Consider the following 138,317-nt stretch of genomic DNA (forward strand, 5'->3'; position numbering starts at 1 on the left):
TTGAGTTGAGCCCAAGTGCACATATCAGAGCACATAACAGGGCTGCCAATATGATCACCATGTTGGTGTCAAAGTTGGCCTCGCTAATGTATGAATTTGCTGTCCTGTTCGCAAAGGACGGCGCCGTATTTGGCTCCGTGCCGAATAGATGTCGATGCATATTTCTGGTGGATTTTTAGCAGCTTGCTTGATGAGATGGAAGTTAAAGAAAATGAATGGAAAAAAACAGAGAAAGCGAAGGGCTCTTTGGTTGCAGAGTCGTTCTTTTCTGGTGTGAAGAACAGAAAGGTGGTACTTGTAGGTCGTTTAGGTTACAGAATTGTTGTGAAGATTCCAGCTAGAAAGGGACACAGAAAGAGCATATCTTTATTTGTATATGAGAGTGGCTGTTATCCGAATCAGAGACCCTTTTTTGGCTGCTCAACGATTCTCAGCTTCTTAATCAGAAATGGTCCTCTTTAGCAGGATAGAAATTTCCCTCCTTTGGACCTTTGGAACCAAAACCAAGCAGAAAAGAACCTATCTTGACTGAAATCTGGAGCTAAGAGTAACTTTGCATAGTCATCATCTTTGTCAAGAACCCAGAAGAGCCAAAAGGACCAGAAATTTTCTTCCAATTATGTGCATAAGAAAAGGTGACATGCCCAGCTCTGTATTTTTGAGAGAGAGAGAGAGAGAGAGAGAGAGAAGGGCTATTGCCTAAGCAGCAGTTGTAGTGTTTGAAGGGGTCAAGTTGGTCTAAAGGAGATGTGCATTTATGCAGCAGAGAGATATAAAGTTGGGGAAAAAGTGAGAGAAAATGGTGTCAGCTTAGTCTACCCAATAATGATTAAGAGTTTTAATAATCCTTGACACTGGCTCTAAGATCTGATCTTATTAATCCCCTGTTGTGCATCTGTAAATAGAGCCAAATAAATCCTATGTGGTTTCTACCAATCACAGACTGTTTGGCGTATGATCTGTGCTTGGATGCAGATTCAGGCATAGTGGAAATTTTTGTTGCCAATATCCAATTCGGTTGTATGTTGCTTTTGACATCATAGGGTACAGATGGATAAGTATGATATCTGTTTAAAGGAAAAGAGAAAAAGAGAGAAAAAAAAACCCAGAAAATATCTATGTAGCTTTTCCCCCTTTACTGCCTGCAAAAGATACTCATGGTCACGCATTTGAACTGATGTTGTTATCCTTTGGATTGGTTATATATGGAAGGAAGGTTCGTTTCTTCCGATTTTTAAATGCTACTTTAACCTAAAAGATGGGTGACTTTACTAGCATCTCCCTTCTCCCCAAGCCTCCCCTTTCTGTAGTGTTGATAAATATGCACTTAAAATGTTCCCATAATTCCTTATGAACACAGTCATATCCTCCTAGGTCCATGTTAATATGTTATCATATTCTCTGCTTCAAATGATCTTACTTTTCAAATCAATAGAATTGAACATAAGAAAAAGTTAAATGCCATTGTGAAACTAGTAAATTTATTGAAAATAGAGCATCCACAAACAACTAATACTTCTTTAGACTTGTCATGTTCGTATCAGATACGTGTCGAAGTCTTACACTCACTTAGCATTTGAAACTCCATGAAGTGTGCTAACATTTTCTCTCTACTTTTGATTTCACCAACATTCTAAGGGTTTTCTTATCTTCGAGAAAGACAAAAAAAAAAAAAAAGGTTCTAAGGGATTTAATACATGACAAAAAAAGAGTCTAAAGCACTCAAAATTCAAAGCCTTAGGTTTTCCTCCTTGTGCCCAAGCCACCCCGTTGCTCTAATGTTAATATATATGTAGTTAAAAAGTTCTCAAAATTCCTTATAAACACAAGCATATCATCCTAGATTCTCCCTATTTTTCTTGATCTTACTGGTCACGAAAATTAAAAGAATTAAGCATTAAAAAAAAGCTAAACACTACTATGAAAATCACTAAAATCCATCAAAAATAGATTATTCGATTTCTTTTTAATTATCCCAACCTTTTATTTGACCAACATTAAGGAGTCTTAACCACAAGATTAACATCTACTACTGATATCGTGTGTCGGTGGCTATGCTTTGTTTGTTGTATAACATAAATAATTTTTCTTTTAATTTTTTTTCCTTGTTGTAAATAGAAGAAGAGAATAGACTTAGAGACCCCACCATTGATATCAAATCAGAACATGTAGGTTAGGGAAGAAAACACCGGGACAAACGCTGATGAAGGGGCCAAGGTGGGGTTGGGGTGGCCTGGCCCGTGATGAGCGGGGACACATCCTGATGGGGCCTGTTATGTCAGGCATAGCTTCTGTCGCTCGTGGTGGGGCGCACTTTGGGGAAATTTGTGTCTTGTTTCTTCAATATTTTGATGTAAGATTTTGAACCAGAACATTAATATAATGAGATTTGAAAGGACATTTGGTGAGTAATGTCTAATAATAATATAATGAGATTTGAACTACTTCACTACGCTATCCATATCCTTCCCCCTCATAAATCCTTCTAGTTAGGTTTAGGTGGGAAAACGAATGAGAGACGGTTGGCAGTTGAAACAACTAAAGCAGCACCACTCAAGCTCAAGTTGGGCCCACCCCTCTAGGGATTGGGCTTGGGTCTTGCTACTTGGGCTGGAATCTTTTTATGATATTCCAAACATGTAATGTTACACACTCTTTCATCGAGTTCGTTTGAATAATCACACTCATTTATGATTCTCATTCAAATATTTGGATATGGTCAAAATAGATGCCTCTGAATTGTTCGATTCCTTTTTCTTTTTTATTTATTTGGGCATGCGTGCCCTCGTAGTTTCCAATTGTAGTTATTTTTCTTTTTCTATATAAAAAATTAAAAGAAAACTTAGTCGCGAAGTTTGGGACGATATGAGTGCAATTTACTTTATTACATAGGAGTTAATAAGAAATCACCCCAACATTATGTTTGTAATGGGTCCTATGTATATTTGTCTAGAGAATTAGAAGTGGGGATATGGAGGCAGAGAATGGTAAGCAACTTCCATTCCCAATCATTAATGTGAGTCGCTCTTGTTCACAATTGACCAGGGAATAAATTTGACCAATTGTTACTGTAGCTCACTATTTTTGGGTGATGAGGGTTCCAGTTATGCATGTTGTCAAGTAATTTCATTGGGGAAATGTCTCAATCTGGTAGGTTCATTTACTACTTTTTACTTTAAGGTGCCATAATTAACGTCATTCAATTGCTTGTTACATATTCTTTCTCCTTCTTATAACAGTGGACCAGACACATAAACAATAAAAGAAAGAACCTGAACTTTTGTTCTAGGCGTCGAGAAAGAAAACCCATGTTTTAGTTTGATTAACTGCAAACCCCACACTGATCCAATGCTAATTACTTTGGTTAAATACTCAAGCTGCATAGATGTTAAGAGAAAAGATATATAATTACTAATTAAACAGTAGATAGTCACAACAAGGAAGCTGATTTAAACACAGGGGAAATCAAATCAGCCACTGTCAAACTAGAAACCTAAACACCAAGTAGATGACATAACAACTAGAGCAACACCCACTGAAACCAACAGCAGACAAACTCCCAAAAGGCGTGCACGAGCCAGCCAAACCAAAGCACCAATTTATTCTTATGCTACTAGTTCAAGCTGCTGGCTTCCACAGAAACCTCTCACTTGATGCTGCAACACACAGAACTTGGTTAAGAACGTAATAATGTACCTAATCATAATGAAAATATAATCTAATATCATGAAAATGATTGGATTTTTTTCATACCTTTTGCAGTCAGTAGAAGGAGAGATCTTGTAAGGAATATTAACCCCACACTTGCCAGGAAGGCCAGCGGCAAGGCCAGCATTTGCATTGGTGTAAGGGATGCCATTGACGGCTTGCTTCAAGCAGTTGCAGATGCTCTGGCGGTCAGCTGTGGTCTGAGCCAAGCTGTAGAGAGACCTGACCCCAGTGCAGCAACTAGGGTTCAAAGCCCCACCGTTTGCCACGTAGTTTATGCATGGGGTCAGATTGTTCACCACCTGGCCGCATGACACAACTGCCATGGCCTTGGGAGCACCAACCACCATGCAGCACATCACCGCCACAAGGCAAACGAGCTTGAGGAGCTGTCCAGAGCTAGCCATAACGACGTCGTAAGTAAAGCTGATATATTATCTCTTTTGAAACTAACTATTTGCTTGGAGACAGATACTGGTGGCTATGAGAGGGCTGAAGGTATGCTGTTTATATAGACAATGGAAGAGCTAGCATGGGAGCCTGTGATCTTGGGGCTTTGTTTGTGCCACTTGGTAGTTGGGAGGAATTGAAAACTTCAGCGGAGTTTTGTTGAGGATGTTAAATGCTAGCACTTGGATCGAGAAACCAAATATTCATGTCTTGAAATTAAATTTGCTGCTCTGGTTTTTGTTTGCGAGTAATGCTAGGCTTACCACATTTTTCATACCACATTCATATCATCTCTCTAATAGAGGTGGGCCCCATTGTATTGGTGGGCTCCATCTCAATTAGAGATGTGATATAAATGTGGTATGAAAAATGTGGTAAGCCTAGCATTTTCCTTTTATCTGCTTTGTACGAGCTATGTAATAATTCAATTCATTCACACACCATATTTTAGTTTGGGAATGCGTGTGAGATTTTTCTCTTGGCCAAATGCAAGCAAGCCCTCATCAAAGGTCGGCCGGATCATAAATGTCTAAACTACATGAGGACTCCTTTTGATTTTTTACTTTCTCATAGTTATTACTTGAATAAAGAATTTAATATTTTTCTATTTAATACTTGTATTATACACTTATATATGTATTTTTTTTTAATAATACTTTTGTTTTCCATACATATATGTTAAGCAAACGTACAATGTGTACATATTTTTCATGTTCATTTGTTTTTTACAAAATTTTCAATAATACAAGCAAAATTCACGTATTATACACATAATTTTCATATATTATCGAATAAAAATAATATATATTTTTAAAAATTATATTAAATATTAAAATTTAAACATAATCATTTCCCTTAGTATACGAACTGGCGTTGTTTCTTGCATTGCACATACCAAATTCCAGCAAATAAATAATGAATCCTGGTGGCTCAAGAAGTAAACATAAAACATCCAAATATCACATTGCTAGTAGTAATAGGAAGATGTTTGATTGGAATTACGGAATGCATACGTATACAAAGTCCTCCAAATGTCCACTGTACATGATCACGCAGTACAAATACAACAGGGTAAGGATTTAGTTAGCAAGTTTTACATTCCTTTATAGGCATATATATATAAAAGAAAAAAAAATTGAGTTTACAACCCAATTGTGTACCCTGGGAAATGGCTCTATCATGCCGGATATTAGTACATATTTTGAGCTTTTTAGGCTTTTCAGGAATCTAAGGGTTTCTAGATCTTCATCAATTACTTTCCAATTAGTTTCCATGATATCTATTGTCAAAGTGTTGCTGCCTGTCCCAAATGCTTCATATCATAGGTGCATTCTAGCATTCAAAACCAAGTAGAAGATATAGGTTCACTGATACTTACATTTTGAGTTAAAAAGAGTACAACAAATAGCGCAACGATGAAACAGCCAGCAGCTATTTGTGTAGCAACATGTTTTGTGGATGCATGCTGAAAAACACTTCCAAAGAACTCTATGAGAAAACTTATAAAATCCCCATAAACAAAATTCATTGGCATAACTAAGATATCTGAGATCCACCGCGTCGGAAAGAATGAATCTACACAAGTTATAGCATGATGGAGGGAAAGTGATTGAGCTAATAGGCAATGAGAATGACAGAAATATGACCATTTTAGTAACTACAAAGTAATTCATTTAAGCTTTAGTGGAAGCAAAGCATATACCTCAAGACAAAATCACAAGACCAAGGTACATGGCTCCGCAGAGAAACAAGAAATAAACCCCCTACAATTAAGTAAAGCTCTTCAGAGTCAGAAAAAACCACACAAGTACGGCATAAGAGCATCCCTTGTAGTTTGTCCAGCAAAAGAAATAGAAATGCATAAAAAAGACCGGAAGGAAAGCTCACAGGCAAAAATCTTATTAACAATATAATTAAGAAGCTCACCAAATGACACCCCATCCACAACCAGTACAGCAAGGACACTCTTCTGCAAATTTCTCATGTTAAACTGTTGCATGTACCCACTTGAATGCTTATAGGTGCATTTTAGCATATAGAAAGCTAGGTAACAGGCAAAATCAAGTAAATGATATGTGAATTAGTACTTACATTTTTAGCTATAAACAGTACAACCAGTAAAGCAACAATAAAACACCCAGCAGCTATTCGTGCAGTAAGAAGATTTGTACATGCAAGAATCAATAGCATCCCCCAAAAGGATGAACCAAATTTGGAGTGAAACGTAAATGGAAACAATTACATCAGAACTTATTTGGACACAGCTCTCAATGGAGAAGAGCTAAAGATTCAACTAACTGAAACATAAAATAGGTCAAAGATACAGTATAATACACCACCACGGGTTTGTGTGGTTCCACCCTCATCTGCATGAACTTGAATCCCTTCCACCTGCAAACTAATCTGTATCATTAGCTGCCGCAAATAAGTGAAAGACTTTCTAAACTTAGCCAATTACGAAGCTACCTAGGTCAGAATTTGACCTCACCAAGATAACGAGTCAGAGAGAGGGAGAGAGTAGATACTCATGAAATTATGAGTTTTCATTAGGATATCGTAGCAAGGCATTCCGCTGCAATATATCAATTTGAGCAATGCAAACTTAACAATGTCCTTCCATTTGTTAACAGAATACAATAAAGTGCATACAGAAGTAGCGAAAAAGCACCATTGCCGTGTACAGCTTATAACTATACTATTGAAGAAAATATATGAAAGGGCATTAGTGCCGGAAGAAATTTGCTTTTTTTCCTCACTTGAGTTATCAGTCACAAAAATTATACTAAATAAAATTCATTAATTCAACAACCCAAGAGCAAGGCGACGCAGGCATTCTGTTGCAATTTATCAACTTGAGCATTATGAAAAGTTTATATGAAAATATGAAAGAACAGAGCTTCTTACATGACCACGTGTAAGTTTACAAGCAATAGCATGGTTCGCCTCTTGAAGAAACACAGTGACAAGCTTAAATGGTCTCAGCAGTATTGTCCTCCACAACTACAAGTATTGAAGAATGATTTACCCTACATGACAATAGAAAGGAGTATTAACACCAACGAATTTCATAATTTGATAGAAAATATCCATGAAAACATCTTGCTTTCAAAATGATTGTAGGGAAAAGAGAAGCTTCGAGCTCCAACTATCACTTTGGCCTACTTGGAAATCGCCTAATCGCTAGGTCGGTCCTTTTATTTTCATTTAAAAATAAATAAAACGTATAGCCGCGCGGCTATATTCCCTAAATTTATATAATATTTACAGCGTATAGCCGGACGGCTATACTTCTTAAATTTATATAATATTTACAGCGTATAGCCGAACGGCTATACTTCTTAAATTTATATAATATTTACAGCATATCGGCCGTGCGGCTATACTCCTTAAATATATTATAATATTTAAATAGTATAGCCGCACGGCTATACGGTTTAAATATATTATTATATTTACAAAGTGTAGCTGCACTGCTATACGTTTTAAATTTATATAATATTTACCGACTATAACCGTGCGGCTATACGCCTTAAATATATTATTATATTTAACTAGTATAGCCGCTCGGCTATACGGTTTAAATATATTATTATATTTACATAGTAAAGCCGCCGCGCGGCTATATATCTTAAATATATCCACGCGGCTAGGGCCCTCACCATATATTAAGTTCATCATATAATCAAAGCTCATGGAGTCGTGGTCATAGTAGGCTCACCATATATTTGTTATATATTATTCTATAAATTTCTCGGTTACAAGGAGACACAAAAAATTAAAGAACTAATAAGGAACAAATTGTATTGTACAATTCGATCTTTTCAGAAAAGCTCTCTCTCTCTCTCTCTCTCTCTCTCAAAATTTGTCTCTTTTATGCTTTAGTATTACAAGATTTGGTTAGACTTTGTTTGTTTCAACCAAACAATTTCATGGAGAAACAAGTTTCTTTTTGCCAAAGGCCGATATAACAGACTTGGAAGCCCAACACATACAAAGGCCAATTAAGAGGGCTAAAATCACTTCTACGGAGAATCTAATTACTTTATGTGGTTTTAAGTAATTTTTAGGGAAATACTTCTCTCTGTAAGTGATTCTGGCCCTCTCAAAATCACTCACAAATAAGTCTTGATTGGAATATATTTTCATGGAGGACAGATTTTCCAGAACGTGCCTAATTTTTGTCAGAATGTTTTGCCACAATTTTTTCCTTCTGGTCAAGACAAAAGAAACTTAAATGAATTTCGTCCAAAATGAAATTAATGGTCGGTGTCACGCACCCATCCATAAATGTGAATCTCGCATGAATGTGACGATTGCGTAATTATATATAGGACTTTAAAAGAAATGGTCGGTACAACTAATGCCCCTTTTTAATTTATTTATTTTGTTAATTTTTCTAATTAATCATAATCATATATAATAATAAGTTTATATATTTTTTCCAAAAATTATAATTTAAGGAGATTTTAATTAAAAAAAACATGGAAAAGTCATCACTCGTTTTATTCATAAAAGAGAAGGTAGTACAGATGTTGTGGAGAGAATTTTACAAACAAGGATCATGTACTTTATGGAGCTGATGATAGAGGGTTCTTCAGCACCCACTTTATTTTAGCACCTACTAGATTTTATCTCGCGGCCAAAAACTGCCTCCCCATCTCAACTTCAGTGGATCCTGCATCGCACAATAAAATATAATTAAGGTTATTTTAATCCATCTTTTTAATGTGAAAATTGAGGTAATATATAACATGAATTTTACCGGTTGCAGTCAACGTTGGGTCCAATGGGGTAAGGAAGCCTCACTTTACAAGCCCCAGGGAGTCCACTAACAAGGTCACCCTTGATCCCGGTGACTGATTTAGCAGTCGCGACCAAGCACCTACACACGGCCTGGCGGTCAGGTGTGGTCCCAGCCAAGCCGATCAGGGACCTAATCCCATTGCAGCATGGTACAGGCACGGCTCCACCCTTCTTCAAGTAACTTATGCAGGGTCCCACATATTGTGACACCCTGCTGCATGGTATGACAGCTTCGGCTAAGGGTGCACCAACCACCATACACCCGAGGACCACCAGAACAAGCTTGAAGGCCACGGAGCTTGCCATAACTTCAGAAGAACAATTGAGACTTTGGAGGAAGCTTTGTGAAAATGTATACTTGTAGCTGGAGGTTTGTGAGTTTGAATGTGTGGTAGGGACGAGTGGTCTGGAGGGGTTTATATATGAAAAAGTGGGAGAGTAAGAACAAAGGCCACGTACATGTACCTCCGAAATCTGGATACTAGTTGGCAGCTAAATTCAATGCCACGTACAAAGGCTACGTACGTCATATATATATGTTCTTGATCGGTACAATACATGCTACATATATTTTCATGAAAAATAACGTATATATATTATGTTTTTCAAGTATAAACGATAGTCTAAATTATAAAGAAATGAATTTCTAACACACAAAACACACAACGTGGCCTAACGTTTCAATCCATGATTGTAAGTGATCTCGAATTTTCTTGAAGGGCCGAGGCTTAGCCGAACCGTTATTGAAATAGCCCAATATGGCAAGGCATTGGTTCGGCTTGGGCTATCATCAACAGTGTGAGTTGGTCCAATTGTTCTGTGTCATGAAAGAAAATGAGATAAAAGGAGTTTAATCTATCTTCACCAATTGACAAATTATTTTTTCGTTTTGACTGAATGTCGCCTGAACGCTTAATTATAATTATCGATAGAAAGAACTTTCCTATTGAGATAGGCGATAGCAATCCACCATTAACTATTGAATTCAATTTAATATTTGTTGCTCAGATGAGCTACTGTTGCTATTTTTTGTTTCGTATTTTATTTAACTCTTACAAAAGGAAGAGAAAGTTAAGTAAAAAAGAAAAGAGAAGAACATTTCTTTTATTATAAATTCCATATAAGTATTACAATATTCATCACCATGTACTGGGGATGAAAATCGAAGTACTAGGGACGATGAGGAATCACACTTTGTTTTCACTCTCGTATTATTTGGGGCCGAAAAATTAATCTCCCATCAAGCCGATCACTGCACACTGCAACACAACAACAAAACAAAGCAAAATCAATAAAATACTTTCTGTTTTTTTTCTTCATGAGAAACCTGTATTAGTTAAAAATCAAGTTAATTTGGAGTTTCGATGACATGAAGCCGTTACATCAAAATGCAATGGTTGGCATTCAAATTAGATTAAATTTTGATGCAACCCTAGTTGAGCACTGTGGGGTTTTTTATACGTACTTAGTGCAGTTGGGGTTGGGGCTAATCTTGTAAGGAACATTGACTCCACACTTGGCGGGAAGCTCTTCTGCCAAGGTTGGATTAACTCCGGTGAAGCTAGGAGCATTCTGTTTCAGACAATTGCAAATGGTCCGGCGCTCAGCGGTGGTTCTTCCCAAGTCATTGAGGTTGCTAATTCCTCTGCAACAAGGTTCAGGGACAGCTCCGCAATTCCTCAAGTAGTCTAGGCATGGAACGAGGTTGCGGGACACTTGGTCACATGTTATGGCACAGGCTATGGGTACACTCACCACCATACACAAGGCCACAAACACAGCAAGCTTAATCAATGCATAGCTAGCCATAAATAATGACTTTGATGCTCAGAGAAAAATAAAATGTGTATGAAATGGATCAGTAATATCACTTGATTAGTTTGGGGAATTGGGTGAGTAGTAAGGCAACAGAGTCTGGTGATTTATACACAGAGGAAATTGGGTGAATGGAAGGTCGAGTGACAAGACTTATCATAAGATCATTGAATAGCTAGTATGTGGATTAATGTATACTTATATTACATTAATTATTAATATTATGGTGAGTATAATTATCTTGGTAACATGGTAAAAGAAAATGTAACCATCTCACACGGCCTACCATCTCACATGACCAACACACGGCCTACCATCTAGCTTCATTGGTCCGGTTGGTCTATAAGATTGAGATATTTACCATCATAAAAGCCATTTTTTAAAAACACAATATACATGCAAAAGACTCACCAGTGGTTTAGAATATTTATTCCTTTAGATAAGGTTTTGAGTTCGAGCATCCATATTGTATTTATAAGTTTAATATACTATCGTCCCTCTCAATAGAGGAAAAAAAAAAATAACAATATACCAATAATTCACTTTTTGGATTTGGTCAGTAAAAAATCTTTGCCAAAAACCATAACAGAGAATTGAATTATAATTCAATGAGCACCAATCCGTGTGGGTCCAAACCCACGTGGGCGTTTCTAGCCTATGGCAGGCTGGGTTCATGTTCGGCCCAAATTTTTATTAAAAAATTCTTACCTACACTGCATATGTACCCCACTTAAATTAAGCATATACAAACCTTTTTTCTTTCTTTTCCTGTCCTCTTCTCTCTCTCTCTTTTCCCTTTTTTTTCCTTCTCTCTTCTCTCCCTCTTTTTTCTCTTCCTTATTTTCCTTCTCTCATCTCTCCTCTCTCTTTTTTTGTTGTTGTTCTTTTCCTTCTATCTTCTCTCCTCTCTCTCTCTTTCTTTTTTCTTCCTTTTCCTTCCCTCTTTTTGTTAAAAAAAATTGCCTACACTACTTACAGTTATTAATTTTTTTGTTCTCACACAAACCCCAAGCCTACCTATAATTTTTTTTGTCCCGCACAAAGACAGTTGTTTCATAAATTTGTTTTTGTATTTGTAGATATAGATGCATTTCAGAGTAAGGCTCATTACGCCCCCCTCATTATGCGTATCTCTTTATGTTTATTAGTGAAATTCACTCATTTTGTCGAGTTTAGTATATAAGTTTTGTTCGGTCGGCTTTCGAATCCTAGATCTGCCATTGATGTGAGGCAGGCATTCTTGTATTGAACCCTTATAAATATACACGTCTTAATTTGTATCTCAATGGACTTAACCAAGCTAGCTTTGTTTTTGTTTTTATAAATATTTTCTTTGATTATTAGGATTGAGGAAGAGGGATTTGAATAATTTTAGGAAAAAAGAAGAGCAAAAACAAAACAAAAAACAACATTACTTAAAACATAAATATTATTAGTTATACAAAGAAAAAGATTACATAGAATAACTGAACGATTCCCTCATGAGGAATCCCTTGTGGATCACATAGCCACATTTTTATTCTCTCTCTAATATTATCTGCGGCCGAAAATACATCTCCCATATCAAGCTCACTTCACGCTGCAACACCACAACAAAACACACCCAAAAATCAGTCAATTATATAATGTTCCTCATTTAATTGTCAACAAGCTAGACCAAAATTTCAACGATCCACATTTAAAAAGTTAGGTTTTGAGATAATAATGTGAACCGTTGAATTTTGATCAAACCTACAAAAATTAAAACTTGGAGTTTTTATTTATTTTTAATACGTACGTGGCGCAGTTGGTGGAGGGGCTGATCTTGTAAGGAACATTAACTCCACACTTGCCGGGAAGCGCTGCGGCATTGTTAGCATTGACTCCGGGGACGCTGGCGGAAAGCTGTTTCAGGCAGTTGCAAGCGGTCTGGCGGTCAGCGGTGGTCTTTGCCAAGTTGTTGATGTTCCTAATGCCGTTGCAGCAAGCTGGAGGCACAGCTCCACCGCCTCTCACGTAGGGTATGCATGGTGCAAGGTTGCTGGACACTTGGCCACATGTTAGGGCTTGAGCAATGGGCACGCTCACAACCATGCACAAGGCCACCACCAAAGCAAGCTTAGTCATTGCAGAGCAAGCCATGTCTCTCGACTATGATGATGATCGAAGAAAAAAGGTGTTTGAAATGGATTTGTAAGAACTTGATTTGAGGAACTTGAGAGTAGTGAGAAGTATGGCACCATGGTCTCGTGTTTATATAGAGAGGAAATGGAAGGTAGAGTGACCACTTTTGAGAGGAAATTGATGCCTATGTAATTATTATTTGTTGTTAGATTAAAAATAATAGTATTTTATAAATAGATTCATTCTAACATAATAATAGTTTATAAAACCTCTAAAAATAATGCTAATACAATGAAAGTACAATATTTTTGTTTCATATTATGAAATTGAGTTATTCATCTTTTCTTTAAATTCACAATCGTGCAACATAAATTAGATAAGGTAAAAATAAATTTCCCCACAGTTGTTAACCTTTTTACAACAAACGTGCGGTTGTGAACAAAAATAATTACACATGACCCCAAAAATATGTGTGGGGTTGGGAAGGAGTCAGTTGGTAGTTGAGGTGGATTTAATGGTTCAAGATTTAAGATTGCAGTTGGATCCCTTAAATGCTCTTAAGCACAAACTCAGCCTAATGACATAAATGATTCCCCCACTTACCACCTACATGAAAGAGAAGGCCAAAACATGACTATCCCAAAAGGGTAAAACCAGGATAATATCATATTAACCTTGGATAATGTCTTCCCCCAGTTTGGCTGGAAAAAAAATAAAAAAATACTTGGCACCTCAAACTTGTCTATGTTCAAAATAGAGCTTGCGGGCAACTTAGAACATCTATAATGGGCTCCCTAAATCACATCCTTAGATAAATTTTAGGGAGGCATTGTAAAAATGCAACTCCAACCATGCTCCCTATCCACCTCCTAAAATAGGGAGTCCTCTAGGAGCTCCTAAATCTGATGAGAGAGAAAGGACTCCTAATGGCTCCCTTTAATTTAATGCTGCCTTATTTAATGAGTAATTCAAAATTTTATTTAATGTTAACTATTTTTTATTTTATTTTTTAATAGAGATGGACCAATCAAAAAAGAGTTATAGCATCTATGACTCTCCAAATTAGGGAGTATAGTTGGAGTTGAAATTTTGTAGAGAGCTCCTAAAATAGTTTTCTTATATTTTTAGCTAAATTTTAGCTAATAAATAAAGAACATCATTGCGGATGCTCTTAGTTAGGTGCACAATCAAGGTTGGGGTCCCATGATATTAATGAGGAATAATGCATACTCCATAATTGATTTGCTTCACTTAAATGTTTCTTGTTGACATTCGAGTACACCAGACCCGTGTCTCCCTGCCATGCGTGTTTCCTCCAAAACCAGGTAAGAAAAAACTTGTGCTCATCAAAATCTATTGTTTTTATGTTTGTAAATCCGACCGAATTCTCAGCTTTCCTCCAGCTATTTGTTCATACACCCACTCTCTTGAACAAAAAGCTTTATCCAAATACTGCAATTTGTAATTTGTTTGAATATATTCTTTGAAAACCTCAACTTTTAAAACAAAAAATTTATTTTTGATTTGATTTAAGTTTCTTGACCGTTGGATAGGATCCACCTCATTCCACTGATAATTTTTGGGCTTCTTAGATATAGGTCCATTTTCATCAAGATGTAATGAATGCAGTCCACATGCTTTTTCTTTTCAATTGCAGTCCATTTTTACCAAGTAATCAATTAGTATGTCTATAATTTTAAAAAAAATTTACAGTATATGCCATTATCATAAAAAGGAATTATATGAAAACACTTTTCCTAAATTTTGATGTTTCTATGTATGTGTGTGTGTGTGTTTCCCTTATATATGACGTTTCCTCTTATATATATATATATATATATATATATATATATACAGAAATTCTCTTATGCGGACATCCGGACGTTATTATCGTGCGGACGCAGTGTATTTTGTACTACCCCTGTTTGTTTTCTTGCCTGTTTACAATAGGATCCGCACGATAATAACGTGCGGACATCCGGATAAGAGAATAACTGATATATATATATATATATATATATATATATATATATATATATATATATGTACCTACCTTATAGGTAAAAAAAAAAATTCTTGAGTTTTCTTAAGTAATTTTTTCTAGAGTTTCATATATATACATACATACCTGCCTTCTAGGTAATAGGTTTTTTTTTTTTTTTTTGTGGTTTTCCAAAGCAATTTTGTATGGAGTTTTATCTCAATATGAGTTTAAAGATCCATAACCAAGGTACTATATGAGTTCAATTACCTGGGCTAGGGGGTATAACTACCTATACTAGAGGTAACTTATGGATTTAATTACCTTGACTAGAGTTAATTTATGGGTTTAATTACATGCATAAGAGGTGTATGCATAGGTACCTTACCTATTGTTAATGTATGAAGTTTCCATGAACTCTTATTACAAATTTTAAGGTAGGTATACCTTGGAAAATTTTCAAAATTCAATTAAATCAAATCAAATATGATAATTAATATCCTACAAATAAATAACTTACCGGTTTTACAAATCCATAATTTAACTTATTTATGTTTTAGGGGCATAATTGGAACAAACAAATAAATAAATAATTAATTAATTAAATAAAAGTAAACATCAATAAATTGAAAAAGGCATGTAATCTTAGGTGGTGCAAAAGTCAAAGGACTTGGATCAATAACAACTTCTATGTGGATCACATCCAAAATCTCTCATCATAATTGGACTTATTCCAAATTTTCTAATAATTTTTTTACTTTGTCGATAAAATTTCGCATGAATGAATATGGTCCGTCTCTATGAAATTTAACAAAATATCAAATAAGTGTGACTTTGGGATATTATGGTATATGGCTATCCCTTCGAGGATACTGAGCCTTCAAACAAATGAGGAAAAAAAAATTATATATTTAAACAAACGAACGAGATTAATTAAGATTGTTCTAGAAAATGAAAAAGAAACGAACGAGATTAAAGATTGTTCTAGCATATGGAAAATAAACGAACGATATAGATTGCCTGAGGAAGATGGCAAGAGCCATCATCACGTACAAGTACAACCAAAACCGACCGATATCGGTGACATGCATGAAAATAAATAGAGATTAAAACGACACAGCACTCATTCTTTATTCTTAACGTAGCCTAGCTACTTCTACTATATTATCATCTCATATCATCCTTCAACATGCTTCTCCGCATCATCACTTCACGCTGCAACACATATAAAACCCAAAATAAATAACTCGTATAGTGTGTTTAAATTTTAAAACATAATATAAAAAACTGTCACATTATTTGATGAACAAAATTTACCTATTGCAGTTAGTGGAGGCGCTGATCTTGTAGGGAATTTTGACGCCGCACATGGAAGGGAGGGCAGCAGCGTAGCCTGGGTTGATGCCTTTGACTGCGCCAGCAACTGTTTTCAAGCACTTGCAAGCATTTTGGCGATCAGCTGTGGTCGTGGCTGAGCCGACCAGCCTTTTGATCCCGGGGCAGCAGCCCCCAGCGGGGACACCGCCCCGCTGGAGGTATCCCAGGCATGGGGCAAGCCCGGCCTGAATCTGAGGACACGTAAGGGCTGCCTCGGTTATCAAGGGTGCGGCCACCATCATGCACATGAAGAGACCACAAACCACCTTAAGGCTAGCCATGGCAATTGTTGTAGTGTTTCTTTCGCTTGGGGTCCTTTGATCAATTGAATTAATGTTGGTGTGTGATGTATGGAGGTGTAGAGTGTGGTGTTTATGTAGGGAAAAATAGTAGTGGGAGGTTGTGCTTTTCTGTGTCCAGAAGTAATGGCACTGACTGTAAACGTCTGGTTTGAATGCCCTCCATAACGCATGCAGAAGATGATCGAGACTCGATGTGCATGCATTGCTATAAACGACAATCTCAGCTCATAGAAAGATGTGTTGGGTTATCAAAAAACCCCATTCTTCATTTCATATATTGGCAAAAAAGGAGAAAAAATTGCAAGGTGAACAAAGTTTATCCACACAATTATTTCAAGTACCATATATATTTTCTTCTTATTTGATTCGATCCCTCGTTTTGATCAAATTTCTACGAGTTATTTCAGCATTTAACTTGGAATAATCTAACAATTATCTTTTGATGAAGTTTCTGGCGCTTTAACAAGAGAATGAGAGATTGCAGGAATGTTAGAAAGATGTAACACATGCATGCATGTATTCTGGAATTTGTAATAAAATACTCATATGAAAAATGAATTCAACACAAGTAGATCTAGAGGTTACGTTTATGTGTGGTTCATCAATTACAGGCGCCCGAATTCAATTAAAATGCAAGGACGGCCGCCTGTAATTCGGGTAAGAGTCACACTCATAGCCTCACAGGCAAGGTTGGTCACCAGTTTAGGATCGTGGTCAAGCTCATAGAACATGGGCTATATGAATTGGGAAAGGTTGGTCACCGTTTTTTATTTTTTTCTTCTTTGTGTCCTTTTGTTGGTAAAGTTACTGGTTTTCTAGGGTGTAATTGGTATTGAGTAATGTAAAATGTAACTCCTTCTTTATCGTTTAGACTATCGCTTGTATAAAAAAAAAATTGTATAATGTAACCTGACTGACTGCTTGTTGGTAGTTGAACTTGAATGCATTACTCCATTAATTGGCAAAATTTGACATTTGCTGAGGAAGGGGTTCGTCATCCCATGCTGCGTTGTTCAATTTCAATGTAAATATTTTGCAGATTATCTGAATTTGTATATATACGTTTTTATTCTTGATAATTGCTATGAGCCCCAAATATAATTATGTGAAATTGATAGAACTGAGTCTCACATTTCTTATAGCATTTGCAAAAGAAAGCAAGCATTCTAAAGGGACCATTGCCCGATCTCGTAGAGAATGCAAAATTAGGAAAAACAGTAGCTGTACCTTGTAGACTATTGTCCTTGGGTTTTGCAACAACAAGAGCAAGTTTGAATAGTCATCGAGATTTGATCTCTCTGACTGACCATTACCAATAATATTTGCTATTATGGGTTAGTGTGCCACACCCACTCCCACACCCATTGATGTGTAAGTGAGCCGACCACATTGACATTGTGCCATACCTTTTCTTTCCCACCGAAAGACAACAAGCAACAATGGGCTAGCTGTGGTCCAGCCTCCTTCCGTAGCTGCCCTCCCCTGCATTATTCATTCATATTTGCAGCAAACTATCTAACTAGGGTTCTACCTACGTTCACATAGGCCTTGAAGACTGATAGCTAGAAACCCTAATTTCACTTTTTTAATCAAGTGTTGTTTTTAACGCAGTTAATATTGTGCATTCCTTGTGGAAAAAGTAGGCAAAAATATATTAATATGTATATGTTGTTGCAGCATTGAAATAATTGTGATAAGTTTGTAGTTATTGCTTGCCTCCATGTTTGTTGCATCACTATAAAACTGGTTACATTTTACTGTTTTGGCACAAGTGAGACTCCAAACACTGGTTAAAGGAGCCGCTTTGAGTTTCAAGGAGAAATGTAAGATTTGATCATACTTTGAGGCGACACTGGAGTAATTAAGCCAAATAAATACTACTAAATGAATAAGTATTTCAAATAAAAACATGAAATATTTCCTTTAAAACATTACTCCAAATAAATATAAAACAATAGAACCTTTGGCACTAGTCATATTTCATTTTGCGGACAAGAAACACGTTTACCTAGAGAGAAGGATGGGGCTGAGCTGAGCCTCGTTGGAGTGTCGGCATCATCAGTAATGAAAGAAAGACAGAGACGCGTCCACATATCCTGCATTTCCGACACGTCGTACGTCTCTGTCTTTCGTTCTTTTTCTGTTGATGATTGATTCGGACGACGGAACGGAAGGGGCAGATGGGATAGGAGACTGACGAATACACGGACCCTCTTGTGAGGCCTCTATTATTTCTCAGAATGGTTGTGGGCCCACCTCTCGTCTGTGGCCAATTCAAATTCGACAAGGTTACCTTACCTACCAATTTGCCACCGTCGATTTTGTTGCATCTTTTTCACATTCTTCAAGTTTTTTGTTTTTGTTTTTTTGATTTGTACATATTCAAGGCCAGGGGAGCCCAATCAAACTTTTGGATTTGTGCATTAAGTTTGCCAGTTATAGCTGCCCAGTTGAAGGGCCGACTTGATTTCATCGAAGTTCAGGTTGAACCAACAAAATCTTGCAGAGTTGGCTCGCTCACATGCAAACTTCTTACTATGAAGGGCCCAATGCTGCATGGGGATCAATAAGGCCCTTTGTAAGATGAATGAGAGGCAAGATTGACAAAAAGTCAACACAAAAACAAAACGGAGGTTGACGAATGACATTCCTCTTAATCTGATGACGGTAAGCCATTGATGCGTTGTAGGACACACACACACTATTCTCAATCATTTTACTTCCAATTTTTTTAATATAAGCGATAATCTAAATTATATGAGAGAAAAAAGTTTTTCGCACACACTACTGTAATATCTAGTATGCCAATCAAGATCATTTTTCATTTGCTAGACCCCGTTAGCATTCGCAACCATGTTCTTTGTTTTTATTTGTCCATTTAGCCCAAGCTCTATACCAAAATCACAAAGACACTATATATTGGTGTAGTTTGAAAACATCTTGGGCCATGTCTTTAATAATCGAATTCATATTGAAGGCCCATATATTTTAATTTTGCATCTGCAAGGCAATAAAAGTCTATGCAAGTTGCAACCATTAATTGGGGATTGGACATGGCAACCATCTACTCACTCATTCTCCACCATATCTTTTCCCGTGGCCCCACAATCACCATTCATTCATTATCGATTAATTCAGGCGATTGTTGCAATATTATTCTTCAATATTATATTCTTGGCAATGCATATTTGGGGACGTGGCAAATGCTAGCTCCAGCAAATACATGCAAAAAGGCCCTTGTTATATTGTTAGATTATCACCGTCTAAAGTTTAAGTTATCAGAAAATAAACCAACGATGTATATCAAACGAACAGAGATAAAGTCGTTTGAACATCGCGCCCCACTAAATTAATGAATGAAATACGCATCTTCCCCCCCCCCCCCTAGACACACACACATGGAATCCAGCCACTTTCTTCGTTTAAGAGTTTTAGCTTGGAAATGAATGCTCATGAAGTCGAAGAAGCTAGAAACTCATTATTCATTTTAAACTATAACTATATATACAAGTGTACACGAACATCTTCTCATTAACAGTTGAGTCAAAAAGCAGTTGCTAGTTGAGACAAAAGTACTTGCTAAAGAAGCGAACTAAGAGTCCAGAGTCTTTGTGGCAAATATGCCAGCTTGGGTGGTGAAGTCGAGGGTTGAATTTTTGGGGAGGGAATGGAACTTTGTGGATATAGGCACAATCGTTTTCCTTTCCACTTTGCATGTCCTTGTTCTGTTGGCGCCATTTCATTTCAACTGGAGAGCATTTTGGTTGGCCGTGGCACTCTATTATCTCACAGGCCTAGGTGTCACTCTATCTTACCACAGGCAACTTTCTCACCGGAGTTTTAAGCTTCCCAAATGGCTTGAATATTTCTTTGCCTATTGCGGTGTATTGTCAGTTCAAGTCTGTGAATCAAATTCATCATTAATTATGTGACAAGTTTTCATTGTAACACTTTATATTTTATAAATTTTTATATAAGGTTCTGGTTTGCAGGGAAGTCCAATTGAATGGGCTAGCACACACAGGAACCACCACCAGTTTACTGACACGTGGGACGACCCTCATAGCCCCATCAAAGGATTGTGGTTTAGTCACATTGGTTGGCTCTTCGATTATCATTCTCGATTTGGAAGTGTATAGAACACAACACATTCTTTCTCTATCTCTCTCAAACATGCACTATGTAACCTTTTTTCTTTAACGTAAATTGATTTTTGCAGTATGAAGGACGGCTAAAGAATGTTAATGATTTAAAAAGGCAGAAGTTCTATAGGTTTCTTCATGTCACGTACCCGCTTCACTCAATAGCTTTTGGAGTTTTACTATATGCCCTAGGAGGAATGCCCTTTTTAGCTTGGGGATTGGTAAGATTGCTCCTAATGTTGTTTTTCTTTGTTCGTGAGAAGTGCTATAGCTTTGTTGAGCAAAAGAATAAAATTCAAGCTTTAGCCTTGAACCGACGTTTAGTTTTCTTTGTTTGCAGGGTGTGAGGGCGGCATTATTTGCCCATGCTACTTTTGCACTAAATTCAATTTGCCATAGATGGGGCAAGAAAGTCTGGGATACTGGTGATATGTCTAGAAACAACTGGTAATATTGTAGTTTTTATGCACTCAAATATTGTAGATATGTGTGTATTTATGTGTATATATATATATTATTTGTGTATTCAAATAATATTTTGTAATTGCATGTTTAGGGTATTTGGATTGCTCACACATGGAGAAGGTTGGCACAATAACCACCATGCTTTTCAATACTCAGCTCGGCATGGCTTCGAATGGTGGGAAGTTGATGTTACTTGGTATGTAATAAGATTTCTTGAAATTGTTGGTTTGGCAACAGATGTGAAAATCCCAAGTGAGACTCAGAAGAAACGAAAAGCTTTATCCAACAAACTCAACGAGGAAAAGCTTGAAACACAAGTGAACAACACAAAGCTTGAAGCCCAAGCCAAAAATGAATGACGGAAGCTCAAACTTCTGCTCCAAACATTTTACTATTCTTTTTAAGAAAGCTTCAATTCCTATGTGCTTTCATCTAATCATAAATAACAAATATTATACGTATACGATTCTATGGCCCATCGTATGTCAGGCTATAATAAATTGTAAAGGCAATGTGTGAAATGTAATAATGTATATAATTCAATATATGATCTCATTGTGTGACTAAAAATAAGGGAAATTTGCATAAATGACACCTGAACTTTTAGTCATGTGTGCGATTACCTCCTGAATTTTGCAAAGTATGAAGACCTTCTATTGTAATTTTGTTAAAATTTACGTTAAATAAAGTCACATGTTGAACGTGTGATATTTTTAAAGGACATTTTCATCAATTTATTAGAATTAAAAACTTACATTTTTAAGACTAACATAACTAGAAAGAAAAAAGAAAAAAACAGAATTCAACCTAATTAATTATCCCCCCTCCTCCCCCACCCTAAAACTCCTCTCTCTCTCAACTGCACAAACAAGAGGCCAAACTCTGCAAATCAATAACAATTCAGCAATATTTAATTGATTTCTTTATGAACGTTAATTGCCAAGTTGGATTTTACCAGCATAAAGAAAAGAGGAAAACGACTTGAATTGCAAATTGGTAGTGAAGGAGAAAGATGTAGGGGGAGGCGAGAGATACTATGCTTGATTTTTGTCATTTTTTTAAATTAGTTTCAAATTTGTTAAATTTTTTAATTATAGTAAGTTGACTTAATGGAAATTTTGACGGAGTTATACGTTGGTAGTAAATTGCAACACTTTATAAAGTTTAGGTGGTTAATTATGAAAATTAAAAGTTCAGGTGATAATCTCGCACATAACTAAAAGTTCAGATGGTATTTATGCAAATTTCCCCAAAAATAAGGTAATTAAATTCCTTTGAACATTACGTAAAAATGAAGAGAGTTTCAATGGGATCAACTATACCATACAAGTTATAGACGTATTAAAATAGTTACACCGATAAATAAATTTTTTTTAAAAAAACTGACAATTTTAGGAAAATTACGACTCTCTCAATTCCATTTCTACAATGTACATGTCAACCCGGACACATCATCAACTTCCTAACAAGACCCCTTAGTTGGACGGCCAGTAGGTCAACCAATCAATCTATATTATCTATCCTTCATATCCATATTCATGTGACCTCAACCCTCCAACAATCACTACATACGTCAGTTTATTGTTTCTTACTCTCGTGATTCTTCTTACTTTTCTCAAACACCCCCACCCCACCCTAAACAAAACATGATTAAACTATATTATCATCTAAACTTTGTGTTTTTGGGTTGACATTTGCCATTAATAGTTATGAGCTTGTCGGTTTAGAGGAAAGGAAAATTTAAGTTTAAATCCCAAGTCAAAAGTCAAAGCAATTATGCAAAAAGAGATAAGAGCACGAGTGAGTTGGTCAAGGAAGGAGGGCCCAACATATAACATTTTGCATGTGTTTATGATAATAGTTTGAGTCAGATTGTGATTGGTCACCGAGTTTGAATCAAAACCATTTAGTTTGGTTGTTACAATTGCAGGTCGGCTCAACGTGACAACAGCACCCAACCAAACTATTCATTTCAATGCTCGACTTATATTTCTCACTCTTTTTTCCTTTACTATATATGTAGCCTCCCTTTCACTCTCTCTCTCTCTCACAGACACACACAAATTGAATAAGAAAAATAAAACAATGGCTATGAAAGCAATGAACATCCTGCAATTTCTCTTGCTTATACTCCAACTAAGTCTTCAAGCCACACATGGCATTGGCAGCTATGGTGGTGAATGGCAAACTGCCCATGCAACATTTTATGGTGGCAGTGATGCTTCTGGCACAATGGGTAAGCTAGAAATTAAAATTATTGATACTGGTTTAATTAGTTTCACGATTTGAAATGAGCACTACTACACTTACTAACTTTGTTCGTGATATGATCGTGACAGTTTTTTATTTATTCAAATTTCGAATTATTATGATTTATAAATTGGTGAGTGTAATATTTTGTAGGAGGGGCATGTGGTTATGGAAACTTGTACAGCCAAGGGTACGGAACTAGCACAGCTGCTCTAAGCACTGCTCTGTTCAACAATGGTTTGAGCTGCGGGGCATGTTATCAATTAAGATGCAACCATGAGAGTGACCCCAAATGGTGCCTCCCTGGTGGCATCACCATCACAGCCACCAACTTCTGTCCTCCTAATAACGCTTTGTCCAATGACAATGGTGGGTGGTGCAATCCTCCTCTTCAACACTTCGATTTGGCTGAGCCTGCTTTCTTGCACATTGCAGCCTATCGTGCTGGAATTGTCCCCGTACTCTTCAAAAGGTAACATATCTTAGTTCCAAAAATTATGGATGGCACACATATTATGTTGTTAAGTTGTGAATCTTGAGATACAACCATACTAAATTTTGTCTCATCAGATTAACGATTAGATTGACAGTCTGACAACATAACATACTAGATTGTCTGAGAAATGAAAATCCGCGACTTAATTAGATGTAATTGGTTAGGGAGATATTTGTGTTGCTTACCTAGTTGTAATTTTCTTGTTTTAGGGTTCCATGTGTGAAGAAAGGAGGCATAAGGTTCACCATGAATGGTCACTCATACTTCAACTTGGTGTTGATAACAAACGTTGGGAGTGCAGGGGATGTGAGAGCAGTATCAATCAAGGGGTCTAAAACAGGGTGGCTGCCAATGTCAAGAAACTGGGGCCAAAATTGGCAGAGCAACTCCTACCTCAATGGCCAGAGCCTCTCCTTTAAAGTCACCGCTAGCGATGGACTCACACTCACCAGCTACAATGTCGTGCCTGCTGGTTGGAAATTTGGACAGACCTTTCAAGGTGGTCAATTTTAGATAATCTGTGGACAAGAATGACTTATACATAGACTTGTGTCATAAATTATGCATAAAACTGCTTTGCAGTTTGCGTCTTTGATTTGGTAAAATAAAATTATAATGTAAGTAAAATCGATTATGCAAAACGCTATTTTTGTACATGAACAGGCATTTTCTCTCGTTACTTGTTCTCTCCTTTTTCCTTTTTAGACCAAATTCAAAACCACAATGGCTTTAGCTGGTCTATCTTTAATCCTCTATTTGAAAGATTTTTAAGGGAATAATAATTCAACCTCAATTTGAAAGATCTTTGCTCGTTTATGCGGAAGAGGGCAACTTTCCTCGAGAAAGAACAATTCAATTAAGTTAATTATGATCCCTGGAAATGAAGGAAACAAGTGCTCTACAGCATGGTTTCTTTCATCAAATTAACTCGAACATATCAAACTTTACTTACAAACATATTTCAAGAGGCAGTATCTACTCACACTCTAAAACAACCCAAAGACACATCCTCTTTCGGTCCATCACACAGCCAAAGGTTACATTGCAGGATGAACATCAAAAGACACTGCCTCTTCCCTAACAAAAACCACCACTGCACATCAATCATGCAAATGTATAGACTCAATAATTTAGCAACGAGTATTTCACTCTCAAAACAATTTTTCCTTTCTCCACGCCAAGCTTTCCACCCGTAACCAACCAATGACCTGGATGATCTTGCGGCCCCTTGCACATCTCGGACATGTCCAGAAACTTCATCAGCTTGTTTCCCGCAACATTTTCTCTTGAACCTGAACTTGAGTCACTGGTGGACGTCGGTTTCTTTGACTTTTCTTTTGGGGTATGATCCCACAAGGATCTTCGTATAGTGCAGCCTGGTAGCCTAGAATATAAAAGCTTCATGTACAAGACATTTCTTGATCCAAAATCCCACACTCCAAGCTGTGCTCCAGTGACTATGTAGACACCAGAGAGGTCACCTATGAAGGTCTCGGGGTTCTCAATAGGAGCAGTGCTCACATGAGAGAAGTTTTTCCATTTCACTGGCTCGAACCATCGGCTATCTTGCTCCTCAGGTCCTTGCCACTTGGGAGCACCAATTGCGACATGGGTGTCCCAATATGGTAGAAGGATCTTTGGAAGAGATGCTAAGTGTTGAAGATGGATACAAAGTCGATTCTGCTTGCTTCCTTCTAGACATAACTGTACGCCTGTCACTGGCTTCCGTCCAACGGTTACCTGCGTGTCGCAAAATTTTGTTGAAAAGGATTAGATGAAATAACTTATGACAGTATGTAATTTGGACAGACTATCACTATGTCGTTAAAACACGAATCAAACTCAGAATGAGAGATCACGAAATTAACAAATGGGTCATCTAGTGAGGTATCATTCATCAGTTTCTTAAGGGCTATTTAGACATATCAAGGACATGACTATTGTGTTTTACATTTGAGGAATTAAATTATAATCACTTATGTTTTTATCATGTCAATTAAGTTGCTAAAAAAGGTCCTTGCCTGTTCTTAGTGAAGAGAGATTGATTACTAGAAAAAGTCCTTACCTGTTCTTGGCTGACATAAAGTTTTTGCCCCATTATGCTGAATTGCAAGGATGGACAAACAGGTTCTTTTCTTTGGGGGCCCAGATTCCTGTCATATACAGGAGCCCATATTCGAGAAATTTGAAACTCTAGGAAATATCTCAGCTCTTCTATTGGAGGCTTATCTGCAAGAAGAATTTCAAAACAGTTAGCAGAATTACCTTATGGCTAAAAATAGAGTACATTACAGGGAAAAAAAACTATAATCCATCTATGAGGATTCGGTTGTCTTACATTCAAGATAAAGACCAATTGCTCGAGTAAGGTGTTCCTTTCCAGTTACCCCTTCTAGGAGAGCTGTTATCGGGAAAAATGTCATCTCGATTACATCTGGAGAGGACCGGACAGTTCTTGCCCATCGGGTGTGGTTTTGCTCCAGATCGTCCCCTCCCCTTCTTCTGAAAATGACTGTGACATCCTGATCCAAGGTAATGAGAAATCACACATAGTAAGTATCACAACTTGGGAAAATGATATTAAACGTTCAAAGAAGAAAAAATAAATGAATAAACAAAAATCATTAAGTGCAATACGTATACAAATGATAAATACTTGTAACATACTTCTTTCCCAGCAAGATATGGTGCAGTAGTGGGCTGAGGGTATATCCCTTGACTGCTATATAAACCAGGATCAACACCCTGAAACATATATATAAAAAATGATAATTAGAAATTAGATTTCAAGTTTTAAAAAAAAGGAAGCTATATTAAATAATGACAAGGAAAAGAAACAAAGCAGAACTAGCCTTATCATTGAATTTCATTTGACCTGAACTTCTATTGCTTTCTGTGTCTGAGAACCTCTGAGTTCCAATATCCTGGACATAGTTTTTGATCTCCATTGTTGACAAAGGAGATGACTGGTGTTGTTTGACATAAATTACATCTTTTCCACCAATTGTTACAGATATGATGACATGGGTCCCAAAATTTTCAATAAAGCTGTCAAGAAAGAGTAGCCAACAATTAGGGAGCATTTAAAAGTATTTTATCACTATTTTATAACTAAAGATCTACCTATTCATACCTTGCCAAAGATGTTGGATCCCAATTAGTCGGGACAGCCTGTTTCACATTTTCTTGCAACACTAGTGGGGTTTTGAAAAGCTGGACCTTAGCAAGTGGAATATAAAATCCATCCACAGAAAGGGTCTTCGTGGCTGCAGCATCAACGTGCCTTGAACCAGTGAAGCTAAATGCAAAGTTGAAATTCCCAAGAGGAAAGCCTCCAGATGCATTAGACTTTTGATTAAAATACTCAACCATCTGCAATCATTCGCCATGGGGAATATGTTAAATAACTTCATGCATTGAAAGTATTATGCTGTTCGTTCTGTACATTATGCTTTAAGCTAACCAATTCTTTTAAGAGGGGTTCTCCCTCTCTCTTTATACACACACAGATTTATAGGCACTCACAGCCTCTTAAAAAATGCAATGGACCACAAATGTTCTTGATCATAATCACGAATGCCTCAATACCACTTAAACAATCAAAGATGCTACTCTTGTGCAAGCTTTATCTTCCTAATTAAACTTAGAATTTGATCCTGAGTTTGGCTGGTAAACTAGCTCAAACAAATACCTAACAAGCGGTGCTTGAACATTTTCTAGTTCAATACATTTTCAAAAGGAAGTAAACAATGTTTTATCTATTATGGACGCAAGGTTAAAAAAACATGTCCATCGCATATGAAACAAGGAAGAACACAAAATACAGAGGCGGAGGCATTTGGAGCTGAATAATTTCCACTCCTTCAAATTAAATGGGTCCGAGAATTTAAAAAAAAAACATACCTATGAATGAAGTTTCAATAAGTTTGCTGCAACTCTTCATTGCTGATTATTCAATTTCATGACATATTTCTCAATGAACATCAATCTCATTAGTTCAACAGTTATCCACTTTCACCACAATCTCAGCATAGTAAGCTGTTTGCAATCTAAACTCAATTCCCAAACTCCTAACCCCAAACCTTAATGCACCTACAACATGCAGACATCCACTAAACCCTCAAAGAAAATACAATAACAAAAGTATACAACTGAACAACCATTAAACATAAGGCTAACATAAGCTAATAAGCATACCTCATGGAAGCTGCAGACTCCAGAACTCTGACGCCCCATGGATTCCTGAGAGTGCTTGATGTCCCTAGAAACATTTGGCACAATTATATCATCATAAAGGCAGAGATCCTTGGTGTACTCCTCATCAAGCTCTAGTATCCTAGACCCTGCCACTCCCTTACAGTAGAGCAACCTTGTATCGAAGTTCACATCGAAGCCTCTTCCTAATGCCTGTACGGAGTTCACAGCTGTATGCAAAGCTGCTGCATTTTCTCCCATTTCTCATCAGAATACTGTGGAACACCTCACTTTTTCTCTGATCAGAAGCAGAGACAACTAGGAAAACTGACCCAAATCCAAAACCCAGTTCCCTATTCGGGTTGTTGAGCTCAATTAGAAGAACCAAGCTGGAAACTTTCCCGGAAACCCACAAGCAATTGGATAATCATAACGTTTTGAGTATTGGGTTTTTGAAGATTTCTCTGTTCAACCATTTTCTCAAGGAAGCTCAAGACTGGTTCTTCAGCAGACTCTTCTCTCTCTCTCTCTCTCTCTCTCTCTCTCTCTCTCTCTCTATTCTTCTAAGTTGACTACGAAAAATCTTTAAATTGATATATTCACGAAGCTGAAGCTCAATTTCCTCCTCTAGATCTCAAATCCACGGAAAAATTATCCAATTTTTCATTCTCTTTCTGTGTGTTTCTCTCCACAATTCTCTCTGTAAATTTCGCTCTCTACCATGTACTTTCTACCAGCTTGCGAGTTAACAACAAGAGATCATTGACTTCAAGTATTTGTTTTCTCACATAAATGTATGAGTGCATTTTCCTCGACCTTAACGTTTGCTTTGACACGTGCATCTCTGATTTGATCGGACGGTTCTGAGAAAGTCGGCAAAACAGTCGTGTTAGACTTTGATTTGGTCAGGTGGGACAGAGACCTATGGGATTGGAGCTCAACTATTGGTTTCAACTGTTTTTTTTTCCTTTCCTCGGCGTCCTCCTCACGAAATTCTCTCCACGACTAAAAAATTTCGGATACAATTCAAACTAAAAAGTTGCCGTTGCCAACTAAACTGATACTCAGAATCTGGGTTATCTGAATTAGGCCAAAAACTAGTAATTTTAGGTAAATAAAAACAAAATATTATGGCTTTGCAATGTGTGCACATCTATAAAAGGCTGAGCTATTTGACACTTGCAAGCCTTCCCCTAACCCAAAAAGAGAAAGGTCTACTTTGGGTCCTAGTATTTTCCTTGGAAAAAGCTGCATTTGTTTCTTCCATATAAAGGAAATGCTTTCAATCAAATAGATAATTTCAGCTAAGTTCAAGACCTATCCAAATAGCTGACTTTACTGCCTACCTCAAGTGGTATGCATGTACAGAATTTAGAGATCTGGGATTTGAGATGACTCTTTGTATTCAACAAATCTTACCCATTAAAAGCAAACAAAAGAGCCATGCACTGTGCAATGGGGAAACCTCAAATTACCCTTTTACAAGGGGAACCTTTGTCTATGGCCAGAAAAGTAAATTAGATAGTGACATCTATGACACCCTTCAGACCAGAGTAAGAGTTGATATTTTTTTTTTTATGAAAGAGTAAGAGTTGATATTGATCAAGCATCATTATTCTCATCAGTCTTTTCAAGACCCCAAGGTCACACGCCAACACGCACACACAGACAAAGTGCAGGCAGAGCACCATTGCCTGCTAGGGCACGCACATGAAGACATGAAGGCCTGACACTTGCTATGACAAGGTCAACTTTTAATCAGGTGGTCCAAGGAAAACTAAAGTTCCAGCCCCAATATGCATTCATCAATGAGGATGATAGTTGAGTAGTATATTACTAACGGCATTTTTTTATTGGTAAAATTACAACATCTGTTACAATTTTGTTTTGTTTTGCTGACAAATTATCCATAAATGACATACATACCAAGTCAATGGCTTCCATTATTTCATCTCAACATGGCTGAAGCCGAGCGTTTTTGGGACTCCCTTACAAATCATCTCATTCCTCAATCGCTCAACATCATCCCATCTCTCTGCTTCAGCATAGATGTTTGACAACAAAACATAATATGCATCCCTTAGAGGCTCCAATTTGGCAAGCTGCTGGAAGCTTTGCTCTGCCAATTCTACGTTTCCATGTACCCTACAAGCACCCAACAAGGTTTTCCACAACAAAGAGCTTGGCCCGGAGGGCACAGCTTTGATCATCTCGAACGCTTCTTCTAACAATCCCCATCTGCTGAGAAGATCAACCATGCAACCATAATGCTTCTCATCAGGCACAATCTTGTATTCTTGAACCATCTGATTGAAATAGCGGCGTCCTTCTTCCACCAAACCCTTACGGCTACAAGCAATTAAAACACCAATAAACGTTATCCGGTTTGGTGTAACTTCACCAAGCTGCCTTTCCATAGCTGCAAACAATTCCAAAGCCTCATTGCAGTAACCATGGACGCCCAAACCCACAATCATGGCATTCCAGCAGCCAACAGGTTTCATTTTCAGCTCACCAAACACTTCCCAAGCTGAACTCAATTTCCCACATTTAGAATACATATCTACAAGGGCAACACCCAAATACCCTCCAATCTTATGGTGCTGTAGGTTCAAGGACTCGTGAATCTTCCTCCCAATCTCCAATGCACCAGTTTCAGCACAAGCACCCAAGATAGATATAAGCGTAACTTCAGTAGCTTCCACCTCAGCAATTTGCATTTCACGGAAGAGCTTCAATGCTCCATCATAATCTCTAACCTGAACATAGCCAGCAATCATCGAATTCCAAGAAACCGAATTCCTCACAGGCATCTCTCGGAAGACTATTTTTGCAGCCTCAATGTTGCTCAACCTAACATGCCTTGCTAATAAAGTATTCCAGGAAACTACATTCTTCTCAGGCATTGACTGAAACAGATAATCCGCGGATTCGAAATCGACAACCTGATCATAAGCTGATAACATGATGTTCCAAGAAGAAGCACTTCTGTCAGTCATTTCGTCGAAAACACAGCGGGCAAGTTCCACAGACCCACACTGAGAATACACAAAAATCAACGAATTCTGAACATACAAATCACGATCAAAGCCCAATTTCAAAACCCGGCAATGAATTTCACTTCCCTTACGATCAATAACAAAGCCACAAGCTTTCACCTCATCTTCTTCCATACGTTTCATCACTCTAGCACAAGCCTTGAGAGCAAAATTGTATGTGAAATGATCAGACCTAACATTCGTTTCCTGCATATAGTTGTAAATATGTATAGCTTTGATGGGGAAGACGCTGTTGGTGTAAGCCCTGATCATGGTGTTGCAGATGAGAGGGTCGTCCATGGTGGTCTCTTCGAACAGGGCTTGAGCGTGCACGAGGCAGCCTAGCGGTGACAGTGATGCGAAAGCAACGAGCTTTGCGACGATGGATGTGTGAGTAAAGAAGAGACCTGTTTTCGTGAGGAAACCTTGGGCTGCTTCGACTTGTTTCATGGAAGAGAGTTGCTGAAGCTGAAGAAGCTTGGAAAGTATGTGGGAAACGGCGAGAGTCGCACTCAACATCTTCCATTCCGAAAGTTCTGAACTTGATGGCTCATTTGGATCATCAATATATATTGGATTGAAATTAGGTACTCAAAACGACGACGTATGGTTTTAAGTTCTGTTATGACCATTTTACCCATTGCTGAAAATCTTGATCAGAATTCAGATGCAAAAGCAAAGACAAAATACTTTTGCTAGATTCAGATACTTCATCACCTAGAAATCCAAATACTGAAAATGATTTTGCTAAAAAAGGGAAGGTTCCATTGATAAGAACAGAAAATTGTCCAAAACCATGTATCTCTCCTTTACAATAGGTCACCTACACAATGAGAACCATCCTCAATTTATCTATTTATTTTCCTGATGAGTTACCCCATCAGCACCATTTTTTTTTCCAGCATTTTCTCATCCTTTGCATTCACCATCATCTTTTAAGGTAATCATAAATTCGCTAAAAATTGTATCTACTATCGCAAGACTGTTCTGCCAGTTGGAACAAATTGATGGTTTCGAAAAAAAAATTGACTGCTCATTGTGAGTTCTTGGTCCTCTTAGCATTGAACAGTTGCCTAAGGAAAGCAAACTTCCCTCTTGTCCGAACAGATAATTCACTCATGGTACCATTACTTGCTGCTGCTTCGTTGGAGTCGGTATCTGGTATAGGCGGTGAGGGTGGTGACAGTTTGAAGAGGAATGAGTTGAGCATGCGGATGATCTGGCTGAAGGTAGGCCTTAAATTAGGGTCTTCAACCCAACATGACTGGATGATAAAGGCAAGATCAGGGGATATATCCTCCGGAAGTCGAGGCCTCTCTTGCTGCATTTTCGGATAAGAATATAAGAGTAAGCAACATAAATAGAGGTATTTTTTCTTATATCAGACTGCACATAAGAGCCAAATGTATTAACAGCAATAACAGATTTAATTGTTGCACCTTGAAAGCAGCAGCATAAGCAGCCTGCAAATTGGACATGCCTTCAAAGGGCATGCGGTTGGTCAATAATTCCCATAAGACAATCCCAAAGCTATATACATCAACCTTGTTATTGTAATGCTTCTTCTCTCCCTGACGTAAGGTCACAGTGCTATACAGCTGCAAATGCTAATAGTTGGTCAAAGGGAACTAACAATTGTGCAGGAATAGTAGAATACGTTAGAAGCAAATCAAATAAACTTTCAAGCACATTCAGAAACAAAAACCAACCAAAGTAACCCAAATTAGTGCATAAGGCTTCAAGATTGGCACCCAATTAATGTTTTAACATTACTTAGGGTTTATAGTAACCAGTTCAACCCCCTCGTACATCATCTCCAATTCTATCTATCATAGATAAAGAATTCATTCAAAAGCCAGAAAGAGAGTAATAGCTTGTCGTTCTGCAGTTAACTCAAATAACCATGAAACTTTTCCAAAATAAAAAGATGTACTACTTCCAATTTCAAGAACATCAAAAGACCCCAGATACCTGAAAGACTGAAAATAATTAAACATGTTGACAAACCTCTGGAGCCATCCAACGGTAAGTCCCAGTTTCTGCTGTCATCATCTCTGTCACGCTTTCTTCTCTTGCAAGACCAAAATCCGCAAGCTTTACATGTTTCTGATTTTCCGTAAGCAATAAATTGTCTGCAATAGACATCAAATGTATTGTTAAAGAGCGAAACCTAATAATTTTCAGAGTAAAGATTAAATGAAAAAAACACCACCACAGGCCCCAACTGAAAAATAAATGAACAAACACCTAAGACAAAAAGTACAGCCTTGTTTTGCAAGTGAAGCTGCCTTCTTTTACCATTTTTTATTTCAAAATGTTGGTCCTAGGATGGTATAAACTGATCACATGAAAGCAATCTTGTGAACTAAGTGCAGAGTCCAACAGAAAGAATAATTCCACTTGGAGAGAACTTAAAGCCATGTCTGCAGCCTACTGGATAAGCACAGCTTAGCAAGAGCAGAATACAACATACAAATAACAGCGAACAAAGGAAACTTCTGGCTCAAGCACTGCTGCAATTTCCACTAATTATTTAACAGAACTTTGAACAGAGATACACAATTAGAGCACATTATTTCCTTTTTAAGTATTGGAGTTTTCATCAAATGTTAATTTTGAAAAAAATGTCAATAAATTCATTAAGCATTAACAAGCCCTCTTCTATTGTCATTATCCAGCAGTAACAAATACAGTAGTTAAGTACAGCTCAAAATGTTACCAGGTTTCAGATCTCTATGGATAATCCCATTGGCATGTAAACATTCCATCGCATGAGCGATATCAAGAGCAAATTTAATTGCCACATGGAGTTCTAATGGATTTGGACGAATACTCATCAGGTACTTCCGGAGTGACATCCCGGGTAATAGCTCAGTAACTATCACCATTAGAGGATCCTTGCAAGCTCCAATAAACTGCAGAGACAAAAAAAATTTACAGAATCCAGTAAAATTATTAATTTGAAAGCCAAAGGCCTGCAACAGTTCAAGCAGAGCAGGCATGAATACATTTATAAAATTTCCATTTCAAATGTCTTAAATAAAAAGAACTAGAGAGTACATCTTTAATCACAGCACTTACCTTGACAAGATTTTCATGTTTTACCCTAGACATCATATTAACTTCACGAGCAAAACGACTCTCAAGTGCAGCTCTTTCTTCAGAAGTACTCCCACGATGGAGGACTTTGATAGCAACAATTCGATCACGGTACCTGGAAAATCATTAGACTAGACGTACATAACTAGTACACAGTACACTAGACAACAGACAAACTACTCATAAACACTCCGTGCAATAACAAAATGGCACAGTTCATGTAATGGCAACCAACTAGTAACTCCCTCTATTTTACAAACTAAAATAACTTATCAGCTAATAATAAAGATTCCTCCTCCTATTCATCCAAGTACAGAGTTGAAATGTGTTCCTCCAGAACCGTACAAGCATATCCTTACCAGAACAAATGTTACATGAAAATAATCCATACAGTATACAACGAATTAAAAATACATTCTTTACTTAATCACACCAAGCAAGCAAAGAGCAACTAAGTTGAGCATAAATAGTTGGCTGACAAGGAATTGAGACTGACCTTCCTTCATAAACTTTCCCATGTGCTCCTTCGCCGATTTTCGACCCGATAAACAACAACTTCGGGTCAACCAACAAGTTCTCATCGATCGTCAGCTGCTGCGGGACCAATATCGGTTCAACCTCCACCGACCTTCGCAAAACCGTTTGCTCATGCTCCCTCTCTCCTCTTCCTCCGTTGTTCACGCTGCAATTCATGCTGCAACTCTCAAATGATACCCGAATTCCTCATTTCAACCCCTTCCTTTCCACGATGCTTAATCACACAATTGACATTATCCCAATCCGATACTCCGGCTCTTCATCAAGGTTCAGTGAACATTTGCTTCAATTTCCATAGCATCCCTCAAACCACCATCACAGAAAAACCCAATTCCTATAAAGACTGAAGCTTTCTTATCCAGACTAAACATTCAGAGAAGATTCTTCTACTTCCACCAGCACTACTTCACGAATTTATATTATAAAAGGAAAGAAAAAAGTAAAATTGTTTGGAAAGAAAAGGAGTCAATTTTCTGACCGATGGCAAGGCTTTTCTTTTTGTTTCCGAATATAAATTGCGAAAACGAACTCTCTTGTCAAACTTGTATGAACAACTTTGCTTGAGCTGGAAGCCTCGTCGGCTTATAAAAGGAATTTACAGCCAAGGAAACCAGATAAACACAACACAAAAGCAACTTACAGTCGACGCTAAATTTTCCCAAGAAAATTCATCCAAGAAAAGAAATTTAATAATAATGAATAACAATAAAGCTAGAATCGCTGCCTTTAACGTCTAATTAAGCTCGGAGCTTCTTTTTCTTTTTCTTTTTAAACTTCTACATAGAAAAGGAACCTAACCCTAGAAAGCACGAGCCTCTCTCTCTGTGCCTCTGAGCTCGCTTTCTTTCTCTCTCTAGAAATCGCGCTTTTTTCTCTCTCTACCCACTGAAGAGAAAACAGAGGCGCTCCGATGAAAGATAAAATTCCGAGAGTCCGTTCCGACGGAGGGTTTAAAGTTTTAAAAGTTGAGAGCAAATTTTTCTTTTAAAAAAAAAAATTCTAAAAGCAGAAAATGAAATGGCCAACGGAGAAGCGCCACGTGGAGAGCACATAAACAAAGGTTTGCTCTTTGCGGTCGTGGCATGAGCCGATTTGGACGTTCTTGGTCAAGAAATCGTATAACGACAAAACGTATTCGGCTCGGCTCGGCTCGATTTTGGCTTTGGGTTGAAAGCCGGTCAGCTTTTTCTGCCTCGTGCTCATTGCTTGAGAGTTAGGAAGGAAGTTAGGAGTTAGGACAATCCTTTTTTATCCATTGAATTTTTTAATTTCGTTATAATTATTAAATTAATGAAGGAGGGAGACAATTTTTTATTTATTTTATTTTATTATAAAGTCAGTTGGAGTATTTGTGCATCTGATGTGGATGTTGATATTTCTCCAAATTTGCATGAACTCAAAAAGTTGCCATTTTCGTTTTTAATGCCAATCTTTTCAGATTGATAAGGAGGGGCGGGCACTATGAATTGTGATGTTTTTCTTTGACACTCGACTCTTTTTTTTTTCATATTTGTTAGGTAGAATTTACTTGTGCTTAGATGGGTTCATTAGTTTACTTTTATTTATTTATTTATCAACGTTCATTAGTTTAATTATGTATTAGAATATTACATGGTGTAGGTTGACTCTACATTATGGTCTGCTAATGAAAAACTAGGACCCGTTCTCATTCCTCCCACTTACATTGATGTGTAAGTTCATATATTTTTCAGCTATTTGCCTTTGATATATAAAGTCTAACTCCGCAATTAATGTAGTTTGAAATTGAAATTAATGATAGTCAATATGAGGGGTCTGTATATAAGCGGATATGTAAGTATCCTTGTCACAACCCGCAATTCAACTCCACCGACTTACCTCCTTGAACATGTTGGTTCTCTAAATTTGGTTTAAAATTGTTAGTTTTCTAGTAGACTTATGAGTAAATGTTAATTTATGTTTATTGGTGGTAAGGATTTTGAATAAATAAATAAAGAAAGAAAGAAAAATCTTTGTCGCCACACTATAGCATGATGGGCATGGAACAACTTTGTACCACATCACCGTGATGGGTGCACAACTTTTGTACCGGAGGACTTTTTCCGTGTGTTGTGACTAGAAGGGTTGAATTTCGAGCACGGAAAATATGCATATGCCAAAATTCCGGTGGCCTGTGTTGTATGTTGGATATGCATTAAATAAAAAATATTAAAAAAAATAAAGAAAAAGAAAAATGGCCTTTTCAACTAATTAATGACACGTGTGAGATAGACGTGGGTTTTGTGTGGCATGGCATGGTTTGGGTTGGGTTGGGGCAATGACTTGACTTGTTTGAGGATTGAGGTTGAGGGTGTGGAGAGTTTGGGGCCTTGGGTTGGGACTAAGATGGGACTTGGGGGACCGTTGATTCTGATTTCAAATCTCTGCCCCCTCCCTTTGATTTTTTTTACTTTGACGTGTCAGTCAGATGAGTAGATATGTGGTCCCCACAGGTCCCATCGCCATCTGATTGGAACAAGTGTGTGGACATTCTGACATTCAGATTATTCGTGTGTGTAGAGTTAGGTTCATAATGCAGCCTCCTCGGCTTCCCTTCTTCTTTCACTATTTCATTTCACCTCCTTCATGTTCAAATTATCAAATCAATGATGCATGTTATAAGGATCATGTACATGGATACAAACTTCAGTCTCTTTCGGGGACTGACTCAGGATTTCAAAATGGAATAAGTTAAATTTACTTTGCGTAAAGGGTCTACGGGTAAAACAATGTTATAAACAAACTCGAATGGGTTGTATTAAAGATTTTGATTTTGATTTTATTAAAAAAAACAAAAAAAACTCCATGGAGATTTTGGGCTTCAAATTGAGACTCCACAAGATAGATAATGTTAATCATAATGAGGGGCCGTACAGGTATATCAATTTATAGAATTTTTTTTTTAGTGTGACCATTAAGTCATTACGTGATATTTTTAATCCAATTATTGTACTATGTGTATACCTACGTTTATTTATTTATTTATTTATTTTAGGACCTTTTCTATTGAGAGGGGCGATAGCATATTAAACTCACACACAATACACAAATGCTAGGACTCGAACCCAGGACCTTGCCTGAGGGAGTAAATACTCCAAACCACTACACTAGTGGGTCCTTTGCACCTACGTTTATTAAATATCAACATTTTCATCCACTCAAGAATTAGTAACACCAAATAACAATATGATTTTTAGGGCACTTCCAGCGGAAGGCCTTTTGCCCAAGTAGGACAAGGCCTAGCCCACAAGATGGCTCCACCGCGCAAAGGTAAGCCTGGGTAAGATGTGGGGCCCACCAACCTGGGCAAGCCCTTAGGCAAAATTAGCCCATGTTGTTGCTTGGGCTGCTGATGTCATAATGACATCAGCAGTCAATTTAAATAACAAAAAAATTTAAAACAAAAAACCAAAAAAATTATTATTATTTATTTATAAATACCTAGCGATATTCTTTACTTTTCACACAAAACCTCTATACAAATTTATCTCCTCATATCTCATGTGAATAGTAGTTGCCTTTGGGTTGCCATGGCAATGGGTGGAAACACAACAAGTATTTTGCAAGAGCTGCCACTATTCACGTGAATAGCAACAACCCTTGCCTCCCCACCAACCGATAAAGCATGAACATTCAAATTATCCAATGTGAATATTGAGAAATACCACGTGTAGAGCAAATAATGTTTAATAATATGGACGTGTGGCTCTTCCTGGGAATTTCTTTCCTTTTTTGTGTTGTGTCTGTGTATATATTTTGTGGACGACATGTCGGCAACATCCAACTTTTTGATATCAAGAGATAAAACCGTGACCGTTGTTTATTATGAACTAGTCAACATAATTATCAAACATATTGGCCCCACTTTCTTTTATCTTCTTGAAAATAAAAAAAATAATATATCCTTTTACAAATGAGTAGTTGCCATATGTACAGGCGGGGGGGATAGCCATCCTACGTGCACAATCAATCATATTTTTGGACCCACCCGTCCGTGATCCACAAGGTATGTACACATCCTCAGATGCTTGATTTACAAGTTATAAGGTACTTACTTTGTTGTATTTTTGTCAGGTACTATAATTAATAAAAATCTCATTTTTACTGAATTATCAATGCAATTCTATAATTTTTCAATAAAAAAAAATATACGCTAATTATATGAACACATAAAGAAGTTATTTATTAATTTGAGCAACATAAACATAATAATTCGGCTTATACATAAACCTAAGCCAATCGCATGGCCATTATTATATTATAGTCATAAATTAGAGAAGGGAAGAACAATAAGCAATAAGTTAACTAATTATTTGTCCGATGATTGAGCTTTGCATTGCGTAACCTTAAAACTTTCGGCAGATTTCCCGTTGTTCAGAGGGACCTTCAAAGAGCATGCTATATGGGGTTGCTTAATTTTAACCTTCGATGCAAGAAACTTGACCCAGTACTTAACATCCAGGTTCAACAGGATATCAAAATCCCCAGCATTCTTAAACCTGGAGACCTCATCAGCCCCGAGAGCCACTGGCCGCTGCCCCTTGAACAATGCCGGTAATACGACCGTCTTCTTGTGCCCTAGGTAGGAGGAGGAGCTCAAGGTAACATTATTTAGGGTTTGCTTCATGAAACTGGCACCGGCTTCGATTCGGTCAAAGTGGAGACCAATCTTGTCGTTAGGGTTTTGAAAGGTTATGTTGAGGGCTAGATTGTATTCAAGGGTGGTGTTATTGTTTGTCAAGTTGAATTGGAGAAGTGAGGCATCGGTCACTTGGTAGTTGATGCGTTTCAAATGAGAAACACGAACAAAGCCAGCTATGATCCAGGACACAAAACCAGTGATGCCTAGGGCAAAAACTAGGGCCACAAGGATGATGGAGCAACAGCAAAAAGTGCACATACCCATGGTTGAGGAAATTAAAGAGAATTTTGAATTGGTATATGATAACGATGTACAATAAGAGGTATTTATAGTAGTAGCACTGAGAAGAGAACGTGTGTGTGTTATTGAATTCTAGATTTCTAAACTGGAAAGTAAATGTAAATGAGCACAGCCGCGTGTTTGGATTGATAGAAAATAATAGATGAAAGCGTATGTTGTGTAAATCTCTAAACTTCAGTTTCAGCCCCAGTCTAGGTATGATTTACAATTTTTTATTATCCAAAACGTAATTAATGTGAAATACCAAAAAATGTATGGACAAAGAAACTGAAACTTTTTAGAACCGTAAAAATGTAGAAATTGATTATCCAAGATCCCATCAAATCAAATTATGCACCGAGGAATCAAAAGATATATATATATAAGATAACGCGTTTATATAATTATAAAGGGTTTCAATCTGTAAAATTTCGGAAGAAAAAAGAAGAAGATCAATCAATCAACTTGCACCAACTCCCAACCGAACACACTACCAGCAAAAAGAAAGAGAGAAGGTATTATGCATAAAACATTCCATATTAAAAAATGATATATTTATATTATTCCTCATGCCCACTTATACGCCAGTTTTTACCTTTTTCGTTAAAAAAAAAAAAAACAGATGGACCACGTATGTAACACGTATTGACACATCGAAAAGTTAAAATATATGATAATGAGTTATTGGCTCGGAATAGCGCTACAGTGGCGGTAAGTTTTTCACCACAAACACAAGTTGAGATGAAAAAAGAAGGTAGATCACATGGTCTTCAAATAGAAAAAAGTGGATTGAAAACAAGGACGAAATTATAATATAAAATCGGTTGGTCTAAATCTCCAAGCTATGTGTCATTTGCCTCAGTGAAAAGAAGTTCACAATTGCTCAATTAATCTTTGGTCTGGCATTCATGTAACCTTACAAGTTTTTCATCTAACAAAAAATGTCCTCGCATAATATCAACTGTGCAAATGATATGGCCTATTTATTTTTATTTTTACATTAATATTTCTTCATACTATATAAAGGATAATCTATGGGAACTGTGAAGGAAAAATGATGTATTAACATTACATTTAATAATTAATGACCAAGTAATTTTGATTTTTTTGTTTCTTTCCAGTGCTGTAAACACCCCCCCAAAAAAAAAAGAGAGAAAAAAAATTGTGATTTCTGACCAAATATGATTAATTTGTACTGAGTTTGTCTATGTAAAATTATCCCTGAAACTTTGATATTTTGTAAACTCAGAGCTCAGTAGGAGGTAGCAGCCCAGTTTCTTCATCCTCTGTTTTCTCCTGATTCAGTTGAGTCTCTTGCACAGCCAGTGTGAGCTGCTCAGCCCTTCTTGTTTGATGCTTCCAATCTGTGTGAATCAATGTGTACACCATCATACACACACAAGAAGCCTGTGCTGAAAGTAGCCCAAACCAAAGGCCAAGAAACCCAATTTTGAATGTAAAAGTTCCAAGAATAGCAACTGGCAATCCAATGAGGTAAAATGCATACAAGTTTATTCTGGCTCCAAGCTTAGGTCTTGCAGTAGCTGATAACACTCCACAGGCAGCTGTTTGAGGAACGTTGCCAAATTCACACAGGCCCAGAATTGGCAGTGCAGTTGAAATCAGATCAAGAATTTGTGGCTCATCTGTGAATATAGTCCCCCACTTGGACCTCACAGCAGTCATGAAGATGAATGCTGAGAGCCCACAAGCAAATGCCACAATAAGCCCAATTATGGCAGCCCACTTGGCCCTGGTCGGTTGCCCGGCTCCTAAAGCATGGCCCACACGTGTCGATATGGAGGCCCTTAAAGAAATTGGAACAATGTACAACATCCCTGTGGTTTGAATTAAAATCCCCATTGCTGCAACACTGGCTTGTGGGTTACTCAACCAGCCACAGAAGAACAACATTATTTCATACCACCACCACTCCAAGCACATTGAAACACAACTTGGCAATGCCAAACTTATCAATGGCTTCCATCCTTGAAAGGCAGAGATCATGGTAAGCCCATGCCAAGGTTTCAAAGCATGGGTTGAGATAGTTAGGTAAATGAGCAAGCCCAAATTAAATAGTAAAGTGTTGCAAGCAAGGCCCAAACAAACACCTCCTACCCCTAAATTCAAGTATGTGACCAAAACATAGTTGATAGGCAAATGCAAGAGGGCTGCAAATGCAGCTGCTAGGGTTAGTGGGGTTGTTAGGCCTTGTGTTCTGAGGAAGGTTCTTAATGGTAGGAGGTGAGCTTGACCTAGCAATTCAGGGATGGAGAAAAGCAGGTAAACTTTGGCAACTCTTGTGATCTGAGGGTCCTGACCCAACAATATAAAGATGGGCTCCATGTTGAGCCACAAAAGTGCAATGGGTATGGAGACAAGGAGGAGGAGGCAAACTGTTTTCTGAAAAGTTTGACTGAGAATTGCCCATCTTTGGGCTCCATAAGCTTGGCAACAAATTGGATCCATTCCCATTGAGAGGCCGCTAAGGATTGAAACGCCTGTAATATTTCCAAACCCTAGAGCCAATGACCCCCCAGCCAACTCTGTTTTCCCAAGACGCCCCAAGAACAGCATTGAAATTACAGACCTTGAATATATGAGCATAGATGTCACCACTATTGGCCCCCCAATCTTTACCAACGATCTTAACTCTTCTCCTATCTACATAAAGATTCACATTATGAGAGAGAGAGAGAGATTAAGTGAGAGAAATAGAGTTTATGGTTCGAACTTCGAATTTCTATGACACATTGATAGTGTGTGTTTGAGAACCCCCTTGTATCTTAAATTTTCGCTTCTATTCAAAAAGGCCAAAAAATGACAGATATACACGTGAAAAAACAGCAATTCTATGTCACTTATGTTCGTCCCAAGGTCCTAGAATACTGAAATGCAGTCTAAAAGTGAGCTTTAGAATTTTTATAGCCATTTGACAATCAATTTGGACCTTTTCATGCATTATAAAAGTTGCAAGTGGGCAAAAGGTGAAGTTGGTGAGGTATATTAGTAAATTTTTTTTAGGGCACTGGCTATTTTACAGATGAAGCTAATTAAAAAAAATTGTCAACGTACGTCAAAAGAATCTAAAGCTGTCATTTAAATGATTCTACTTGGAGCTGAGAGTAATTAAGGTTATCACCTATGATTAGTATTATATAATATGAAAGTAATATTTGATATTATTCTTAATTAATCACAAGCTGGAATCTGTCAGACTTGTGTTCTCAATCAGTTTAGTTGCAAGAGACTAGAAATGCATTGTGGTTTGGTTAATTCATTGCTGCAGAACTATGCCTAGTCTAATTTGTGTTGAGATAATTAAGCATAGCTTAAACTGGGAGGCATTTAGGGAGGACCAATACCTGAACATGCTGTTATGATTAGGAGGTTTGTGGTTGTTAATTATTTCTTAATTGGGCAGCTTACGTGTTCCTACAAAAACATCATGGGACCCATGTTGTAGGTTCCAAATTGGTCCTTTCACTCGTGTGAGTGCGGGCCTGTGGGGCCAGACATGTGTGTGTGTGTGTGTAAGGTATAGCTCCTTCTGAAACATGCTCTCTGGTAGCCTCAGAGGCATGAAAGAAGTTCCTCTCCTAAGCCCTTTAGCTCATACAACGGTTATTCTTTGGGCAATGCAAGCCGATCACATAATTGTGTATTTCCACTTAAAATGGTTAAAAAACATAAATAATTTTACATAACATAACTTCTTTAAAGCTCAAGATGATTCACGTGTGACTGTTGGGCCTGTCACATAGATTGTAAGTTAATACTGAACTCAAAATTAATTGACAATAAATAAACATAAATTCCTAGTACGCTATATGTTAATGTCACATTCCCGAGAGACGGACATAGTAGGATGCATGCCGGAACATTTGAATGAGAGAAAGAGGGAGGGATGAGGGGGTTACAGGGTACATACCTCAGTAAGTGGAAGTCCTTGGAGAAGGCCATTATTGGGAAGCTGGTGGAGGCGTTGAAGGAAGGTCTGAATGAAAGTAGAAGAAGAAGTGGTGGTGGTGGCGCCGCCTTCGCCTCTAGCTCTCATTGTCAAGTCTCCATTATAGTCCTCAACTACATGATGCTTTGGAATCAGAGGGTGATGACCACCATTTATAATTCCTCGAGATTCAGTACCAGGCAAGCACATGTTTATCCGACGACACAAGAAAAACAATTCTATAAAAAGTACGGCCCACGGTCCAGTTTTAGAGACGCCCTGTCCAATGGGGTCTTATGTTCATTTTCTATGTATAAATATAAATACATATATTAAACAAAAACAAAAAAAAATCCTCCTCCACATAATTAACAAACATCAACTAAATAAAACCCAATATGTACGTATCATAATCATAATCATAACCCAAAGTTTTAATTAAAAAAAAAATCATTACAAAAACAGAGCCACAGACCTTTGTATTTAATTTCAAAGCCCCAAATTAAGCTGTCTGTGCTGTCTGTCTGTCACTTTTGGGGTCTTGGGAGTCTGTTTGTCTTCGCAGCTGCTACTTCTCCTCCTCGGCCATGGCAGCGTGTATTTGGCCTTTCACTTGCTATTATTGCAAAGAAAAAAGAGCAACCAAGAAATGCTGCACTGAAACATGGTGAGTGGAAAACAGGGGAAAACGGAGCAAAACAGAGCAGCTTTGATCAACTTGCATATCCCTAGGCCTTGAATTATATACACACATATATATATATATATATATATATTTATTTATTTAGTGTGCAGCTTAGTGAAAATGGCTATGACATATAATAAGCATGCGCATCACTCTGTCTATGTCCACCTAAATTTTGGCTTTATCCAATCAATTCTATTGTCACATTATTGTAATGTCTGTCTGAAAATAAGATGGTTTTTTTTCTTCTAGTGAAATAAAATATACAGGACAATTCTGCACTCGAACAATATATAATTAAGTTGGAACTTGGAACTATATATGTGCTTGCTCTGTTTATACATACGAGTGGGGCTTAATTGGAATGTCATACAGACTAGTAATGAAGCTAAACCCTAAAACCTATAACTTATCAAAATGTTTGATTCAATATTTTATTCAGACTCTTAACTTTACAGGGTTGAAGCTGACGTGTTATGCTCAACTAATTACTGCTAAGTCCGGCCGGACCACCAAACTTGGTTTAATGGCTATTCTAGATTTTTTTGATATAAGCGATAATTTACTTTAAATTAATTTAAATTATGAGGAGAGTGATTCGAACTCAGGTGCAGAGTGAGTAGCATATCCGCTCTAGCCAACTTAGCTAAATCCATGTCAGCACACTTTAGATTATATTAGTGGAAAGGTGATATTTAGTCCATTTAATTGGGGCAATCCATTTCTTCCACGCACACATGAGAATTGGGGCAATCCATTTCTTCCATAACATGCATGCACCTAGTTCTTGTCTTATTTACAAAATCTCACACGAACGCTAGTATGAACTTCATCAAAACATGCCATAATTTTTTTGTTTATTTCGTTATATAATATGGTCCTGTTATCTATTATTAATAGGCAAATGGAATATAATTATATAAGAACCTTGGAAAGCGTTGTTTATTCATCTTGAATGAGAATTATCGACCTGATCTACTACTCTATTAGTATTAGTAGGGTTAAAGAAAGGAAAGGCACCTACGTGGACAATAATTAGGACACCTATACCTCCAAGTAATGGGACATTCCCCCGACCAAGATTGAGGAACTTGGGGAAAAACCAGTTCTACTATCGTATAGTTCCGCGATAAAGTTTACCATATAAGTTGATCTTGTCATTTTAGGTAGTTTGAGAATGATGATTGATTCTTTGATTCTTTCTAGAGCATTGTGAACAAAAACAAGAATGTCATTAAAATAGGGAATCTCCCATTTTTCCCTAAAAACACTAAATCAATGAGCACTTACAAAGATTAAAAATGCTTTTGTGCTAGGAGCTTGTAGCTCAAATGATTAAGAGCATTTATCCATGCACTCGAGGTCCTAGGTTTTGATCCCTTTTTCTGGATATTTCTTGTATCAAAAAACGCTTTTGTTGATCGGTAATACCAAAAGCACTCCCTTTAAGTACTTTATTCCTCAACTTTGTATTGTTCTTTTTTCAAAAGTTAAATCTCATACCTTGCACCTTGGTTTCTTCTTTTGTGTTAAGCCCTGCCCTTTGGGGTCGATCAACTGGTGTGTCTGTGTGCCATCCTTTACAACAAGACATCCGCACAAAGCCATGAGTTTAGAATCCATTTCAGCTGTGCTACGTACGGATCCTTTTTCATTTGGGGGATTCATTTGACTAAGCTGACCACAAATGGAAACGAAGAATATTTCTACTTCCATTGATCTTCTCTTTTCTATTTTTTGACTTCATTTTTGTAAATATTAATTCTTATTTATAGATTCCCTTTGCTTAATGGGCAGCATGGTGATGGTTGCAATGCAACACTTAAAGATAATTGGAAAAAGTTAAAGTTAATCAATCCTTTCAAATTCAGCTTTTTGATGCTTTAAGCCATTTGATTAGTCTCTAATATAAAAAGTTAATTCAGACAGAATCATACAATTTGCTTTTAAAGTATTTATTTGTATCTATTAATAATGTACCAAGACGCTATTGGCTTCTTTCCACTTGGGCATGCATGTCTTTCCCTTTTCTTTAATCTCCTTTTCATGTCTTTTAAGTTGAGTAACCAAAGTTTTGATTTTTAGCTAGAAGCTTAAGCTTTCTTTTTAATAAAAATATATTTTCACTTTTTTTTTTGGACTGTTATATTTTTTTCAATTTATAAAAATGAACGGCTAGTTTTTATTTATTTATTTTAAAAACTATAAATAAATGAAGGGTTTTCCCCATGGTTGAACTTTTTCCCTTGTCATTGGTTCATAACTTCAATTATTTGTGGTTGCTGAACAAAATGATGGATGTCCACCATGGCCATGTCTCCTACTCCCACACACTTACCTGAAATGTTAGGTTCAACAAAGGAGACTTCCAACTTTATTAATTCTTTTCAAGGGAACAGCTTCAACAAGATTTCTGATTGGTATGAGCTCAATCCCCATTATGAGCAACATAGGGTTAAAATTTGTGGCGTCCAATAAGAAACTTAATGGACAAAACATGCCACTGCTTAATTATGGTGTCAACAAGAGGCCCCTTTATAAATATAGATAGATTTGGACCACACGAGAGGCCATTCATTGCTCAGCATAATCTTTATAATCTATGATAAAGTTTGCGATTGAAAAACACAATATGCATTTGTATAAAGCAGGAATGTGCTCATTGTTATCTTGAAATGAGAGGTGACCAAATTAAGGAGAAATTATATAATAGTACGGTAGTATTGTCACGCGATATATATGTGTTATAGTATGCACTACTACAAAACTGGGCAAAAACCACGATCCAAAGGCCACAACAAAGAGGTTCATGTCCTTTTGAATAACATATATGTAGTATTTGTGTCATATGTAGAGAAGACACAATAGTTTTGTGTCCAACTTGAACAAAATAAGGAAATAATTGTGTTGAAGTAATTTTGACACAACTTGTGTGGCCTATAGAGAGCACGAATAGACCCAATAGTATTGTCATGCGGTATACACATGTTATTAGGCCTGGGCGCGGATCGGTTTGGAACGGTAGAGGGCTCTTCCGTTAACCAAACCAAAGACTTCGGTAGACCATTTTCTCTTCCGTTAACCAAACCAAAGACTTCGGTAAACTTCGGATCGGTTAACCTAACATTCGGTTCGGAACGGGTCGGTACGCCGGTAGTACCGTAATAAAAACATACTAATAAAAATACAATTTATAATACTTTCACATAACATAAGTTCTTGAACAAATACACCAAATTATCCTTTTAAAATATAAAAATCTAATAACCTAATTCATCCAAGTATGAAATCAAACAACTTAGTCACTATATCATTCAATATGTCCTCAAGATGAATTGGGAGCCACTTGTGTTTGTTGTTTGAACTTTTGAGTGTTCTTTTTATTGAATTCTCTACATTTATGTAAATGGTTTTGACATTTGTTTTGCGTTGGGTTCTTTATTTTTTTCATGCTGAATCCAACCATATAAAGAACATAAAATTTGGATCAACAGTTAGAAAGTTATAGGTGAAAAACGGGACAAAGGTCGAAACTGGAAAACATAGGAAGTTCATAAATTCCTCTCTGACCAAAAAGTGCTACAGTACTTGGATAAGTGATACAATGGTGATAAAGCAGTGATACAATGGTGATAAAGTAGTGATACAATGATGATAAAGAAGTGATACAGTAGTGATAAAAGAGTGATACAAAATGCTGATTGTATTTACCTTTGGTTTCTTGTTTTGTATTTAAATAATAAAATAAGTATAAATATCGGATCGGTACGGGTTTCCGTCGGGTTAGGAATTTTGTTTCCGTTAACCAAACCAAACATTTCGGTACGGATCGGATCGGAATAATTAAAATTAAAAAATAATTATTTAACCAAACCAAACCAAACCGTCGGTACGGTACGGTCGGTACGCGGATAATTCGGATGAGATGCCCACCCCTACATGTTATTATGTGGGTAGACGACATCGTTTATATTATAACATGTGCACAAATTATTGTGACAATACTACCGTACTACACTAGTACTATAATTACTCCAAATTAAGAGGTTGAAACTTAATTAGGTCACAAGTTGAAGCCAATCAAAGGTGGAGATTAGCTAGCTTTCGGCTGTAAAGTGTGTTTCCATTAATAATAGAGGGACTTAGAGACATAATTAATAATCATAGAGGTGTACTAGATTGAGCCATTTTAACCCAAAAAGTCCTCTTAATTAAACTAAAAAAAACTATGTGCAAATTACAAAAAGGTTGAAGCATATAGGTTAAGAAAGGCAAGCGTGGTGTATGAGAATCACAACCTCACGTTCCCAATCAGTCGGGACCAGCAGCAAAGGAGAACCCTTCACAAGTACGAAGATGCCCAACAGGACCAACCAAAGCTTCAGCATATGGTTTGGGGCAGTTTACCAGAACCAACTTGTCAATCTAGCTTCATAATTTAAGTATATTTGTGTATTTGTATAACCTTTTTGGAGATAAATTAATTGGACTAAGATCTATGCTTTTGGTGGTTTTCCTTTCTTTCTTTTTGTGTGTGTGGGTTTTGGATTGTTGCATATGCGCGTGTACTAAATAATTAGGGTTTAGGGTTTAGGGTTCGTGAAAAAAGAAGAAGTTGTTGTTTGAGCCAATAATTTAGGGGAACCATGAAATATAGTTATATTATCATTGTACTTATAAAGTTAGAGAACACGTTGGAGCAGAGTAATCTCTGTAATAATGCATACCACTATTTGGTCCAACAATTGGTTGCTTGCACTGCTCTTATGAGAGGGTGGTGGAAAATGTATAATATCTACTTTCATTAATTTACATTATCTCAATATATAGATGAGGTAAATTAATGAAGGCCACCAAAGTTCAATCAATGTGAGTGTCGTCACGTATGATTTAGAATTATCTTCGACAACTTAAATTTTTAGGGTATAAAGGTTACCTAACACGATATCAAAACTCTAGTTCCTAGAGGCTATGCATTTGCCATTAGGTCCACTAATTCTCAACTTCCATTAGCATTTTCTACTCACTAATAATTAATTAAGGCATGTTTACTTGTAAGAAATGAGTATTGGAATGATTCCAATTCTTGCTTCTCTTATTTTTACTAACACATGGGTATTGAAATTATTCTAATTTCTGACTTCTCCCTCATTTACAAACACAAAAGAAATAAAGAATTATGTGAACTTCACCGTAAAATTAGTAATCGAATACCCTCAAAATAGGGAATGGGAAATAAACACGCCTAAATGAGAATGACTAGGTAAGCTTTAGTAACCCTAATAATCTGTGTTGCTTACAGACAGAAATGCTCTAACATGTCTAGATCTACCACTCTAGCCACCGGGACATGCACTAATTTCACTGAGCTGGTTGATTTAAAATCTGAGACTAAGACCATATGGGTCTTTGTTGGGGACAAGAAGAAGTCGATGTCACTCAACAAAGAGTAGTGATTTTGTATTCGTCCTGTACCATGAATCTCAGTAGTGGGGACCAACCAATTCTCCAATGACTAGCCACACTTGGTAATTTTTTATAGCTTCCAAATTTCTTTGTTCCCTTGGAAGTCTAGTCACTGTGGGTCCTGATGATGAATATTTGATAAGTGCTGCTTAAGAAAACAAAAATTAAACAAATGAAAGGAAAGCTTCATGGAGTTGATTAAGAATCAATTGAGGCTTCTCTAGACCACCTTTTGTTTAATCTGAGACAAACCCAAGTGCTGCCTTGGAGTCACACGGCAACATCTGTCTATGTCAAAATATGGGGCACGAAAAGTTCCTTGTTCTTTATTTGTTCTTATTTTTGGTCTTGAAAAGTTCCATAAAAAAGCCCAAATACATGGTTTAGAAACAAGACAGCCCGAGGTTGGCATCAAACAGAGTCCAAGGCTCCAAGCCCACAAAACGAAATTCACACAAATTGCCAAAATTATAGGGCTTAAATCAATTAATTTACTCGGCTATAGTAAATACAAGTAATTGATCTGAATGATATTGCCCCGCGTGATACTCTCAAAGAAATGAACTTGCCAAGCAATTACAACCACTAGTTTCCCAAAACTCACACAATCACATGTAAGATGATAATACAAAATCCCAAAATCACAGCCTAATTGGTAATTAATTTTCACGCGGCCATCCCTAACACACTTTGTTTCATTCTAAACCCTATATAAAACCCTCAATGTTTACACCACATTGCATTCTTTCTTGTTGTTCAAGCATTCTATTCATTCACAAATCAATCACTTTCTGCTCTCTCTCTCCCTCTCTCATTCTAATTCTCTAGAATTAGCTCCAGAAATTAGCCATGGCTAAATGCATCGGAATTATTTTAAGCACCATTGGTACACTAGTTGTTCTTGGAGCCATCAGTGGTTTTACATCCTATCTTGTTTTCAATGGTCGTACTAAACACATCAGGTACGAGGTGTTCGAAGCCTCCTTCACCCAGTTTGAGTTGGCCAACAACAACATCACTCTCCAATACAACCTAGCCATCAATGCATCCGCTACAAACCCTAACAAGAAAGGTGCCTACCACTTTGAGCAGGTTATGACCGTTGCATATTTCGGGTTTAAGAATAACATTTTGTCAGCCAGCACTTTTGAGCGGTTCGATCTACCCCACAACAGAGTGGCTTATTTGGCTTCATCGGAGAACCAGGCGTTGCGGGTGGATCTTACGGCCGATGAGGTTTCGAAGCTGAGGAGCGCTACGGTTTTCGATATGATGTGGGTCGCCAGTGGTAGAAGTTCAACCAAGCTTGGTAGAAGGCATACGCATTTTAATTACAACGCCGTCTGCTATTTGAGGGTCCCTTTGATATCCGACGGAAAATTTGCTCAACGTTTTAACGTTACCATGTGCACTGTCCATAAACATTAATAGGGTTTCATGTTTAATTAGTTAATAATAATTTTATGTTTAATTGTTGGCTTTAATTTGGTGTTATTGTTCTTTCGTACGTTGTAATAATGGTCATGCACGGTAATGGCATTGGCTATGTAGACTGGGATTCTGTTTAGAGTTTGCTTATCAAATCAATAAAGAAAGTATTATTTTATTTCTTTCTGTATATTCTTATAATTCTATATTTATCATAAGTATAAGAACGATCTTTTCTTTCTTTTGTTAAAATAATAGGAAATCGATTCCACCAACCAACCCTTGGGTTCATTTCAAGAGCTTATGATTTTTATTTTTATTTTTTAGCAAGTTGCATTAATTTGACAAGTTTTTAATTTTGGTCTCACCCAAGCCATTTAGATTCTTGTACTTTGAATATTTTAGTAAGACGAACTCTCACACCAGACTGTCAAAATTAAGATGAAATAATCCTCTACACAAGGAGAATGATAGTCACCATAACGAGAAAGGAGAATCTTGAGAAATCTATTTTTTTAAAGGATCTTTCTTATTGAGAAGGCGATAATATATTAAACTCACACACACTATACAGATGCTAGAACGATTATTTATTGATATATTAATTGCCAATGTAAGGTTGGCTGATTGAATATAATTGCCACGATTGTAGGGCTTAAATTTTGATACAGTTAATTTACTAGTCTATATAGTAATTAGTAATTGATCTCAAATCTTCAATCACATCCGCTTTGATATTCTTAAAAGAAGGAACTTGCGAAGTAATTAATTCCCAGCACTCAATTTTAATTAACTTTAATAAAACTTATAAGCCAAGCACTAGTTTCCCTACTTTCGACCTAAACTTGTAAGATCACAAAACGAAATCCCGAAATTTCTGCTCCCATTTTCAAACCCTGTATTCATTTTTGAATTGCCATCTCACATCTTTTAAAAACCCTCTGGCTATTCATTTACAAATTACTTTGTCCTCTTTCTTTATATTCTCTTTAGAAATTCACGACCATGGTAAGATGCATCGTCCTAATTTTGATCGTGACTTCTGCTCTACTTGTTGCCGGAGCCGCCCATGGTATGATCATGTATTTCTTACATTTCGATGGCCGGAGTGAACTCCTCAAGTATCAAGCGAAATATGTCTGGTTGGTCACGCACAACCTCACCAGAAACGACACCGTCCTCCAGTACTACATAGCCGTCAACGGAACGGTCGAAAACCCTAACAGAAAATGCGCCTACGTAATTAACCAAGCTGACGGCGTTCTTTATTCCGCGATCAACCAGACTAATAATTTGATGCTCCAAAGAACAAACGAAACTTATTTTAGTAACGATTTCATGGTAGGGCCCAAGAAAGTGAAGCTATTTAATTCATGGTTTTTCAAGGGGGAGACGCAGGTGGCTCTTACGGCAGAAGAGGTTTCCAAGTTTAAGAATAGTACGAGTTTTGACCTCATTTTCAAGTTGTATGTCAACTGTTATACTAGGATTGGTGCAAGGAGGAGGCGTTACATGCACCTTGTTTCATGCTATTTGAAGGTCCCTTTCCTCAGTTCCATTCACTCGGATGCTCAAAATTTTAACGCTACCGGCTGTGATCTAGACCAAATAATTAAGATAAAGTAAAGAGTGCTGCTATTTGTACTACATCGAAGTGGTCATTAGAGCTAGTTTCATTCGTGTTTAGTTTTAGCTCTTCTCTTTTCGTGTTCTTGGGGCTAGAATAATCGTCCTCGGGCAGTAGATTGGAAGTTTTGTGTTTAGGGTTTGGTACTTCCCTAATCAATAAAGAGTTACTTTCTCTATGTCTTCATTTTATTTGATTGTACCATGTATATGATCATTTTCATCTTTTTTGTTTTCTTACTTTACATTTCTATGTGCTTGCTTCCCGAGTGGTTTATTTTTAATGTATCTATAATGTATGGCTGGTTTAATTTACAAGTGTAAATATCTTTAAGTTCTCTTGGTTTCTTTCTTCTTCACGTTTTGCAGCCCTCGCTTATTATAAGAACAAAGGATTTCAATAGTGGTGCTTTAATCTCGTTAAAAGTGGAGAATAAGCAAACGAATGCATTCACCAAAGAGAGAGAGAGAGAGAGAGAGAGAGAGGAGCAGCACTCTCTGGCCTTTTTCTTTGACCATGCCGACCAATCAGCAAAAGAAACATATTGCTCTACGCTACAAATCTGATATTAGCATGGTTTAAATGTTTTTTGAGGTAGATCTGTGAGAGTTTACAGAAACGTTGGGACCGTGCAGATCAATCTTGTACATATGAAAAAACAAAAAATTGTCACTCTAATTAGTTTGAACTCAGTCCAAGCTGTTGGGCTGCGACAGAGAAGGGGGAATTGCCTTTCTTTAGCAAATTAAGGTAACGAAATGCGTTCACAGCATCATATCTTCCCCAACCAATATAATTCTCTTCAGGACTGAGTTGCACATGCAGACAACGTATTGATGCTTTCAAGGTTCTATCATTCAACCTTTGCCACACCTCCAGCGGGCATGCTGCTTTCTGCAACTCTCTCCCTCACAAACCTGGAAAGAATCACATTACCAGAAAAACAGTTAGAGCAAAGCATTAATCACCACACCAACAGTGAATGAAATTTTGGTAGCTTGTCCATAAACTTAGTTTCTAGCCAACAAAATACCCAAATATTTCCAAGAAGTACCTGGCCAATTTGTCTCGCGATGACTGCAAGACGTATATTGAGAGAATAAAAGAAAGCATCAGACCTGTTGAATGCATGAAGAAATTTAGTAGCAATGGTGTCAGAAAGGCTCCACATTTGTAGGCCGCTTCTCATCAAATTTATACATATATCATTAGGTTGTCCATCTTGAGAGCCAAAGAAACTGTATGTTCTCTAAACTGTTTGTTTGAAGGCAAGGCTTGCAGGAAGATAGGGAATGATAAACGAATATATAATTAACATATGTAATTAGATCAAGCAAAGATTTTTACCTGATCCAAACAATACGTAAAATCCGGAAGTCACGTCAATCTCTGATTGCTCCTGCCTGCATGCAGACAACAAAATAATGTCACATTTCACAAAGTGCAAAATTTGGAATCCTAAGATTTATGCAAATCATAACTAAAAGAAAAGTGAAGTGATGCTGACCATGTATATCTGACCAGCACATGCTTTGGCCAGTGCTGAGGATCCCAAAATTGTTTACGTATGTCTGGATGGATTTCTAAATCTGCTCAGGACAAAATGTTATAAAAACTCCTCAAGCAAGAGCGAAAATAACTCTTACAACTATATGTGCTTTTTTCTTTTCCAAAGATCATAGTTAAAACTTATATCTGCACCAATGTAATCGAGGAGTCTTATTCCTCTGTCCATCAAGGACAGACCCAAAGAAATTATAACTGACCAAAAACAAGATAAAGAGCCTAAATTACAACACAAGCCCTTCAAAAGGGCCTGCTGGAATCGCTATGGAAAGCAAACCATTGAACTAGATTAAGAAATGAGCAAAATGGCATTACATACAGTGGTGAGGCATATCCACAACTTTAGCAGTGACACCATGCAAATCACTTCCTGAGTACCTCTGCATTGCAATACAAATTGATCACAATAACAGATTAGCCAATAAAAGATACAGATAATAACTTCTTTCTTTTCCATATAGATTTCTAAATTTACAGAATTAATGTTTGTATCTCAATGAAACCATATTGTCCAGGTAGCCCATATTTTCCATTTTCTTAAAAGATGATGGCATGGTAAATATGTTGAAATGCTCATAAACCATGACTTACCAAATGGACTTCAATCATTGGAACCTCAGAACTCTTACGATTTATCACAAAAAGCCATGGGATTAAAAACTTTTCTCTCCCAACTTGAAACGATCTGCATGAGAATAACTCTTTCTGTAAGCGTGATTTTGAGCAGAGGCAAAAGACGTGTTTGTAACAACAAATTTCCAAAGACCATAAGTTAGAATATCCAACCACTACCCAGATAACCTAACTCAGGAGCAGACAGACAATCTAAGGCTACGGCTCCCGGAAGCATCTCTTGTATCTCAATAAAATACAGAACAAGTATTAATTGATTCTTAAGAGACCCTAAGAGTTGGCATGTAAATTGTCAAGGCTATCTCTGAAAAAACATGTTTGCTATCACATTACTAGCCTGTCAAAGGAAATTTAACGAACAATTGCTATTAATTGTAACATTATGGACTTGAGATTTTTCACATTCAATAAACCAAATACAAAAGCAAGTTCAGCTGCCAACCTCAAAACTTGAAATTCTTAAATTAAATAAACTATCTCAATTGTGAAACACTTGACCTTTACTTATAGATAGCTTAGCTGATTCTCATTATTAGCAATACAATACTGATAATAGAATAAAAGAAAATAAATTTGAAGCATAAGGCCGGTAGTTTCAGCCTTTACTTATACTCACAGTTTGTAGGCATCAGCCCCCGTGTAACCCATCGGCTTCACTATAGGAATCAACACCTACAAATTTATACATCAGAAAAACAAATAAAAACGCTAACCATTGCAAAACAAAAACTGACGAAGAAAACCCTAATTGAGAAATACAAAAAAAGTGAAGGGCAGGCAGGTTGAGGTTACCTCACGATTCACAGCAAAGATTGGGCAATGTCGACCGATCATGTCGTGCCATTCAGTTTTCATCTGAAACCATCAAATTCAACAAAACCCATTAGATTTTGAGCCATAATTGAGTAAAATACTTCACAGGGAGAGACTGGGAGAGTACGGACAGAGTGGTAAAGACCCATCTTGCTCATGGGGACGATGTCACCTGGCCTGTAAGCATCAGATATACAGGGCATGGACAAAGACAACAGAAGCATCAGAAACAGTGAGACAATTGATCTCCCTTCAGTTCCCTCCATCCTGTATTTTCTATCACTCACTCCGAGCTTTCACTCGATCTTCTTAAAGTTTGTCTGAGTTGAAGACTCGAGGTTGCAGGTGAGCAAGTAGTCTCCGCGCAGAAATGTGAACAATATATCATTCGGACTGGACTTTGGAGCATTTGGGTTAAGGGCCAAAACAGAAAGGAAAGTTATATGAAGGCCGGGTTGTATAAAGTAAGCCTGAAATATGTGGGCCGACTTATGGCCCAAACATAAACTATGACCTCATTTGGTGACCCGGTTTGGAGTTGAGTTCAAGTCAGTCCTTATGAGTCTTGTCCACCTGTCTAGGTGGGACTTGTAAGACACAATATGTTGGATTGTTATACAATTTGATAAATTTAATTGTATCATCCCAAACAACAATTAAAACTCTTATTCATTTTAATTAAAATAGTCCAATCTAGTTCTACCTGATATATTCCTTTTTCTTCTTCTTCGTATTTGTCATATTTATGAGCTTTTTATTTTAACAAGTATTCATTGTTAATGCTTTGTTCATTTTGGTCATTTTATGGTGGTGTTGATGGAATATAATCAAATTTTGTTTTATTTATGGCATAGAAGTCGTCAAGTGGGTAGGGGTGGAGCCTTTGAAAGTAACCTCCACACTTGATATTCCCTCAACTTTACTTTGGATAACTTTCCCATTTGGGAATTGGACCAAATGGCTTAAAAGATTAAAACATGCATAGTTGGGATCTCCATTGTATATTCCCTATTCTTCTCGAGAATCCCTCTTCTATCCCTATGTCGACTTCTTTTGTGGGACATTCTACGCTTTAGTTGAGTTGAGCCTCTTGCCTCCTCCTTCAAACCCTACCTCTCATCATGCTTTAGGGTCACTAGCTAGCTAATTAGGAATTTACACTAATCACCTTGGGAAATAAATTAATGACATTCTATCAAGTGGTTTAATTATGGACCTAATAGAGAAAAATATAATGTGAAAATAAAACGATCAATCGAATAACCTTGTTGTATTATTGATAACGATCATGTTGTAATCAATATTTCCGTTTAATGAAATTTCATCTTTTAGATAAATAAAACCATATATAAAATGAGGGTATCTTGTTAGCTTATAATTCGTAATGGTCCATTCACCTAATACAAACAAAAGTAAATTTTCTTTTTGTGTAATTATACATATCCTATTAAGCAAAACTATTTATGTCAATGTACATAAACGTGGGATTTCATATTTGGTATTTAGCATTTCTTATCATTTTATCCCTCTTAACAAAATAATTTAGAAATGTGTGCATAAAGAAACTATAATAAGAAAATAAAATGACCGAGAAAGGCAAGATGATGACATGAAATTGAGTATTCATAGTAATAATATAAAAACCTCTTATTATGCAAAATTGAAAATAAAACTATATCTTAAAAATTGAAAAGGCCGGTTGACCAAGGCAATGTGATTAACCTTCGATCCCGATTCTCATACACTAAACTAGTTTGAAATATGGCTTTGTCAAAAAGAAAAGATAACCATAGCCATCGGAATGTAAAGGGAAGGAGGTGCAGAGTAGGTGGTGCTCAAATACAGCCCTTGTCCATTGTTAAAACTTGGAGGGTAAAACGTTGACGTTTCGCGCCTGAAAATGGTAAAATTGGAAATAGGGAAACACATTGGCACAAGAGAACGGAAAGAGGTGGGAACGGAAAAAAAGAGAGAGACGGACAAAGAAAACAAAACAACGACAGATACGTTTTTATGTTTTATAGTTTTGCCTCCCAGCTCTATCTCTCGAGGATCTCGGTGGTCTCCCCCGACTAGCAATATTTTGAAAGTTAATTTTGACGGTGCCTGGTGCCCTGGTTCCTGTGCTGGTGGTATTGGAGTGGTCATTCGGGATTTAAATGGAGTTTGGTGTGGGGGCCTCTCCTCCCCGGTCATCTGCGATTCAGCCCTTGTTGCAGAAGCTGCCGCTGGCCTTTGTGCAATTACCTTTGCAAAAGAAAGGGGAATGGGGAAGATTATTTTAGAATCTGATTGCAAGGTGGTAATTGATGCTTTGCGTGGAAGGTTTGGCAACAACTCTTGGGTCATCGCGCCAATGATTGATGAAATTCGTAATCTATCTTTGTGTTTGGATGATGTGGCCTGGAATTGGGTGCCTAGATGTGCAAATCGAGCAGCTCATGCAGCAGCTTCGATTGGTTTGAGAGCTATGGAACTGAAAAGTTGGGTCACCAGACCACCATTGTCTCTTGTTGGAGTTTTAAATTCTGATGGTCTGCCATGCCCACCACAGGATGGCAATACTAGTAGTTAATTTCAGTTTTTTATTTGGTGGGGGTTAAGACTATAATACTAGGCTCCGATGGAGCATTAGACTTGTCTGACTTCTCTGTTGTTGGTTTCCTCTCCTATCTGGCTTTTGCCTGCTTTTGTATCTTTTTACCCTTTTGGGTTTGAATACAACAAGCATTATGACCAAAAAAAAAAAAAAAAAAGAAAACAAAATCCCCCCAATTTAAAAAAAAACCCTCAAAAAACATAAAATCGACAACCCACTTACTCACCACTTGGGATCTTTTCATCTGAAAAAAAAACCCACCATCTCCTCAATCGCAAATTTAAGTCGTTTCATTCCAATCACCCTGCCGTTTTGCTCAACCGTCCGTACCAATCTGCACAATCTGATCGCCAGAGATCAAAGTTCCATATCGAATAAGCGCCGTCGATTTCCAATTCGAGTCTTCGTCTTCACCGTCGTCGTCATGGCTGTACGGTCAAGCGGCGTGAGGAAGTTTAATTCGGTTTGTTTGTGATTCACGGTAATTCGGTTATTTCATGGGCGATCTTCGGGAAGATTGGTCGTCTGAACTAAACGGCGCCGTTGTGGAGGAGAGGCCGTCCTCGGCATCGTTGTTGTCATCATCACCTTCGTCCCTGTTTTCATCTAATCAGGCGTCGGCGGCGGCCGCAGCGGGTATTAGCGCCGAGTACTGGAAGAAAGCCGAGGAAGCGACGCAGGGGGTCATAGCTCAGGTTCAGCCTACTGACGTGTCCGAGAGGAGAAGGAAGGCGGTCATTGATTACGTTCAGAGGCTCATTAGAGGTTGTCTTGGTTGCGAGGTCCGTCTTTTTACATATACATACGCATTACGTATATTTATATAAGCATGTGAATGAATCATAATATTGAAGTTGAATTTAGTGTTCTACGATGTGTTGGGACTGCAAAGGGTGTTTTTTTATTTGAGATTACAGAAAACTTGGTGATTAAAGCCCCTAAAATTTGGTTATTTGCCGTCAAGTCTAGCTTTAGCTACACAAAGGTTGGACCTTGAGTTTAGTTTATGACTAGTGTAGTTCATTGGTTCAATTGGTCTAACATGCTTTCTATGATTAGCTGGGTATTTTACTTCAATCCCAATTTTGCTTGTCCTGCATGAATTTATATATCTAATATTTTATGTGTTAGCTAAGCTAATGCAATTCTGTTTATAATTTTACTTTGAGCAAGTTGGGTGCTTTCATATGTAATTTCTCATCAAATCATTTGATTTGTCTTCCCAACTCCACATTTTGCATTTCGATAACAAATGTGTGATATTACGGGGAGTGTGAGGGGGTTTAACCATGTGCGGCATATTTTGATTTTATACTTAAATTGTGGCAGGTGTTCCCATTTGGGTCTGTACCTCTAAAGACCTATCTGCCTGATGGAGATATTGATTTGACTGCTTTTGGTGGTATAAATGTTGAGGAGGCGCTGGCCAATGACGTCTGCTCTGTCCTTGAAAGGGAAGTTCAAAATGGAGCTGCTGAGTTTACGGTGAAAGATGTCCAATTAATTCGGGCAGAGGTTTTTATTTACCCCTGTACTTTATTAAAGATCGTTGGTTGAGTCAAACAGATGTCGTATTCGTATTGAAAGAAATTGATAATAGGTATAAGTTACAACTTAGGATTAATGCCACCATGTATGTCCAGTAAGTTTATGTTCCGAGTGCTAGTATGTTGTGTAACTTTCTTTTCCTAACTCAAATTTTGATTTTCTTTGGTAAAGAATATGGGGGTTTCTTGTGGCAGGTTAAGCTTGTAAAGTGCCTTGTGCAAAATATTGTGGTTGATATTTCCTTCAATCAGTTAGGAGGGCTATGCACACTATGCTTTCTTGAGCAGGTAATCTTTCATACAAAGCTGAACTGAAAATGAAGTTCGATTTGTTTAATACGAATTGAATGGGTTACCAGATTTATATGAAGAGATGCTTTCACTGGAAGCTCTGCTTTGTCCAGTGCAATGTCTCTTTCTAGTCTTCTGTAGAAAGTACATGCTGATTTATGCCTTATAGCTGATAACCTTGAAGGATCTTCAGTCGGTACTCTTTTGAGTGTTGGCCACCCTCTTCTATCCTTTTTCAAGCCATTTTATAAATTTTTTTTCAGTCTTATGGTATTTACTTGTGCTTTTTTCTTCCCTAATCATATCCATGATGCTGTATAGGTTGATCGCCTTATTGGCAAAGACCATCTCTTTAAGCGCAGTATCATACTGATCAAGGCATGGTGCTATTATGAGAGCCGGATTCTTGGTGCCCATCATGGTTTGATTTCGACATATGCTTTGGAGACTTTGGTCCTGTATATCTTCCATCTCTTCCATTCATCTTTGAATGGTCCTCTAGCGGTGAGTGCTCTAATGAATTAGCACTAGCATGCTCCATATCTCTATGACATAAATTTAACTTGTTGTTCAATGTTCTATAGGTCCTATACAAATTCTTGGACTACTTTAGTAAATTTGATTGGGACAACTATTGCATCAGCTTGAGTGGTCCGGTTCGCGTATCTTCACTTCCAGAACTCTTAGGTGAGCAACATATTTTTGCATTGGCGACATGCTGTATGAGCAGACGTGTTTAATTGAGATTATTTGCGGTCCTTTTTGCAGTTGAGACACCAGAGAATGGTGGGAATGATCTATTGCTTAGTAATGAATTTCTCAAGGAGTGTGTGCAAAGGTTCTCAGTTCCGTCAAGAGGACATGAGACAAACTATAGAACATTTCCACCAAAGCATTTTAACATAGTTGATCCACTTAAAGACAATAACAATCTTGGCCGAAGTGTGAGTAAAGGTGAACTACGTTTCCCTATAGACCTCTTCTCCTGTTTTTTTCTTTCTGTATTTTCATTAGTTGATGAAACCCTGTATTCCTAATTACAGGAAACTTTTACCGAATAAGAAGTGCTTTCACATATGGTGCTCGTAAATTAGGGCGCATACTTTCTCAGACAGAAGATAACATAGATGATGAGATCCGAAAGTTTTTCGCAAACACATTGGATAGACATGGAGGTGGACAAAGGCCTGATGTCCAAGATCTTGTCCCATTGTCCAGATATGATGGGTATGGTTCTGCGTCATTATTTGCAGGTACAGAGTCACAAGATCAGATAATTTATGAATCAGAATCTGCCTATTCAAGTGGCATGATTGGGGAATGTGGGTTAAATAGTGAGGGATCATGGAATGGTGAAGTTACAAATGTTCAGATACCTGGTCAATGTGTGAATGGACCACATGAAAGCAGTATGAAGGTGGCATCCCCAACAATGTTCTCGGAAGATGACAGTTCCCCAAATGGAATTGCTGTTTCGGAATACCGTCTTATGGGGGATGCAAAAGACCTTGCTACCTCCAGATTTCAAGGTCTTACAATTTCAAGTGATGCTCAAAATCCTTTCCCTTCCAATGGCGAAGGGAGTATATCTCCTTTAGGTAAAGCCCATCATGCACCTCATCTCTATTTCTCTCACTCATCAACTGGAAATGGGGACATTAGCAATGGAATACAAGATCAGCAACTGCCAGAAAGCTTTGGTTCGGCTGATAATTGGATTGGTAACCAGGATGAAAATCAGTTGGGTTGTAATCAGGAGGTTTTGTCTCCTGTTGGATCTAAGCACCATCTGTCACGGTTGAGTGCTATTGTGGGTTCCTCTGAAGACTTCCATCCTAGTTATTCTGGTTATCCAATGTCAAGTAGTACTGCTGGAAGTCCGAAACCTTCCAACTCTTTGACAGATCTCAGTGGGGATCATGAAAGTCACTTATATAGTCTAAACTTTGGTCGTTGGTGCTACGAATGTGAGCTAAATGCTGCAATTCCTCCCATGGCAGCACCTCCAGTGCATTCACAGTTTCAGAGCAAGAAACCATGGGATGTAATTCGACAGTCAGTGCAGCGCAGGCAAAATGCATTTTCCCAGATGAATGCCAATGGTATTGTCCCTAGACCAGCATTCTATCCTATGAACCCACCAATGTTACCTAATGGTGCAGGCTTTGGTGTAGAGGAAATGCCAAAGCCACGAGGAACAGGAACGTACTTTCCTAATACGGTATACTCATTTTAAGCCTCTGCAACTTCTGGTTTTTAATATCATAATTTATTTTAAGGGGCAGATTTCTGTCAATCTTGTTGTAGTTTGCAGTTTCTCTTTCCAGGTAATGTTTCAGTCGCTGGGCCTTGTTATCTGAAGTGCTTTTATGCTTTAAATTTTGCAGAACCATTTCAGAGATAAGCCCATGGTAACAAGGGGAAGAAATCAAGCACCGGTCAGGTCTCCTCGTAACAATGGCCATGCTATGACACCAAATCCAGAGAATCATATGTCTGAGAGAAGCAGTCGTGATCTATCACAAGTACAAATGTCTCTTCATAAAGGTGGGGGAAAATCTGTGTCTTCAGATAGCCCCTCTGATTCCCCTAGGAGGAAAGTACACCCTCATGCCAATGGTTCAATGCATCCCACCGAGCAAGTTGTAGAATTTGGGTCAACTGGGCATGCCCCATCAGAGGCACCTGGGAGTGGCAGGCATACCAACGCTGGCTCATCAGTCGGTCAAAACTCGAGTGGTAGCCAAGGATCACCAGGGATGCAGTGGACCAAAGCTGAATTGGGTCCAGATGAAAATAGGTATGGTTTTCATTGTGGTTTCTATGAATCTTTATCTACCACTAGTGAGCACGGTAGGACTCTGTTTAAGCGTTTCTTGTTTGGACATGTAGGATTGCTGCACAATCATACCGTTTGAAAGATGAAGATGATTTCCCGCCATTATCAGTCTGACTGCAGCACAAGTGATGATCTATTTATATGGTTGGTCGGATGAAAGATTTACGGGAATTGCTAACATACTGGCTTGAGCCTGAACTTTCGGCACTTATATGGCTCGGCCACAACTTTTTTTGAAGCGTTTACATATGGAGTTGTTTTTTTTCTTCTTTTGTTTTTCGATAGACGTTACATATGGAGTTAGATATGATGTTTGTTGGAAGCCATTTGTACATTTCAACTAATAATTTTTACACCCTTTAAACCTTGATAGCTGTGCTTTGCACACTGAGTAGTTTCATGTATAGGTTGTTTGACTACAATCCTTTTCCCCAGGTTTTGTTCCCACCGTTGCCCCACTGGGTAATTGTACGACCACTGTTGGAAGTATTGTTGCTGATGTTTGATGTAACTTTATATTCACAATCTTCTTCTTCTTTTTTGGGTTATGCCTTTTGGATGGCTCATTATTTCCTTTTAATCTGCTCTTAGCAGATACGCACAATCATAGTAGGAGCTTCCAGCTAGTTTTACACACAAAATCATGATTGATTCTTTTGACAAATTAGGACCTTCCAGCTATTATCCTTAATGCCTGGGCCGTGTAAATGTTTGGGTGATGCAGTAACAGGAAGCATTGTGTACTGGGGCAAATTGTGTTGGTGAGACCACCCATACCTCCACAATTTCTCTTCTTTTTCGTTCTTTTTTTGTCCTTGGACATGGCCTACTTTAACATAATTTGAAATTTCTATTTTCTACTATGCTGTTTTTCTTTTCTACAAGACAAGTAAACAAGTAAACAAGTAAACAATTAAACATAAGATGAGATAATGCATCCTATTTTCTTTAAAGTGTAGATGATTAGCTTGAGAGGAGGAAGGAAACTATCTCTAAAGACTTACTACACTTATGTCATTTGATGTAGCATATCCAGAAGATATCTTTTATTTTTTATTTTTTAATACAAACGATATTCTACTTTAATATAATCTAAATTACGGGGAGAATTTGAACTAGGGTGCAAAGTGGGGAGCACATCTATTCTAGTCAACTTGGCTAAGCCCGTGCCTCCATCCAGAAGATATCTTAATTGTATTGTTTTATGCAACCTGTATTATTATAACTTCATCTAATGCCTAATTGTGTTACAACAAATTTGGGCAACTGTCTCAGCACACATGCTCCATAGTATTTTATTTCCCAAAAAAATGAATTATTGCACTAATTCACAATAAAATACAAAATGGGTTATTAACAACTAACAGTAAGGTCAACCCAATACTTAGAAATTAGTCACAATTCACACACGGGACAAAACCTATGATGTCAACAATATTTTATTCCTCAAAATCAAATTTGAGGGAACACCTGTATGCATACAGAGAACGGATAAGAATAATAAAAAAAAAAAGGTGAGGAGACTCTTTCAAACAGATGTAAATGTTCAATCAAATTGGAAAACTTGAAAACGAAAGATTGCTACTTTGTCAACCAGATCACTAATTAGTATCTCAGCTATTAAAAAAAAAAACTGGTTTAATCCTTAATTAGTAGGTAAGCATTGTATAACCACATGTTTAGGATAAGCAAGCTCTACCTGAGGAAATAAAATAAAAAAACAAAAGAGGAAAGTGTAAGAACCAGATGAGGTATTTATTGTGACTGAGTGAAAATAAAGCCTCAAATTGAAGTCCTGGCATCTGAGTTCTGAATCTTCTGTGTGCAGTTTTCCATCACAGAAGAACCTAGACTTCCCCTTCCCAATACAATCACTGACTTTTTATTGATCATAAACAATTTAATCAACACTGTCAGCAATAATGTTGCTGTGTTTTGGAGTTTGGACTTCTTCCAATATCGTCACCTCCGTTACATTGGGGACCCCAAACAAAAAACAAAATAAGAAAGAAAAAAAAAACTAAAAGTCCTACCTATTTTCTTTTATAATGAACCATCCCAATATTCTCACCACCACCACCTTTTTTCTCTAAGCATATTGTTTTTGATTGCAGAATTTGCAGGGTGCCCAAATCTTTCCAAGCTTGAAAGTCTCTCTCAAACTCATCAATCCCAACTTTTTCCCCTAATTCTGATTCATATTTTTTAGGGTGGCTTTTACATCCACAAATGGTACCATCAAAGTGTAGCCACAGATTCTTCAAGTTTAGGATTAATAACCCAGTTTCATGCCAAAGTCCTACATATGATCATTTGATATTCTAGACTTTGTGGAAATTAATCCTCCTCCACAAGCTTATTTTCTTTCAAATTCTAGTCCATTAGTTGACAAAATATTATTCCCTCTTCCCTACCACCACATCCACCTCTTAACAGTTTCCTCCATTTAGTCTGTCCTTTTCTGAAAAAAAATCTTGATTAGAATTGGATATATCTCATCTCTCTCTCTCTCTCTATATATATTTTTAATTTCCTTGGTTCAACTTCATCTTTCACACAAATGGTTGCTAAGAACTACGAGTGTTCACGTGGGGTTGTGGAAATGGCTTGGATTATGCTTAGTGTTGATTACTCGAGGCTTTTCTGGTTGCTGTTCCGGGTCTTCTCCTATGAAAACCATGAGGGAAAGCCTCGGATCTTCTAGCACGCGCCACAGAATCTTTCATACACATCCCATATAAGTATTGTTGAATTATTAGTTTATAATTACTAGGTTTTATACGTACGTAGTATATAATCAAAGTGCAAAAGCTAGCCGGGAGTTGTTTGGTCGGAGAGTTTCCGAGGTTGCTTGGATTCTCAGCCATGAACACCACCCGGTTGGGAAGTACGTGTGCCGATGGAGGCAAGCCACAGTTGCCTGCATACGTTGAAACGGATCCATCTGGCCGCTATGGACGTGTAAGTTTGATCTCTTCGTATTATTATTATATAAAATCTGTAAATAAAGTTACTTTTGTTGCATGTAAATTGCATCATTACATGCAGGGAAAATTACCCAATTTTGGATAATATCTTTCAAGAAGCATCTTAACTCCATCTTTCTAGTTCTAATTCAAACTTGATACCATCAACTATGAAAATAATATTTCTGATTTTTCTGTACTTGGCAAATTTTTTAGGACAAAATTCACATTTTTCGTCAAATAATATGACAAAAATGTAAATTTGGATCATATATATTGAATAGAAAAATATATTCTTGAGCTATTTGGAGGGTTAAATAATTTATTTTTCCTGTTGTGCTGGTCAACCTTCATTTGTGAAATGGTATTAATTTGATTTAAAATGAAAAAAAAAAAGTGTCATCTAAGATTCACTTTCAATATTTAATTAGCCCAATTGGATGATGCAGCCTTATTTATGTGTACAATAAACTTGTCCGGCATGCCAATTTGTGCGGCATGAAGACCAGACACTTTGCATTCATACAGAGCGGCTCAATGGAGCCGAGCTAGCTAGCCATAGCTCCTCCCAGACCTTTTCTTAACAGCCATGCATGCATACCAAGCTTAGAATTATAATTGATTTTAATGATAATTAGTGAGATCATGAGGACTAATGAAGAGGGCCTTTTGGTCTTAATTACTGTGTCATAAGCAGTTCAGGGAAATGCTTGGCAAAGGAGCCATGAAGACAGTTTACAAGGCATTTGATGAGGTCCTGGGAATGGAGGTGGCTTGGAACCAAGTCAAGCTCAAAGATGTCTTTGGTTCGCCGGACGAACTTCAGCGTCTCTACTCGGAGGTGCACCTCCTCAAGAACCTCAACCATGACTCCATCATCCAATACTACATGTCTTGGATCGATGTCAATCGGAGAACCTTCAACTTCATCACCGAAATGTTCACCTCTGGCACCCTCAGAGAGTAATGAACCACAACTTACAACTATAATATATATTAGCATGGAACACTTAAAAAGAATGTAAATGTTAAAGGTAGTTGAATGCTAGAACATGTTATGAGTTGTAAACTCAAATGTCCTAAATTCAAATCCTCGTACTCGAAAAAAGAAACCAAACAAACTGAAACTGTTTGATTAATGAGGCATGCTGTGGAACTTGAAACAGGTACAGACAGAAGTACCAGCGAGTGAGTATTGGAGCAGTGAAAAATTGGGCTAGGCAGATCTTGCGTGGCCTTGCCTATCTGCACAAACTTGATCCACCTGTGATTCACAGAGACCTTAAGTGTGACAACATCTTTGTTAATGGCCATCTTGGGCAAGTCAAGATTGGTGATTTGGGTTTGGCAGCTGTTCTTCGTGGTTCCCATCATGCTCACAGTGTCATAGGCAATGATCTTTAACTCCCTCTCTTTCTGTCTCTGTCTCTGAAAGTTAGTGAATCTGATCTTCCTAATTTTCAATTTTAATATGCTTCTTTTTTTCATCAGGTACACCGGAATTTATGGCACCCGAATTATACGAGGAGGAATACAATGAGCTAGTAGACATATACGCCTTTGGCATGTGTGTGCTGGAAATGCTCACTTCAGAATATCCATATAGCGAGTGCTCAAATCCTGCCCAAATTTACAAGAAAGTGACTTCAGTAAGTTTGATGGTCACTTCAGTATGTGACACTTCATTTTTGGTAATTTACCATGATCTAATTAATGTGACTTCTTTGCTTGCAGGGGAAGCTCCCAAACGCGTTCTACAAGATTGAAGATTTGGAGGCGCAACGATTTGTAGGGAAGTGTTTGGAAAATGCCTCAAAGAGGTTGCCGGCACATGAGCTCTTGCTTGACCCTTTTCTAGCCTCTGATGATAGAGAGCTCCTGTCCACCCCAAGAATCCCATTTCAAAACTTGATGCTTAATGATGATTCAGCAGTGGAGGAGGAGGAGGAGGAGGAGGAGGAGGGGGAGGAGGAGGAGGAGGAGGAGGAAGAGGAAGAGGAGCTACCTTTGGACTTGGGGGTTGATTTTAAAAGAAGCACAAACATGATCATTACTGGGAAAATGAATCCAGAGGATGATACTATTTTTCTCAAAGTTCAGATTTCGGACCAGGATGGTACTCCCTCTCAGCCCTTTTGCACATATGACTAATTGATCGTGCAGATTGAAGAGACCCTTAAATTCATAATCCGTACTTTATGGTCTAAATTGTTATTTGCACATTGTTGATGATGGTGGTTTCTTATAACAGGGCAAAATGCTAGGAACATATACTTTCCCTTTGACATTGTGAATGACACTGCGATGGATGTAGCAACAGAGATGGTGAGAGAGTTAGAAATCAGTGACTGGGAACCTTTGGAGATTGCGGAGATGATAGAAAAGGAGATTTCTTCTTTGATTCCAGGTCATAAGAAATGGGGAACAGCCCCGAATTATCATCCTCATCAGCACAGCTTTAACTATGAAGATGAAGATGATGATCATGATCATGAACACGGTCACCATCCTTTCTACTCTTTCTCCTCATGTTCTTCCTCCCAAGATTCTCTCCACGCTTTCAGCTCTCACTGCAAGACCCAATTCCATTGTGGGAAGAACATTTCTGATGACCAAGATTGGCTTCAAGGTATGTCCATTAAAAGCACTTCCTCCAATTAGTCTTTGCTTGTCTTGGCTGCATTTGGTCTGATATTTTGTGAATGCAGGTGATCTGTTCATCAATGATGATGCAAGTTCTCAGAGCTCCTTCAGCTCCTGCAACTACTCCAACATAAACTACTTCTCAGGCAATGAAGATGACCACCATGACTTAATCTCTTGCTTTGGAAAGAGCCACAAATCTAGATTTTGTCCTTCAGAAAGCAGGGCTGCAAATTCCTACAAACACTGCAATTCACAGCTGCATCATCAGAGACCTTATGAATTAAATCATCCTCATTGTCGTCATCAGCATCATCAACAGAAACTACCGAGGATTCAATCGCTTATGGACGTGCGAAGCCAATTGTTGCACCGGTCACTGGTGGAGGAGATCAACAAGAGGCGGTTGTTTAAGACTGTTGGGGCTGTGGAGGACATTGGATTTCAAACACCAGGAAGCTAGCTGCGGTGGTTCCTTGGTTGGCAAGTAGCAAGTTTCTTGACACTTGCTTTGTAGTAGTGTGTGTAAGTAAAGTAATGCTTGTATAAATGTTGAGCTTTAAGAAAAGTTCAAGGTTCATAGTGAGAATATGCAGACTATGGTTGTTATGAGCCTGCAACATTAATTCTGCAGAGTAAACTTCTATTTTTGTGTAAATATTGTGCTCCTATTTACTAAGTTCAAAAAAATAAAAGACATAAACAAAAAGAAAAGTCATAATCATATGATAACCTACCTTTGCAACTCATATTGAACATCTCACCTTATTTACTTAATTAAGCGTAATATGGAGCAATGTTAGCATCAATTGGTTATGTACGTATAAGGTGAGTGACTTTGACCCGTTGATACAAGTGTATTTCACAATGCATCCGTTGTTGATAATTCAAGTTGATCACACAATGCATCAATAGATCATAACCATTTTTGCACACATGGACGAATCACTCGTGTTGGAGATGTAGTTAGTTTTGGGCCATAAAATATGGGCCATCAGCAACTACCATGGGTCCCATGTCACCAAACTCACAACTCACAACTCAAACAACTCGAACGTGCACTCAATTAAAATTAAAAAAAAAAGGTTTTTTTAAGGAAAAAAGAAAAAGAAAAAGCAAATTGCCAACCTTCCATATTTCATACGATAACTGATCAACCACCAGTGAATTAGTGATCACCACCACGCCACTCTGATTCAGTCAGCTGTTATCCTGCAACATTATGGCTATCATGCGCGGTAGGAGCCGGTTAACGTCGGGGGCGCCACCGCCGTCACCGATCCCGACGGCCAAAGGCTCGCGCTCTGCATCCAACGAGAACTTCACGCAATTCCTCGACAAGTGCCTGCAAATCCCCGACCTCGCATGGCCACCTCAGCTTCACCCTCACTTCTCCGGCACACGCTATCCCGTTCCCGTCGACGTCGATCTCCGATCGCTCTCCAGCGACGCCATCGCGCGGCTTCTCGTATCGGCCAGAGAATCCGGCGCGTTTCGGATCGCCAATCACGGGATTTCGGCCGAGGAGTTGGGATCGGTGGTTCGGGAAGCCGAATCGGTTTTCGGAAATGACGGAAATCTCAGTCGACGTTTCGTTGAGCGAACTGGCAATCGTGAGGAGATTAAATGGGTTCGTGAATCGGGCCAAAAAGTGGTGGAGGACGAAAAATATCGGGTCTTTTGGTAATTAAGCACCCGAAACTCTGTATCTTATTTATCGGGTTATTGCAGTTAGTTAACCTAAGTTTAAATTTTTAATGAAGTAGTAATTCTCCTAATTAATTTGCAGTAAAAGTATGGAGAAGGTTGCAAGCAAAGTTGAAGCAATTGCAGAGCAAGTGAGAGAAGTTTTGTTCGCAAATGCAGAGAAGCATGTTGAGAAGACGATGAGAAGTGAACTGGGAAAAGTTAGGCTATACAGATACAATCATCAAGATCATTCAATGGAGCAAAACCCAAGTAGTAATTATTTGCAGAATGAGATCATTAATGGAAATAATTTGCGTGAGTGTGAGGATCATGCTTTGTGCCTTCACCTTCCGCTTGAGCATTCTCAGTTCAACATCCGATCAGAGGGAGAGGGAGGCTCTCTGTGTTTTGATGCAGGGCCAGAGACTCTAGTTGTCACTGTTGGAAATCAGCTTGAGGTAATTCAGCTAAGCTCTAGCTTCCATCTGGTTAATTGGTTTAGCTTCTTCATTTGCTTAATTAATTACTTGGGTTTGTTTTCATTTGGAGCCGGCAGGGGTTTAAATGTGTTTCAGGGGAAATGATCTTTGTCCCAGACATCATTAGAAGCCAAGCCTCTTTTTCCATACAACTCAAAGTTCCACTGCTTTCGAATTCGAGAAAAAAGTCTAACACAGTTTCAATTGCTGATCAAATTCTCATTGCAGTCATCCTCTGTTTACTATACATGATTTTTGTGTTTGTATATAAATACATTACAACAACATAGATACCATTGAAAAAAAAAAACACTATTTTCTCTACTATTTGGGTGAGATTAATTGATTGGTTTTGAGGTTTTTTGTTTTTCAAGAATCTTATACGAGGATACAATGATCATGTACAGTATGGGATCCATGGCTGGAAGGGTTTTGGTTTGTTCATACCACTGAATTGTATTGTATGTGCAGAGTTTAAAGATTTTGTGTCACCAGTTCGATTCATTTGTTGCTGAGTTATCGAATTTCAGTATTGTACTGTATTGAGCGATTATTGCAAACATTATATTGATTACGATGTTGCAAATATTATAAGATGATTTTGTATATATTCAATCTGTTGCACCTCTCTGATTATGAAATTCTAAAATCACTTTTAGGAGATGACAGGAGGTAGATTTTCTTGATCAATTCCAGTTCCTTTGATGTAGGTGAGTGATTACGGTATTTAACAAACTCCGCCCAATTGGGACATAAATGTTTTTTTTATTCTAAAGATTTTGGGTGCACTAACTAGATTGATGCGTGCATATAACATCGGACGTTCACAATGAAATGAATCTTTATAGTCCAATTACGTCTGGGCCAACGTTATGATGTTTCGCATTAGGCCCATTATGACATGAATGGATAAGCAATGCTGCAGCAAGTTTGAACAGTATGTGATAAGTACTGTACAGAATGGGATCCATCAATTGGAGGGTCGTAGAAATTATTGAATTGTATGTGCACAAAGAAATTAAACCAATGAGGTATTGGGCTGGGTAGGAATAAGTATGATTATACATAAGTTTTTTTTTTTTTTGGTTGGAAAAAATTGGAGTAGGCGGCTGCCTACCTTGTCGTTGCTGTAGGATCCCCGTCTATGAATGGGGCTAAACCAATTCCCAGAAAGAATGGTAATTTTTTATTTGATTATTCACATAAAATTCAATGCAATCGAAGTAATTAAATTATAAACAAAGACCAATTTGCATGTTTACACATGAGGTTTACAATTGTTTTTCCCCGACTTGTCGGATTTAAGGTTAGTCAATTAGCAACCTGCGAATATATAGACGTTTTTAGCTACCCAATCCTTGTCTTGTTCTCATCCGCGTCACTTAGTAAACTAATTTATATACACCAAAAGAAAACTCGAAGAACTTGGTCTTACTGAAATCTTAATTTATTCAATTTATACTCTATTAATTAAGTTGAATTCATTTCTGTCCCAAGTTTTTGTTTTAAAAAGAGGACCTGCTGTATGTTCATTTGCAGACAGCCAGAACACAATACTAGCTAGTCCGATGCTATATATATTTCTCTTTGTCCAGACCTATACCCTGTAGAAGGCCTCCCAGTTTGAGCCAAAGAGGAGGCGAGTCATCATGGAGATCTCCGAACAGAAGATTAATGTGAAGTCGGTTCCTCTAACTCAATGACCATTTTCTTTAATTGATCATTCGTTAATGTTTCTTCTTTCTGGCTAATAGCTAATTGGTGCAATTTTATTTTGTTTTTTGTTTTTTGTTTTGTCTTCTTCAGCGTTCCAGAAACTGTGTCTGTGAAGGGAAAATATATACAATTTATAAAATGGGCATCTATAAGGAAAGTTCTTCGTGCGAGAGTCAAAGCATGGTGGTATTTTATGTTCATGTTTTCATGTGTGGTTTCAATCTCATTGGATCCCTTGTTCTTATACATCCCCATTGTCAACGAAGATAACAAGTGTCTCAGATTGGACGAAAATTTAAAGAAAGTAGTCGTTATTCTGCGATCACTCACAGATGTATTCTACATGGTGCATATTATTTTTCAAATTTTAAGAGGTGACACTACAAGAAAAAAGTCCTTTCACAACGCGCAATGTGCGTTGTGAAAACATATTGACAACATGCGGCGCACGTTGTTGAAGCCGATGTCGTTAAAAGGTGTAGGGCTTTCGACAACACGCGTTGAACGTCGTCGTTTATTTTGGCGCTCGTTGTGAACAACATTAACCACAACACGCGCACGTTGTAGGAGCGATTGACAACAACGTGCCGAGCGTGTCGTCTTATAATATTATGACAACATGTCTGTGCTCGTTGTTGTTTATGTTTTGACAACAAGCAATGCGTGTTGTTATATCAAATATATATGTTTTTTTTAAAATAATTATCAAAATTACCTGATAAAAGTATAATTTATCTATAAATAGAAGCTCTATGATAAACATAAATATTTCCTTACTTCACATTCATAAGGCATTCCAGAATACAAAACTTTCATTCAAAAGATAAATAAGGAGTTCCATATACATATTACAGAGTTATATTCATATACATATTTCCTTATTCTAATTGTGCATGTAGCTGGAAACCACTGATTGAAGCTCATCAGCATCCTGAAAACCCCATTGCCTGTTGTATTCATCCCATTGCCTGATTGAATTTTCATAACCCCCATTAACAGAGTTATTTGAATTCATAATTTCATTCTCATAGTATGATGTGGGTTGAATTGAATTGTGGCATGTATTCATCCCATTGCCTGATGTAGTTCCAGGATTATTGATGTGGGTTGAATTGAATTGTGGCATGTAGTTGGATGAATTTTCTAACTCATGAAACCAACTTTGAGCTGCTTGATCCTTGAGGAAAGCTAACTGTGCTTGTAAGTCGACCACCTGAAAAGTTCAAACCAAAAGCATATACTCATCAGTTACTTCAACATACAATCTGAACAGAAACCCAATCTGAACATACAAAGGGTACTAAATGATTAACCTGCTGTTGGAGAGCAAAAATATGTGAAACACATCCATATATGGGATCTTGAATCCTGGCTTGAGCTTCATATGATATCGACATCGCGGCCTTGCATCGATCGCTCAACGGAAGGTGAACTAAAAGCCTCGACACATTGCTTGCGCCAAAAACCTTGTGGATGGCAGAAAAATCAACATCTCCCTCTTCATAGCAGAAATGAGGCGCAAAAATACACCCCTTCACACATTTTCTTCTCAAGAACTTGCAGGCTCCACAGGGAGAACCACAACCAGCCATGGTTTTGATGATCTTTTTTAATTGGGAGGGTTTTATATACGTTTTATGTTGGTGATTTTTGCCCCGCATTATCCGCATTATGGTTTAGGGTTTTTGTAATATAATATTGCCCCGCATTATCCGCATTATTGGTGGTTTGTGCCCCGCATTATCCGCGATTTTTGTTTTTGTTTTTACTTCATTAATGGTGATTTGTGCCCCGCGTTATCCGCGATTTTTGTTTTTGTTTTTACCCCATTATTGATTGTTTCTGTTTTTGTTTTTGTTTTTACCCCAAAATTCTCAAGCAATCAGAACCATCAAACGCATGTAAAGGATCACTTGAAGAAATAAATTTCTCCAGTAGACATGAGACAAAAGAGCCTAACATGAGTAGGCATGGGGAACATATTCTGACATTTAATGATAGAAAGAGCTGGACTTGCTTTTATTTAGACAAACTTCGCTTAATCAACCTTGGTTCTAAAAATCCATAATATATACAATAGAAATAATTTGCAGTTCACAATACTTCGGAAGCAAAACAACAATGAGGAGCACAAGCCCTCACCTGATATAACAATTTCAGATTTCCCTTTGCAGAAAGTTAGATTGCTCATCTAATTGCATCAGTAACTCCTAAACAGAAAAAGTTCCCATTTGTAGCTCTCATATCAGATATACGAAACAATCATACACCCCCATTGCTACTAACAGACATATGCATATGGGTGTAATGTGCGCCAATCATACCCAACATGATATAATCGCCAGTTAAACAAACTAAATCCTAATCCATTAATAAAAAAAGACCAAAATTTGAAGTTATTAGCAATTAAATCAGCGAAAAAGCCCTAACCTTTTTTATGCGCAACAACAACAGCAGGAGCAACAGCAGAACCACCAGCACCGGCACCATTGTCATCATCCGGCACTGAGCCCTAGCCTCTCCACCTCGGCTCCCCATGATCACGGCACTGAGCCCTAGCCTCTCCACCTCCAAGCACAGCCTCTCCTTCATGTCATGGTCCTTAACGATGTGGATCTTGAAGGGAATCTGCGCCTCCTTCAAGGGCATGGCGAGATCGTCGGCACAGGGAAAGAAAAGAAGAAGAAAAGAAAGAGAGAGAGAAAGAAAAAGAAAAGAAAGAAAAAGGGAAAGAAAGAGAGAGACTGTCGGCGGCACAGGGAGAAGAGAAAAGAAGAAGAAAAAAGAGAGAAGAAAAAGAGAGAGAGAAATAGAAAGAGAAAGAAAGTTGAAAATCAAAAGAGAATAGTCAAAAATTTAAAATTAAAAGTTAATTATAATTTTTGTTAGCTGTAGAAAAAAGGCATGGGGCCTTACATATGCTTCCTTTGCTTGGGCTTCCTAGAACAGATGAAATAGCAATAAAATAAGGGAGAGAAAGGGGTGTTTGAGAGGGATAGGCTGAAAACCAAAGGAGTGATAGACTTTGTTGTCACTTAGTATATGTTTTCTCTTACAAAAAAAAAAAAAAAAATTCACAACGTACTAGGCATGTTGTAGACTTTAGTGAAACTTGCAACGCACTTGTGTGTGTTGTAGAATAGCCGTTTAACAACACGCAACTCTTGCATGTTGTCAAAAAAAATTTAGGCAACGCACATTCAAAAGCACGTTGTAAAAAGTATATTTTACAACACCCATTAAACGCACGTTGTTATATTCATGTTGTTATATGGTATTTTTCTTGTAGTGTGAGACCTATTGGGAGAGGAAAATGAAGTGGGTTTTCCCAAAAACGAAGAAGATTTCCCGCTCATGCATCCTAATCTTTTTCTTGATAATTGACATTTTAGCAATTCTTCCGATTCCACAGGTACGACAAGTTTGTTTCTCTATTAATAGTGGTAATTTGTAGCTGCTACAAAGTGTTAGTTAAGACAAAGACAAGACATAGACAAGACCCTAAACCAAGGAAAGCTTGTCTACCATCTCTCATACTTTTCCATGTTTACATATCCATGTTTTAGGGATGTTTACATATCCATGTTTTAGGGATACCTTTCTAGGATTTGTGGTATTAGATGTAACTAATAATTAACCATGTACAATTGCATATAACTCTCCATGTGAGTAATACAATTTCAGATCAGCATTCTCTGCAAATCTTCTTCTCCATTTTCATCTCTATTCTCTCAATTACACTATCTTTGGCATGGTATCAGAGCAATCGATTTTGGTTGCCTCTGCATAACCTTGTTCTTGCCTAATCTCTACATATCCTTGCCCATAATTTGCTGTTATATCATTCATATCTCATACTTTGCCTTACCTTAAAATTGGTTGTGATCACAATCCTAATTTGTGCTCTTGTTTGCTGAAGTTCTAAGCTTGTTTGCTTAAACCTTGTCCCTGCATAATTCAAACTTGTGTTCCTTTGATTACTTGGTTCTGTTGTACCCCTGTTGTGTTCTTGAAATCTTCCGCTGCATTTACGTATCCATACTTTCACACAAGACCCACAACATGGCACCTAAGACTGCTTATGTCATGACTACCGGTGAGTCTCCATCTCCTACCTTACTCTCCGACTCCAACCCCGACTCAGGTACACGCTCTACTACATGGATAATTGATACTGGTGCCATTGATCATATGACTTTTGACTCCATTGTTTTTTCCGCCTTATCTCCTAAATCTCATTATCCTTACATCACTAGTGCCAATGGGGCTCCTTCTAATGTTGCTGGAGAAGGGACTATATCACTTTTCCCTAAATTGTCCTTACCTCATACACTACTTGTCCCCTCTATTAAATGCAATTTGTTGTCTGTTGGGAAATTCCTTGACTCACATAATTGTTATGCCACATTCTATCCTTCTCATTGTAAGTTTCAGGACCTTACGACTCACGAGACGATTGGGCATGGTAAACGGAGAGGGGGGTTGTATACCTTGACGGTCTCATCACCACCACGAGCTGTCCATGTTCAAAACTCACGTGCTCAACAACAGATTTGGCTATGGCATCGTCGCTTAGGACATCCATCGTTTGGCTACCTTCGACGGTTGTTTCCATCTTTATTCCAAGGCTTAGTTGATTCTCAGTTTAAGTGTGAAACATGCGTGTTGGCCAAGAGCCAACGCACTGTATTTCCCTCAAGTGATAGTAAAACAGAATTTCCTTTTGAGTTGATTCACTCCGATGTTTGGGGCCCTGCTAAAGTCTCTTCTACTGGCAAGAGGTGGTTTGTTACATTTATAGATGACTGTACCCGCATGACATGGGTATATTTGCTCACCCATAAAAGTGATGTTACCATCACAATCCGCGAATTTCATGCTATGATCACCACTCAGTTCCAAGCATCCATCAAAGTGTTTCGGTCTGACAATGGTGGGGAGTATGTGAATGGTGCCTTGGCTCAATTCTTCAAGGACCAAGGTATCATCCATCAAACCTCCACACCCTTCACTCCACAACAAAATGGTGTCGCCGAACGAAATAATCGCCAATTACTTGAAGTTGCCCGTGCCTATATGCTTGATAAATCTGTTCCTCATCACTTATGGGGTCATGCTCTTCTCTCTGCAGTCTATGTGATTAATCGGGTGCCTAGTAGCGTTCTGAATTTCCAAACTCCACTAGATACCTTGGCTCATCACATCTCTCTTCCTACCATTCTTAAGTTGCCTCCTCGTGTGTTCGGTTGCGTTGTTTATGCTCATGTTCCTTCTCATCTACGGAGTAAGCTGGATCCATGTGCCCTCCGATGTGTGTTTATTGGATACGGCTTGAATAAAAAAGGATACAAGTGTTACCATCCTCCTACTCAAAAAATCTTTGTCACTATGGATACTACTTTTCATGAAGATTTGGCCTACTTTATGGTTTCCAAGACCCCTTCTCTTCAGGGGGAGAGGGGGAGTGAAGAGAAGGACTTGTCATTTGAAGAGAATATCGAAAAAAATGCTGAAGAAAACGGAGAAGTACCCCAGGCGATCGGTCGCCACCCTACTTGCGACCGGTCGTTTTTACACAGAGTTGAAGATTTTCATGAAGTGCCCCAGGCGACCGGTCGTGAAGTGCCCCATGCGACCGGTCGAGACACATTTACGACCGGTCGTTTTTACACAGAGACGAATGCAACTCAAATTCCCCAGACGACCGGTCGTGAAGAACCAAGCGACCAGTCGCTTTTTCACAGAGTTGAAAATTCTGAAGAAAATTATGATTTGTCCAGTCCTGACCTCAGTGAAGACCTTGAGACTATGGAACCAGAAGGTGATCCAGATGCCCCTGATGATCAACTACAAAATACAACCCCTCCTGCCCTGCCATCGCATCATTCGTCTAGTGATGAAGAAGTACTTGAGGTAACCACTGAACCACCTAATGTTGCACCATATACACTTCCACCTAGATCCACTAGGGGAAAACCTAAACCTCAATATTGCCCTGACCTTAATGCTAAATCTAAATACCCCATCAATAACCATGTGTCCACTCATAGATTGTCAAAGTCATATGCATCATTTGTCAATCAATTATCTACTGTATGTGTTCCAAGTAAATGGCAGGATGTAGTGACAGATTCTAGATGGACTGAAGCAATGGCAATTGAAATGGAAGCTTTGAAAAAGAATTCTACATGGGAAATGGTTCCTTTACCACATGGGAAGAAACCAGTTGGATGTCGATGGATATACACTGTTAAATACAAAGCTGATGGATCCATAGACCGATACAAAGCTCGATTAGTGGCCAAGGGATATACACAAACATATGGAATTGACTACCAGGAGACATTTGCACCAGTTGCCAAAATCAACACTGTACGTGTTCTCATATCCTTTGCTGCAAATCTTGACTGGCCACTACTGCAATATGATGTAAAAAATGCTTTTCTTCATGGGGACTTACAAGAAGAAATATATATGGATCCACCACCAGGGATTCCTATGACATCCGGTCCTAATACTGTATGCAAGCTGAGAAAATCTCTGTATGGGCTAAAGCAATCACCCCGAGCCTGGTTTGGGAGATTTACTGATTCCATGAAACGATTTGGGTACACTCCGAGTAGCTCAGATCACACATTGTTCTTAAAGCGTCGTGGTGGAAAGCTTACGGCCCTGATCATCTATGTAGATGATATGGTGGTTACCGGTAATGACAATGAAGAAATGCAGAATCTACAAAAGCTCCTTGGAAGTGAATTTGAGATGAAGGAACTGGGTGAGTTACAATATTTTCTTGGCATTGAAGTTGCTAGATCTAAACATGGCATATTTTTATCCCAAAGAAAGTATGTGTTAGATTTGTTGACAGAAACAGGAATGCTGGATTGCAAGCCAGCTGACACACCTATTGAACAGAATCACAAATTGGGAATGTATCCAGATCAAGCTCCTACTGATAAAGAAAGGTATCAAAGGTTAGTTGGGCGATTGATTTATCTATCCCACACACACCCTGACATAGCTTATGCTGTGAGTGTGGTAAGCCAATTCATGCATCAACCGAGTGAAGCACACATGAATGGAGTAATACGGATAATGCGATACTTGAAGACTGCCCCTGGAAAAGGATTGATGTTCTCCAAACATACACCTATGGATCTTGAAGGATACACTGATGCTGATTGGGCAGGGTGTATCACGGATAGACGCTCAACTTCTGGATATTTTACATTTGTGGGTGGCAATTTAGTTACTTGGAGGAGTAAGAAACAAAGAGTTGTAGCAAGATCCAGTGCTGAAGCTGAGTTTAGAGGAATGGCTCAAGGAGTATGTGAATTGCTTTGGTTGCGAAGATTGCTAAAGAATCTTGGCATTAAACAAGTGAATGCCACAAACCTATATTGTGACAATAAAGCTGCCATCGAGATAGCACATAACCCAGTACAACACGACCGTACCAAACATGTGGAAGTCGACCAACACTTCATCAAAGAGAAACTAGAAAGTGGTATAATTAAGTTTCCGTTTGTAAACTCGAAAAACCAACTTGCCGACGTTCTGACGAAGGCCGTATCAAGTAAAGTCTTTCATGACTCAGTTGACAAGTTGGGCATGCGTGATATCTTTGCACCAACTTGAGGGGGAGTGTTAGTTAAGACAAAGACAAGACATAGACAAGACCCTAAACCAAGGAAAGCTTGTCTTCCATCTCTCATACTTTTCCATGTTTACATATCCATGTTTTAGGGATGTTTACATATCCATGTTTTAGGGATACCTTTCAAGGATTTGTGGTATTAGATGTAACTAATAATTAACCATGTACAATTGCATATAACTCTCCATGTGAGTAATACAATTTCAGATCAGCATTCTCTGCAAATCTTCTTCTCCATTTTCATCTCTATTCTCTCAATTACACTATCTTTGGCACAAAGCACATATCTTATATTATTTTACAGTGAAAGTCAAGTTATTCTCTATGCAAGCCTGTTAACAGTAAAATTAGGATGATATACTAGGTTAATATCCTAAGAAATTCAATATTTGCCATATGATAATTGGATTTTAAAATGTGTGCAGGTAGTAATTTTCAAATTTTTGACCAAAATGAGGGGCTCGACATCTTTGACTCTAAATTTTCTTATTTTATTCCAATATCTGCCACGACTTCTTTGTCTCTACCTGTCAACTCATGAAATTTACTTAGGTCCGAGATCAAAATGGTCTAAAGGTGTATACCAATCCTCTGCGATCATCGTTATAAGTCATGTAAGTTTCAATATTTATCTTACTCTAACCCAAAATATTCAACGGGTACGTCTTCAATAATTCTCACAACCCAAAATATTCAACATTAATGTTGCCTTTAACAACCCAACCTGGACACCCAAAACCCACCCCAGCTGCCATCCAACCCATTTGTTCTGACTTTAATTTTAAGGAGCCAAGCCATGCTCTTTTTCTTTTCTTCTTCTTCAGATTTTTTTAGCAATTTTTCTATGCTATTATTATAATTTGTTTTCTTTCAGCTATTTGGAGCTCTTTGGTACTTTTTCTCTATACAACGACTGACAGCTTGCTGGCAACATGCTTGTCAAAGAGAAAATGGGTGTGAACTAAATAGTTTTGACTGTGATGATGATCATGAATTCAGAAATATAACACTTCTGAGTGAATTGTGTCCAATAAATCCATCAAATGCAGCAGTCTTCAACTTTGGTATATTTCTGGATTCTCTTCAATCTGGTATGGTGGGGACAACCAAATTTCGACGAAAATTCTTGTACTATTTCTGGTGGGGCTTACGGAATCTAAGGTTTGGATATATGAAACTGTTCATTGGATCCCGAATATTATTGAACTGTGTTACAGCAATTCCACAATTAACAACCGTGAACGAAACCTTTATGTTATTTGGTTTAAGCTTGTCTTCAACTTTTTTATATCTAGATAGTTTGATTCAACGGTTGGTGATTGTGGAATTAATTACATGGTCATGATTAATTAATGTTTTTTTCTTTCGAAAGACATGATTAATTAATGTTGTATTTGATATATCTGCTTCGTTAACTTTGCAGTTCTTTTGGTCAAAATCTTCAGACCAGCACCTATCCATGGGAGAATCTCTTCGCGATTTTTATTTCCTTAACTGGCATGCTACTATTCTATATATATGTCCATGGAATTTTGCAGGTTTGTGTGTCTTTTCGTATTGAAAAGTTCTTTGGGCAAGCTTAAAAGTCCTCGTAATTTTATTTTATTTATAAATATTTTTAACTGGCTTGCTGGTTTCTGACAAGCACTCTCGTCATTATTACTTGGCAAACACCGGGACTAGTTTACTGCGATAACTTTCTTCATGAGAATTCATATCGTCTATATAATGTTTACAACAGCATAAAGCTGCATACTTCGAATTATAAAATTTGGTTTCAGCTTCATTTTGTGTAATAGGATGATAGCATAGCATCTAGAATAGATATCTGAGAAAATAAAGGAAAAGAAAACAAGAAACAAACTATGTTCTCTGTAGTCTATATTGATCACTCAGAATATGTCTACAGTAAAAGATATTTATTATTTATACAATCTCATATATATATATGTTATAACTATTTTTGAGCAGCTGACTCTGCCATCATGCTCATATATATTTGGAAACAGTTTTATATATATTTAGTGCATTACAGAATTGCTCATGATGCAGAATTGGTTTTTAATTTCTTGTGCGCATTTTACCATTTCCTTATTATTTTGAGAGGTTTTGATCATAAAAAAAGCCCATGATATATATAAGCACCTGTATTATAAGGATTTAATGAACTCACATACTTTTTTATGGAATACGTACGCAGTCTGCAGCAACATCATTACAGTTGATGAGAATGTCGAGAAAGAGAGATCTCGAGATAACATCTTGGTTACAAGAAATTGGCCTCCCTTTGAGTATGAAGCGTATCCTCATGAGAATCGCACTGCACGATCTTGACCCAGACAAAGATATTCATATTGAGAACATCGGATATTTTATAAGCAAGAAAGAGGGATACAAACATCTATTGTGGGATTTGCTAAAGGGCGTAAGTTTCCTTATCCAGTTGACTGATTTTAAAAGTATATATTGAAATATTATAAATGATATAGTAAATTTAGCTTTTTCCCTTTAAACTCATTTTTCCTTACCTACAACCCATCAAGTTATTTTTTCATAAATAAAAACCCTGACTTTTATAAGAAAAACCCGATGACAGGAATCCAACTAAGCCAATTGCGCAATTAACCTACAAATCCAATTTATTGTACTTTTAGATTCTAAAAATACCCCTCATTACAATTTACCTTTCCTCAATTAATTGGGTTGATTTCTTATTATACTGTTGACTTTATTTTTCAACTGATTTGGTGCAATTTAATGTTTATTTTTTTTTCCAAATTGGTGACATTTAATGTTTTTATTTGTTTATTTTACTATCAATTTAGTTTCTCTGTGTTCTTTGGGCGTGGGAATTTATTTTTTGTATTTTTTGCAATATATTCAATTTCCATTCCATCAATTGTTACCAATTCTCTTTAATTCAAATTCCGTTTATAGATTAATGTATCCATTCTTTTAAATTCAAAATTATTATGTACCTATTTTAAATTGTATTTTTAAATATAAGTAAATCATTGTACTTAAAAATATAGGTAAATTAATATACATAATCTTAGGGCTCGTTTGGGAGTGCTTCTTTCCGAAGTGCTTATGCTAGTAGCGCTTATGCCAGTAGCGCTTATGACTTAAGCGCTTCTACAAAGAAGCAGTTTGTCGTTTGGATGTCACATTTAAAAGTGCTTTTACACTACATAAAAGCGTTTTTGATATTTTGTTGAGTGTTTGGTTGACACAATAAAAGCACTTTTAAAATTACTTTAAAAAAATTTAAAGAATCCCAAAAATATTATAATAAACATAGGAAATAAAAATTTACAGGATCCCAAAATAAAAACATAACTTAAAAAAGTATGAACTTCACCAAGTATAATTTTTAATCATTCTTTGAAACTAAAAAAGGAATTAACCAGACATAAGAAGATTTGCAATTCTCTCACGTTCGTCAGCCATCTCACGCCCATGTGTTAGATTTTGTTCTTCAACCATCTCTTCCCCTATAGTAACTCCCACCCCACCGGAGGGAAGTAGCTCATCATCATCATCATACGGTTGGAATTCTTGATCTGTCATTGAATGACATCTTATAAAGTTGTGAAGAGCCATTGAAGCAACAACCATTTGTATTTGTTTTTCCATAGGAAAGTTATGCATTTGTCGTATCATTCTCCAACGATTTTTCCAAACACCAAAAGTTCTTTCGATTGTGCATCTTAGAGAAGAATGCCTATGGTTAAATATTTCTTTCTTCCCTCTTGGTTGACTTCCACGTCGAAAATCAGGAAGATGATATCACTCACCCTTATATGGCCCTAAATATCCTTTGATTTGTGGATAGCCTGCATCCACTAGATAATATTTACCTATAACAACAAAGAACAACATGAGCATTATTTACTATATCCCAAATTAAAACATATTTGAATTGGAGAAAAAATATATGTATTTAGTTACCTGTAGGTGGATGAGGAAACTTTAAAATTGGTCTTCGTAAGGCTTCCATGAATATCCGTGCATCGTGAGCAGCACCTTCCCATCCAGCCCACACAAAAGTAAAGCACATATTAAAATCACATACAGCCATAACATTTTGGGTAGTGATACCTTTTCTTCCAATATATGGTACTTGTCTTTCTCTAGGCACGATTACTGGTATATGTGTACCATCAATTGCCCCTATGCAATCTTTGAAATATGGCCAATATCGATCATCATCTTTGATTTTATCTGGAACTCTCCTAAATTGTGGGTCTTGTGGACTTATGATATCACTAGCCATGCGACAAACAACATCTAAAATTATCCCAAACCACCTTGACACCGTCTCACCAGAATGTTGGAACCTTTCTTGGACCATTCTATTAGTGAACCCATGACCTAAAACGATGAGGAACATTGATAATGCCTCAACTAATGGTATATCTCCAACTTCTTTCAAACCATATGTACCTGTAAGTGTCTCTACCAATTTTATAAAGACATGTTTTTCCATCCTAAATTGTTCATGGCACCTTACTTTGTGACCATTTAAAACATCCATTACCCATTTATATCCGGTATGCGAAGAAGTCCTGCATGGTTCTTTGTCAACATATTTAAGCCATTCAGAAACAGCTACAACACATCCTACAGAAATCAACTGATAAAATTCATCGTCACTATCATCTGTACAAGAGTGTGTACTGTTACCATCACCATCACTAGAACTCATCTGTAAAAATAAAGCAAAAAAACTTATTGTATATATTTACATATGTATGTATGTATGAAAGAAAGGAAAAATAACACAAAAAACCTCTTAAAAAAAGGAAAAATAACACTCAAAATAATAATTGAATATGACAGAATAAAAAAGATAAAAGTACAATTACAAATATCTGTTCAAAACCATTCATAAGACATAAGAAGATTTGCAAAATAATAAGAGAAATAAGAAAGTAACCAAGACTAAATTTAAACTTTCTTGCTCCTAAGCCATATAATTTGTCGGTTGGCTTGCCTCAATGCAACAAACATCTCTCTATTCTTTCTTTCAGTCAAGACATCTGCAGCTTTCACGAAAAGCTCATCATCCTCAACAATTTCAGGTATGCCTTCTACAACTTGCATCACTTCTTCAATACTACAACCAGGCTTGTCGTTGTTTCTAGAACTTCTATTTGCTACTGACTCTAAAATAGCATCTAATCGCTTTATCACCTTCTCCCCAACTGCAGGTTTTTTACCATCCCTTTTTCTTTTTGCTTTATCTTGTGAGGAAGTTTCAATATTAGGAGAAGTATCAACATCATCTATATTATCAAGCCCATCATTAAACTCCAGACCATTCTCCAAGTCATACACACCATCTTCATAATTATTTTCTGTTGGACGAGTTAGTTCATTCTCAATATCATGGACAAAACCTTGTGATGGTGCCCAAGCTCCATCACCAGTCACAGCAATATCCTTAAATAAAATGTCTAATTGATCAGCATGTTTCAATCCACATGTTCGAAATTTTGCTGCGTCAGGAGTCTCCTACAATAATATCAACTTAAATGAAAAAGTTCTAACAAAACTATGTATATTAGCTTTAGGTGTAAGAAAATATAACTCAATTGTATGACAAGAAATTCACCTTCACTTTCTTGTCCCACCATTCATTGCTAGCATTGATGGTTTTCTTCACAGGATCCCATCCTAGACCAGTCTCTTTTCCAACTAAAGATGTCCACAACTGCCAATCTTTCTTAAGTCCAGTCCATTTGTTCTTGAGTTGCTTTTGAGTGTAGGTCCTTTGAGTCAACTCACTAAATTTCTTTATAACATTTTTCCATCCTTGCTTACTAAAATGGCCACCTGGTCGATTTCCAGCTATTGTCTCAACAACACAAATTTTTTATAAATGCATCAAGAGCCTCATCATCCCAATGAGCCTTTCCTTGTTTCTTGCTTTCTTCTCCACATTCATCTTGTGATGGCTTATCCATATTATTAGACATTACTCTATTAAAAACATTGTACAATGAACACAAATTAAATACTTTCTATGCAACCATTATTTTTTTGTCGAAAGAGAAAAACTGTCAAACTTAAAAGACAACATCTAATTTCCTTGCAGTTAACCACTTCACACACTGAGATGAAATTAATTGCAGAGTACCAATACCACGTATTTTGCATTTATTTGCATATATTATATCATTAGCAACCCTTCCCAGTATTTTAATCTCTCACAAAGCCATATATGTTTTCCATTAATGCATCTGTCTTTAAAATTTTCATTCAACTTCAATCAAAATATATGGAAAGTATATGTGCTAGGATTTGAAAGTAGTGAGCGAGGGAGTGACTGAGGCAACAAACAAACAAACTGACCATAAATTTAAGCAAAAGGGAAAACACCATAAGGGCATTTTCTAGTGCTAATTCAGAAACATTTTGTACATCTGTCTGTTTTTACTATAATGAAAATTTCTGTTCATTGTAGCACTAAGATTGGACTGCATGTTTAAGCAAGAATTCACATAATCAACAATCTGAAAATGCAGTTAAGCATAGGAAAAATAACTCAATTTTAAAACACTGAATGGGAAATTGGTGAACTATCTTAACTCTTTCTAGTTTTGAACTCAATTTTGAACCACCTTAAAATGATAAACGATATTGAACCACCAAAGCAGTTTGGATACACAAGTATGAAAGGAAACATAATCTTTGTAGTTTCTTCAATCAGATCAACACAATAATACAGAGACAAATAGCAAAAGAAAAACTTCCTTTTGCATGCATCCATCCAAGAGGACAAAACGGTGACCAAATCAAAGACAAATAGCAAAAGAAAATTAAATATGAGATATGCACCTGGTAGAGAAGGAAAACGAAAAATAATTTTTGAAAAATCAAACTATCAATCACAAGCTAATGGTCAACGAAAAATTCAGGAACTTTTCAAGTTCAATTGCTGGGATTTATGAGAACACACAGAAAAGCCAATAAATTTGGAAACAACAAGAACCAACATAATAGAAACATGAGATTTAAGCAAGACAAGTTAACAAGAATCGATGATTACCTCTCTTTCAGAATAAGCAGAAATATGCCAGATGAAAAGTCCACTAGGATTTGGAATTCCCCTGCAATATGAAGTCCAAAAAATCTAAAGAGTTGGTGTGTGCTGTGACTTCGTGGATGTGAAGGTAGAAGAAGAAGAAGGGTGTTGCTGAAGGGTGCTGAGGCTGAAGCTTTGCTGCCGACCAGAGCAAATTGTGTGAGAGAGATAATAGAAGATGGGTGATAGGTTTTGGCGTCTGATAGGTTTTGGAGTTTGGGCTTTTCGCGGGTAATTTTGGTTTTAATAGGAGAGAAAAAGAGAAAAAAGAAAGAAAGAAAGAAAGGGTGTTTTGGCATTTAAAAAAATTAAATATGGGTATTTTCGGCATTTTAAAAGTTTCATTAAAGGGAGCCAAGTGCTTCCCGTGTTTTTGTCCTGCAGCGCTTTTATGAAGAAGCACCTCTCAAGTGCTTCTTCCAAAACCACTCCAAGTGCTTTTGGATCTCACCCAAAGCGCTTTGGCAATTTTTGCCAAACACCATTTTTAAAAGACAGAAGCGCTTTCACCCATTTAGAAGCGCTTTTCGCTGCTCCAAAAGCACTCCCAAACGAGCCCTTAGCAAAGAACATAAAGAATTATAGGTAAATATAATAATTTACTTATATAATTTTGGTAAATTAGGGACTTGAAAAATATAGGTGCATATAGATAAATTAATAGTGAACCTATATAATACAAATGTAGATAATGTACTTATCTTTTACAAAATATAAGTAAAATACCTATACAATCTAATTACATTAGTATAAAATAATTTACCTATATAATACAAATGTAAATAATGTACCTATCTTGTACACACAAAAAAGGTAAAATACCTGTACAATCTAATTACATTAGTATAAAATAATTTACCTATACAATACAATTCAATAATTTGAAGGGAAAATATGGTGTATGAATTTCTAAATTCCCATTAAACTATGAGAAAACAAATCATTTAGCACATGCATATCTAATATGAAATCAAATGAAGCGGAAGCAAGAATAAAAGCTAGAGATTCATATAAGTCTCATTTTAGGTCCCAATCTTTCTAGGCTTATGAAAATAGCACCAATGACTCTCTAAGACAACTATTGCAAGAAGGATTAAGAACACATACCATTGAAGCGAATCTTGAAACCAAGGATGGTGTTCAAGTATATATAGGGAATTGGTCTCTTTGATGTTGGCTCTCCACACTTGTCTCCAAATAGGTACACAAAGGGTGCACCTCCCCAAAGAATCTTCACAAGGGATAGAGGAGAATAAGAGAATAAGGAAGCTTGAAGAGAAGATGGGTGCTAGCCTCTTCCCTCCATGTTGGCAGGCCAAAGGGAGACTAGGGATGGAGGCATGATATTTTCCTCTCTTCCTAAATGTCTAACTTGAAACCTTAAGGAGGTGTGGAGCTATGACATTCTATTTATAGAGCCTCATTTTGTCACACTATGTGACACACATGGGCATAAACCAACATGTGTCGCACCCCCTATGTCTTGGCCTCTTTTTGGGTTGCTTTGGTGTACCACATTAATCTCATAATGTGTCACACTTTGCTTAAGTCTATATGGTCCATTTCTATAAATATTTAAGCCATGTAGGACCAAAACTAAAGTTTCATAACTTTAATTAACTCATTAAGCTAATCTAATTAGTTTAATTGGTTTAATGACTTAACAAATTAAATCACTAACTTGTCTAACAAGCATTGATCCTAGTCAACCTTATGTTGACCGTGTCAAGTCTTGGGTCAATAGTTTGACCTTTGACTTTGACTTTGACCAACCCACAAAATCATTTATTCTCTTTTAAATTCTTGATCCATACCCTTTCAATGTGCGATCTTATAGGTTATAATTAGCCAGGCCATCGGTAAGAATGATTTCTTCTAAATCGAATGTGAATTGTATCCCTCTATACAAGTCACCATATTGGCGAAGGCTAATTGTAATTAGTTCTTATAGGGCTTCCACAAACCATGAGTGACACCTAGTAGTATATCATGGCTACCTGTTGCGTCGATTCAGCTGCACCAAAATGGATTCAGCTGCATCCTCAACTTGTGATACTCGCAAGTGCACGAGCCGTTCGGTAGTATAGCATATGTAAGTGCGAAGTCAATTCCACAGGGATTGGTGATTGAATAATCCAATTCAAGTTTCCTACACAAAACAGAAAAACAAGAAAGAAAATAAATAAAACAAGAAAGAAAGAAAAGAAAATAACTCAAGTAGATAAGTTCCCAAGTTCAATTAGATTAACGGATTGATTCTAGCTAAAGTATGATTAAGCCATGGTGTTTGGTCCTAATCTTGTGTTCCTAATTCCCTAATTTGATCATTTGTTGTCTAACCTAAAATTAAGCATTAGGAACCCATTAAGCATAGAAGAACATTTTAAACAACCAAGTATGTATCTAATCCCTGTTGTCGAATGTCCATACATACTCTTCCTATCCATAGTTCAATTCGAATTAAAACATGGTGTCTACTCTTAATTCAAACCAAGATAGCTAACATGCAAGCCTAAATGGTGATCAATCATTCAAACTAGCATATTAACTTATAAGCATAATGAATAAGAACAAAAATCATAATTGAAACTTGGAAACTAATTAAACTTGAATACTTAAGAAAGAATGTACATTACAAATAAAATTAAAGTAGAACTTGAAAACTTGAAGGAAAATTTAGTAAAATCATTTTGTTACAACAATTGACAACTTGAAAGGAAACTAAGAGAATGTGAGGGAGAGAAGGGAATGGAGCTCTAGAGAAGTGTTTGAGAGCTCCCCCCTTGGGGTGTGTTTTGAAGCTTGAAGACTTCTCTATTTATAGGGCCAAGAGGGAGGAACATTATGATGAATTCCCACACCATCCTTCATCTTTTGCTGCAGCACCTCAAGCTTTCTTCACATGGGTTCAAAGGTGATCAGTTGTGGCTGCCTTTTGTTGCCAACCCATGTCGTCTTCTTCCAACCCATGTGGTCTTCTTCAGTTTGTGATTTCAATGCAATTTGGTCATTCTCTAACACAATACTCTATGTCATATTGTTTGGATATGGTTAACTCGTGTCAAATCCCTAACACGACATTTCTGGGTTATATGATTCACTTCGATGTATTGCAAACATTCTTGTTTCAATTCTCATCCTATACTTTGGCCAAAGATTCGATGAATCATATCTTTAGAGTATTCTCTCTTCTTACTAAGAGTAAAGATTCATTGTTTTACATTCACATGTCTCTGTGCATATGTTGAGTGTTCTCAAAGACTAACACAACTCATACACAAGACAACTGTGATGTCTCATGTCTGAGGACTAACTTGCATTATTGCAACTTAGAATTTTTTTTGTTTGACACTTGTGAGTAAGACTTCCATACAAGAATTCTTGATTTGATGGCGTTAAGTGAACTCCATCTCTATAGAGCACCTACACACATGTCTCAGTGTCTCTACACGAATGACTTGAGACTAGTCATGACAAGACCCGACCCAAATTCCACTTTGGAATCTGAGCTGAACCCTGTGCGTGTCCGACACCTGGCAGGTGTCAGGCACTTTTGACCAAAATGCCCTTCTAAGTTTCCAAAATTCTTTTTTTCAAATTTGACTTCTACCGAAAATTCGGTAGAGTCTCCTCTATAATTCTCTCGTTTCCCAAAATTTTTTACCTGTACAACAAGCAATTTAAATATCCACAATCGCTCAGCATGACAATATATACTTCAAGCAACCAACATCAAATCTTTATGGCCTCAAGCCTCTCAAAATCAAATAAAATGTTCTCCCAATAGAAGCTGATCCAAACTTTTGAAACAACACGAATACTTTAATAGATTTCAAAATAATTTAACTGAATGTTAATATATTACAAGTCAATCTAAGTCCTCATGTTAATGATATGCTCAATAACATTCACAAATTCTGAAGTAAAACTTTCCAACTTTCCCAATTCTCAAAACAGTTCATACTCAGAACATAAGTAAGCCACTCACTAAACTTCCTCTAATTCATAAATCAATTTATATATTACTGGCTTAGATTATTATATATATATATATATATATATATATATGTATAATTAACTTATTGGAAAATGAGAAATTTATTAAAATAGCATTATAACCACGTGAAATCTGAATGTCAACATCTACAATTTAAATAAATTATATTTCCATTTGTTTCCCACATTAAACCGTCAATTCCTTGTGTCTCATAATGTGACATCTCCTCGCAGCCTCGGTAACATAAAGTTAACTTGAGCCGCATTCCTCGTAGGCCTCGGCGACACAAGGTCAACCCGAGCCACAATCCTTATAGAACTCGGTGGACATGGAGTCAGCCCAAGAATGCACCTCCTCACACCACACGATTCAGGCGTCCCCGAAACTCGTGGGGCATTGGCATAAATGACAAAACTATTTCAAAACAATTGAGAGTACTCCCGTGGTGGGTTTGAAAACTATTTTCTGTAACTCTTCATAAATTTCCCTTACTTCACAATCCACTTCCCAACTTTTATCTCAGGTTCCCAAAAATTAGTTCTCAATTGCACTTAAAATATGCACCACATTCTGATAAGAACTAATGTCCATGATTCATCATCTTCAAACCACTGAGTATATATATATATAACATTTAATTAATTTCTTGTCCACACCAAAATCCAATTAATAAGCCGTTCCTAACTTTACACAACCCAACATAGCATAATACCCTTAGAAAATAAAAAACAATTACCTAACAACTTATAAACTTTTGAATAATCCAATATCACTCAGTCATTCACTCTAATAACACTCATAATAATAATAAATAAATAAATAAATAATGAAAAAAACTTCGAATATCAGAATAACACTATAACATAAACTCATCGTCCAAACATAATCAAAATAGTTCACCAACCGTCAAGCCTCGTTTACATAGTCGTTCTGGCACTTCTCGAAGGATGAACTACCCCGGAAGACTCATGGTCAACTGAAGGTCAAACTTTCTACATTGGGTCAACCAGGTCCACAGGACCCACGACCTCTGTTTTACGATCCAAAAGTTCCTGTGGGTTCCACAAGGTTTAGGAAACACGTCATGCAAGTTTGGTCCGGATCAGAAGGTCGGATCGCTCGCGCTTGCACGACCGGGCGGTTATTGTTTAACGCAAACTTTAAGTTATTAAATCGGAACATTCGAGGCTCCGATTCACGATCCGCGAAACCCTACACAATCCGGGGCTCCAATTCACGCTCGCGATCCAACGGTTTTTGACATATCGAACCCGGATAAAGCCTAATATGTGATATCCGGTCGATGATCAAACGATAACCAAATTAATATCCGAGCATACCGTCATGCTCGGGACGACATAATGATTCTTTTAGGACTCTAAGACCGGCCAAAAAGTGACCCACGCGCTGGCAACGCGTGGTGGTTGTCCAAAGCGATTCCGACGATCGAAAAATCTCCAAACCATTGGTCAAGACTTATACCTATACGATCACCATATAGAGTGGAGCAACTTTTGTTCTTGGACCTACCCCAAAAAGTCGACGTAAGTGGCCGGAATCAGAGGCCAAAAATCGGCAGATTTTCAATCGCTTATTAACCCTCCAAAACTCATAAATTTCTCCAATCCAATACAACTAGCAGCTAGAACACCTCGAGAGGTTGAGAAAGCATACCTAGATTGACGGAAATGGTGGCCAAAAGTGGGAGAATGAGCTCCCGAAAAATTTCAAAAAAATTGTTGGAACCGGCTTGTTTCGTGGTTGTTTCCGGTGACGGCAGCGGCGGATCGAGGCTGAGTAGGGGCGGGGTTGGTAGAGGGAAGTGAGGTGGTTCATTTGAGACCGGTTCCGCCAAGAACGGTGGCGGGGGTGACATGGTAGAGGTGTTGTCGTGAGAGAGAAGAAAGAAAAAAAAAGGGGGAGGGGGGGTTCTGTTCGCAGGGGAGAGAGAGGGAAGGAAATCTGATTTTTTTTTTTTGGGAAATATTTACGATTTTGCCACTGGGATATTTTTTATCTTAACTTCTTCGTCACAACTCCGATTTGAGCCCACTACGTGTCTATGGACTCATCTCGATGCACTCTATGCAACGGTACAACTGATATTCCTAAATTCTATTAAGAACAAAAAGTCAACTTTTAGACCATTAAAATATTTCCATGGTAAAATGGTCTTTTACTTTAATAAATTAATAGTTAAAAATTGATTTAAGATCTGGTTTTTACAAGTCATCCTCCCAATTGAGTAGACATAGTGTGTACTAGTCTTTACGGGTCATCATTGTCCAATTGGTAATCCTATAACTAGGAACCTTTTAGAATACAATATTCTTATGATGGAAAGGTATTGTGAGTTTAACTTGTTTAGACTACTTCCCATTTATATCCTTATCCATGGGCTTATTACTTTGTATAGATTATGTTTCTTAAAGTAGCATTCAGGCTCCTTAGATTGTATTTAGTATATTATATTCTTAGAATTTTCCATTTTTATTTTGGCTTCTAGGGCATATATATCTAACATAATTTACGTATACAATATAATTAAATTAGTATACCTACAAAATATAGGTACATTACTAGTAATTATTGTAACGCTATATTATGTAAATAATTTCCCTATACAATCTCATTAAATTAATATACCTACAAAATATAGGTAAATTACCTAGTAAATTATTTACCCGTGTATCCCTATAATTATCTATTCAATATATTTTCGGCAAATTTGTATTAGTTATATTGTCACTGTTCAACTATAATATTATTCTTATTTAGGTAGACTGTGTTTCTTGATTTTGTTTTGGTCAAATCCATTTTCTTGATTTTATGAAAATGCTATGACAACGTTATAGTGTTGACAAGTATGGAGATGGCATAAACTGTAAATATTTTCTAATACTAGGACAACTATTAACTACATTCAAATTTGAGTTTTTTTTATAAAAGTTGAAAGATAAGTGAGCTTATGTCTAAAATATAAGAGTTAAAAGGGCCTATATTTTAAGAACCCATATTATCCGACATTTCTTGGATGATGGGACAAATAATCCTAGACATAGTTTTACAACATTTCTTGACCTCTACATCTTGTAAAATCCAAAGGCTTCAATTATTCACTATAAATTCTCATATCCATCCTAAAAAGTTATAAAGATCTTCCTTTTATTTTGTCTTTAGTTTTCTCATAGAAATTTAACGTCCCTAGGTCCCAGTGTTTCAAACTATGGATGATAGATCATTGGAAGCAATTTGCTCGAATCTTCAGCCTGTGTTCTATCGTGAGGACAGTTATATTATTCGAGAAGGGGAACCACTTTGCAAGATGGTCTTCATCCTGCGAGGCATGGTATTGACCTATGCCACTAATAATAATAATGGAACAACTGGTTCAACAACAACCATCTGTCTTGAAAAAGGTGATATTTATGGAGAAGAACTTGTCAAGTGGGCATCAAATAGTGTTACCTCCTCTTCTAACTTGCCCGTCTTGACAAAAGTCTCTGTTTCAAACTTACCCATCTCGACCACAACTCTAAAGTGCTACACCAAAGTTGAAGCCTTCACCCTCATGGCCACGGACTTGAAGAAGATAGTCCAAGAAAATAAAACAAGACCTTTAATATTGGGCCGGTGTCACATGGAATTCTATCAAGGAGTCGTTCTAGATATATGACACTTTCATTTTAGAATTTTGCATGTAATAAGATGATTTTCTTTATCAATTCCAGTTTCTTTTATGTAAGTAAGTGAATACGGCATTGAGCATAATCCACCAAATTGGACAGTTTGATATTATTTTTCAGACATTGGGTGCACTAACTAAATTGATGGGTGCATATAATCTGTTCATAATGAAATGAACCTTTGAATTCCAAATGGGTTGGCATGAGGCCCATTCTCATACACAAATTGATTGTTTATTCTGGAAACTATCAATGAAAACAAGCTTTTCAATAATTTGGGTACAATTTTCTTCACCTAAAGATTCTTGTTTGATTGTCATGTTTATTCTGTTGGTTAGTGACAAAGAGTGAAGCTTCGCAATTCGGGGCAACAGCAGATTAGATTTGTTTGGTTGAGATGTCACTGTTGGCGGAGACCCCATGACATAACAAGAGAAAGATTTATGAGCACTGAATTAGATTGAATGTACACATCAGAGTACCCTCGTATTACAGGGTTTAATTAATCACAGAATCCTTACCATAATCCCTCAACTTTATTGGCGTTGTTGGAGGGGCCTCCCTTTAATCATTCTCTCTTGTTAACTCACCAATCTAATCCCATCAACTAATCTCAACTCAAGTTTGAAATTTGATCATGACAAAAGTCGATCCAACCAATATAAAGTAATAATAAATTTTGGACCCCATTTGTTTCCCCTAAAATAACTATGCTTTCTCTAACAAACATGTGATCATCAACGACCTAGCTATGAGTGAAATCGTGTTCCACCTCGGATGCAAAAGCCAAAACTCCTAAGATAGACTCAATCAAAAAGAGGATATATCATCCACCTTTTAGCCACACTTTGAACCCAAAAAATAAGGGAAAGAATAAATACAAAACTTGGGTAAGAAAAGCTTTTGCCATTAGTTAATTTGGTTCACTTTTGCTTTTTGAAAGTTATGTGTCCGATTTGTTGTTAATAGTTGATGTATGTTATATTGATTCGAATGTGATCAGAAAGTTGTGTGTCTGATTCGTTATTGACCGTTGATGTATGTGATATTCGTTCAAGCACGGAACTAAACAAGTCAAAATTTCCGATACATTGTTTCTAACTTTCTATTCATATGTAGTTCAATATTTTGGAAACTGACCACACTCGTTTTGCTGTACCTCATAAACAAGAAATATGGTCATTGACAGGTGCATGCATAAAACTAATTTGGATTCACTCCAACAATTGTCAGGAAACTACAACTCCAAAAGCAAAAGCAAAAGCATGAAATATGTAGTTTCCAATTTATTCTCACATCAACTTATTAAGAGGATGATAATTTTTTGGAGCGTGCATAACATCTAAATCAAACCCACACAGAATCATTTGGACTTTACTGTTTTTTTTTTGTTTTTTCGGTCGAAGACTTTAACTGTTTGTTTCTGTGTTTGGTAGCGGGGAAAATAAATAGATGACTTATGAGGCAATGACGTGCCCAAATCTTGAGCCCATAGATAAATTTGGTCTGTTTCCTAGTGCAGGTGGTGGGGATGGTAAATCATAAAAACAGAGAGAGTTGAAATTTTGGACCAGGTAGAGACAATCCGCACATGAGGCTTGAGAGTCAGCGTCTAACACAGTCTCTCTCACGCCGTGTGCAGATCTATTGTCGTCTACACCCATAAATTCTGCAAAGATTTTTTTGTCTCCTACACGTGCACGCATTTTTCTTCCATCCAAAACCAATTATGGGTAGGTTTTAATCGAATATCTTCTCTCTTTTCAGCGACCTTATAAACTGAACTTATCACATTAGGGGTTTGGATTTAAGTACGCATGCATAGCATTAGCATGCTAGGTTGTCTATGTGTTTTCAATTTGTTACTTAAATTGCTTGGACGGCTACCAAAGGACGGTGGGTATGGTCCATATATATATATACATTAAAGAAGAAAAAGAAAGTGACATTGTGAAAATTCTTGAGCATTTAGAATGTGAGTTTGTCTCCTAATTGATTATGAGCAGTCCACATCTTATGAGGAAAAATACCCAAAATTTGCGTCGGGTGTTTTTATACAATGAAATGATTTTTAATGATCCAATGAACCTCTCAATCCAATTGGTTTGTTTTTCTTAAAGTGTGTTCATATATGGTATACCAATCTCTACTACAAAATTTATCATAGACCTTATCAATTTGTTTTTTAAAAGTGCTTCTAAAAGGTCCAAGTGCTTATGAATCACAAAAAATATTTTCTGAAAAAGCACCTAACTAACAACATCGGTGCGGGCTCAAGTAGTTTAGTAAATATAGTCATATCAGTACCCTCAATTTGTGTCTATTGTAGATTACCATAATCCGATCAGCTGACCAAGTCAATTTTCGGACACAAACCATTCATTATTCTTACCAACCGGTACCAAATTTTTATATATTTGTCGATTGGAAATCATATCAACAATAATACATAGCTAGATAGCCACGTAAGGAAGAAAACAAAAAACAAAGAAACTGTTTAGGCTTACCACGCGTGTAAGATTTTTATAAAACGAATTATATAGAGCTAGTTGTAGCCCCCCTACCCTTGTGTTACCTGTGTCTTGCTTACCAAACTATAGCTGAGAGCTCAGCTTCTTTAGATTACATTACATGACAATGGCGACCACTGTAAAAATCCAGAATCTGCGGATGTATGTTGTGGTGCTTTCGTTCTCTCTACGTCATCCAGCCCTCGATCATCAGTTTCTGTCCTTTGACTGTCTCTCCTTGCGGCTCGCCGACACACCCTGCAACTTAAAACCAGTTAATCTCAACCCTCCAACTCCAACTCCTTTTGAATCATTGTAAAATAATTATGTAATAAATTCTGCCCCATACATAATGTAATATCGGCTTTTGTGGGGTTTGGCTCAAGATGCTAAACGTAGCATGGTAAACAATTATTGTATATGTCAGGCCTCTACTAATAGGACTTGGAAGATCAATCTACGGGTCTCACCTTGTCAAGATATGGTCAACAAATTTAGTACATGTAGCTTTTTGTATTTGTAATGTTTGCTTATGATATGTTAAGCTCAAATCTAATTAAGAACTTGTAGATGTGAGTTAAGTTAGTTGGCCAAAACAGTATGCCCGTCATTTCCTCGAAAAAACAGAACTTGTCTTCGTCCATCCACTACAGTCACTGTGAGCATACATTTTAGAACAGTCATTTACATAATTCAGATGTAATTTTATGTTTACTTTTCTTTTTGCTTTTAGTTCCGAATGCGATACTTATATACAGTATATTTCCTTAAACTACTGAGATGCAAGTCTGATTTCTACTCCGAGTTCCGTAATTGCTAAAGGGTAGGAGAGTGACAGATGAATGCACACACTTTATTTTTCTCAGCTTTTTTTTTGTTTTTTTGTTTTTTGTTTTGTTGCAATATCAAACAAAGTAGTTGCATGTTTTATATTCTCAAATCGGGATTAAGATATACGTATATATATTGACTCTGTCCACAAGATATATACATCATGTTTTTTTGTTCTTTTCTGACCCAAATAAAATACATTTGCGGTTTGCGGAATTTCAACGGCAAGCTCCTGCCTAAACAATAGGTTGCAATAAATATATCGTTGTTATTAATATCATGTCGTAGGGCCAGTGTGTTTTATTGACTTAACATAAACGCTATAAACCAACAGATTTTTCTATCTTTTTATCACCCCACTATATCTTTTTATCAGGAAAGTTCTTGGGTTCGAGTCCTAGCATTCGTGTAGTGTGTGTGAGTTTACTATGTTATCGTCTCTCTCGATAGGAAAGGTCTTCCCAAAAAAAAAAAAAAAAAACTAGCTGGCTATAGCTAAAATTTGGATGGGTTGAGTGTTACATCCAATTCTTACCGTACCCCAATAATTAAAATGTTGTTATATATACACTGTTTGTCTCACATTCAAGTTTTGATGTTAACAAAACCCCAAAAGAAGTCATTATAGAGCTCATTTAGCTCTTAACACAGAGTTGGTTAGCTACTAATTCCCATTTTCTTGGTTGTTAAACGGGTTTATATGTGAGCTAAAGCAAACAATAGTGCAACCTAATATTGCAATGCGTATGGACATGTTTTGTAGGTGGAGATTAGTGATAATTAAGCAAGGTTGCTTGCAAGTAAAACTAATCTCTACAGAAAGTCAATGGAGAAGAAGCAAATTAAGTTTTCTTAGAATCTTACAGAAATAAATTGAAACCGCAAAGTTAGGGACTTGAAAGAATAAGAAATGCGATTAAGATAATGTTCTACTTTTCTTTTCTTTACTTTTTTCTCATGCTAAGCCTAAGTGTGTAAGGCTTGAAACTCCATGTCCCAGAAAGACACTACAAAAGCTTGGTGCTTTCTTTTCATTTATTGGTTAGAACTGTTACTGCCACAGAAAACAAGTCATTACCAACAAAAGCGCAGGCCCAAATCACAAAAAAATTCATATACAAAAGGAAGCTCACCAATTACCAATTACTTTGTTTTCTTTTACGAAGCCAATCAATCTGAATCATTCGTCTGTCATATGTATATATATAAATAAACCAAACCAAACAGAACAAATCCTCTTTGGTAGGCCGAATGATTTTCTTTTTCATAAAATAAATTGCATGCCCTGCATCCAAAATCCAAGGGTTTGAAAAGGTTACATTGCTTTTGAAATCTTCGAAGTCATCACTTTTACTTTTGAAAATTCACACTGCAATAGTTTTTATTATAGGCATGGTCTAGGCCTCTAGCAATAGGATTTGAATTCTCACTTCCCAGCTTTTCAGTGTTTTATGAACTTTGTCTTATTTTTAAATCATGTACGGCTCTTCAGTCATCTCTGAAGCTACTGAACAAAGGGCTTTGCCAGAATTGAGAGTGGCAGGGTCTGAAAGCTGAAGAACATACTGCCAGAGAGACCATTCAATTTAGGGGGGGAAAAAAGACTTCAAAGCATGAATTTTGTCCTTAAAGTGTATCTTCTTTTGTTGGGAAAAAACACAGGTTGGATAAGAGAAGCTGTCAGTGTTTGTTCAATGGCAGATGGGGTCCTCCAACAATCAATTTATGTGTATATCATACCCAAATTAGTTTGAGGGTCCATGAAATGCTCAAATTCAGAAACCAAAATGTATGCCCTCTTGGTTTCTCCATATAAAACACAAAAGCATAACATGGATAAAAACCTATGTTATGTCTTCAAAGATTGAAACTTTTACTGTCTTAAATTTCTACTTGCAATTAAAGACTGCATTTTGATAACCTGGTTATCTTCAAAGATTGAAACTTTTGACAGTCAACTGCGCTAAAATGTAGTAAGAAAGTTTATTAAAAACAGAACAAATAACCAAGAAAAAGACTAATAATATACAGTTTCAGTTCTTGGAAACTTGCAATTACTTGGACCTGAGGTCAGTGAGATCAAACCAGATTTGCTTGAAGACCTTGATGATGAGCTCGTGATATTCATCTGAGTTCAAAGAGAGATAGCATGCAAGAAGATCTTCCAAGTCCTTTGATGCCTTGATGTTGTTCTCCATAATCATCTCCACCATTGACTCCCTGAAATCCCTCTGAGGGTCAAATGAAGACTTGATAATTGCAAAGCTTTCAGAGAGGCTCCTCCGCTTTGAGCTCGAGTTTGATGACACACTCCGACGGCTGAGATTGGCCTGGTTGATCTTCCTGTTAGCAATTCTTGGTGAATTCATCCGAAGCCTAACTCCTGGAGAAGTAGCATTTGATGAAACTCTTCTAACAGAGCTAGCTGTCCTCTGTTCTTTGATGGTTTTTGTGCTTTTGCTCTCTTCCTTCGCAACCTTGACAGACAGAGACCCGTGTGCATTTCTATCCTGAAATTTAGCTGAGCTTCTTCTGCATCTGCTTGGCTCTTTTGTCTCTTTCTTCTTCTTCACATCTCTCACCATTTCACTGAATTTCGGTGGCTTGGTTATAATTGGAGCAAGCTCAAGCTCAGAAAATGAATACAACCCATCATCAGCCATATCGGATAGTTTCACATCAGATAATTTCATACTCAGAGATGCCTTATCCACGTCGATAACGACGTCTTTTTCCTCAGAATCAGCAACGTAAGCAGCGCATGAACTCGACATTGAAACCATCCCATCGAAAGTCTCAGTAGCAAGAACACGGTCACACCTGAATTCAGGCTCATGAAGCTCAAGCTCACCATCGTCTTCATCATGAGACTCTGGCTCTGGGGAGCTGTCAAAGGTTGAAGAAGACCAGAGCTCTGGTGGGGAATCAGATTTAGTCCAAACGGATTCAATGGTGGCGCGGCAGCCACAGCCGGCAGAAACAGAGGAGGTGACAAGGTGAGGATCAGAGGGTAAGCTGGTAATTCTCTTCTTGGGTTTTTGTTTGGATGGTTTTTTGGGTGGTGGGTCAGGGAAATTGGTGTCTGAGGCTTTTGGGTTTGTGGGGGAGGAGCTGCAGAACCTGTGACCTGGGGCAGGGCTAGCAAGCTCCCTTGTGAAGTAGTAAGACTGTCTTGGAAGACATTGGTGGGGTAGCTGCTGCTTTGGTTTTGATGGCTCTGTAAATTTTGCAGTTGAAGCAAATGTTGATTTTTGCTGTTGTTGTGTTTTCTTCTTGGAGTGATGAGGGCTGTTGGGGTTTTTTCTGGGTTTGCTCATGTCTTTGAGCTTGTGAAACCAGGCATTGGGCATCATATCTGATAATCTAAACTTGTGGTTACCCATCACCACCTCTCTCTAGTTTCTCTCAGTAGTATGTGAAAGACACAAAGAAAGAAAGAAAGAAAGAGATGACTTAAAAGTCTTTTTAGCACTCACTCACTCTCTCTCACTCTGCTTTTTGGAGTTAGCTTATTGAAGATAAATAAAGGGGGAGGCTTTTGGAATTTGGAGGGTAAGGGGAATGGGGTCCACAAAAGGATTGTAAAATGGGGTCCAATGGGAGGCAGGTGGTAAAATGGTAATCCTCCTGGTTGTCACGCCTAATCACCTAACCATAAAGAAAACTGTGTTGTCTTATTAAGTTATCAGTGATGACTAATTTGTTTACTTGCTTAACAACTTCCTGTAAATGGTTCCCTCTATTTTAAAGCCTCTGTGTGTCTCTGTATATTGGTGAGGGTGTTTATTTATCGTGACTAGGGGGTTCTTTCTTATCGTACTACGGCTTATCAGGGTCTTTCATATTTTTTCCAAATCACAACAGTTTTCTCAAAGTGGCTTACATGCAGGGTAGCCTGGGGCCCTAAACTACAGAGGGACCCTAACCACAGGGGGACCCAGTTTGATATTTCCTTGGCCTTTGGGTTAAAACTAAAGGGCAGCTTCTAGGTTAAAAATAACCAGTACAACAAGTCTTTGGCCTTTGGGAAACTCTCAGATTTGCCATTCATTTCAGCTCCAGACTTGAGACCATAAGCAAACACATTGCATTGCCACCCACAAGCACTAGTGTGTGTTTCCAACTTTTATATATATATATATATATATTTTGTCTATCAAAGGGAGATTAGATTTTCTAAAGAAGAAAAAGACAGAAAGCTATAGAGAAAAGCCTTTGTATTGTGCAGGTTTTGCCTTGTGACTCAGCATTATGAGCGTCCCATCGGCATTTTTCTGCCTTGCTTTTCTTGTTTGGTGCTTTAATTTGTTGTTTCCTTCCTCGGGCTTCTTGGGTGTAACAAATTCTTCAATTGCAAGTCCAACCCAAATAAGAATTTCAACCCAACCCAAGTAACAGCAAACTCAAATGCTACAAACTTACTGGTTATTATTATTGAAAGAAAGAAAATGAGTCAAAGAATGGTACAAAAGAAACCAGAAACGCATGCCCAAACAAAAACATAAAAGTTAAAGAGGCGCAGAGCGGAGGACGTTCACGTTGAGCTTGCTTCTTGGCTTGGCTCGGGTAATTGCATAATAGACCGACAGTTTGTCAAGCCAAGCCAACAGTGGGCACACAATGGCATGGGGTTTTTGGTCAATTGGTCCCCTTCTGCTGACTGCTCTGAAAGGAACAGGCCCAAAACCACCAGCGTCTATGTGTGTGTTTCAATCTCTAGAGAAGGAGAGAAGGGAGAGAAGGGAGAGAAGGGAGAGTGGGGGACCAACTGAAACTTCCGTGCTGCTTAAGGGATATGTAGTAGTTTATGACAATTGTTTGCATGTGGGAGGAGGAGGAGGAGGAGGACAAAGAATTGAACTCTAAGGATTATTTGTCTTATTTTAAACGCTATCCTCAAAGTTGGATGTACCATCATCAATCATACTGTATCTGTATGTATGGGACGAATTTATGTATTTCGAGATTAGATTAGGGTCGTATTCTACCGTATGTGTCTTTTTCAGAGAAGGTTTTGCTATGGGAATGTTTGTCCGGCTCATGCAATATGCCAGTACGGGTTAGTAGACAGCCTAGTCTTTGGTCCAAAATTAAATGCAGCCAGCGCAGAGCTGGATTTGGTGGGAAGATGGAGTGATGAAGCGATGAAGGCATAAATATGAGGCAAACGGGATGCTGCTGGACTTGCCCAATTCCAAAAGTTTCGAGCATAGACTTGGGCTCGTTTGAGGCAAACAAGTTTTTTAGACTTTGGCCCTCTCATTGACGTTCCTGGCAATAAATAAATAAATAAATAAATAAATAAATAATAGACGGACTGAATGGCAAAACAAATGCAGAAGATGGTTATATATTTCCTTGGTGATCAGCTAGTCATGTAGTTCATCCATCCCCACTACCTACACTCCATTTAATATGAAGAAGAAATAATGTAAACAAACAAAAGAATGGATATCAAGATTAAGATATAAAGAATGAATGAGATTTTTCATCTATCCTCGAACAAAACAAAGAAACATTTACAACTTCATTCAACCAAAAATCTCTAGTAACACCAAACTCTAATTAGCTTAGCCTGCAACAGTTGTCGTTGCTGTTATTGATGAACTCACAACTTGTGAATACCCTTCATCCGCCACCTCACTATCCAAACCCGCAGCCCATCTCCTCAGAATCCTCAACAACGACGCCGCTTTCCGCCTCGCCCTCACCGTCCCCACCCCCATCAATTCCCATATTACCCTCTCAATCCCCGGCATGGAAGCCAATTCAGCCACCATCTCCGAGCCCCCTTTTCGACATATCGTCACAAGTGTCGCCGCCGCACTCTCCCGCGCCCTCTCCGACCCTTCTCTCAACAAACACCCCAATTTCCTAATCGCACCATATGCCGCTGCGATTGCCAACATCCCGCCGCTTCTCACCACAGCTTCCAACACGGTCACCGCCTCCTCCGGTAGCCCCTCCATCACTTGTACGACCATCTCCACCACCCCGCCTTCCACCATCCTCGCCAGCGCCTCTCTCTCTCCCGCCAAATTCAATATGGCCACCATCGCGTCCCTTCTAAAACACCCATGCTCGGGCCCTTCTTTCGCCAACTCCAACAACCCCTTGATGACACGTGTCTTCCTCCCCAGTCTCTTCCTGTACCCGTGCACACCCGATAAGCTGAATATCGTAGCCGCCGCGTTCCCCTTCGCCTCCCACGTGGCGCCCGAACGCAGCACCTCGATGACGCCGTTAAGAGCTCCGTCCGTCTCCATAATCCGGGTCTTGTTCGCTTCCAAAATGGAAAGGTTGAGAATCGCCGTCACGGCGTTTACCTGGAGGTTAGGTTGGGCCCCGCCGACGTCCGAGCTTAAGTACCGTACAAGCAATGGGATAGCTCCGGCTTCGGCGATGCAGGCGCGGCAATCGGAGTCCGTCTTGGCCAAACTGCGCAGCTCGTAGACGACGCCGTTTGCAGCCTCCATGGACTGAGAAACCGAAAGCATGTTAACCAAAAACGACGCCATCATTCTGGTGGCTTCGAGAGCCGCCTTGTTCTTTTTGACGGCGTTGACCAGTCCCTTACTATTCTCCGCGGTTTCGAAAGGGATTCTTTGCTCCCGGCACCACATGGCGATAAGATTTTTCAATGCGCGGTTAGGGATGAGGTCAGTGTGGGCCAGGGTTTGACCTGTTTTGGGACACGTGTTGTGACCTGATTCGATCCATAGCTTTATCGACTCTCGGTCGTACGTCTGACCTGTCGCCACGGCGACGGGGTCCCGCATTAGCTCCAAACTGATCGGGCACCGGAAATCCACCGGGAAACCCAGCTCCGACGCCGATTTTCGTCGGATCAAATCGGATGCAGGAGTGGAGGCTCCGAAAAGAACGCACTTGGCGTAGCGGACGAGCCCGACGAGAGCAATGAGCTGCGATTTGGATTTCTCCTCTGTTTGGTTCTGAAACTCGTCTTGAAGACTCTCTAACTCCTCTGTGCAGCTCGCAGAGCTGCCGATCCCTAATCGGATGAAAATCTCGGAGAGCCTGGAATGGTCGGGGACGATCTCGCTCTTGAGGCGATCGAGCATGGTGCAGACCTCGCGCCTGAGGTCGTCGTCTAGGGGATCCACGAACGATTTCGTCGTGCTCCGCGAGCACTGGTTTCGGAGCAGAGAAACGACCTCCTCTACGTCGTCGTTTAATCGGAGCTCCTTGATGGGGAGAATATCGAGCAAGGTGGACAGGTCGAGGGTGAACTCGTGGAAGCAGTTGGCGAGGGACTCGGTCTGGATCAGAAGCCACATCTTGCTTCCGTGGGATGAGTCTTCGATCAGGGTTTGGATCCTCTGCAGCAGGATGTAGAGCTCCTGGAAGCAGAGCAAGGCGGAGGGAGAGAAGGCGGCGGTGGAGTTTCGGACGAGGTCTTCGAAGAGCATGGAGAGAAGATTGGTCTTGCGGATCATGGAGAGGGAGGTTCGTCGGAGAAGGAAGCGGAAAGGCTCGAGGGAGGAGATTTCTTGGCAGATGGAGAGGAGAGAGCGGAGGAGGCTTTGATCGGAGAGCTTCGGCGACATGAACGCCCCCGCCGACGGCCGGCGTTTTCTAGGCGGGAATGCTTGTGGGTATATGGCCATAATTAGCAATGAAGCAAATATCAAAAGAAAAAAAATGTATATGAAAGAATGAAATTGGCAAGAAAATGGGATTTTGGTTTGCTTTTAATTGTTTGAAGAAGGAAAAGGGGAAATTGAGTTGGGTTGTTTTCGTATTTTTATATGCAAAAGAAATTCATTGGGAAGGAAAGGAGGAAAGAAAGAAGGAGAGGGTTTGGGTCAGGGACGTGGTTTTTGACTGTTTTGGTGGCATTGTTTTGTATTGGAAGGAAAGCGATAAGCATGGAGTTGGCATGATATTGAAAGGGTAGGCAGGCAGGCAGGGCTTTCCACTGTTGAGAGTATATTATAATTATCAACAACAAAGATGTGATTTTTTTTAAAAAAAAAGGTGATTATGTCAACTCATTAGGGTTGTCTTGTGTCTTGGTTCTCTTGCGCACAAGTTCGAGCGCTCATGTTTCTCGGTTAAAAGATATTATTAAGGCAATAAGAGGCGTTGGATTGAGTCCACGCAAATCAAACCCAATTGATGAGATGATTTTGTTTTAACTACCGCCGGCACTGCAGCTGATTCGTTTCATTAGTTCTTGAACTTAAACTCGATATTAATTAAAGAAATGAAATAGAAAGAAAGATGAACTGTTAAGCATTTGGAAGGCTACATGGTAGGTGGAGAGTTGTTAATGGACTTTGCTTTCATCGTCACCCACATGCCCTCGGCCAATCAAAAACCAGAATAAAGAAGAATAACAATAATGGCATCATTTCATTTGCCCACTCCTTGTTATTTATGAAGATAATATAAGTAAGAAATCGGTTGGCTTGGCACAGCGTTTTCCTTGTCCCAAACGTCAAATGGGTTGGGTTGCTTAACACAGAACAGCAGAGTGAATGATTACTTCATATCCGAATCATTCTGACCCTTATCAAGTTTCAAGTCCGTCCCACCAAGATATATTAATTAAAATGAATTGATTGTTTGCTTTGCTTTTTCTATAATTACTCACCCATGATTTTCACTTTTATTTTTAAGGTTCTTTTTCCAGAATTTGATAATGCAAGAACAGCTCAAGATAGCTAGCAAGCTGCAGATGGTGACATCTGTTACATATCTATATATATATATATATATTGAAGCTCTTGTCGTTATCAACCAAAAGGTGAAAAAATTATTCCCAAAAGCAAGCCTCCAGTAGAAATCATGTTTCTTTTTTTTATATGGAACTGCCAATAGGGAGCTGCCAACAGGCTTAACATGTCGAGGTCAAACGAGAATACGCGCAAACACATTTTGGGGCCAAATGTGCATAGAATGGGACCTTTCGATCTACGTTCATCTTTTTCACATATATACACCACGTACTCTGTTTCCGGCATCATATGCTAATGCTATAAGATTATCAATTAGTTAATAAAGTAATACATGATTAGGTTACTTAATAGGCTATATTTTATGGTTGGTTCCCAACCACTTTCATGATTGAAGGACACGCCAAGAAAACTAGCTAGACGAGCTTCAGATTGAAGTATTAAATTACGAGAGAGCTTCTATAACAAAGAGGCTATATTGAGGGGACATATTGAGGAGTTCAATCCAGCCGTCCAATAATATAGAGAAACAATTAAACTTAAATATTTTCATTCATCGAATAATTATTACCGACCTCCTCATCATAAACCCTCATTATCACCTAAATCAAATAAAATCATATGTGTTGCTGTGGTGGTGAGCATTTTGTCTTATGGTTATGGGCTATCTAGTTTAGGAATTCCGAGCCTCTACTTTTAAGATCCGTGCATTTACCCGCATTTCGTGAAATCTAAGCCACTCAAATAATCTAACCACTTAACATATGACACATCATCAATTTTAAGTTTCATGTTTTTTTTTATAGAAGTGATGTTAATGTTAAAGCTAACCTGCTTGAGGGTTTTTTTTTTCCATAGTTACTCTTCACTATAGATCAAGGGCTTCAGTCCTTTGGAGATGCGATAACATTGTTGGGTTGTTGAGTTATTTATGTTTGTAGTTGATCTTCATATTGAATTAACTAATTCTATTTTATTATTGAGAAAAGCTTGCTCTTTTGCTTTCTCTGATTGTGTTGTGAATTTTAGTGATTTTTGGTGTTTAAGGTGTTTGTGAATTTTTGAAGTTCAAAGGTTTGCAGATTGACTTGTGAAGTATGTGAAGCATCTTCAAGATTACCGTGAAGAACAAGCAGTGAAGAAAACCGTGGAAGCAGTGGTGTTTGTGAAGAACACTCAATACTCTGCAAATGATGATTTCTTTTCATCGGATGAAGAATCCCAAGCACCTTAACTACGTTAACATCAGTTTGGGAAAAGAAAAAAAAACACTTAACTTAAATATTGATGATGTGTTATATGCTAAGATGTTAGATTATTTAAGTGGTTTAGATTTTATAAAATGCGGGTAAATATACGGATACTAAATGTAGAGACTCGGAATTCCTAGTTTAACAATAAATAAGTGAAGTAGCCGCATAAATAAGTGTACGTTAATCCAATTGTTAGGCCGCTCCCCAATATCAGCTTTGAAGCCATCGACAGAACAAGACATTGCCAAGTGTTGCGAGGGCCAGCTGTATTTGATTGATGTAATATTGTAGGCACTTAATAAGTTAATTTTCAATTAGACCCATAGTTGTTGCTGATATCAGGCCAAAACAAATCAAGTCTGATAAAGACTTTGCTTCAACAAGAGCATCAAATTTCTTCTTTTTAAAAAAAATTGGGTATCGATCAGATCAATGACACCAATCAGTCTGCTGGCATGGAAAAAACAAAGTTTCTCAAACATTTGGTTCATGTATATGCATGAGCGTGAGTCAGTTCAAACTTCAAGGGAGCTACTTCCTACTTGTGTTTCTGATTGATCAAGAACTTACCATCCATAATTTCTCATTTTGGGGAGCATGTATTTCTGCTTGTTTGTGTCTCAGTTGGTTTCAAACCCAATCCAAAATGTTCATGTTTGGAAATTTTCACAACCCATTGGGATTGGATAAGTTGGATTGCTAGTTGGGCTTGGGATTGGATAAGTTTGGGTTGCTAATGATCACTCTTTTTGGGATAGTTGCCCTTTCGGGTTTTTTATTACACAGAAGCTGCAAAATATTTGCCATTTCAATTTGTCAATGTCTCTGTTTATTAATGCCACAAGCCCACTACTCCAAATCTGAGATCTAACTTAACTTCTTCTTCAAATATATATATATATATATATATATATATATATATATATATTTGAAGCACTAACTATAGCATAGTCAAAATTCTTGCAAACAAATCACAACTTGAAAGCCTTGACAACTATAAAAGATTAAAATAAAAGAAGAAACAACAACAGAGTTGAATTGGCTTCATGTGCTGAGCATTATGCAGTTCTACATTGGCTGCTGCTCAGCCTAACAGTTGAAGCTTTTAAGCAAGAACACTTCAAATTGTGATATTAGAGCCACCATCTTAACATAGACCAAGTATAAGAATTTTAAGAATTTTTTTATGGTCACTCTAAAAATAGCCTAATTTTGCATGCATGTGTATGACCATTGACCGCCTAAAAGGAATAGGGTTTTTTAGATCTAGGTCCAAAACGATTAGCTGTCATTGGGTCTAGTCCTCACGTTTTTTGTTTTATAGATGTAGGTCCTTTGACATTTCTTACTTTTTTGTTGTGTCGATTTTACCCTTTACGGTAAATAAGGAAAACACATTGAAAATCTAAATTTAATGCATTATTTCCTTGTAATTGAATTTCAAATTTTGAATTTTGAATTTTTTTCCTTGATAATATTCCTAATATATAGATAAAATCATGGTCTTAAATATCGATAATATCCCCGATATTATCCCGATAATATCTGATTTTTGGGGGTCCGATATTTTAACAACTAACCATATAGTTATCGTCAATATATCGATATTATCCCGATATTATCCCGATAATATCGGAAAGATATTTTCAACACTTTTATGAATGATTTGGTCAATATATCGAGATATTATCGATAATATCCCGATATGAAACTCAAAAAATGGAGAGAACTGAAGTAGCTCATTGAACTGATTTGGGTACTCTACGGAAAGCATGTCTCCTAGAGTAATACAAAAGTAGCTCATTGAGCTAATAAACAAAGCATGTCTAGCCGACAGAATGCTCACATGCTTTTACAAAATGGATAAAATATAAAACTTAGCTTTGGATTCCTGGCTTGGTTTACAAAATGGATAAAATATAAAACTCACCAACGTTTTTTCAACTTACATTACTTACCCTACCATTCAACCACTCACCTGCTTTTACTTACCCTACCATGGCAGTAGGCGGGCAGGACCAGGAATTGGTGCCATAGGGAAGAACTATACTCGTAGAGAAAGAGGCGAGGGGACATTGTCAAGTCAAGAAGATGACTCGTTATCTATAACTTCGGACTCTGTTGGAGTAGGAAGTAGTAACTCTGGTTATACTCATAACCAACCATTTCCCTACCCTTCATATCCCATTCCTGTTGGGATGGAATCAAGTGACACATGGAAAGAATCCGAGACTCAATCTTCAAATGATTTTGCTTATGGACAACGTCAACCAATCTCGGATCCATATGGGTGGCATGTTAACAATTACATGGAAAACTATTTTGGGGATTTATCATTTGATGACTACTCTTCAAAATATACTTACTCTACACATAGAGATGATGAAGATAGTGAAAATTTTGAACCTCATAGGAACTCTATGTGGTACTAAGTCACTCATGTATCTTACCATGCAATGTATAAAGTGTAAAATATTGTAGTAATTCATTATATATAAATGATTATGGTGTGTTTAATCTTCTTTCATTAATTACTACATATTTCTACACTTACGGTGTTTGCCAGCTCGCTATATAATCAACTTAAATCAATTAAATCCATCATGCAATGCATTTCCTTCCAATTTTTTGTGATAAACTAATAGATAATTGACTAAATAAACATCCTACAAAGTTTCAATAAAAATTTCCAAGTTTTTCTTACAATTTCCGTAGTTTTTATTCAATTTTTTCCGATACCGATAATATCCCGATATTTCCTGCGATATTTCCGTGTTTTTTGACTTCCGATACTTCCGATACCTCCGATATTTAAGACCATGGATAAAATACAATTTAATCAATAAAAAGTAAAGACTCACATATTATACCAATCAATCAGACAAGCACCCACATTAAATTATGTACCTGACATACAGGTAAATCATGTTTATACATACAGGTATATATGTACCTACCTTACAGGTAAGTGCTTTTTTCTTGAGTTTTCTTAAACAGTTTTTTCTGGAGCTTTATATTTATATACATACGTACATGTCTTTCATGTAATAGTGTTTTTTTTTAAAAAAAATTCCAAAGAAATTTTGTATGGATTTTTATCTCAGTTGAGTTTAAAGATCCATACCAAGATATTATATGAGTTCGATTAGCTGGGCTAGAGGGTAGAACTACCTAGACTAGAGGTCATTTATGAATTTAATTACCTGAACCAGAGGTAATTTATGAGTTTAATTACCTGCATACTGCATACGAGGTGTATGCATAGGTACCTTACCTATTGTTAAGGTATGAAGTTTTTATAAACTCTTATTACAAATTTTGATGTCGGTATACCTTGGGAAAATTTCAGAATTCAATAAATAGATTTGCAATTAAATTCAAATCAAATATGATAATTAATATCCTACAAATCAATAACTTACCAGTTTTATGAATTCATAATTTACCTTATTTATGTTTTAGGTGCATAACTGGAACAAAAAATAATAAATAAATAAAAGTAAATATCAATAAATTGAAAAAGGCATGTAATCTTATGTGGCGCAAAAGTCAAAGGACTTGGATCAACAACAATTTCTACATGGATTGCACCCAAAATATCTCCTCATAATTGGACTTATGCCAAATTTTCTAAAAGGAATATTCATATGAAGAAGGGGACTGTTGATAAATAGTCCTACATTAAGATTATGTTTGATAGGGAGATTAGATTGGACTAGTAAAATACTTGAATTTCATATGCAATCAAGGAATAGTATGGGTGTTATTTTCTAACTTGAGGATTTTGATAGACTATTCATAAGAGGTTCATGCCTAAAACTTATCCCTCCTAATTCCACCATTTTCAACAAGAATAGTGGGAATAAGTTTTAGACATCAATATCATATGAATAATCCACCTTAATCCTCCAAATTAGAAGACAACACCCACATTCTTCCTTGATTGCACATAAAATCTAAGCATTTTACTAGTCTACCGATTAAACACGTGGCTAATAATATTCACACGGGCCCCACTCACCACCTAACAATTTAGGTATTTGAAGAAAATGGCATGCAAATGCCCACTAATCTCTTTCAATTATTGCATGTCAGTTGAACTATTATAACATCACAAATGTTCAACAAACAAAACCCTCATTTTTATATTATGTTAATCATTTACTTATGTTGCTTTAATTTAACTGTGATAATTAATATATATATATGAAACAAAAAAGGAACCCCAAAATGTTCATAGAACAATGAGCAGACTTTACACATACTGTTCAATCTTATGGCAATCATTGCATTTGCATATGCCGCAGTAACTGGTAGCTTTTTTAAAGGTCAAAAAACTCATCGCAAAACGAGCCAATTTTAAACGTGCAATCAATCCATATATTTTTTCTTTGGTCGAAATCAATCCATATAATATTAATATATAAGAAAAGTTGCTTCAAGCCACCCTTCAAAACTTGTAGGGGAACACTTCAAACACGCCAAACCAAGTTTGCGAGGAAAAAAACAGATAAGGATATATAACACGGCTTGAAATACGTCACTGGTAAAAAGGGACCAACATAATATAACCTTGGACCGATTTGCCGCGTAACTTTGTTGCTGATGAATGTTAAACACCACATGATGAATAAATTTCTGATGACCCCTTCTCTTTTGGCATGTTACGAGAACGTGAAAAACGAAAGTAGAAAATTCACAGCAGCTCCATCTTTGCCATTCATATTCTGATGTCAAAGTCTCACATTTTAGGCAATTAATTGCCTTTGAAATTGTTCCTCTGAGCTCTCTTTGGTTCACATCAATGACAACGAAACCACACTCAGCATTACATCACATCATATAACATGTTCTGTCTATGCATATGGTTCTTGTAGCCCCGAGGATTAATAAGATATGATAAGTTTTAGGGAAGGAAGTCACTTTTGTCTCTATAATTTGTCGGATTTTTCTCTTAGATCTATTTGATGCATCCTTAAATTGCGATGAATACCAAACTACATGGATTAAAACACTATAATTCCTCGACAAAAATGTATTTGATTGATAACATCTGTTGGGAATTATGAACCAAGAAGACAATCTCATAGACTAGTAGTGTCGGATAAGCAATAAACAATATTAGGAATATATATTGCATGAGATATATATATAGATAATACGAAATATAATTGTAGCAGGGGTGGAAGAGCATCACGTGAAGCCCCAATAATATTCTTCAATTTATATATCAATAATTTTGTTTTGGATAGATTCAAATTCAATTTATAATTTTGTGATGCGTGAGGGGCATGGCTGGCTCATGAGGATATTCCCGGCCCCAACTAGTTTGAACCTCAATAATTCAGATCGATGATGACATATATATATCAGAAAAATATAAATTAATTGTGATCGAGCATTAGGCAATATGCATGATGGATGATGCATCCTTGAATTCAAATGGATCTTCTTTCTTTAACAGTTGATGCAAGAAAGAAACTGCCACATGATCATATATGGTTCTCTTTTGTTCTAATATCGACAACCAGTAGAGCCTATAGATGGGGCCACATGATCATATGCTTCTGTTTCCCAGTTGTTTCCTTGCTCAGCCAAATGAATTTTTAGGGCAAAAGAGATGATCGCTGAGATTCTTTTTAGAATGTACCAATAATTTAACAGAGCGACGCCAATGTGATATGTGCTATTTTTGTCTTCTCAATTGACAAAGACACACGAGAGTAAAAGAGCAAGTTATTGCCTTTAACCATTTCCATTTGTATTAAGGAAAATACTTTTCCTTAATTTGACTAGAATCGATCACTTTATGACAAAGTAAGAAAAAGTACAATTCACTTATATATATATATATATATATAGTTTGCTCTGCAAATAAATATATGGATCATATTCTCCTCTCTGTGCAAGTGCAGTTGAACGTACAGTATGGTGTGTTGCACGTTGAGGGCAAGCCTTGAATTATAAACCGGATGAATCAAATATATATGGGGCCAGACCAGAATCAGAGAGCCAACTCATTAAAGTGGAGTATGAAGCAGTGAGATTGAAGCTATAGCTATAGCCAGCTACCATTCATTCAAATCACAGCCTCACCCAACTAACCCTTCATTTCCTGCTCTGGTCCACTCAATTTTACCCACTTCACATGGCAACTAACAAATATTTATCATCCATGGCCATGGATGGACCCACTGCATACTGCAGCCTTCAAGGCTTTCACATCCCAACCTTTTCACATGTAATCAGTGAAAGGTGATAATGAAATCAACCTGGGAATTGGCCCTACATTTTAACTCGGGCATCATATATATGAATTAATCTTCTCAATTAGATGGGATAATCTTGTTTATTTATTTATTTTATACAAGCGATACTATATAGGAGGATTCTAATATGTGACATCGGGTGCATCAGTAATTGTTCTTTGTAAACCATATCGACCGCACATATATATATATATATATATATATATATATATATATATATATATATATAATAGAACACATACCTTTTGGTCTTTGTTGAAACATCAAGAATTAATGTACAAGAGCTTGTTCTCTTCAATTTGATTCCTCACACACTCATTCTAATGTAGGTCGCGTTATTGTTTGAGAAGTGGCACTTGTATTTATATGAATCTACCTAAGAGTTTTGTCCATAAAAAAACTCACAAGCAGTCCTTATTGCATTAGATTAATAAAACCCTAATCAACATTAAATTTCTTGGTATTGCACTAATAACACACTTAGACAATGACTAAAAGAATAGGCTGCAACTAAGCTCCTAATCGACACAAATTCTCAATACTCATATGATTAGAAGACCACAATAAGTGGTTCAAGACAATACAATGTCTAAGAGCATTCACAATCATGCTCTCTATTTTTAAGTTAAAATATAGCTAAAAACATATAAAAGTTATTTTCGGAAGGAGGTGGTTTAGAAAGCCCATTGTGGATGCTCTAAATCTAATACTCTTAACCACTTAAGCTACAAGTCTTTACATATAGAATAATTCTCTATAAACTAGTTGTGGTGTTTAAAGATTTGTCGCGCTCTCTCTCACACACACCCATATCAAAAAAGAGATAATGCATAAAGAATATAAAGTCATATATCTTTCAACGCAAGGAATATGAAATTAATCAGGGATGCATATTAAGGCCACTGCTTGAAAATACTTAATGCATACGTCTTCCACGAATTTTGTTGGGATTGAGAAAGCGACCACTTAATGAAGCCAACACCGCATAGGGTTTGAATTATTTGATATGCGAATGCGATGAGATGAGATTTGTTAAAGAAGTGAATATTTGTTAAAATAGGAAACCCTTAAGACTTTTATTTGTTAAAAAAGGAAATCCTCACGACTTCTTCTTGCAGCCTTTTTTGTTTGTTGAAAATATTCAACAAAACCGAGTGAGTTAATTACCAACAAATACTGAAAAACCTCCCTTTTTTTATTTTTTATTTTTTACACGACTTCTTTGGCTACATTAGTCTTTTGATATCATAACTAGTACAAGTTCACTTAAATTCACATTTTTTAATTCGAAAAAAGAGGAAAAATAAAAGTTGAACCATTATCATGTATTCAATGTAGTTTAAGAACTGAAAAGACATGGTTTTATAGTTTTCTAGCTGCCAAATTTGAACACGAACAAATTAATAAGAAAAAATAAATAAATCAGATTTTAACAAAGTTACAAAGATTAAAATAGAATTAAGGCTAAACTATAAAAATTAGAATTAAACTCATAAGAAATTGTAGGAATGAAAAGTAATTTAATTCCAGTGAAATAAGGATAGTGTTTTTTTGGTTGTTGGAGGAAATGGTAAAACTTATCTGTAAACCTTAATATTTATTTCGTTTTTCGTTTTTTTGGTTACTACATCTACACCTGAATATCTATTTCTAATTATTATTCTTTTTTTTGTTCCTTTACGATACCAAGCAAAAAACGAATAGTTTGATACTTTCCGTAAAGCTGGGCGGGATACACTCTTGAATTTTTCGCCGTTGGATAAATCGCGACGACTCTCTGATTCACGCAACAAATCAGAAATCAAACAAGAAACCACCCGGAAGCACCGTAAGAAGCCCGACCCGACCTCAAATAGCAGTACAAAGAAGAAGTTGTCGCCAAAAAAAAAAACCTGGACACGTGGGTGGTCACAAGTGGTTGCCACATCAGACCTGAATAAGAGATACAACGTGGCGTTGCCTGGTAAAATGGAACCACCAGCCACTTTAAATAGCTTCCAAAGACTCGATGCCAGAGAGAATTACCTGTTCAATTATTTCAGCTTCACATTCAAAAACACACTTTTCGCCTCTCCCTCTCTCTCTCCCTCAAAGCAGCAATCCAATTGCTTTCTTCAACCGCCGATCCGTTTCGAATCCAAACGAAACGTTGTTGAGATTTTAGAGGCCTGCCCTCCAAACGCCAAAGATTCCTCGATTTCAGTAATGCGAGGAGTTGAGATTTTCTCTTAGGGCCTCGCTCGATTTGGGATCGATGCCGGAGATCGAGGTAGTCGCCGGAGCCGGCGACGACTCCGGTGAGTCATCCTCCTCCCCTCCGACCGAAGTGAACTTGTTCGGTAAGTACGAGCTCGGAAGGCTCCTCGGGCACGGCGCATTCGCGAAGGTGTACCACGCGCGGAACGTGGACACGGGGCAGAGTGTGGCCATCAAGGCCGTGAGCAAGCAGAAGGTGCTCAAGGGCGGGTTTACGGCGCACGTTAAGCGGGAAATCTCTATCATGCGCCGGCTGCGCCACCCCCACATCGTTAAGCTGTACGAGGTGTTAGCCACAAAAACTAAGATCTACTTCATTATGGAGTTCGCCAAAGGTGGCGAGCTCTTCGCCAAAATCTCCAAGGGCCGGTTCAGCGAAGATCTCAGCCGCCGGTATTTCCAGCAGCTGATCTCTGCCGTCGGATATTGCCATTCCCGCGGAGTATTTCACCGCGACTTGAAGCCCGAGAATTTGCTGCTGGACGAGAACTGGAATTTGAAGGTTTCGGACTTCGGGCTCAGCGCCGTGACGGAGCAGGTCCGACCCGATGGGCTGCTCCACACGCTATGCGGGACCCCTGCCTACGTGGCTCCCGAAGTTCTCGCGAAGAAAGGATACGAAGGTGCGAAGGTGGATATCTGGTCATGCGGCATCATCTTGTTCGTTTTGAACTCGGGTTATTTGCCGTTCAACGACCAGAATCTCATGGTGATGTATCGGAAGATTTATAAGGGCGATTTTCGGTTCCCAAGATGGACGTCACCCGATCTGAGAAGACTGATTTCTCGCCTTCTGGACACGAACCCCGAGACGAGGATCACCGTAGATGAGATTCTGAAGGACCCTTGGTTCGGGAAAGGATACGAGGAGATCAAGTTTCACTTCGAGGACTTCGAGTTGAAGGACTTGAGAGACGGGGACAACGACACGTCGTTGAACGCTTTCGATTTGATCTCATTCTCGTCCGGGTTTGATATCTCCGGTTTGTTCAGCAAGTCCGAAATCTCGGACTGCGGGGAGCGGTTCGTATCGGCGGAGACGCCGGAGACGATAATCGAGAAAGTGGAGGAGATAGCGAAGGCGGAGAACGTGGCGGTCATGGAAAAGAAGAGTTGGGGTGCGAAATTGGCGGGCGAGAATGGTAATTTCGTGGTGATGATTGGGATTTACCGGCTAACGGAAAAGCTGGTGGTGGTTGAGTTGAATTTGAGGCAAAGAGAAAGTGAATGTAGCCAGCGAATATGGAAAGATAAGCTGAGGCCGCAGCTCAGCTGTTTGATATACCGACCGGAAGAGGACGTCGCCGGTAATTAAAAGCACCCAGAAGAGAACAAGCTCGGGAATATGGGGCGTGCGTCCATAATATAATATTTGAGGTACATTATAATTGGATGATACATTGTCGGAGAAAAATAGAGGAACAGTAAAATGCCAGTGTCCGGGTTCTTTTGTAATTTGTTTTTTCCCGGAATTTCAAGTCTCAAAAGAGACATAGGGAAGTTCCTCATCTTCTTGACCCAACAAAAAAATAAGGAAAAAAAGGAAGAAAAAAAGTCCTACATATTCTTAACCCAAGGAAAAAAAAAAATGTTCCTCACTGATATTGTTGTGTATATATGATTTTCTTTATGTATTTTTTGTTTAAATAAATAAAGTGATTAAAATTTAGGATGCAAAGGTTATATTATATGTTCTTGTACTATTCTGTGGCAGACTGGCGCACTCAGTTCCCAACTCAATCCAATGGTCGGTGGTACGGAGTATCATAAAAAGGCGAAAAAGATAAGGACAGAAAAATGTTGTATTAGAGCTAAACTTTACTTTTTTATCTTTTCCTACAATGGTTAAGTACATGAACTCATATGTCAAAATTATCTGGTTAGTTTAATTTGGAAGATACTATATATATTAAGTAGTGGGACAGGCCAGATTATCTTTCCTTTTTGGGCAGATTATATATTAAGAAGATTCAACGAGTTTTTCTACAAATTTATAATGTAAGTTCATTTGGTTGATGAACGTAAAGAAAATCAGATAGTTGTTGCGTGAAAGTCTATCTCTTTTCCTCATAAATTGAATATCATCCATCAATCTATCCCTTTTCCCTACCAATATCCACGAGAGTCCCATCGGCAACCCAAAAGGCAATACGTGGGCATTCATGTATAACATGTCATCTCATTAAATTAAACATCAATGTGATGTGGGATTGTGTGGATACATGATACATAGCTTCACTTTTCTTCTCAAGACTCAAATCTCATTAATTCATGGGAAGCTTCCTATTCCAATTCTTATACCTACTCTAGCTACACAAACACGTGAAATTCAAACTTGAGAAATCAATCAAATTAAGAGCTAACGTTTATAATTTGGGGTTAGGGTTTAAAATCCAACCCAATCCAGTCTATTTCACACCACACCACACACGAATCTCTAAGCTTATATTACTTATAGTACTTAGGGTTTTTTTTTTCTTTTTTCCGGGTAGCCTTGTTTATTGCAAAGGATAGAATTTAAAAGGTGTGAACCTTTATGTGTGTTTTTTTGGTGACTTTCAAATCCAAATGGAGGCGTGGAGTTGCAAGTTGCAACAACATGGGGTAGTGAAGAGTGAAGAAGGATAATCCAGCATCATGAGTTGAAATTGTTAATTTATACTTTTATTATAGCAAATGGTCCACCATGCAATTATGCATTTGCATGATTGAGTATAATTGCCCTTCAAGCATCAGTATTACGTAAATATCACATAAATAATAGTCATCTCTGTATTGACTCGGAGTTGCTGATACAATATACCTATTTAATACAGTTTAAGGTATTCTATTTGTTTATTTTTATGTATTGACTAAATGTATATATTGTTTATGTTTTTAGTGTTATTAAAAATTAATGAGTTTTAATTTCAACATATCAAAAAAGCAAACAAAATCCCAAATCCACATGATTAATAAATTCATGATAAGGACAGGTTTGTATTGTCCTCAATCAAAAGCAACAGAGAAAAATAAATAACTTTGGCTGGGGTCAGTCAAGACAAATGCAGGACCACAGTATTAATATGTGGTCATATCATCTATATAGACCGCGTTTCAATTGGGAGATCCTTCAAATAAGCTTATTTGAAGGACATCATTGTTTCACTAATTTAAACTGTCTATTTTCCAGATATTCATTCAAAGATCATATGGACAAAAAATTACTTGAATCAAATATCATTTGATCACTTAATTGAATTATTGAAATTTTAATACTTTCTTGAAGCACTGTATTCATTGATTTTGTAGATCACAATTAGATGTCGAAATGGTTTCTGATTTGTCTAATTATTTAAGATATACAATCCCTTACGCAATATGAGATTCCTCTGGTGGACAAGGCCCCTAATTATGCAACAATAAGCTCTAATATATTATCTATAAATTGATGATTTTAAAGTCAATTTTCATTTATAACCATGCTCATTTCTATGATTAATCCCAATTGTTAATTAATATATTGTTAATTAATATCTATTAAAATAAATCAAATCCCAATTCTATGATTAATCCCACTTTAAAAAAAAAAATCCATGATTAACAAATGCAGATAAGTGCAGGTTTGTATTGTTCTCAATATTTTTTTTTTAATTTTAAAGAATTAATTTTGGCTAGGGTCAAGTCAAGACTCGAAATAAAATACCGAACCATACCATATGTACACCTCCATAATTCCAAAACTTACACTACCCCCGCCCCCTTCCCCGCAATAATGTGACTCCTTTTATGGACAATGCCCCAAAACCCAGAATAATCATGTTCTATATTGGCTTAATTAGTTGGCAATTGTTGTTGATACCTTTCCAAGGGGGAAGACCAACACAATGCTCCCACGCTTCGCAAGTTATGTACACTCTCTCTCTCTCTCTCTCTCTCTCTCTCTCTCTCTCTTACGACTCTTTTTTCTCTCACGCATAAGTCATAACGTTGTTGAGCTTCTAAGATAAAAAAGATATATGGTGTGGGACAAAAGTTATAGTGCACGCAACATTAGGTAGGGCAAGCTTCAATTTCAGTCATTTAATTATACAATCAAAATAATTGATCAAAACAACAGTTACAAAATTAATCTAAGAAACTAGAACAAGTGTAAGCTTCAACAGTTACAAAATTCTCAACTCCTTTGTCAGACTGTTAACCTCGAATTTTTAGGGTTAGGCATTGTTTCGGATTTTTTATATTTTAGTTTAGGACCGGCCCCTACACGTGACGTAAGGAGATTGGTGGTGGATAAACCATTTTGATTAAATCTTGCCATGCTAATATTTTTGTGTAAGTTGAATTACGCACATGAGATCTTTTTGTGATTAGAGTCTAAAGACTATAAGACCTTGCACTTTGCCAGTCTTAATTACATTTAGCTAGCCCTAATCTCTCATCAGAGCTTTACCAATGTGGTTTATGGACTTGCAGGCTGAAACCCAATTCATTTGCAATCCAGAAGGACTATGACCCATATTTAAAAGGCTTAAAAGTATAAGCCCATGAATGCAAAAAAACATGGGCTAGCCTTAGGGTTGGACAAGCCCACAAGGCAAAGAAGAGCTTTCTTGTATCTAGAATATTCTTTGAATAGTTGACCTCAAGAAAAGAAGGAAACATTTTCAAAATCAACGTACATAACAAGGACATTGAGCTTGGTCAAAGAAAATAAATTAGTCTCTGGACAGACCTTGACCAATTCATTTTCACCATCGGGTCGGGTTGGCTTGCTTGTTTCAAAGCATGGCTGAACCTTTGTCAGACTGTATTGGCCGGCTTAGGCAGCTTATAGTATCTAAAATCTATATTGGGATTTTTCTTGTTCTTGGTTTGGGTGTAGTGGGTTTTAATTTGATATTATATTAACGAACAAGTTACAAGTTGAGTTGCACGATTTGATTAACTATACCTTCTCCTTTTGTTTAATTCAGGAGATGCCAATATAGAAGAAGATAATTAGGCACTAGGAGAAGAGTAATCAAAACTTAAAACCAATATATTTCTTGTTAAATATTATTAACGTTTGAGATCATGCCCCATATATATATATATTATTCAGGAGATGCCAATATAGAAGAAGATAATTAGGCACTGGGACAAGAGTAATCAAAACTTAAAACCAATATATTTCTTGTTAAATATTATTAAAGTTTGAGATCATGCCCCCATATATATATATATATTATCTCTCATAGTTGATTAACTATGACTTGTTGCTTACTTGCCTTTCTTTTCGCTAAACGGTAAGTTTAAGGAATCACGCCTCATAAAGAGGTTATGTGGCGGCGACCAACACTCTTTCTATAAATACTTAACAACAAATTTATTATTCGCATGAACTTTAAAATAATTATCACTAAAAAGGAAAATAAATAATATCTTTTAATATACGTGATTCAATAGAAAATTATGATCATGAAGCTGGAAAATTCTTAAGCAGACAATTAGTTTATATTTTAAAGCACAATATTACCATAAACTCGCGCTAAGATGATCGTTAATATGTGCCCCAAGAGTTTTGCTTTATCCTTAAAAACTGCCATAATTCCACATTTTAGTCAAAATCTGAGCTCCTTGGTGTGACTAGGGAGGGACCATCCACTGTGCTTTGATTATTCTGCATCCCTTTGGCAAACATATGTGGATTATGCAATGCAAATTTTTGACTTGAACGAAGGTAGTTAATTTGGCATGTAAAAAGTGCCCCTACTAATATTCCTCTTAATTTTGCTTATTTAAAGCTCCAATTTTTAATTGCTTTCAAGCCATTTAGCTAGAGATAATGATTTGGATTAGGCATTATGAATCCTCTTAAGAAATTCATATTCCTATTGACACCTTACAGCCCTCCATTCGCTTACCGCAGACTCAGAGTCCTTTACCAAACCGACCATTTCAAACACGGTACGCCTCACTCCTTAAAAAACCGGCCCAACCGGGCGGTCCAGTGCTTGCTTATATAATTTGTTTTCCTTACATTCTCACATTTTCTTCTCCATCTCTCTTATCTTTTTCTCCTTCTCCCTCATCGTAGTTTCTTTTCGCTGTTACCAACGAAAACGATAAAACGAGCTTCACGGCCGGTGCGACCCGAATCCAAATCCGGACCTTCAAAGCGGCGGCTCCAATTAAGCTTCGAAAATTGGGCCCTCATTCCGATAACTTATCGTCGACATGAACTTCGAATCTGTAAGTATCCGAATCGCTCAACCCATTTGATTGACGTGCAGCTCAGAGTCTTTAAAACCCTAAAATTGATTCATTTTTCGAGCTTTTTTGGTGCTCCTGCGGTTGTTCAACCATTAATGGCGGATTATCTTTTTCCCTGTTTTTGCATTTGTTGAAGGGGTTCGAGATTTTAGTGCTGTTAGGGTTCTTGGGACGCTAAGAAAATTGGTTCTTGCTATTCGATTTTAGCGGCATATTAGGGCTACGGTTTCCGATTGGGAGCATTGCTTGGGAAGTTTTCTGTGTGATTCCTAGGGTTTTAATTGTTCGAATTCGAGACGGGGAAGATAGGCGTATGCTAGAGGATAATGTGTATACTTTGTGTGATTCAGAAGTGGTCTCGCCGGGTCGCTACAATGCTTCCTTGGTTAGTTATTCCATTAATAGGACTATGGGCTCTCTCTCAGCTTCTACCACCAGCTTTTCGATTTGAGATAACTTCGCCCAGACTCGCTTGTGTTTTTGTGCTATTGGTTACTCTCTTCTGGTATGAGATTTTGATGCCTCAGCTTTCGGCTTGGCGGGGGCGGAGGAATGCAAGGCTTAGGGAGAGGAAGAGGTTTGAGGCAATAGAATTGCAAAAGCTGAGGAAAACAGCAACCAGGCGGTGTCGGAACTGCTTGACTCCGTATAGGGATCAGAATCCTGGTGGTGGTCGATTTATGTGTTCGTATTGTGGACATATATCAAAAAGACCGGTTCTTGACTTACCTGTGCTACCGGGGATGGGACTTTCGAATTCCGGGATTATCAAGGAATTAGTTGGAAAAGGTGGAAAAATATTGAATGGTAAGGTGTGGTCTGAAAATGGGTGGATGTGTGGCCAAGATTGGTTGGAGAATGGCAATTGGGTCAGTGGTTCTATTGCAGGGAAGTCTGGCTATTGGAGGAAGGACGGGAGCAGTGTTTTTGGAGGGGATGAGAATTGTTTGGCTGAGAAGTCTTATTCAGGTGTTGTTATTTTTGCATGCAAGCTACTGACGTCTTTTTTCTTGAGTGTTCGATGGCTTTGGAGAAAGGTTTTTAGGATTAGTGCATCAGGGGAAGATGATGCATCTGATGAGCATAAAGGTATGTTGGCCAAGAGGGGCGAAAATGGGACCAACTTGAATGAGAGTAGAGGAGAAAAAGCTCGCAGAAAAGCTGAAGAGAAGAGACAGGCTAGGATAGAGAAGGAGCTTTTAGAGGAGGAAGAGAGAAAGCAGAGGGAGGAAGTTGCAAGGTTGGTGGAGGAACGTAGGAGACTTAGGGATGAGAAAAAGGAAGCAGAAAGAGATCGTGGGAAAACATCACCACCTGCGAGGGAGAAAGATAACAAGAAGGAAGCAGAAAAGAAACGGCAGGAAAGAAGGAAAGAGAAAGACAAGGGTTCTAGCAAGAGCAATTCTGATGTAGAAGAGCTGGAAAAGAGAGCAGGTAAGGAAAGTGAACGGAATCGGGACTTTGACAAGAAGAGTGACATTGATCGCCGGGAACATCTGAAATCCGGGGTAGATTTTCTGAAGGGACAAAGCACAGAGACGGCCCATAGTATAAAATATGCATCTGCAACCAATTTTGATAGGGGAAATGCTGGATCCAGGTACCTGGACCGTATGAGGGGTACAATTTTTAATTCTTCAAAGGCATTTAGCGGAGGTAGTTTCTTTGGAAAGGGTGCTAATACTACAGTGACAAATGAAACCAAATCTAGCATTTCTGTAGATCATGTCCATAGTCATGCCCATAAGAGGGATTTATGTCCACCTGACCGTGTAGCTGCGAGACCTCTTATGAATGGAGATGATAAGAGTATCCACCGCCCTGTAAGTTTCTTGCTTTATACCTCATTTTTATATACCTTTTCATCTCACTGCTTAAATATGTTATTCAGTACCCTACCTAAGTTCTAAGGTAGGGATTATGCAATTATAATTTTCATGGAAAATATAGATAATTATATCTCATGGAAGTTATAGATAATTATAGTTTTCATTGAAATTATAGATATTGATGATGCACTTGAGTTTGTTGATTATGCCATGTATCTAAAAGGTTAGCCTTGACTTTCTGAGCATTTACCAATGTGATTATATGAACTTCAACAGTTCTACAACTTACACAGATTGAGGCTCAATTTCTGCTTCCTTTACTAGGCAATCTTATTCCTACACTTGCGCTGTTGGAACTTTCAAGCCAATAAGCTACAGAGTGAAACATTAGTTTCAAGTTTCGTTGCCTCATTAATGATTATGATGCATACTATAACACCGTGTAGGTGAAGTAAATACATGTTATAATGTGATCCATTGAATGCAGGTTAACTCAGAACCACAGCCAGGGACTGCACCTAAAAAATCATGGCAGCAATTGTTTACTCGGTCTTCGTCTGTGCCTTCATCCTCAAGTGCAAATGTAATAAGTAGGCCAAATTCAAAGTTCCAAACAGAAGTTCCTCAATTATCTGGTCAGTCCTTGTCAATGCAATCATTTGATAATCCAATCAATTTTGGGCTGCCATCACCATTCACTCTATCTACTACCTATCCAAAAGAATCCTCTACCAGTTTAGGTTTTTCCCCTGCAATTGAACCCATGTTCCCTCGCATTGGAGAAGGGCATCATGAACTTATACCTGAGGAGCCAGAGCTTTTTGAAGACCCATGTTACGTTCCCGATCCAGTATCCTTGCTTGGGCCCGTTTCTGAGTCACTTGATAATTTTCAATTGGACATGGGTGCTGGCTTTGTGAAAGATATGGGATTGGAGAGGCCTCGCACATTGAAGAATGGATCTGCTTCTTCTGAAGTCAACAAGCCATCTCCTATTGAGTCACCGATGTCACGAGAAAAGCATAATAATTCCAATCGCTTCCCAAGTACCCCAAAGGCTCAGGATATGCATGCTTTACCCCTAGATGATGCAAATGCAAATGATAAGGGAACATGGCAAATGTGGAACAGTTGTCCTCTTGGTCAGGAAGGTCTAGGTTTTGCAGGTGGCCCACCGAGCTGGCTTCTACCTCCAGAACTGAACAGATCTAACAAGGATGATCTTATGCACCCTTCGTCCCAGAAACCAATGGTGTCACTTTTTGCAACAGAAGATCAGGGTATTTCTGGCTCTCATTCTCCTCAGTCTCGGAGCATCTTTCTTGGTAATGGCCAGAATGGCGGAGCTTTTAGCCCTGTTACTGGTTCCAGTGATCATGATCCTTGGTCACAGAAAGCGTTTTTTCCACCATTGTCAACTGCTGAAAACCATTATCCTCTCAAACCTCCAGACGAAACTACTAAGAATGATCTGATTTTTGGGAGTCCCAGAAGATCTACCACCAACCATCCATTTGAGATGTCTCCAGCAAATTGTTGGTCCAAGTAAGTGCATCATACTCATCCTCTGTATTTGTAACTGCTGGTTTCTAAAAGTTGCTCGTTATGTCATTCATAAAGCTTTTGTAGATTATTTATGGTGGCTTTGCTGTTACCTTGTAAAATGGTGAGGTGTAGAGGTTAGGAATATTTGTTCTTGCCTGAAGCAAAGAATGTCAACTAGAAACAAATAGTGAATCAGGAAGGGCAAATGGAAAAAAAGGCGTACACCCCCTTTTTTTTGGTCGAAATCACTTCATCAAAACAACAAGAACAGGATACGAAGCATCAAGCCGAGGCTTGCAAAATAAGACGACCTACATCAGGATAGAAGAAACTAAACTCAACCAAGTTTAGATACAGATATTCTCATCCCAGCCACAAAAATCATTTAGAGGACAAACTAGGAGGACAAGGCAGCCCATCCGAGACAAGAACCCGACCAGAGCCTATACCCCTTAATGCAGCATAATCCAGTATAACACTTGGATGGACGTCGGGGTCCTAATGTGCTAAATAAGGGTTTGGCTGTGAACGGTGTATAGCTTGATGTTGTAGTTGATAGATGGTTGTTGTGGAAGTAATTTATTGTTTAAATGGCTTGTATCTTTGTTTTCAGTATTTTCCAACTTCTCATGGGATGAATTTGAGTTTTACCATGTCATGGGCTGAAGGTGGTAAGGGGTTTTCATGGATACCATAGGCCAAAGCCTAAAGATGTAACTCAATTAAAGTTGTCTGTGGTTACCCCAAAATATTCGTTGGCCAGTATAAGCATTTATTCTTTTGAATGGTTGCACTCCTAGTAGATTGGTGCAAGCTTATAACCGAGTCATGGGGTTCTGTGATTTGTTTGGATTTTTTTGTGGTGTTTAATGTTAAATAGATTGATTGTTTGAAAATGGTTTCGAGTGCAACTTGGATGATGGTGATCTAATTCTTGTTTGGCTTTTGTATTTGTTGACAGAAAGGAATGGGATGAATGCGCAGCAGTGCAGGGCACAGGGGAAGGTGTTGGAAAGCCATCTGTGTTGAGGCCTCATATCAGGGGACTATATCCCACCCCAGATGTACAGTCGCTTTGGTGATTTAATTGAAAACAGAAAAAATGAGAAAGATTATGAGGTACTTCAAAAAAAAAAACCAAGAAAAGAACAGACCTCCTGTACTAGTGAGTGGCAAATAGCCTCTTTTGGGTGGAGAGTTTAGAATACTGGACACATTGTATCTTCCTGCTCTTCTTTATAAGGGAGATTGATGTTTACTTACATTAGCGTTGGATAGGAATACCCGGGACATGCATGCATTTATGATCAGGTAACGGCTACGTGTCACTATTCCGATTCAACTAGTTTCTTTTGTTTCTTTGGAGAAAGGGTGGGAAGGCAGAAGGGGGTGTTTCTTCTTCTATGGAGATTTCTAAATTTTGCACAATGGTTGCTTTGCCCTTCCCTCCTCCCTCTTTGTCAAACTGTGAATGGGTGTCTTGTAACATACTAAGGGAACCTGTTTAGAGAAGTAAACAACGCAACTAATTAATCCAGATTAATCTTTTCTCTTCATATTTTTGTATTTTACTGAGAATGGTAAAATGGTGTTAAGAATCTGAAACATGCTGAGGTGGAGGTAAGATGGCCATCGATGATGCAGTCTTTTTGGGTGCCTTTCTGTTGACTACTTGGTCGAAAAGGATAATGCATGTTGCAGGGCTCTGCTTGGTCTCATATGTTGTGAAGCAGATCCTAGAACCTCATGTTTCTAGTTCCATCCATCCTACTCCGCTGTCCTGTTAGGCTACTGCCCGTATGGTTGAAACTCTCAACTGTTCCTATGTTATATGCTCGTACATTTTGGCTGACAGTTGATACCTCTCATGTTCCATAAATTACCGAAACTCTGGTTCCAATGGCCATCTTAATAGTATTTTACTTGGAACTATCTCTACACGTCTTGATGTTGGTATCAAATTTGAAAGAGGATTATCTAAGAATCCAAGAGAACGATTATCACACAACATCCGAATAGCAAACACAATGAGAACATGATTAAACTAATAGATATTTATAAAAATACCCAATCCTAGACATGTATTTATAAAAATACCCAAGCACTATTTAAACATAGAAACATACCCAAAATGGGTTTTTGGTATGTGTGTAATGATGGGTTTTGGGTATGTTTATAAATGAGTTTTGAGTGTGTGTAATGATGAGTTTTGGGTATGTTTATAAAGTGTTTTGGGTATGTTTATAAAGTGTTTTGGGTATGTTTATAAAGTGTTTTGGGTGTTGGGTATTTTTATAATTTCAGCCCTCATTTTGGGTATTTTAGTGAAACTCCCTTAAACTAAACACAAAGATGAGGAAGCTGATGTCCATGAGAAGCTGATGTCCATGAGAAGCAAGAGCATTGGCCACTATACGAAAGATATGCCGAATGAAATTAACAATAGATCCAAAATTGTTTATGCCCGAGGGGGACTATGGGATTGTCATTGATTCAGGCTCTCAATATTCTCTGTTCATTAAGGAAGCTTACCAGACCTTGAGCAACAAACAAGTGCCACAATTTTACCCTTCTCTAGATTGCAATCCAAATGCAAAATCACATTGCAAATTAATTTAGAGTTTTTCTATTTAAACTCTACACTTTTTTTTTTCTTCACTAATACTTAAATTATTAAGCTCTTAAGTTTTATTATTGTGTAAAAAAGACAAAAAAGGTCATCCAACTTAATACTTAACCCCAGTACATCTATATACACACCTAGGGATGACAATGAGTCAAATTGGGGGTGAGTATGTCATTCACATCCCCATCCCCGTTAAGCTTTTTTCCCCCATCTCCGCCTTCATCTCTGCAATATTCATATCGGGGATTCCCCATCCCCACCTTCGTTGAGGAATGGGTTCCCCTATCTGCCCCATTACCGAAGAAAAAACCAATATAAAATTACTTTATTGAAAGAAAAAATAAATAGAATTAGGGCAAGATAATGAATATATATAATATATCTGTATAAGACAATATAAGAATGTTTACATATTGACTAGAACTTAACTAAATATATAAGTGTTTTGGCTTAAGATTTGTATAAATTATATAAATATATAGTATAATAATAGAAAATATAAAATTTAGTGGGTACAATCACTTTAATATCATATATATATATATATATTCTAAACAGGGAAGGTTTGAGTCGATAATTAAAATACCATCCCCGCCACATCCCGACACCATACACAAAAAATTCCACATACCTGTTTTTTATCCTTCATACCCGACCCATTAAGTTCAAATCCTCGCATAGTGTAACTAAAACGCATTGCATCAACGCCTCATCTTACAAAACATTAGTAGTAAGCCAACGATCTCCTCAAATTCCTATAATTTACTTCTTGGGTTCATAATCTCTTATGTTATGTTCTAATCATATGGGTGGGCTGATGTACACAAATTTGGCAGAAGAGACACCACCACTGCAAATTATTTACGGAGAATAAAATCCACAACTGACTATTATGTAGAAGTAATGTAGTGGAGTTTGTTGTTTGTTTATAATCTTAGATTTCATCCTTTCTCATTTTGATGTATTTACAAGGATATAATGAGATTTTTACTATGGATACTTTGTGTGTTCGGATAAGAAGAAGCCTTGAATTAGGAGTACTAGATGTAGGTTTTGTTAGAGTCATATAGCTCAATTGGATTTCCAACTTGGCAATCAATATTCAACTTAGCAACCAATATATTTTTTAATGGTGGTTAATATAACCAACCAAAGTGAATGAGTTGATGATTGGTGTTAAAAAAAGAATAAGCAACTAAACCATGGATATTGCTATTTAAACTTTTTCTAAAATATTTGAAACAAAAATATAAAAAATGTATAAAATAGAAAAAAATTGGAAAAAAAAAGTTTCCGACCTGCCGGATTCGAACCAGCGACCTAAGGATGCCTGCCAGGCTTTTACCAACTACAGTCCTCCGCTCTACCAACTGAGCTAAGGTCGGTTCTTGTTAAAGCCACTATCATTTACATACTTACTCGCTACGAAAGCATTTTTATTGAAGCCCAAAAAAATGGCGGCAGTTGGCCCCTTACGATTCTTTACGTTGCTTGGCTTACGTTATTCTCTAAACGCGTCAAACGTTGTTGAAACAAATCCGTCCAACACTCGGTAACCCCAAAACCTCTATTAATTCGATTTCCCAATCCAGTTTGCATTAGGAGAAGACATACTGCCCTTTAAATATCCGTAAGCCACAATCACAATCACATCTCTCTCTACCTCACTCTGGCAAGGGCAACTAGTGTTGGTGTGTAAATTCAAGAAAACAAGAACAAAGGCAAGAAAGAATGTGTCCGCTGAGGTTCATACTCGTCTTCTTATCTGCCATAGTGGCAGGATTCTTCGTCATGAGGAATCTCACATTCAACCCCGACCTCGAAAACTTGTTCCTCTCAGATTCTGCTTCTACTTCTGATCAGCTTCAAGATCAATCTACATCCCCCTCCTTCTCATCCAAGGCTGTATCTGCCGCTGCATCAGGATTCTGGACGTTCATTGACATGGCAAGTGGACGCTACCTTTGGAGGACTTTCGTGTCTTCTTCTTCTTCTTCCACATCTTGATTGGTTTTAGTTGTTGTTGCAGCTCTCATCGGTTGTATTTGATTTGCTTGCTGTACTTACATGATGTGTATTTTCTTTATTCTTGGTTTCCATTAATTGTGTTAGAAATGTACCCACGATTCAATTTAGTATAAAAAGTTTTTTTGTCTTTACGTGAATTTTAATGGAGCTTGAAAGCTTTACACAAATGCACTCACAATACAAAGAGACATGCTCTGCCTACTTCTGTATATATTAAACAAAAAGAACATGCCACTAAAACAGAAACAAATTTGATATATCATCGGTGAGAGTTTAAAACCAAAGGTAATAAAAAATAGTAGTATCCACACTAAATCAAATCAAGTTCAAATTCTTGCATTCATTGTAGTTTGTAATCGCCACAATGATCAATACTTCTCAACAATAAACCAACAAAGTACGTATCATCACATACTACAATTAAATCTACCACCGTTTTTTTTCCCCTTGTTATGAATCCTGAGGTGAGACCAATTGCACAGGGAGTGCCAGAGAAGGCTGTTGCTCTTGCTGCCCTAGTTGGGGTGGCTCTTGTTGCTCTTGTTGTTCCTCCTGCTGCGGCTGCCCTAGTTGTGGCGGCTCTTGTTCTTGCTGCCCTAGTTGTGGTTGTTCTTGCTGCAGCTGCTCCCCTTGCCAAGTCCAAACAATGTCCTTCAGAGCTGGTCTAATATCCTTTTTCATGACCTTCTGATACTCTAATGTATCTCCACTACACTTCTTCACTTCCACCAAATGAAAAAACGGGGTGATCTCAAAGATTTCAGTTTCAATGCCCAACACCCCCTTCCTGCCTTCTGTGGATCCTTCCATTTTCAACAACCCTCCATCCCTCTTCTTTATTTTCAGTCTCAGACGCTTTGCAATGTCCTCCAGCTTAGAGATGATGGTTGGGGCTGTTTTGTTGGATGTAAACCGCACTTCCTTTTTCTGTTCAGTCTGCTCAAACAACCCTGACAAGTCAAAGCCTGCAGAGTAGGAGATGATATCAAAAGCATTCAAGTTAGACGGCTTTGCTAATTCTTGCTTTGACTCCACAGCAGAATTGCCACCTTCGCTAGGTCCAAAAATTGCATCAACATCCAGAGGGGCTGGCTCTTTCACTGGTACTTCAGCAATTACAGGTTTTTGGACCAGGCCCTTCCGAAACCAAGAATTCTGCATAATTTTGGCGATCGATATCCGAGTTTTTGGATTCGGGTCCAAGATCTTTGACAGCAACTTCCGTACCTCCGGAGAAAACCAGTTAGGGAATTTAAAGTCGCCCTTACCAATCTTCCTATACATCTCCATCAGATTTGAATCATGAAACGGAAGATAGCCAGCCAACAGAACATACAATATCACCCCACATGACCAAATGTCAGCTTTGGTACCATCATAGCCCTTCCTGTTTATTACTTCTGGAGCAACATATGCAGGGGTCCCACAGGTTGTATGAAGCAACCCATCTTGGCGCTTAGATTCACCAAGGGCACTCAATCCAAAATCTGAAACCTTCAAATTTTCATTTTCATCCAAAAGTAGGTTTTCTGGTTTCAGATCTCGATGGCAGACGCCTCGACTATGGCAGTAATCGACAGCACTGATCAGCTGTTGAAAATATTTCCTAGCAACATCCTCCTTTAGCTTTCCTTTGGAAACCTTGTTGAAGAGCTCACCACCTTTAACATACTCCATGACAAAGTAAATCTTGGTTTTGCTGGCCATTACCTCATAAAGCTCCACGACATTGGGATGTCTAATTAGTCGCATGACAGAAATTTCTCGCTTAATCTGATCAATCATCCCAACCTTCAAGATCCTTTCTTTATCAATTATCTTAATTGCCACACTCATGCCAGTTTTAAGGTTCCTTGCATGGTGTACCTTGGCAAAGGTTCCTTGGCCTAATAATCTCCCCATTTCATACCGCTGCATCAACACACTCCCTTTGTTTTCCATTTAAGGCTACTATTCTTGTACACAGCAGAAGCTACTTCTACCTGATAGCGTAGTATATAATACAGGAACTATATTCTCAAGAATGTAAAAGTTCAACCATCCTCATAGACATCATGTTTTGATAAGGTGTGGCCCCCTAAATTTCTAGCTGCATTGGGCATTTGAGCATAGAATCTGAATGGACTGTGAGTTTGTTCAGTCTCATCATTGATGAACAAGGGCAGCTCAAACAGAGCTACAACCTCATCAATCAGTAATGGAGAGTTGTCAACTTTGAAGCACATCTTTCAGCATTCCCTGGTTTTCTTATTTGATAACCCCGAGAAAACTGTAGAAGATGAAGTAGATGAAACTTAGGCGGACGAGAAACCAGATAGCAATCAGTTAAAGCTTTCCAACTCCCCAACAAATATATCAGATGAAGACCTGAGAGAATAAAGGAAAGAAATGATCTTTGAGCCTTCACATGCCTAAACTTGGTGCGTGATTCACAATAGAATTTGAAAAAGAATGCATATTATTTGCAATAAATAATAACAATTCTGTCAAGCAAGCTTTAACAGTTCACAATATTGTCAGTTTATGCATCATTCTATTGGCAAGCTATGAACTTCAGCGAGTATTTCTACATCTTCAAAACAGTGTTAGAAAAATCGGCCTAGGCGGCGCCTAGGCGCTAGGCGGCCTGGCCTGGGCGGGTCAAATTTTTTTTTCTTCCTGACTTTAGAAGAGAAACAGGACTTCATAATACGATAAGGAAATTGGAAACCACCTGCCTTACATTTGCTTTAACTTATATCAATTTCCCAGATTCAATTTTCAAGGGAACCAAACAAGAAAATATTGAAAAACAAAAACTGATAACAAACAAAATTTCCTAGTTTTATAGGAGCAATAAAAAGCAGCTAGAATTGAACAAAAGATTTGAACTTTACCTTGAAACTGAAGTAGAAATTCTCTCACAGTTGATGCAGAAGAGAATTGGAACACAATGAGGCGAGAGGTTGGAATGTTTATGGTTTGGTTGAGTTGAGCTTTAATAGGAAAAGCCAAAACCCTATGGCCCTACCTCTAGTGCGCTGTGTACCTCTTCTTTCTGCGCAGCATAACTCGCCAGCGCCAACCAATATTAAAGCTCCTTTGTCTTCTTCAACCCTCCTGAGATGAGATTACAGGAAAGCCACTCGCTTGTTCACATATACAAGACAAAGGTGTCACCTTTTTTATATTAATAAAAAAAAAAAATCAGATTTATATTATTAAATCCCAATAAATATATAAGATTTACTTAAAAATCATAACTTTGTTTGCTAAAGCAAATCCCAGGACCCATGTTTTCAACTTTTGTGTATGCCACTACCTTATATTAAACTCTTTTTAATTGGATGCTAGCTAACTCTTTAATCATTGATTTGCAAGTGGCATCAATTTTAGTAGTCAAATTAATCATAATTCAATTCACCTATACATACTAATAACACTCATAATTTGCTCACCTAATAAAACTCAAAAACTAAGTTTTATTTTCTTGAGAATAATATATTAATATGTGGAAAAAACAAAAAAGATGGGAAGAAAATTCAAACTTGGGTCGGGTGCATGTGTCAAGTGCATGTATAATTGGGTAGGTGGGGCCCCGTGAAGCTTCATGACTCAGCATCTTCCAGTGTCACAGTGTCAAAAAGCAACCAATCAGGAGGCGACAACATGAAAGTAGAATTTTTTTTAATTCTTAAAAATTTGGTATTTAGTAGCACCCCGGGTTTCACCTTCCTCAGGTCACTGGAAGTCCACCCATTTGAATCATCAACTACCATACACGTTTCGCTCACCAACACACTAGGCCACGTAATTTGGTTTGGGCCCACCGTCCCCTTGGAGTGAGTTGCTTGCTGTGTTCCATACAATTTAATCACATAACTACCCTTCTAAATTAGCGGAAGCCAATCTTATAGGGGACGGTGTTTTGGTCATTGTATCATATGTTTTTTATTTTTTGGATCAAGGATTGTATCACTTTTCTTTTCTAAATGAATCCTTGGGAGACTTTTGGGGTCGGAGGTCTCATAAAATGATGATTTAATTTGATAAATTATATGAAGGAGAAGCCACCTAATCTCTTCCCACCTTCAATAAGCATTTCAATTTTATACATGATTGAAGAACAAAAAGTGTTCATGCAATAAATTATTAATCATGAAAAAAAAAAAAAAGGATTGAAATCAAAGTCTAAAATGAGAGGCCATAGCCACAGCCAAACTATGCAAAAAAGATTTAGGATAATGGTCTTTCGAAACCACTTGAAAAACATGTGGGTATTGGAAATAGACCAGCCAGGGAAGCTTCATGAAACCAACAAAATTCCTACCAATTTTTCTTATTAATTTATCTTGCAAAGGAAGAAAGAGCTAAGCATGTACTCGGCTTCGTTCAAACCTTCTAGTCTCTCTCACGCTTACTTGGACTTAGGGTCAGTTTGAGATTGCTGTCACTATTTTAAAAAATTGCTTATGATGTGTTTTGAAAATAATGAGGTGTAATGTAAAACAATTTCATGTTTGGTAGACAATATATTTAAAGTGTTGTTAGTATAAAAAGCATGTCAAAACTGTTTGGTAAATTTTAATATAAAATTACTGTAATTGTGGATAATGACTAAAATGGACATGATATTGGTAAATTTCAGTATAAAACTATTGTAATTGTTGATAATGACTAAAACGGGCATGATGTTGAAATTGTTATCTGCTAACTATGTGGAGGTAGAGATGATAGTGGCGGAGGTGGTGGTAATAGTGGTGATGGTGATGGAGGTGGAGATAAGATGGTGTTGGTAGACGATATCATTTTTAAAAATTAATGATGGTATTATCGAATTGAAAAAATTCAATAAATGCTATTCTTTGCTTCTTGTTAAAGTAGCTTTCAAAAGCAACCTATATGCTGCTTTTAAAAGTTGCTGTGAAGAGGCCATTACTTTTAAAATAATCAGTATATTTTATTTTTATCAAACACCTTAAACTGCTTAACTTTAAAGTGAAATCGATTTTTGGGCAAAAAAAGCAAATCCCAAACAAAACCTTAAAGGGTTAGCTCGAGCACGGCACAAATTTAGCCTGATTAAATAAAGTCTGGCACGACCCGATATGTATCTTTAAACGGGCCGTGCAGAGATAATTCTGACTAATGGGCCGGCCCCAGCCCGAGGTCCATCATAGGCCATGCTTAACTTCGAGTTTGGCTCTTAGCTCCAACCTCTCTTTTTCTTGTTTGAATAATGGCTTGTGATCTGCCCACTAAATAGCCAGCAAAATAGTAAAAATTATTCACACAAGTTAGTCACATACTGACAATATTTATGCTGAAAAATTTCACATGCTCTGTGAAAAATTGAGAATTTCCAAAATTATCAGAGAGAACAAAAATAATAACTTTTTTTTGTGTGGACATTTTCCGAAAGCCCTTGTTGCATACATACAAGCCCATCTTTCCTACAGTTAAAAGTGAAGGTCATAAAACAACATTACTCTCTGAGATGTCCACCAAATAAAAATCAGAAACACAAAGACGTACCCTTTCCTTAATTGTGCATTTCTCACTCAAAACTCTTGGATTTCATATAAAACATTTCTCAGATTCCAAACAAATAAAGTTAAACTCAGGAGGAAAACAATGGGTTTGAATATTTTGCCTATCCCAGCAAGTCCTTCCAAATTGGGTCCACTGAATCAAATCAAAGATGAATTTTGTTGTTTCTGGTTTATAAAGTAATTGAGCTTTGTGAATGCAATAATACAGATTTGTTTTGGAAAATTAATTTCGTTAACCAAGAATTTTCACAATATTATGCGAACCATGAATTTCGTTATCCTCTTTTGTAATATTTTCTATTTGGCATCCAGCCTGATATGAACCAAAATAAAGATTGCATAGTCTTAAAATCAAATGGCAAAAGTAATTAATATTGCACAACTAAGGAAATTCGAATCCAACCTTATCATATTTCCAAATTTTAAAAGCAAAAACAGACAAAGGGCTCATCTTGAAGCTCTAATTATTTCTTTATATTTATTTAGCATATATCACTCCTAAAAGAAGTCTATAAGAAAATAATGCCTCAACTTGAAGTTTCATTCCACGCTTACAGTAAGATATATCAAAAGGTACGAAGGCGTTTGCGCCTTTCTCTAATACCACGTGATCGTTTCCGGAAGTATATATGTCCTTTTGAATAGAATAACGGTCACATGCCTCGTACTATCCTGGATAATCGATTAGGGCAACTACTTTTCGAATGAGGGATTGGTGTACTTAAAATCTGTTTAATAAATAAATAAATAAATAAATAAAATAAGTAACCAATCCAATTATTCAAACAAATGAAACGCTAAAAGAATAAATTATAAGAGGGATAAAGAACCAATCCATTTCTTTTCCATAGATTTCTTCACATTGGAACAGCAAGCATACAAAAAGACTAAATTCCAATGACCAGAAGTTTGCTCATTCCAATAGACATTTTTAAGCAACAAACAAGTGCCACACTTTTAACCTTCTCTAGATTGTTGCAATAAGCCTAAATCCAAATTCAAAATCAATTTATAGAGCATTTACCCTATCCTGCATTAATTTTCTTGCATATATGGATATTTAAGAAGATTTATGGGCTTTTATATACCTGTTGGACAATTTAACCCCAATATTTAAAGTTGAGGCTCTTTTGGTATGAATTAATTCCTTATTAAGTCCTTCGAGATGCTGAATTAGGGGGTTGAGTATTTGTTGTTTAAGACGCAATTCTCTCCATGTCAAATCAACACGTGTTGTGTTTGGTCATTGGAGATGTTGTAACTATTTTGGCACTTTTGTGGCCTTGTACTATATGTTTCATCAATAATAACTACTATCAATTTTTCTCCATAAACACCAAAAATCACGAGTCAATATCAATGTTACATGAGAAAGATAAAATAGCTAAATTGTTGTCCGAATCAGATTCTCTCCTTGTATTTACTTAATCATTTTTTAATAAATTATATACGTAATCTTTTTCAAATCTTCACATTGAGGATTTTCCATATATAAAAGGTTCATTTTACGTCCACGAATAATTAAATTGCAAAATAATGGAAAATGCAAAAGGTCATTTAAGGCCACGTTTGATGCAAAAGTGTCTTTTGGACGTCCATCCAGATCCAGCTTTAACAGTTTGTGCAGCCCACAACATGCAC

General features: G+C 37.5%; 24 protein-coding genes, 1 non-coding gene and 2 pseudogenes across 30 annotated transcripts in view; 9 read left to right on the top strand and 18 right to left on the bottom strand.

The window, feature by feature from the left end:
- Nucleotides 1-1,157, bottom strand: part of LOC110771989 (RING-H2 finger protein ATL74) — a 1,862-nt gene extending 705 nt beyond the window's left edge. Inside the window, exon 1 of the mRNA XM_021976356.2 lies at nt 1-1,157. This exon is cut by the window's left edge and continues 705 nt beyond it. Coding sequence (XP_021832048.2) covers nt 1-160 — 160 coding nt within the window. The 5' untranslated portion in view covers nt 161-1,157.
- Nucleotides 1,158-3,388: 2,231 nt separating this feature from the next.
- Nucleotides 3,389-4,206, bottom strand: LOC110747388 (non-specific lipid-transfer protein 3). Its single transcript, XM_021947574.2, has 2 exons — nt 3,754-4,206; nt 3,389-3,656 (listed from the first exon to the last, which is right to left on the bottom strand). The coding sequence occupies exons 1-2, from the start codon at nt 4,113-4,115 to the stop codon at nt 3,647-3,649; spliced, it is 372 nt and encodes a 123-aa protein (XP_021803266.1). The 5' UTR covers nt 4,116-4,206; the 3' UTR covers nt 3,389-3,646.
- A 1,655-nt stretch (nt 4,207-5,861) lies between these two features.
- On the bottom strand, nt 5,862-7,227 carry LOC110771959 (uncharacterized; annotated as a pseudogene).
- A 1,395-nt stretch (nt 7,228-8,622) lies between these two features.
- On the bottom strand, nt 8,623-9,359 carry LOC110769019 (non-specific lipid-transfer protein 1-like). The gene is made up of 2 exons (XM_021972920.2): nt 8,921-9,359; nt 8,623-8,833 (listed from the first exon to the last, which is right to left on the bottom strand). The coding sequence occupies exons 1-2, from the start codon at nt 9,265-9,267 to the stop codon at nt 8,824-8,826; spliced, it is 357 nt and encodes a 118-aa protein (XP_021828612.1). The 5' UTR covers nt 9,268-9,359; the 3' UTR covers nt 8,623-8,823.
- Nucleotides 9,360-10,037: 678 nt separating this feature from the next.
- Nucleotides 10,038-10,865, bottom strand: LOC110769021 (non-specific lipid-transfer protein-like). Its single transcript, XM_021972921.2, has 2 exons — nt 10,427-10,865; nt 10,038-10,220 (listed from the first exon to the last, which is right to left on the bottom strand). Exons 1-2 carry the CDS (start codon nt 10,768-10,770, stop codon nt 10,211-10,213), a joined length of 354 nt encoding a protein of 117 aa, XP_021828613.2. The 5' UTR covers nt 10,771-10,865; the 3' UTR covers nt 10,038-10,210.
- Nucleotides 10,866-12,109: 1,244 nt separating this feature from the next.
- LOC110769016 (non-specific lipid-transfer protein) lies at nt 12,110-12,980 on the bottom strand. The gene is made up of 2 exons (NM_001426268.1): nt 12,554-12,980; nt 12,110-12,355 (listed from the first exon to the last, which is right to left on the bottom strand). Exons 1-2 carry the CDS (start codon nt 12,895-12,897, stop codon nt 12,346-12,348), a joined length of 354 nt encoding a protein of 117 aa, NP_001413197.1. The 5' UTR covers nt 12,898-12,980; the 3' UTR covers nt 12,110-12,345.
- Nucleotides 12,981-15,773: 2,793 nt separating this feature from the next.
- Nucleotides 15,774-16,783, bottom strand: LOC110769018 (non-specific lipid-transfer protein 1-like). Its single transcript, NM_001426267.1, is given in 2 exon segments — nt 15,774-16,075; nt 16,178-16,783. Coding segments are annotated over 2 exon segments (351 nt in total). The 5' UTR covers nt 16,519-16,783; the 3' UTR covers nt 15,774-16,065.
- Nucleotides 16,784-18,510: 1,727 nt separating this feature from the next.
- LOC110769023 (palmitoyl-monogalactosyldiacylglycerol delta-7 desaturase, chloroplastic-like) lies at nt 18,511-21,648 on the top strand. Of its 2 annotated transcripts, XM_021972923.2 has the most exons (5): nt 20,024-20,438; nt 20,532-20,672; nt 20,759-20,902; nt 21,022-21,128; nt 21,238-21,648. In XM_021972923.2, exons 1-5 carry the CDS (start codon nt 20,160-20,162, stop codon nt 21,503-21,505), a joined length of 939 nt encoding a protein of 312 aa, XP_021828615.2. In that variant the 5' UTR covers nt 20,024-20,159; the 3' UTR covers nt 21,506-21,648. The 2 variants fall into 2 exon arrangements, 1 of the variants encoding a protein (XP_021828615.2); XR_015836661.1 differs by lacking the exons at nt 20,024-20,438; nt 20,759-20,902; nt 21,022-21,128; nt 21,238-21,648 and adding an exon at nt 18,511-19,206 and having other exon boundaries at nt 20,532-20,609.
- A 1,512-nt stretch (nt 21,649-23,160) lies between these two features.
- On the top strand, nt 23,161-24,964 carry LOC110769013 (expansin-A10-like). Its single transcript, XM_021972914.2, has 3 exons — nt 23,161-23,382; nt 23,550-23,868; nt 24,102-24,964. The coding sequence occupies exons 1-3, from the start codon at nt 23,232-23,234 to the stop codon at nt 24,403-24,405; spliced, it is 774 nt and encodes a 257-aa protein (XP_021828606.1). The 5' UTR covers nt 23,161-23,231; the 3' UTR covers nt 24,406-24,964.
- On the bottom strand, nt 24,774-28,856 carry LOC110769026 (MACPF domain-containing protein CAD1). Of its 2 annotated transcripts, XM_021972928.2 has the most exons (8): nt 28,090-28,229; nt 27,796-27,984; nt 27,026-27,264; nt 26,745-26,940; nt 26,560-26,637; nt 26,231-26,414; nt 25,958-26,121; nt 24,774-25,632 (listed from the first exon to the last, which is right to left on the bottom strand). In XM_021972928.2, the coding sequence occupies exons 3-8, from the start codon at nt 27,262-27,264 to the stop codon at nt 25,015-25,017; spliced, it is 1,479 nt and encodes a 492-aa protein (XP_021828620.1). In that variant the 5' UTR covers nt 27,796-27,984; nt 28,090-28,229; the 3' UTR covers nt 24,774-25,014. The 2 variants fall into 2 exon arrangements, with proteins under 2 accessions (XP_021828620.1, XP_021828619.1); XM_021972927.2 differs by lacking the exon at nt 27,796-27,984 and having other exon boundaries at nt 28,090-28,856.
- A 1,061-nt stretch (nt 28,857-29,917) lies between these two features.
- Nucleotides 29,918-31,714, bottom strand: LOC110769028 (pentatricopeptide repeat-containing protein At5g15300 pseudogene; annotated as a pseudogene).
- Nucleotides 31,715-31,908: 194 nt separating this feature from the next.
- Nucleotides 31,909-35,711, bottom strand: LOC110769029 (Protein kinase superfamily protein). Its single transcript, XM_021972931.2, has 6 exons — nt 34,720-35,711; nt 34,206-34,338; nt 33,844-34,039; nt 33,132-33,256; nt 32,564-32,722; nt 31,909-32,445 (listed from the first exon to the last, which is right to left on the bottom strand). The coding sequence occupies exons 1-6, from the start codon at nt 34,914-34,916 to the stop codon at nt 32,158-32,160; spliced, it is 1,098 nt and encodes a 365-aa protein (XP_021828623.1). The 5' UTR covers nt 34,917-35,711; the 3' UTR covers nt 31,909-32,157.
- Nucleotides 35,712-39,087: 3,376 nt separating this feature from the next.
- On the bottom strand, nt 39,088-39,684 carry LOC110769024 (NDR1/HIN1-like protein 10). Its single transcript, XM_021972925.1, has one exon. The coding sequence runs from the start codon at nt 39,682-39,684 to the stop codon at nt 39,088-39,090; it is 597 nt and encodes a 198-aa protein (XP_021828617.1).
- Nucleotides 39,685-40,658: 974 nt separating this feature from the next.
- On the bottom strand, nt 40,659-44,360 carry LOC110769022 (MATE efflux family protein). The gene is made up of 3 exons (XM_021972922.2): nt 44,124-44,360; nt 43,631-43,927; nt 40,659-42,363 (listed from the first exon to the last, which is right to left on the bottom strand). Exons 2-3 carry the CDS (start codon nt 43,856-43,858, stop codon nt 40,945-40,947), a joined length of 1,647 nt encoding a protein of 548 aa, XP_021828614.1. The 5' UTR covers nt 43,859-43,927; nt 44,124-44,360; the 3' UTR covers nt 40,659-40,944.
- A 6,288-nt stretch (nt 44,361-50,648) lies between these two features.
- Nucleotides 50,649-51,227, top strand: LOC110769015 (NDR1/HIN1-like protein 3). The gene has a single exon (XM_021972916.2). It carries the CDS (start codon nt 50,649-50,651, stop codon nt 51,225-51,227), a length of 579 nt encoding a protein of 192 aa, XP_021828608.1.
- A 2,171-nt stretch (nt 51,228-53,398) lies between these two features.
- NPU (ATP-dependent helicase/deoxyribonuclease subunit B) lies at nt 53,399-56,235 on the bottom strand. Its single transcript, XM_021972926.2, has 9 exons — nt 55,998-56,235; nt 55,846-55,908; nt 55,670-55,725; nt 55,012-55,105; nt 54,740-54,800; nt 54,362-54,443; nt 54,202-54,257; nt 53,909-53,972; nt 53,399-53,771 (listed from the first exon to the last, which is right to left on the bottom strand). Exons 1-9 carry the CDS (start codon nt 56,130-56,132, stop codon nt 53,708-53,710), a joined length of 675 nt encoding a protein of 224 aa, XP_021828618.1. The 5' UTR covers nt 56,133-56,235; the 3' UTR covers nt 53,399-53,707.
- A 1,531-nt stretch (nt 56,236-57,766) lies between these two features.
- Nucleotides 57,767-58,441, top strand: LOC148293511 (uncharacterized). The gene has a single exon (XM_088254100.1). The coding sequence runs from the start codon at nt 57,767-57,769 to the stop codon at nt 58,439-58,441; it is 675 nt and encodes a 224-aa protein (XP_088110226.1).
- Nucleotides 57,924-63,667, top strand: LOC110769017 (PAP/OAS1 substrate-binding domain superfamily). The gene is made up of 9 exons (XM_021972918.2): nt 57,924-59,247; nt 59,795-59,980; nt 60,208-60,300; nt 60,625-60,807; nt 60,888-60,990; nt 61,072-61,257; nt 61,347-62,524; nt 62,691-63,103; nt 63,196-63,667. The coding sequence occupies exons 1-9, from the start codon at nt 58,963-58,965 to the stop codon at nt 63,254-63,256; spliced, it is 2,688 nt and encodes an 895-aa protein (XP_021828610.2). The 5' UTR covers nt 57,924-58,962; the 3' UTR covers nt 63,257-63,667.
- Nucleotides 63,668-64,974: 1,307 nt separating this feature from the next.
- Nucleotides 64,975-69,409, top strand: LOC110769012 (putative serine/threonine-protein kinase WNK5). Its single transcript, XM_088254452.1, has 7 exons — nt 64,975-66,103; nt 66,806-67,071; nt 67,275-67,498; nt 67,600-67,757; nt 67,843-68,224; nt 68,360-68,737; nt 68,817-69,409. Exons 1-7 carry the CDS (start codon nt 66,008-66,010, stop codon nt 69,212-69,214), a joined length of 1,902 nt encoding a protein of 633 aa, XP_088110578.1. The 5' UTR covers nt 64,975-66,007; the 3' UTR covers nt 69,215-69,409.
- Nucleotides 69,410-69,833: 424 nt separating this feature from the next.
- On the top strand, nt 69,834-71,423 carry LOC110769014 (2-oxoglutarate (2OG) and Fe(II)-dependent oxygenase superfamily protein). Its single transcript, XM_021972915.2, has 3 exons — nt 69,834-70,434; nt 70,541-70,898; nt 70,997-71,423. Exons 1-3 carry the CDS (start codon nt 69,974-69,976, stop codon nt 71,207-71,209), a joined length of 1,032 nt encoding a protein of 343 aa, XP_021828607.1. The 5' UTR covers nt 69,834-69,973; the 3' UTR covers nt 71,210-71,423.
- Nucleotides 71,424-73,401: 1,978 nt separating this feature from the next.
- On the bottom strand, nt 73,402-75,449 carry LOC110752481 (LOB domain-containing protein 33-like). 2 transcript variants are annotated; one of them, XM_088254454.1, is made up of 3 exons: nt 75,066-75,449; nt 73,949-74,845; nt 73,402-73,848 (listed from the first exon to the last, which is right to left on the bottom strand). In XM_088254454.1, exons 2-3 carry the CDS (start codon nt 74,303-74,305, stop codon nt 73,519-73,521), a joined length of 687 nt encoding a protein of 228 aa, XP_088110580.1. In that variant the 5' UTR covers nt 74,306-74,845; nt 75,066-75,449; the 3' UTR covers nt 73,402-73,518. The 2 variants fall into 2 exon arrangements, with proteins under 2 accessions (XP_088110580.1, XP_088110579.1); XM_088254453.1 differs by lacking the exon at nt 75,066-75,449 and having other exon boundaries at nt 73,949-75,059.
- A 24,916-nt stretch (nt 75,450-100,365) lies between these two features.
- On the bottom strand, nt 100,366-101,913 carry LOC110768409 (transcription repressor OFP4). The gene has a single exon (XM_021972140.2). It carries the CDS (start codon nt 101,787-101,789, stop codon nt 100,461-100,463), a length of 1,329 nt encoding a protein of 442 aa, XP_021827832.1. The 5' UTR covers nt 101,790-101,913; the 3' UTR covers nt 100,366-100,460.
- A 1,961-nt stretch (nt 101,914-103,874) lies between these two features.
- Nucleotides 103,875-106,323, bottom strand: SAUR21 (ARM repeat superfamily protein). Its single transcript, XM_021972119.2, has one exon. It carries the CDS (start codon nt 106,032-106,034, stop codon nt 103,977-103,979), a length of 2,058 nt encoding a protein of 685 aa, XP_021827811.2. The 5' UTR covers nt 106,035-106,323; the 3' UTR covers nt 103,875-103,976.
- Nucleotides 106,324-116,627: 10,304 nt separating this feature from the next.
- On the top strand, nt 116,628-118,571 carry LOC110768399 (serine/threonine protein kinase 1). Its single transcript, XM_021972132.2, has one exon. The coding sequence runs from the start codon at nt 116,882-116,884 to the stop codon at nt 118,196-118,198; it is 1,317 nt and encodes a 438-aa protein (XP_021827824.1). The 5' UTR covers nt 116,628-116,881; the 3' UTR covers nt 118,199-118,571.
- Nucleotides 118,572-122,887: 4,316 nt separating this feature from the next.
- LOC110768385 (uncharacterized) lies at nt 122,888-128,047 on the top strand. 3 transcript variants are annotated; one of them, XM_088255411.1, is made up of 4 exons: nt 122,888-123,096; nt 123,254-124,940; nt 125,434-126,491; nt 127,457-128,047. In XM_088255411.1, exons 2-4 carry the CDS (start codon nt 123,444-123,446, stop codon nt 127,518-127,520), a joined length of 2,619 nt encoding a protein of 872 aa, XP_088111537.1. In that variant the 5' UTR covers nt 122,888-123,096; nt 123,254-123,443; the 3' UTR covers nt 127,521-128,047. The 3 variants fall into 3 exon arrangements, with proteins under 3 accessions (XP_088111537.1, XP_021827802.1, XP_021827801.1); XM_021972110.2 differs by having other exon boundaries at nt 122,889-123,096; nt 127,453-128,047; XM_021972109.2 differs by having other exon boundaries at nt 122,889-124,940; nt 127,453-128,047.
- A 2,362-nt stretch (nt 128,048-130,409) lies between these two features.
- TRNAY-GUA (transfer RNA tyrosine (anticodon GUA)) lies at nt 130,410-130,502 on the bottom strand. The gene is made up of 2 exons: nt 130,466-130,502; nt 130,410-130,445 (listed from the first exon to the last, which is right to left on the bottom strand). It is a non-coding gene; the product is annotated as a tRNA-Tyr (tRNA).
- A 929-nt stretch (nt 130,503-131,431) lies between these two features.
- On the bottom strand, nt 131,432-134,256 carry LOC110768386 (CBL-interacting protein kinase 2). Its single transcript, XM_021972112.2, has 2 exons — nt 134,022-134,256; nt 131,432-133,512 (listed from the first exon to the last, which is right to left on the bottom strand). Exon 2 carries the CDS (start codon nt 133,084-133,086, stop codon nt 131,596-131,598), a length of 1,491 nt encoding a protein of 496 aa, XP_021827804.2. The 5' UTR covers nt 133,087-133,512; nt 134,022-134,256; the 3' UTR covers nt 131,432-131,595.
- Between the last annotated feature and the right edge of the window lie 4,061 nt (nt 134,257-138,317).

The sequence above is a fragment of the Prunus avium genome, chromosome 6 (assembly GCF_965620075.1).
Source record: "Prunus avium chromosome 6, drPruAviu1.hap1.1, whole genome shotgun sequence".
In the NCBI taxonomy this organism is placed as follows: domain Eukaryota; kingdom Viridiplantae; phylum Streptophyta; class Magnoliopsida; order Rosales; family Rosaceae; genus Prunus; species Prunus avium.

Excerpts from the sequence above, each read along its gene's own strand:
- LOC110769029 (XM_021972931.2), bottom strand. The coding sequence starts at position 34,916 with ATGAATTGCAGCGTGAACAACGGAGGAAGAGGAGAGAGGGAGCATGAG. Across the intron at positions 33,257-33,843 it reads CCATAGAGATCTGAAACCTG|ACAATTTATTGCTTACGGAA; the intron begins GTAACATTTTGA and ends TGTCTATTGCAG. Across the intron at positions 32,723-33,131 it reads ACCGTTGGATGGCTCCAGAG|CTGTATAGCACTGTGACCTT; the intron begins GTTTGTCAACAT and ends TAGCATTTGCAG.
- LOC110769015 (XM_021972916.2), top strand. The coding sequence starts at position 50,649 with ATGGCTAAATGCATCGGAATTATTTTAAGCACCATTGGTACACTAGTT.
- LOC110769016 (NM_001426268.1), bottom strand. The coding sequence starts at position 12,897 with ATGGCTTGCTCTGCAATGACTAAGCTTGCTTTGGTGGTGGCCTTGTGC.
- LOC110769024 (XM_021972925.1), bottom strand. The coding sequence starts at position 39,684 with ATGGGTATGTGCACTTTTTGCTGTTGCTCCATCATCCTTGTGGCCCTA.
- LOC110769019 (XM_021972920.2), bottom strand. The coding sequence starts at position 9,267 with ATGGCAAGCTCCGTGGCCTTCAAGCTTGTTCTGGTGGTCCTCGGGTGT.
- LOC110752481 (XM_088254454.1), bottom strand. The coding sequence starts at position 74,305 with ATGCGGATAATGCGGGGCAAAAATCACCAACATAAAACGTATATAAAA. Across the intron at positions 73,849-73,948 it reads TTTTTGCTCTCCAACAGCAG|GTGGTCGACTTACAAGCACA; the intron begins GTTAATCATTTA and ends TGAACTTTTCAG.
- LOC110769023 (XM_021972923.2), top strand. The coding sequence starts at position 20,160 with ATGCCAGCTTGGGTGGTGAAGTCGAGGGTTGAATTTTTGGGGAGGGAA. Across the intron at positions 20,439-20,531 it reads GCGGTGTATTGTCAGTTCAA|GGAAGTCCAATTGAATGGGC; the intron begins GTCTGTGAATCA and ends TCTGGTTTGCAG. Across the intron at positions 20,673-20,758 it reads ATCATTCTCGATTTGGAAGT|TATGAAGGACGGCTAAAGAA; the intron begins GTATAGAACACA and ends TGATTTTTGCAG.
- LOC110769017 (XM_021972918.2), top strand. The coding sequence starts at position 58,963 with ATGGGCGATCTTCGGGAAGATTGGTCGTCTGAACTAAACGGCGCCGTT. Across the intron at positions 59,248-59,794 it reads GAGGTTGTCTTGGTTGCGAG|GTGTTCCCATTTGGGTCTGT; the intron begins GTCCGTCTTTTT and ends AAATTGTGGCAG. Across the intron at positions 60,808-60,887 it reads CTTTGAATGGTCCTCTAGCG|GTCCTATACAAATTCTTGGA; the intron begins GTGAGTGCTCTA and ends AATGTTCTATAG.
- LOC110769012 (XM_088254452.1), top strand. The coding sequence starts at position 66,008 with ATGAACACCACCCGGTTGGGAAGTACGTGTGCCGATGGAGGCAAGCCA. Across the intron at positions 67,072-67,274 it reads ACCTCTGGCACCCTCAGAGA|GTACAGACAGAAGTACCAGC; the intron begins GTAATGAACCAC and ends AACTTGAAACAG. Across the intron at positions 68,225-68,359 it reads TCAGATTTCGGACCAGGATG|GGCAAAATGCTAGGAACATA; the intron begins GTACTCCCTCTC and ends TTCTTATAACAG.
- LOC110768399 (XM_021972132.2), top strand. The coding sequence starts at position 116,882 with ATGCCGGAGATCGAGGTAGTCGCCGGAGCCGGCGACGACTCCGGTGAG.
- LOC110769013 (XM_021972914.2), top strand. The coding sequence starts at position 23,232 with ATGGCTATGAAAGCAATGAACATCCTGCAATTTCTCTTGCTTATACTC. Across the intron at positions 23,383-23,549 it reads TGATGCTTCTGGCACAATGG|GAGGGGCATGTGGTTATGGA; the intron begins GTAAGCTAGAAA and ends AATATTTTGTAG. Across the intron at positions 23,869-24,101 it reads GTCCCCGTACTCTTCAAAAG|GGTTCCATGTGTGAAGAAAG; the intron begins GTAACATATCTT and ends TTCTTGTTTTAG.
- LOC110769022 (XM_021972922.2), bottom strand. The coding sequence starts at position 43,858 with ATGTGCTTGCCTGGTACTGAATCTCGAGGAATTATAAATGGTGGTCAT. Across the intron at positions 42,364-43,630 it reads AAGGACTTCCACTTACTGAG|ATAGGAGAAGAGTTAAGATC; the intron begins GTATGTACCCTG and ends ATCTTTATGTAG.
- LOC148293511 (XM_088254100.1), top strand. The coding sequence starts at position 57,767 with ATGGTAAAATTGGAAATAGGGAAACACATTGGCACAAGAGAACGGAAA.
- SAUR21 (XM_021972119.2), bottom strand. The coding sequence starts at position 106,034 with ATGGCCATATACCCACAAGCATTCCCGCCTAGAAAACGCCGGCCGTCG.
- LOC110768385 (XM_021972109.2), top strand. The coding sequence starts at position 123,444 with ATGTGTATACTTTGTGTGATTCAGAAGTGGTCTCGCCGGGTCGCTACA. Across the intron at positions 124,941-125,433 it reads ATAAGAGTATCCACCGCCCT|GTTAACTCAGAACCACAGCC; the intron begins GTAAGTTTCTTG and ends CATTGAATGCAG. Across the intron at positions 126,492-127,452 it reads CCAGCAAATTGTTGGTCCAA|AAAGGAATGGGATGAATGCG; the intron begins GTAAGTGCATCA and ends ATTTGTTGACAG.
- LOC110769026 (XM_021972927.2), bottom strand. The coding sequence starts at position 28,347 with ATGGGAGAAAATGCAGCAGCTTTGCATACAGCTGTGAACTCCGTACAG. Across the intron at positions 26,122-26,230 it reads AATTGGTCTTTATCTTGAAT|ATAAGCCTCCAATAGAAGAG; the intron begins GTAAGACAACCG and ends TTCTTCTTGCAG. Across the intron at positions 25,633-25,957 it reads TTTATGTCAGCCAAGAACAG|GTAACCGTTGGACGGAAGCC; the intron begins GTAAGGACTTTT and ends TGCGACACGCAG.
- LOC110769021 (XM_021972921.2), bottom strand. The coding sequence starts at position 10,770 with ATGGCTAGCTATGCATTGATTAAGCTTGCTGTGTTTGTGGCCTTGTGT.
- LOC110768409 (XM_021972140.2), bottom strand. The coding sequence starts at position 101,789 with ATGGGTAACCACAAGTTTAGATTATCAGATATGATGCCCAATGCCTGG.
- NPU (XM_021972926.2), bottom strand. The coding sequence starts at position 56,132 with ATGGAGGGAACTGAAGGGAGATCAATTGTCTCACTGTTTCTGATGCTT. Across the intron at positions 54,801-55,011 it reads CAATGATTGAAGTCCATTTG|AGGTACTCAGGAAGTGATTT; the intron begins GTAAGTCATGGT and ends ATTGCAATGCAG. Across the intron at positions 54,258-54,361 it reads GTGCTGGTCAGATATACATG|GCAGGAGCAATCAGAGATTG; the intron begins GTCAGCATCACT and ends GTCTGCATGCAG.
- LOC110747388 (XM_021947574.2), bottom strand. The coding sequence starts at position 4,115 with ATGGCTAGCTCTGGACAGCTCCTCAAGCTCGTTTGCCTTGTGGCGGTG.
- LOC110768386 (XM_021972112.2), bottom strand. The coding sequence starts at position 133,086 with ATGGAAAACAAAGGGAGTGTGTTGATGCAGCGGTATGAAATGGGGAGA.
- LOC110769014 (XM_021972915.2), top strand. The coding sequence starts at position 69,974 with ATGGCTATCATGCGCGGTAGGAGCCGGTTAACGTCGGGGGCGCCACCG. Across the intron at positions 70,435-70,540 it reads GAAAAATATCGGGTCTTTTG|TAAAAGTATGGAGAAGGTTG; the intron begins GTAATTAAGCAC and ends ATTAATTTGCAG. Across the intron at positions 70,899-70,996 it reads CTGTTGGAAATCAGCTTGAG|GGGTTTAAATGTGTTTCAGG; the intron begins GTAATTCAGCTA and ends TGGAGCCGGCAG.